Source organism: Triticum urartu, chromosome 5 (assembly GCF_003073215.2).
Source record: "Triticum urartu cultivar G1812 chromosome 5, Tu2.1, whole genome shotgun sequence".
NCBI classification, from domain to species: Eukaryota; Viridiplantae; Streptophyta; class Magnoliopsida; order Poales; family Poaceae; genus Triticum; species Triticum urartu.
The window spans coordinates 519,057,707-519,197,049 of record NC_053026.1 but is presented as its reverse complement, the minus strand read 5'-3'; the positions used below and the strand labels follow the sequence as shown (position 1 = coordinate 519,197,049).

At 45.9% G+C, this 139,343-nt stretch overlaps 20 protein-coding genes, 1 long non-coding RNA gene and 1 other non-coding gene across 25 annotated transcripts; 13 read left to right on the top strand and 9 right to left on the bottom strand.

The window, feature by feature from the left end:
* The first annotated feature begins 18,149 nt into the window (after positions 1-18,149).
* On the top strand, positions 18,150-19,815 carry LOC125510313 (protein PHLOEM PROTEIN 2-LIKE A10-like). The gene has a single exon (XM_048675465.1). The coding sequence runs from the start codon at positions 18,280-18,282 to the stop codon at positions 19,348-19,350; it is 1,071 nt and encodes a 356-aa protein (XP_048531422.1). The 5' UTR covers positions 18,150-18,279; the 3' UTR covers positions 19,351-19,815.
* Positions 19,816-19,961: 146 nt separating this feature from the next.
* On the top strand, positions 19,962-37,190 carry LOC125510314 (auxin-responsive protein SAUR36-like). Of its 4 annotated transcripts, XM_048675469.1 has the most exons (8): positions 19,962-20,558; positions 20,884-20,951; positions 24,682-24,749; positions 26,956-27,021; positions 29,055-29,114; positions 29,277-29,346; positions 29,925-30,171; positions 30,504-32,033. In XM_048675469.1, the coding sequence occupies exon 8, from the start codon at positions 31,528-31,530 to the stop codon at positions 31,945-31,947; it is 420 nt and encodes a 139-aa protein (XP_048531426.1). In that variant the 5' UTR covers positions 19,962-20,558; positions 20,884-20,951; positions 24,682-24,749; positions 26,956-27,021; positions 29,055-29,114; positions 29,277-29,346; positions 29,925-30,171; positions 30,504-31,527; the 3' UTR covers positions 31,948-32,033. The 4 variants fall into 4 exon arrangements, with proteins under 4 accessions (XP_048531426.1, XP_048531424.1, XP_048531425.1 ...); XM_048675467.1 differs by lacking the exons at positions 29,925-30,171; positions 30,504-32,033 and having other exon boundaries at positions 29,277-29,917; XM_048675468.1 differs by lacking the exons at positions 29,055-29,114; positions 29,277-29,346; positions 29,925-30,171; positions 30,504-32,033 and adding an exon at positions 37,054-37,190.
* LOC125510320 (auxin-responsive protein SAUR36-like) lies at positions 21,176-22,479 on the top strand. The gene has a single exon (XM_048675475.1). It carries the CDS (start codon positions 21,972-21,974, stop codon positions 22,389-22,391), a length of 420 nt encoding a protein of 139 aa, XP_048531432.1. The 5' UTR covers positions 21,176-21,971; the 3' UTR covers positions 22,392-22,479.
* On the top strand, positions 23,407-24,158 carry LOC125510316 (auxin-responsive protein SAUR36-like). Its single transcript, XM_048675470.1, has one exon. It carries the CDS (start codon positions 23,483-23,485, stop codon positions 23,915-23,917), a length of 435 nt encoding a protein of 144 aa, XP_048531427.1. The 5' UTR covers positions 23,407-23,482; the 3' UTR covers positions 23,918-24,158.
* On the top strand, positions 27,053-28,389 carry LOC125510317 (auxin-responsive protein SAUR36-like). The gene has a single exon (XM_048675471.1). The coding sequence runs from the start codon at positions 27,835-27,837 to the stop codon at positions 28,267-28,269; it is 435 nt and encodes a 144-aa protein (XP_048531428.1). The 5' UTR covers positions 27,053-27,834; the 3' UTR covers positions 28,270-28,389.
* LOC125510318 (auxin-responsive protein SAUR36-like) lies at positions 32,500-33,622 on the top strand. Its single transcript, XM_048675473.1, has one exon. It carries the CDS (start codon positions 33,081-33,083, stop codon positions 33,513-33,515), a length of 435 nt encoding a protein of 144 aa, XP_048531430.1. The 5' UTR covers positions 32,500-33,080; the 3' UTR covers positions 33,516-33,622.
* A 1,809-nt stretch (positions 37,191-38,999) lies between the features above and the next one.
* On the bottom strand, positions 39,000-39,780 carry LOC125510319 (auxin-responsive protein SAUR36-like). Its single transcript, XM_048675474.1, has one exon. It carries the CDS (start codon positions 39,440-39,442, stop codon positions 39,023-39,025), a length of 420 nt encoding a protein of 139 aa, XP_048531431.1. The 5' UTR covers positions 39,443-39,780; the 3' UTR covers positions 39,000-39,022.
* A 1,027-nt stretch (positions 39,781-40,807) lies between these two features.
* LOC125510311 (auxin-responsive protein SAUR36-like) lies at positions 40,808-42,425 on the top strand. The gene has a single exon (XM_048675463.1). The coding sequence runs from the start codon at positions 41,900-41,902 to the stop codon at positions 42,308-42,310; it is 411 nt and encodes a 136-aa protein (XP_048531420.1). The 5' UTR covers positions 40,808-41,899; the 3' UTR covers positions 42,311-42,425.
* Positions 42,426-43,332: 907 nt separating this feature from the next.
* LOC125510309 (auxin-responsive protein SAUR36-like) lies at positions 43,333-43,925 on the bottom strand. The gene has a single exon (XM_048675461.1). The coding sequence runs from the start codon at positions 43,783-43,785 to the stop codon at positions 43,366-43,368; it is 420 nt and encodes a 139-aa protein (XP_048531418.1). The 5' UTR covers positions 43,786-43,925; the 3' UTR covers positions 43,333-43,365.
* A 75-nt stretch (positions 43,926-44,000) lies between these two features.
* LOC125510310 (auxin-responsive protein SAUR36-like) lies at positions 44,001-47,069 on the top strand. The gene is made up of 3 exons (XM_048675462.1): positions 44,001-44,147; positions 44,221-46,239; positions 46,932-47,069. Exon 2 carries the CDS (start codon positions 45,331-45,333, stop codon positions 45,739-45,741), a length of 411 nt encoding a protein of 136 aa, XP_048531419.1. The 5' UTR covers positions 44,001-44,147; positions 44,221-45,330; the 3' UTR covers positions 45,742-46,239; positions 46,932-47,069.
* Positions 46,950-47,762, bottom strand: LOC125510308 (auxin-responsive protein SAUR36-like). Its single transcript, XM_048675459.1, has one exon. The coding sequence runs from the start codon at positions 47,393-47,395 to the stop codon at positions 46,973-46,975; it is 423 nt and encodes a 140-aa protein (XP_048531416.1). The 5' UTR covers positions 47,396-47,762; the 3' UTR covers positions 46,950-46,972.
* Positions 47,763-49,864: 2,102 nt separating this feature from the next.
* Positions 49,865-53,847, bottom strand: LOC125510301 (receptor-like protein EIX1). Its single transcript, XM_048675452.1, has 2 exons — positions 52,772-53,847; positions 49,865-50,832 (listed from the first exon to the last, which is right to left on the bottom strand). Exons 1-2 carry the CDS (start codon positions 53,256-53,258, stop codon positions 50,816-50,818), a joined length of 504 nt encoding a protein of 167 aa, XP_048531409.1. The 5' UTR covers positions 53,259-53,847; the 3' UTR covers positions 49,865-50,815.
* A 332-nt stretch (positions 53,848-54,179) lies between these two features.
* LOC125510312 (auxin-responsive protein SAUR36-like) lies at positions 54,180-55,024 on the top strand. Its single transcript, XM_048675464.1, has one exon. It carries the CDS (start codon positions 54,281-54,283, stop codon positions 54,689-54,691), a length of 411 nt encoding a protein of 136 aa, XP_048531421.1. The 5' UTR covers positions 54,180-54,280; the 3' UTR covers positions 54,692-55,024.
* A 2,555-nt stretch (positions 55,025-57,579) lies between these two features.
* LOC125510306 (auxin-responsive protein SAUR36-like) lies at positions 57,580-58,346 on the bottom strand. The gene has a single exon (XM_048675457.1). It carries the CDS (start codon positions 58,224-58,226, stop codon positions 57,771-57,773), a length of 456 nt encoding a protein of 151 aa, XP_048531414.1. The 5' UTR covers positions 58,227-58,346; the 3' UTR covers positions 57,580-57,770.
* A 382-nt stretch (positions 58,347-58,728) lies between these two features.
* LOC125510303 (auxin-responsive protein SAUR36-like) lies at positions 58,729-59,434 on the top strand. Its single transcript, XM_048675454.1, has one exon. The coding sequence runs from the start codon at positions 58,861-58,863 to the stop codon at positions 59,320-59,322; it is 462 nt and encodes a 153-aa protein (XP_048531411.1). The 5' UTR covers positions 58,729-58,860; the 3' UTR covers positions 59,323-59,434.
* Positions 59,435-60,581: 1,147 nt separating this feature from the next.
* Positions 60,582-61,369, bottom strand: LOC125510305 (auxin-responsive protein SAUR36-like). The gene has a single exon (XM_048675456.1). The coding sequence runs from the start codon at positions 61,207-61,209 to the stop codon at positions 60,754-60,756; it is 456 nt and encodes a 151-aa protein (XP_048531413.1). The 5' UTR covers positions 61,210-61,369; the 3' UTR covers positions 60,582-60,753.
* A 390-nt stretch (positions 61,370-61,759) lies between these two features.
* LOC125510302 (auxin-responsive protein SAUR36-like) lies at positions 61,760-62,466 on the top strand. Its single transcript, XM_048675453.1, has one exon. It carries the CDS (start codon positions 61,887-61,889, stop codon positions 62,346-62,348), a length of 462 nt encoding a protein of 153 aa, XP_048531410.1. The 5' UTR covers positions 61,760-61,886; the 3' UTR covers positions 62,349-62,466.
* A 1,049-nt stretch (positions 62,467-63,515) lies between these two features.
* Positions 63,516-64,252, bottom strand: LOC125510304 (auxin-responsive protein SAUR36-like). The gene has a single exon (XM_048675455.1). It carries the CDS (start codon positions 64,139-64,141, stop codon positions 63,686-63,688), a length of 456 nt encoding a protein of 151 aa, XP_048531412.1. The 5' UTR covers positions 64,142-64,252; the 3' UTR covers positions 63,516-63,685.
* A 387-nt stretch (positions 64,253-64,639) lies between these two features.
* On the top strand, positions 64,640-65,448 carry LOC125510300 (auxin-responsive protein SAUR61-like). Its single transcript, XM_048675451.1, has 2 exons — positions 64,640-65,212; positions 65,308-65,448. The coding sequence occupies exons 1-2, from the start codon at positions 64,640-64,642 to the stop codon at positions 65,329-65,331; spliced, it is 597 nt and encodes a 198-aa protein (XP_048531408.1). The 3' UTR covers positions 65,332-65,448.
* A 1,531-nt stretch (positions 65,449-66,979) lies between these two features.
* Positions 66,980-70,627, bottom strand: LOC125510307 (auxin-responsive protein SAUR36-like). The gene has a single exon (XM_048675458.1). The coding sequence runs from the start codon at positions 68,849-68,851 to the stop codon at positions 68,426-68,428; it is 426 nt and encodes a 141-aa protein (XP_048531415.1). The 5' UTR covers positions 68,852-70,627; the 3' UTR covers positions 66,980-68,425.
* A 23,288-nt stretch (positions 70,628-93,915) lies between these two features.
* TRNAC-GCA lies at positions 93,916-93,986 on the bottom strand. The gene has a single exon. It is a non-coding gene; the product is annotated as a tRNA-Cys (tRNA).
* A 32,105-nt stretch (positions 93,987-126,091) lies between these two features.
* LOC125556539 lies at positions 126,092-127,077 on the top strand. Its single transcript, XR_007305122.1, has 2 exons — positions 126,092-126,689; positions 126,801-127,077. It is a non-coding gene; the product is annotated as an uncharacterized LOC125556539 (long non-coding RNA).
* The last annotated feature ends 12,266 nt before the right edge of the window (positions 127,078-139,343 follow it).

The following is a 139,343-nucleotide window of genomic DNA, read 5'->3' as shown; positions in this document are numbered from 1 at the left end:
CATAGCCTCTCCGATGAAGTGTGAGTAGTTTACCTCAGACCTACGGGTCCATAGTTATTATCTAGATGGCTTCTTCTCTCTTTTTGGATCTCAATACAAAGTTCTCCCCCTCTCTTGTGGAGATCTATTCGATGTAATCTTCTTTTGCGGTGTGTTTGTTGAGACCGATGAATTGTGGGTTTATGATCAAGTTTATCTATGAGCAATATTTGTATCTTCTCTGAATTCTTTTATGTATGATTGGTTATCTTTGCAAGTCTCTTCGAATTATCAGTTTGGTTTGGCCTACTAGATTGATCTTTCTTGCAATGGGAGAAGTGCTTAGCTTTGGGTTCAATCTTGCGGTGTCCTTTCCCAGTGACAGTAGGGGCAGCAAGGCACGTATTGTATTGTTGCCATCGAGGATAACAAGATGGGGTTTACATCATATTGCATGAGTTTATCCCTCTACATCATGTCATCTTGCTTAAAGCGTTACTTTGTTCTCTTGAACTTAATACTCTAGACGCATGTTGGATAGCGGTCGATGTGTGGAGTAATAGTAGTAGATGCAGGCAGGAGTCGGTCTACTTGTCTCGGACGTGATGCCTATATACATGATCATACCTAGATATTCTCATAACTATGCTCAATTCTGTCAATTGCTCAAGAGTAATTTGTTTACCCACCGTGAATACTTATGCTCTTGAGAGAAGCCACTAGTGAAACCTATGGCCTCCGGGTCTATCTTCCATCATATTAATCTTCCAATATTTAGTTATTTCCTTTGACATTTATTTTACTTTGCATCTTTTATTTCTCTTTATCATAAAAATACCAAAAATATTATCTTATAATATCTATCAGATCTCACACTCATAGGTGACCATGTAGGGATTGACAACCCCTTATCGCGTTGGTTGCGAGGATTTATTTGTTTGTGTAGGTGCGAGGGACTCGTGCGTGGCCTACTACTGGATTGATACCTTGGTTCTCAAAAACTAAGGGAAATACTTACGCTACTCTACTGCATCACCCTTTCCTCTTCAAGGGAAAACCACCGCAAGTTCTCAAGAGGTAGAACCTCCCCCCTAGATTCTTTATATACGGGGGCAGGGGGCACCCCATAGACACAACAATTGATCTGTTGATCTCTTAGCCGTGTGCAGTGCCCCCCTCCACCATAATCCACCTCGGTTATATCTTAGCGGTACTTAGGCGAAGCCCTGCGTCAGTAGCTTCATCAACATCGTCACCACGCCGTCGTGCTGACAAAACTCTTCCCCGAGCTCTACTGGATCGTGAGTTCGCGGGACGTCACCGAGCTGAACGTGTGCTGGACGCAGAGGTGCCGTACATTCGGTGATGAGGATCGATCGATCGTGAAGACGTATGACTACATCAACCGCGTTGTTATAACGCTTCCGCTTAACGGTCTACGAGGGTACATGGACGACACTCTCCCCTCTTGTTGCTATGCATCACCATGATCTTGCGTGTGCGTAGGATTTTTTTTGAAATTACTACGTTCCCCAACATCTGGTTCGACCCCTTTATCAAGCAGGTCATTCTCAGCCTTTGGCCACAACGGCCGGGCTTTGAGGTAGCCACCTGACCCCGTGCGATGGTGATGCTCCTTCTTCACAGCATTTATCTTGTTTGTCGCTGATATCTTCTTACTCTTGTCCGATGTCTTGTGGGCCACAAATGCATCCCAGTGATCTCTGATCTTCTCAAACCGGCCGGTGAATTCTAGTGTCTTTTCTTTGTCGACAAACTTTGTTTTCAGCTCATTCTTCCACCTCCTGAATAGATCTGCCATCTTCTTAAGAGCATGAGACTTGACCAATGGCTCTTTAACTGGCTTCTCCAGATCCTCCTCTGGCGGTAGGGTGAAGTTTGCCTTCAGCGCGGCCCAAAGATCATCTTTCTGCCTATCGTTGACATAAGACACCTCAGGGTCTTCGTTCTTAGGCATATACCATTGGTGGATGCTGATCGGGATCATGTCCCTAACAAGAACCCCGCACTGAGTAGAAAATGCTTCCTTGGTCCGGATGGGTTCAATCGGTTGGCCATCGCGCGCGATTGCTGTGATCATGAACCTTTCATCCTGGCGCAACTTTTTCTTCGGGCCTCATCTCGTTACCGAAGTGTTGCTTGATCCGGAGGGCTAGAAAAGAAGAAAGAAGAGAGTTAATATGTGTACATAGCAAAACAATTAATGCATCAATTAGCTATAGTCAGCACATGCTTAATTAATTAATATATATATACCTGGCCGGACTCCGTTCGGTCACCGGAGCCGTCATCACAGTGTCCTTCTTCCACCGACATTCGGTCACCGGAGCCATCATAATCATGTCCTTCCTCCTCCATTGTTCGATAACCGTAGCCCGCTTCTTCACCCTGTCCTTCTAGACCATCGGTGTCACTGAGATACGACAAGACATCAGCTCTGGCTGTGATTATGTACCCCAACACCTGTTCTGCTTCCTTGTCTCGGCTGTGCTCCATAGTTTCTGCAAATATTACAACATGACAATTATTATACAAACATGACAGATGGATATATTAGTGGCAAACATAGACCTAGCTAGCTAATCACAACAAGGAATCCTATTAGTGGCCTCGACGCTTCTCTAGGGTTCGGGGTGGCCTTAGCAACGCTTCAAGGGTTTGGGGTGGCCTCCGCATGCGTGCATGCGTGGTATCCCTTGTTTGTCTGTCCTGAAAGGTTACTGAGAGCGGGCCAATCGTTGATGGTTACAAACAACAACGCGTGTAGGTTAAATTCCTCCTATTTGTGCCCATCTCACACACGTACACCGTTTCCATTCCGCAGCTATAAAAGTTCTTCAACTAATGGCCTTAGGTACACATCAATGTCGTTGCCGGGTTACTTAGGGCCTTGGATGAGAACTGGCTGCATAATGAACTTCCACTTCATGCACATCCAAGGAGGAAGGTTATACATACATAGAGTCACTGGCCAGGTGCTGTGACTGCTGCTCTGCTCCCCGAAAGGATTAATGCCATCCGCGCATAAACCAAACCATACGTTCCTTGGGTCACCTGCAAACACGGCCTAGTACTTTCTCTTGATTTTTCTCCACTGCGACCTATCAGCGGGTGCTCTCAACTTCCCGTCTTTCTTACGGTCCTCTATGTGCCATCGCATCAACTTGGCATGCTCTTCGTTTCTGAACAGACGTTTCAACCGTGGTATTATAGGAGCATACCACATCACCTTCGCAGGAACCCTCTTCTTGGGGGCTCGCCGTCAACATCGCCAGGATCATCTCGTCTGATCTTATACCGCAATGCACCACATACCAGGTATGTGTTCAAATCCTCGTACACACCGCGGTAGAGGATGAAGTCATTAGGGCATACATGTATCTTCAGCACCTCCAATCCTAGAGGGCATACGACCTTCTTTGCTGCGTACATACTGTCGGGCAATTCGTTATCCTTTGGAAGCTTCTTCTTCAATATTTTTAGTAGCTTCTCAAATCCATTGTCAGGCACAACATTCTCTGCCTTCCACTGCAGCAATTCCAGTACGGTACCGAGCTTTGTGTTGCCATCTTCGCAATTGGGGTACAACCCTTTTTTGTGATCCTCTAACATGCAATCGAACTTCAGCTTCTCCTTTTGACTTTCGCACTGTGTCCTTGCATCAACAATGACCCGACGGAGATCATCATCATCGGGCACATCGTCTGGTTCCTCTTGATCTTCAGCAGCTTCCCCCGTTGTAGCATCACCGTATTCAGGGGCACATAGTTGTCATCGTCCTCTTCTTCTTCGTTGTCTTCCATCATAACCCCTAATTCTCCGTGCTTGGTCCAAACATTATAGTGTGGAATGAAACCCTTATAAAGCAGGTGGGTGTGAAGGATTTTTCGGCCAGAGTAAGACTTTGTATTTCCACATATAGGGCATGGACAACACATAAAACCATTCTGCTTGTTTGCCTCGGCCACTTCGAGAAAATTATCCAGGCCCTTAATGTACTTGGACGTGTGTCTGTCACCGTACATCCATTGTTCATCTGCGTGCATTATATATAATTATGTGTGTCAAAAACCATTACAGATTCACATGGATAGATAAGTGACCAAATTAATAGAAGTTCATCATCACATTAAAACCAAAGTACATACATAGTTCTCATTGAACAACATATAGCTCTCCAGAGCATCTAATTAAACCATACATTGAAACTATGTAAACCTTTCAATGCAACAACAAATGCGATCATAATCACAACCAAGGTAACAATTGATCCAACGACATAATGATACCAAGCCTCAGTATGAATGGCATATTTTCTAATCTTTCTAATCTTCAACCGCATTGCATCCATCTTGATCTTGTGATCATCGACGACATCCTCAACATGCAACTCCAATATCATCTTCTCCTCCTCAAATTTTTTATTTTTTCCTTCAAGTAATTGTTTTCTTCTTCAACTAAATTTAACCTCTCGACAATAGGATCGGTTGGAATTTCCGGTTCACATACCTCCTAGATAAATAAAATCTATGTCACATCGTTCGGCATAATTGTCATAAACAATAAATGAACCAAATAGTTATAAAAGATAATATATACCACATCCGAATCATAGCCAGGACGAGGGCCGATGGGAGCGGATACCAAGACCATCGCACTATATAATAACAAGCAATAATAAAAGTAAGAAAATTAGACAAGTATCTATCTAAAGTAAGAATTTTTTCTTTCAGAAAAAAGATAAGAACAAGAGGCTCACCACGATGGTGCCAGCGACGAGATTGGCGCGGGCGATCGACGGCGGAGAAGACGGGGACGGGACGTGACAGACCACTAAACCTAGACAAATCTCGGGGAAAATGGAGCTTGGAGCTCGAGCTTCGAGAGGAGAAAGCTTAACTAGTGTGGCTCGGGCATTTCAACAAACACCTCATGTGCATAGGAGGTGAGCTAGAGCACCACAAAGCTCTCCCCTCGCCGGCCAGAAAAAAACAAAGCACTGTGGAGTGCTCTGCCACGGCGATGGGGTATATATAGCCACCTCATTGGTCCCAGTTCGTGGCTAAAACTGGGACTAAAGGCCCCCCTTTTGTCCTGGTTCTAGGCACGAATCGGGACCAATGACTGTGGGCCAGGAGCGAGGACCATTGGTCCCGGTTTGTCCCTAGAACCGAGGCAAATGGGTCCACACTAACCGGGACAAATGCCTCCCGAGGCCCGGCTGGCCCCCTGGGCATCACCCGCATAGCATGCGCGAAAGAGTAGAGAGGGTCACGGCAAAAACTGGACGCACTTCGTGTACAAACTGGACAAACTCTTTCAGAGTATCAGGGTTTCGGACGAGAACTCATCTGTTACACGGCCACTTCAATGTTTTTTAAACTTATTTGAACTCCGGACTTCTTTTGTGTTTAGTATGCAGCATTCAAACCGACGTCATCAATTTCCAACATGTTCTGACATCATTTGTTGTTTTTCGGCCATTTACCTAATTGTTTAGAGAGCTAAATGACCGTGAAATTGAAAATCACTACAAAATGAATCCTGAAAATGTTGAAACTTGGCAAGGTATCATCATATCACCCACATAGCATGCGCGAAAGAGTAGAGAGGGTCACGGCAAAAACTGGACGCACTTCGTGTACAAACTGGACAAACTCTTTCAGAGTATTAGGGTTTCGGATGAGAACTCATCTGTTACACGGCCACTTCAATGTTTTTTAAACTTATTTGAACTCCGGACTTCTTTTGTGTTCAGTATGCAGCATTCAAAGCGACGTCATCAATTTCCAACATGTTCTGACATCATTTGTTGTTTTTCGGTCATTAACCTAATTGTTTTAGAGAGCTAAATGACCGTGAAATTGAAAATCACTACAAAATGAATCCTGGAAATGTTGAAACTTGGCATGGTATCATCATATCACCCGCATAGCATGCGCGAAAGAGTAGAGAGGGTCACGGCAAAAACTGGACGCACTTCGTGTACAAACTGGACAAACTCTTTCACAGTATCAGGGTTTCGGACGAGAACTCATCTGTTACACGGCCACTTCAATGTTTTAATAATTTATTTGAACTCCGAACTTCTTTTGTGTTCAGTATGCAGCATTCAAAGCGATGTCATCAATTTCCAATATGTTCTGACATCATTTGTTGCTTTTCGGTCATTTACCTAATTGTTTAGAGAGCTAAATGACCGTGAAATTGAAAATCACTACAAAATGAATCCTGAAAATGTTGAAACTTGGCATGGTATCATCATATCACCCGCATAGCATGCGCGAAAGAGTAGAGAGGGTCACGGCAAAAACTGGACGCACTTCGTGTAGAAACTGGACAAACTCTTTCAGAGTATCAGGGTTTCGGACGAGAACTCATCTGTTACACGGCCACTTCAATGTTTAATAATTTATTTCAACTCCGGACTTCTTTTGTGTTCAGTATGCAGCATTCAAAGCGATGTCATCAATTTCCAACATGTTCTGACATCATTTGTTTCTTTTCGGTCATTTACCTAATTGTTTAGAGAGCTAAATGACCGTGAGATTGAAAATCACTACAAAATGAATTCTAAAAATGTTGAAACTTGGCATGGTATCATCAATCACCCGCATAGCATGCGCGAAAGAGTAGAGAGGGTCACGGCAAAAACTGGACGCACTTCGTGTACAAACTGGACAAACTCTTTCAGAGTATCAGGGTTTCGGACGAGAACTCATCTGTTACATGGCCACTTCAATGTTTTTTAAACTTATTTGAACTCCGGACTTCTTTTGTGTTTAGTATGCAGCATTCAAACCGACGTCATCAATTTCCAACATGTTCTGACATCATTTGTTGTTTTTCGGTCATTTACCTAATTGTTTAGAGAGCTAAATGACCGTGAAATTGAAAATCACTACAAAATGAATCCTGAAAATGTTGAAACTTGGCATGGTATCATCATATCACCCGCATAGCATGCGCGAAAGAGTAGAGAGGGTCACGGCAAAAACTGGACGCACTTCGTGTACAAACTGGACAAACTCTTTCACAGTATCAGGGTTTCGGACGAGAACTCATCTGTTACACGGCCAACTTCAATGTTTTTTAAACTTATTTGAACTCCGGACTTCTTTTGTGTTCAGTATGCAGCATTCAAACCGACGTCATCAATTTCCAACATGTTCTGACATCATTTGTTGTTTTTCGGTCATTTACCTAATTGTTCAGTATGCGGCATTCAATTTCCAGAAGAAAATAAATAGAAGAAAAGAACTAATGCAGAAAATAAAAAAAATATACAAAAAAATTACTCAAAAATAAATAGAAGAAAACAAATAACGCAGAAAAGAAAAAACTATATAAAAAACTACTCAAAAATAAATAGAAGAAAATAAATAATGCAGAAAAGAAAAAACTATATAAAAAATTTGTTGGCGCGCTGCCCAGTGGGCCTGCCAGACCTAGGGTGTGCAAATGCAGGCCCAGAAGGGCCAGCAGGCTCACAGGGCAACGCGCCCTAATTAATTAGGCCCAGAAGCCTGCTATATAGAGGAGTTCGAAGAGGTAGCCTCGGCTGGGTTTATAAACCAGTGCGGCTGCCCTTCGCCCGACGAGGTGGGACTAAACTTTGGGGTGGCAGCGCGAGGCCTTTAGTACCGGTTGGTGGCTCTAACCGGTACTAAAGACCGCCCTTTAGTACCTGCTCTTCCCGCCTCTTGGCCTAGCCAAAGTTGGCCTTTAGTATCGGTTGGTGGCTCCAACCGGTACTAAAGGCCTCTCCTATATATACAACACTTACGAAAATTCAGTTAGATCTCCCCACTTCATTCGTCCAACCTCTCGCGCGCCGCTCGAACCCGTCCTCGCCGCCCGTTGCCCGTCGTCCGTCGTCGTCGTCGCTGTCCCCGCCGCCGCCCGTCGTCGTCGCCGTCTCGCGCCGCCGCCCCGAACACCGTGCACCGCCGTCCGTCGTCGTCCCGCCGCGGTCCCGTACGTCTCTCGCTCTCGCGTATACCCGCCGCGCCGCCGTCCGTCGTCGTCGCACCCGGCCCGTATGGCGGCGCCCCCGCCCGTACGTACGATGCCGCCCCCACCCTGTACGCCGGCGCCCCCGCTCGTACGTACGGGGCGGCGGCGTACGGGGGCCACACACATACACACACATGCATATATATATATACATACACACACACACACATTTTTTTTACTTATTTTCTGTTTTTTAGAAAAGTTAATTAGATGATCGAATGTTAGATGAATTAGATAGAAAAGTTAAATATATAATAATGTCAATTGTTAGAGATGAATATAGTTAGATATATTAATGTCAAATGTTAGATGAATATATATTTGGCTAGATATTAATTATTGTTAGATAGTAATAGGTGTTTAATGTTTCACCTATATGAACATAGGAAATGTCATTTGACGACGAAAAAGATTTCATTATGTGCGAACACTGTGAAGACCAGCGCGGCCTGTGCGACAGAAATTTCCTTGTTGATGGTACGCGCTTCAGCATCAAGCTGGATGAGACATTCGAAGTTGATACAGTAAGTCAGATGACATTTCTGTCGCGCTGCTGCGCCGATCAACCTTCCATTGATGCCTCACGGACGGCGCAGTGAAGGCGCGGCGACGCGCGTCCCGCCCGCTCCCGCCACGCGGCACACGGCGGCAGCTCTCCCACCGCCCATTTCTGGCTATAAAAGTCGTCCTCCCTCGCCGGCGAACGCACAAAGCTCTCACCACCGACGCCTTCTCTGTACCTCTCGCCGCCGATGCCTCTCCCTCCCACTCCCTCCCCCGCCGAAGGCAACGGCCGAGCGCTTTCCAGGTGACGGCGCAGCAGTGAACGACTTTGAATGCCGCCATCTGTGTGAGGATAAGGCACGCCTCCTCTACGAGGCGGAGTACCTGGCCCCCCCGGGCATGCGGGTGCCGGGCACCTGGAGGCTCAGCACCGGTGGGGTCCCAGTGCCGCCCGCGCCCACCGGCTCGCCGGCGCTTCGCCCCGTCAAGCCGGAGCCGCAGGATACGCCACTTGGGCGCAGCACCCGCAGCGGCGCTCTCGTCATCAACGAGGGCGGCCTCCCCTCTCCTCGTTCCTACCGCCTCGTCCACCCGAAGACCGAGTTGGATTTGCTCCCCGTGAAGAAGGAGCACCTGGACATGGCCGCCGCTGACGAGACCGCCCTCAAGTTGGCATAGGAGGACTACGTCCACGAGCAAATGGAGCGCCAGCGCCGGGCCTTCGAGGAAATCAAAGCTCGGCGCCGCAGACGCGAGGAGGGCGGCGTGGTCGTCCTCGACAGCGACGACGAGGATGTGCCCGGGCCGTCCAACCCCCCGCACATCAGCGGCACTGGTTAGGGGTGCAGCAGGGACGATGGCGGGACCCAGCACGACGACGACGACGACGGTGGCAACTACACCCGATTCTACAGGCTCATCGGCATGTAGAAGACGGGCGGCGACGATGGCTAGGCACAGTCGTTTTTAGTTTGTGTTTTCATTTGTGTTTTTAAGTTTTTTGTAAAATATCAGTGAAATCATCTAGTTTGGGTGAAATTGAGTCGTGTTTTAGCTGATTTCATGTTTCAAAAAAGGGCGTGTAGGGCCGATCTAAGGGCGGTGGTTGGGAACCGATCGGCCCCACGTCGAGATTATCACAGGTTCGGCCTCAAGCGACGTTATTTTAAGTGCATGGGGCCAAACGACTGGAGATGCTCTTAGAATGCAGCCTCTCAAAAGTCAATACCCGGAGTATTTTTGGAGCAGGTTTTGGGACGTTAACAACGAGGAGGAGGTTAGGGCATCTCCAGCCGTTGGCCCCCCAGGGGGCGTCTAAAAGCGCCGCCTGGGGGTGAGCCGGCGCAGAAAATGGCCCTGGGGGCGAGTCGGTCCCCAGCTGTCGGCCCCCAGGGCCGCCCCCAGGCGCGTATTAAAAAAAGAAGAACCGTTTGGCGAAGTTATGATAAAAACTAGTTAAATTTCGGCCAAACATGGCAAATTTTGGCGAAATTTGGCCAAACATTACATTAACCTAATCTAAAAAAGAAAGGGGCTGAAGTCGTCGCCGCCATCGTCGTCGTTGGCCTTCTCCTCCTTGACGCGGGCGCCCCTGCTGGACCCCTGCCCGGCGTCGCCATGGTGGACTGGCGGCGGCGCGTCGTCGTCGTCATCGCTGTCGCATAAGACGACGACCCCGCCTTCCTCGCGGCCGCGTCGGCGCTCCTCGAAGCGGCATAGGGCGGCGCACTGACGCTCCTTCTTCTTCTCCCGGCGCGCCTTCTCCATCGCAATGGAGTCCTGGCGCGCCCATTCTAGGGCCGCGTCGTCGCCGTCGAACTCCGCCTTCACCGGCGCCAATCCCGGCTCCGTCTTCACCGGCGCCAGCCCCGGCTCCGTCTTCACTGGCGGCAGCCCCGGCTCCGTCTTTGGCTTGACGAAGCGCGGAGGAGCCGACGAGGAGGAGGCGCGCCGGCCGCCCTCGTTGATGACGATGCCGGTGCTGCGAGTGCGCCGGCCGAGCGGCGTCTCCGCCGCGGGCTCGGCCTTGACGCCGAGCAGGGCCGGAGTGCCGGAGGAGTGCGATGAGGATCGGGAGGAGGAAGAGGAGGAGGAGGACCCGAACCTCCTTGGTGCCCATGGCCCGGCGCGTCGGTGCTGCGCCGGGGCGGCCACCCTCGCCGGGGGGTACGCCAACGGCGGGTCGTTGCCGCCCTCGAGGTACGTGAGCACGCCCTCGAGTGTACGTTGATACAGTAAGTCACTTTGGCAATTATTATTTAAATGCAAAACTTATGCTTCATTTGCTTCAACTTATAAATTTAAATTTTCACTATTCTACTAGCGCATCCCCTGCCATGCAAGAATTTTTGTCTTGGATAAGATAGGTTTTAGTGCTATAGATGATATGGAGGTAAAGAGAGTTTACTTGAAGACGGAGCATGGGTATACTTTCAACGTCAAATTATATAATGGAGACACATACACCCATTTTGAATGCAAAACTTGGCAAGCACTATGTAAGGCTTATGCATTTGAGCCTGGTATGGTTGTCACCTTTGATATTCGTCCGGAAGATGATATTGAAGGTAATATAGACATCTGGGTCGATGTACAAACACCTCCAGTTCTACCATTATGTGAGTTTTTCTCAACCATGCATGCATATGTTTATGTCTTTGATACAGTTTATTCAAAAATAGTTGACAACTAATTTGTATTGTCAGCTTATTTCGGTTCAAGCAAACATGTCCGGCGCTTGGTAGACAGGACCTACTACTGCCCCGGGGCTCAACTAAACTGCGAGGAGATAAGTCATTATGTTTCATGGCTTGAGGATCTTAATACTGTCAAGACAAATTTTTTTCCTGAACTTAGAAATGTTAGTACTCAAAACGTGCGACCAATGGTGATCGTATTGAACTACGGTCACATCTATAATCGAAAGATGGTAAGATTTTAACTATTTGTCCTTAATTAGTGCATCTTTTGCATACATTCTTTTTGAAGCTAAACTTTCATTGCTTAGTATATTAATTACTATACGATGTTCTTCAACAGGGACTTCCGATGACAGTTGTGCCTCAGTGGATCGAGACTAAAGGTGACATGTCAATGGTTAGCTTACGGCCAAGATATCCTACATTGCACATGAGTGCATTCAGGATTTCTGAAAGCGAAGAATGCTTAATAGTGAAAGATTGGAGCAAAATTGTTAACGATCGCAGAGAAGTACTAGGGGGCAGCAAGGAGAAGCACAACCCAAGATTAGGAGACAGATTCATCTGCATGCTCCAGTATGATGAATCAGGAGAGCTATACATGTTCTATGCTATTCTACCTGAGAGGGAGCAGCACTAGTTCATGCTCTTAATTAGTGTCTCATGTCCGTGTCCTGAACTTCGATGTTGGTGATGATTATGTTGAACTCGATGATATCTTTGCTTCTGTTAGAAAGTGAATGTTTCCTCTTTAAGCTAGCCAGTGTTCGTGATGATTAGATAGCTAGCGGTAATGACTATGATGATTAAATAGTGGTAATTAGACGACTACGATGATTTTTAGCTAGCTAGAGTTTATTTATTTATTAATATGCGAGGATGATGATGATGACGATGATGACTACAACTCATTATAACGTAAAACAATCCTAAATTAAATTGATAACACAAATTTAATTGAAAAATACAAAATAAAACAAAAACCCACAAACATTTAGTACCGGTTGGTGTTACCAACCGGTACTAAAGGGCTCCTGGCCCCCGGAGCTGGCTCATGCCACGTGGTTTCCCTTTAGCACCGGTTCGTGCTGAACCGGTACTAAAGGGGGGGGCTTTAGTGACCACACTTTAGTGCCGGTTATGGAACCGGCACTAAAGGGCCTTACGAACCGGTGCTATTGCCCGGTTCTGCACTAGTGGGGGGTATTCTTGAACCGTGCTCTTTATACAGATGCCCCAACATTCCACAGACCGCACACTAATCAGGTAGTTTCTCATATTTCACTCTATAAATCTGTCGTTTCCCATCACGGATCATCGACACTGCGTTCTTCAGAGGCTTGTTGACATCAATTTCCACCCACACTCAATAGAAGTTCCCTACAAAGTCATGCGAGTTTGACTCAGCAAACAGAACCTCACCCACCTTGGCAGCAAGCAGCTTCACCAGATGAGCATATAAATTTGGTACATCATGTATCTGTACCCAGATATTCAGAGTATCAAGCTTAATTGTTGAGGGCTTTGTGATGCCATCATACGGAGCCAAGATCACTGCAACGCCTCTAAAATTCCAGGGCCCATCATTCATAACTCTCTCCCAATCCCCTAAACAGGAGAATTGGACGTTGTATAGATTGTTCTCAAGCGGCTTGAATTTGACTTCTTGAGCTATGTCCCACGCATCTCCCATATTCCTGTAGAACCAAGTTTGAATGTAGGTTTTTGTTGTGTTCACCCTTGCCGGAGCTATCCACCCGACCGCCTCCGGCGGCGCTTCTTCCTCGTCAAACACCACGTCATCCAGGTCCTCCTCTTGCAGTCCTAATTCAGCCATCATCTGCTGCATATCATCCACTTCACCAGACCCAGAGGCCTCCGGCGAATTCATCGATATCACTAACTCGAAAGAGATGCAGATCGGATTTCGGGTGGTGGAACCCTAGACTCTCGCACCCCAGCAACTGGCCAAGAGCGGGCGGCGATCCAGGATCGCCCCGAAGTCGCTCCGAGCCAGTCAGATGGAGTCGATCGACAGCAGGGGAGCAAAAGATCTCGACGGCGGCGAAAAATCGCCTCCGGGAGAAAGAAGAACCCTAACTTGAGGGAAAAATCGCCTCCGCACTGGTTTAGCTACTCTCATGCCTTGTTTGCATCTTCTGTTGGAGTAGCTGTTTTACATCTCCATTTTGCATCGTCTGTTGGAGTTGGCACTTTTTTAAAGATGCAAAAAGGCACTTTTTGAAGATGTAAATTTTTACATCTCCAAATTTGTATCTTCTATTGGAGATGCTCTAACACAAACCATCAAGTCAATATGTGGATCAGAGAGCTCTTTAAGCTTCATAATTTACAAAGGAAAGCCCACTATATATTCATATGCTTTCTCAAAGTCAACTTATATAAAAAAAACACTCCAGATTGTTTATCAATAGACACACGATGTACAACTTCATGCAAGGTGAGAATGCCATCCATGATATTTCCACCTATCATGAAAAGTAGTCCATGATAGATCGATGATCTCCTTAGCACAAACATTCATTCTATTATTAACATATTTCGTAAGTAGCCTGGAACCAGAAATGAGGAAACATATAGGGCTAAACTTTTTTTGCGGGAACATATAGGACTAAACTAAAGGATCTTATTAGCACCAGGTAGTTTTGGGATAAGAGGAATGGTTCCATAATTTAATCTATTAACATTAAGGTTTCCTTGACAAAAATCAAACATTTCATCAAAGGATGTTCAACTATGTCGCCAAAACGTTGATAGAACTCGATTGGAATCCATCAGGGCCGGGATCCACACAAAAAGAGGACTTTAATTTCTTCGAGAGAAAGTTCATCCACAATGATGTTGTTTATATCATGCCAATGACATGATTAAACTAAAAGTTAGCATCAAAGATACTCCTTTCTATAGGTCCAAAAAATATTTTATAGATATGTTTCATAAGAATACGCTGCTCGTTAACCATACCCAGCTCAATCACCGTCGAAGACCGCAATGAGGAGCCCTATGATGGTATCGACTCATCTCCCGTGGTGGAGGTGGCAACTCACGATGCACCTAGTGACAATGTTGTGGATCCGCCGCACCGACGAGCTTGGCCTCCGTTTACCCTAGCTGTGAGGAGATGGCGGATGCGAGGACGCTAGCGGAGGAGGAGGCTTACGATAGCCAACAACTACGACCTCATGAGAAGGACAAGCACGAGTACAGAGGAGAATGACCCCATGATGATGACGTCGTCATCATCTCCTCCCACCCCAAGGACGAGGCCTAGGGGTGGCCGAGAAGTTTAAGCGCTTCACTGTTCATGTCAGTGCTGTGCTTAATCATAGCACTGTTTAGGAGATCTTTTGTCTGAGCTATGTGATTAGCTCGAAATTTAAGAAGTTGGTAATTTTTCTTAAAACAAAACAGCAAAACTGATTATAAAGTTTATGTGACCGACCAAGTTGAATATTTCATATGGATGCACAATGTGGGAGAAATGCAATTCGAATTTTCATTTTGGGATATTTTTGGGTTGGATTAGAGCATCTCCAGCTGCGCCCCGAACATGCCCCCAAGGCCTTTTTCGTCGCTGGCGCCGAATTTCGGTCGAGTCGCGCCCCTAGAAGCCCAGTTTTCGCTGGTTAGGGCTGATTTTAGCGCCGGCGGACCCAGGCCGAACCCGGCGCGCTGGAGGCCCCCGGGGGCGCCGGGGGAAACGTTTTGGGCGCGAAAAGGAATAGGTCCACCGAGTTAGCGACTCGCCGCCTTCGTCGTCCTCATTGCCTTGGTTCTCGCGGGAATCAATGCCAAGGCTGTCGCCCTGCTGCGCCGATCAACCTTCCATTGATGCCTCACGGACAGTGCAGTGAAGGCGCGGCGACGCGCGTCCCGCCCGCTCCCGCCACGCGGCACACGGCGGCAGCTCTCCCACCGCCCATTTCTGGCTATAAAAGTCGCCCTCCCTCGCCGGCGAACGCACAAAGCTCTCACCACCGACGCCTTCTCTGTACCTCTCGCCGCCGATGCCTCTCCCTCCCACTCCCTCCCCCGCCGAAGGCAACGGCCGAGGGCTTTCCAGGTGATGGCGCAGCGGTGAACGACTTTGACCGCCGCCATCTGTGCGAGGATGAGGCACGCCTCCTCTACGAGGCGGAGTACCTGCCCCCCCGGGCATGCGGGTGCCGGGCACCTGGAGGCTCAGCGCCGGTGGGGTCCCGGTGCCGCCCGCGCCCACCGGCTCGCCGGCGCTTCGCCCCGTCAAGCCGGAGCCGTAGGATACGCCACTTGGGCGCAGCACCCGCGGCGGCGCTCTCGTCATCAACGAGGGCGGCCTCCCCTCTCCTCGTTCCTACCGCCTCATCCGCCCGAAGACCGAGTCGGGTTTGCTCCCCGTGAAGAAGGAGCACCTGGACATGGCCGCCGCTGACGAGACCGCCCTCAAGTTGGCATAGGAGGACTACGTCCACGAGCAGATGGAGCGCCAGCGCCGGGCCTTCGAGGAAATCAAAGCTCGGCACCGCAGACGCGAGGAGGGCGGCGTGGTCGTCCTCGACAGCGACCACAAGGATGTGCCCGGGCCGTCCACCCCCCCGCACATCAGCGGCACTGGTTAGGGGTGCAGCAGGGACGATGGCGGGACCCAGCACGACGACGACGACGACGGTGGCAACTACACCCGATTCTACAGGCTCATCGGCATGTAGAAGACGGGCGGCGACGATGGCTAGGCACAGTCGTTTTTAGTTTGTGTTTTCATTTGTGTTTTTAAGTTTTTTGTAAAATATCAATGAAATCGTCTAGTTTGGGTGAAATTGAGTCGTGTTTTAGCCGATTTCATGTTTCAAAAAAGGGCGTCTAGGGCCGATCTAAGGGCGGTGGCTGGGAACCGATCGGTCCCACGTCGAGATTATCACAGGTTCAGCCTCAAGCGACGTTATTTTAAGTGCATGGGGCCGAATGACTGGAGATGCTCTTAGAATGCAGCCTCTTAAAAGTCAATACTCGGAGTATTTTTGGAGCAGGTTTTGGGACGTTAACAACGAGGAGGAGGTTAGGGCATTTCCAGCCGTTGGCCCCCCAGGGGGCGTCTAAAAGCGCCGCCTGGGGGTGAGCCGGCGCAAAAAATGGCCCTGGGGGCGAGTCGGTCCCCAGCTGTCGGCCCCCAGGGCCGCCCCCAGGCGCGTATTAAAAAAAAGAAGAACCGTTCGGCGAAGTTATGATAAAAACTAGTTAAATTTCGGCCAAACATGGAAAATTTTGGCGAAATTTGGCCAAACATTACATTAACCTAATCTAAAAAAAAGAAAGGGGCTGAAGTCATCGCCGCCATCGTCGTCGTCGGCCTTCTCCTCCTTGACGCGGGCGTCCCTGCTGGACCCCTGCCCGGCGTCGCCATGGCGGACTGGCGGCGGCGCGTCGTCGTCGTCGTCGCTATCGCATAAGACGACGACCCCGCCTTCCTCGCGGCCGTGTCGGCGCTCCTCGAAGCGGCATAGGGCGGCGCACTAACGCTCCTTCTCCTTCTCCCGGCGCGCCTTCTCCATCGCAATGGAGTCCTGGCGCGCCCATTCTAGGGCCGCGTCGTCGCCGTCGAACTCCGCCTTCACCGGCGCCAATCCCGGCTCCGTCTTCACTGGCGGCAGCCCCGGCTCCGTCTTTGGCTTGACGAAGCGCGGAGGAGCTGACGAGGAGGAGGCGCGCCGGCCGCCCTCGTTGATGACGATGCCGGTGCTGCGAGTGCGCCGGCCGAGCGGCGTCTCCGCCGCGGGCTCGGCCTTGACGCCGAGCAGGGCCGGAGTGCCGGAGGAGTGCGATGAGGATCGGGAGGAGGAAGAGGAGGAGGAGGACCCGAACCTCCTTGGCGCCCATGGCCCGGCGCGTCGGTGCTGCGCCGGGGCGGCCACCCTTGCCGGGGGGTACGCCAACGGCGGGTCGTTGCCGCCCTCGAGGTACGTGAGCACGCCCTCGAGTGTGCGGCCGGGGACGCCCCACCAGAGGTGGCGCCCCTCGTTGTTCTGCCGGCCGCCGACCACCAGCGCGCCGTTGGTGGACGCCAAGCGCTGCTGCTGGCGGCGCTCGAAATACGCCTCCCATGCCGCGTGGTTGTCGACGGCGTACTGGGGGAGGGAGAGTTGGGCGTCGGTGAGGGACGCGCGCACGATCTCGACTTCCTCGGCGAAGTACTTCGGCTTCACCACGGTGTCAGGCAACGGGGGAATGGGCACTCCCCCGGCGCTGAGTCTCCACCCCGTCGGCCCGGCGCGCATGTCCGGCGGCATCGGGATGTTCGTCTGGAACAGGAGTCAGGACTCCTGTTCGTGGAGCGAACGGCGGCCGAAGCCGTTGGCCGCCGCCTCGTCTCCGGGGAAGCGTTCTGCCATGGCGACGGCGGGGCTGGGCGGGCTCGGGAGAGGTAGAGGGAGGGGCTGGGCAGCGGCGCTCGGGAGAGGTAGGGAGAGGGAGGGGCTGGACGGCGGCGAGGGGCGGGGCTGGTGTGGGCACAGGCGAGTGGAGGCCACCGGCTTTTATAGCTGCGTCGTGCCCGTGTGTACGCGTGCGAGGGAGGGGAGGCGTCGGCGCGCCGTCCCGTGAGGAATCAATGGCAAGGCTAACCGGTGGTAGCTTTGCCATTGATTCCCCGCGGGAACCGAGGTCGTTGGGGGAAGACGAGGCGCCGAGTCCCTGACGCGGCTGGCCCGTGTCTTTTTCGCGCCAAAACAGCTCGCCCCGCCGCCCCCCGGGCGCCCCCAGCGCATCGGGTTCGGCCTGAATCCGCCGGCGCTGTTTTCAGTCCAAGCCGGCGAAAATCGGATTTCTGGGATGTGACTGAGCCGTTTTTTCGGAACCAGCGCGAAAAAATCGTTTGGGGAAGCCTTCCTGGGGCGTGGCTGGAGATGTCCTTAGTGGCCAGCACGACTGGGTCGAGCTCGGTCAAGTCTCGTCTCTCTCCCCTGTTCCTACTGGACTAGATCAGCCGATGGCGACGGCGCGGGCCGAGAGCGGGCCGGCGAGATAGCGCACGCCTCCGCACTCTCCCCTCCCCTCGCCGCGGCCCATGGACGCTCTCGCGCCCGCCCCCACCCGCCGCCGCCTCCTCGCCGGCGCGGCCGCCGCCACCGCCGGCTACGGCCTCTACCGCCTCTACCTCCACCACCGCCGCCGCATCGCCGCGGCGCTCTCCCTCGCCGACGCGCTCTCGCAGGCCGGCTCCGACCTGGCCGACTTCCTCCGCTCCGACTCCGACCAGGTGCCCCGCAGCCTGCGCCAGCTCTCCAAGCTCGCCGCCTCCGACCACGTCTCCTCCGCCGCCTCCGCCCTCTCCGAGTCGCTCGCCTCGGGGGCCCTCCGCGCCTTCTCCTCCCACCGGGCCCCGGATCCTTCCTCCCCGCCGCTGCACGACCGGATCTTGGACCGCCTCCTTTCCCCCGCCGGCGCCGGGTTCGCCTCCGCCGTCCTCGGGAGCTTCGCCAGGAACCTCGTGCTCTCCTGCCGTGATCCCGAGGCCCCGCCCCGCGCCCCCGGCCAGCCGGACTGGCTCGCCGCGCTGTGCAGCGACAGGGGCAAGGAGGCCGCCGCGGAGCTCGTCCGGGTGTTCGTCAGCACCGCCGTCGCCGCCTACCTCGACAGGACCGCCGCCGTGCGCACCTCCGACCAGGTGCTCGCCGGCGTCTCTAACCCCAAGCACGACGCCAAGCTCAAGGACCTGCTCGTGTCCGTCTGCAACGGCGCCGTCGAGACGTTCGTCAGGACCTCGCGGCAGGTCACAAAGGAGGCCTCCATTTCTCGGGCTGAAGCAGCAGTGGCGGCGCGAGAGGTCTGCAATTCAGGTCCTAGCTGTGTAATGGAGAGAGTATCGACCACGTTGGCCATGCCAAGCAACCGGAGGTTTGTGCTGGATGTTACTGGCAGGGTCACCGCCGAGATGGTCCGGTCATTCCTCGAGTTCTCGACTCAGCGCGTGTCCGCTGGTGCACGAAAGAGCATTGTCATTGCCCGGGATGAAATCACCGAAAGGGGTCTTGTCGCGGTCAAGTACCTGAGCGCCAAGTCCATGGCCATCTTCACCTTATGCCTCACAATGTGCATGCACATTTCGGTTGGAATGAGGTTCCCGTTGCCGGCCTAGGCATAGCCTGGTGTGGACTTCAAGGTGACATTGTTCCAGTTATCCTGATTGTAGTTGGAAAGTAAAGTATGTAGATTGCAAATTGATCGTTTGCTACTGCTAGCCTTTTTTGTGCTGTTGACTAGCATTTGGAAGCAGAAATCTGTTGGAATTGTAGTTGTTGGTTTGTTGTTTGTGATAGTTTGATAGGGAGTATATAGGCCACGAATGGATAATTTTGCAACTTTAGTGTAAGGTTTCATATGTATTATGGTGTTGTATCCTAGTGTCTTTGCCATCTTTTCTGAAGGAAGTAGGTGTCAGTATCTTATTGATGCTGACTAGTGATGTTCTTCAGCACTCTGTGTGTGGATAAGCTATTTTGGGCAACAATAGCATGAAACTTGTCCACTTATGTTTTTCATTCTCTTTTTGCCTTGATTTGGGGAAAAGCAAATATGAATTGATCAGAGATTTGTGCCTGGATATTTTGCGTTCTGACTTCTCTTCTTAGTAGTGTTTTTATTCTAGTTCAGTTGTTGAATGTAATGTGTCATTTATAAGTTGGGAAAATAGATAATTGCATATGTCCTCTTGAATCAGTTCAACTGGATGATGTAATCATTGATATGGACATATGGTCTATTATAGCTGTCTATCGGCAGTTGACCTTTGATCATTAGGTAGTGATGTTCCTTTTCGAGCCATGCGACTGAAGTCATATGTGTCCTCTCTATCCACTATTAGAGGAAAATACTCAGTAGACTGGGTTTCTCGACTCCTCACTTTCCTTTACCATAACATCCAGATTGCTACTGAAAGGAAAAAGAATCCAGATTCCAAAGCCTGACTTCTGGTCACAAGAGAAACATGGTTAGATTGATCAATTTGGGTAAAAAGAAGGTATCATTGGGGTGTCTAATGCAATCTTAATTAGTAATGGACATATAACAAGATTAAGTATTGGGAATGGCCATGGGTGGTATAGGGAATGGGTGCGAAACTGGTTTGTATTTCTCATGTGCAGTAGAATATGCATCCATATTGGATCTCTCGTCTCTGCCTGGAAGACTGGCGCCGCCGCTGCCGCTGCGTCTGAGCTACCTATTCCGCTGCACATGTCAATGGGCCCACCGCTGGGCGATTGGCAGTGGCGTTGGGCGCATTTCTGGTCTATGCGTCGTACATGCACCGCACGGTGGCTCGGCCACCTTCTCCACTGCACACTGGTGAGGGTTTCAAATCTGCCAGGCCCTCTCATTAGCAGTAGATAGCAATGCAAACATTTTTTTTTCATTTACTCGCTTATGAGAAGGAGTACCAACATACAGCTATTTGATGTTTACTTGGGAATACACTGCCCAGTTTCTCAAATCAATGTGGAGGATTGGTTCTGACCTCTGCCTTTGCTCTTCCGCTTGCTAGAAATTAAGATTTACAGTCATATAATGATACACTGGTAGCAAAGCAGAATGCTTAGTAAGCCATCAGTCGACAGATCTTGGTACAGAGCTTTGCTCAAATTTCTAAACCTGGTATAACTATTGGCTGCAGATTATTTGGCACAAGGAAAAAACATTTCGGAGATCTGCTGGGAGCTGGAAGTCATTTCTGAAATACTTGTAAGTTGCCATTACCTCAGAATGCTTTCATGTTGATGCACCTTTCCATTGATTTCTGAATGTGCCTCTTCATTAGAATGATCTTACCCAGTATGCCCCAAAGAAGAATGTACTACTCCCTCCGTTCCAAATTACTCGTCGCAGAAATGGATGTATCTAGAACTAAAATACATCTAGATACATACCTGCGACAAGTAATTTGGAACGGAGGGAGTACTTGTGATTGCATTTTAATAGGGAATGTTTTTATCTAATATACTGCTTTAGAAGGTCTGGTCCTGCAAAGTAAGCTGAATTATATACACACAACAGGACAAAATTTCAGCATCATACATCATGATGATTTCTGGTTAAATTCCAATCATATAGCCGCCCCTACAATTTTAGTCCATTTACGGGTCAAATCGGATGGGGTGTAATCAGCTGCCTCAGTTGAAAGTTGAACCAGGTATTGCCCACAGCAAAATGCAGACCAGGAAACGTGGGTTGAATTAAGTGATCACATGGTGTGCTGCAAATGCAAACTAGAATTCCAACTTGATCAGGGCCCCAAGGATAAGGCATGCCCAGAAACCATGGGTTCTGTCAGCCATCAGCCCTTTCATGCCAAAACACATTTGAGACATGCTGGTATGGATGGCTGGTCATATAATTTTTTAGCTTAATGCCTCTAACAGGTGAAGTAATAAGTCTACAGTACATCAACAATCATGGAGCTGGAAGCATTGGCTCCACCGCACCCCTTACTGATAACCAAAAATCTGGTCCCAAAAAAATCTGATCAAATGATTTATCACGTTGTCTGCGTCTGCAATATTGCATGCAGAGCACTCATGGCCTTGTCTCCTGTAGTCCTGCCCACCACCTTTTCTGGTAGCTACACATAACCCATCCCTTGAACTATAAATCCATGATCTGCTCAACACAACTTCTTCATCTGCAAACAACACCGCAATCTGTGAAAAGCTCCATCACACCATCAGAGCAGAAGTGCAATTTAGCCAAGAACACATAACAGCCATGATCTATTCAAAGAAGCTTGCTCAACTTGCCAAGAAGTGGCAGAGGATGGTGGCAATCGGTGGCCAGCAGACTGCAGGACCCGACGGATGCTGCAGCACCACCTCTGTCGCAGACAGGGGCCATTGTGTCATGTACACTGCTGATGGGTCTCGGTTCGAGGTTCCGTTGGTGTACCTTGGCACAATGGTCTTCAGTGAGCTCCTGAGGATGTCTCAAGAGGAATTTGGCTTCTCCAGCGATGGCAAGATCACAGTACCTTTTGATGCTTCTGTGATGGAGTATGTGATGTGTTTGATTAGGAGAGATGCCTCTGAAGAGGTTGAAAAGGCGTTCCTGAGCTCCATAGCAAGGCCTTGCCACAGTGCGAGTTGTGTAGCTTCAGTGAGACTTAATCAGCAATTTGCTGTTTGTAGCTAGTGATAAATGTTTTTGTTCAGTTGAATGTAAATTGAAGAATTGTAGGGAATGAAAGGAATATACTGATTTTCTCTTGTCTTAGCAGACCAGTTGATAATTTCACTGAAAATTTTGACATCCTCATTATTATTTATACCCACATCTTTGGTGTTGGTACTCGCTAAATGTTCTAGATAGGACTCAGTCAGCTAGTAGACTGACCGACTTCATTGCTGAACTTTGTAAGACGTTTGCATGAGTTGAAAATTAGATGTTTAGACATTGTTAAGCAAGAGTTGTTCAGAAAGAAATATGAACCTCTCGCTTTCTGTTTTGTTTGTTTGTATTTCTTTTGTTGTGTAAGTTCCTGTTTTGATCAATGAATTTAGCAGCTTTCCTGCTATTTTCCATCAAAGAGATATGATTGCTTCAGGTTTTAACTGAGATATATGGTCCAGTAGAACTGATTACCGCTCACCAATGATAATAAGCTAGTTGTAGTCCTGTAGGACCGTATAGGAGAGTGTAAGAAGCAGCGACGAAATGGAGCTCACATGAGATGCTACTAATCAAACAGACAACCAGCAAAATATTTTATGAAATTGCCGGGCAAGCTGTTCACTTATTTGAACCACTAAACGCATTAAAACTGGCTGTTCAGAAACAATGGGCATGGAAAACCGTCAGACTATGTATCTCACTCTGAGGGGATACCCAAATATTTAAATAATTTATATCTCATCTCCTGCAGAACTGTTCCTCACTGTTCACATGTTGGACCCAACTTACATGTAGTCCTCATGAAGCATGCCCCTGATCCATTAAGCAGGTCAGTATGGCGGCACATTGTGATATCCAATTGCCCAAACACTACCACTGCTGTCTGTAACAAGTGCCAAAGGGGCCTCTAAACATTGCATGTTTGAAGCTCATGGCCTTGTCCCTTGCCAGCTTGCTTTGATAGCTCCACTTAAGCTGCATGCCTATCTTCCGCCCACCTATAAATATTCAGCTCTGAACCACAGGTTCCATCCACAAGCAAAGCACTACCACTAGCTTAGCACTCGACACAAAACTCTGAGCTTTCTGCCAAGAAAGAATGTGATACAACCATGGTCAGTGCCAAGAGACTTTCTCAAATGGCAAGGAAGTGGCAAAGAGTGGCAGCCATCGGGAGGAAGAGGCTCATGTGGACTTCAGCAAAAGAAGTCGATGAGTGCTGCACGTCTGTGGCAGTGAAGGGCCACTGCGCCATGTACACTGCTGACGGGAGGCGGTTTGAGGTGCCATTGGCGTACCTCAGCACGATGATCATCGGGGAGCTCCTGAGGATGTCTCAGGAGGAGTTTGGCTTCACAAGCGATGGAAGGATAACCCTGCCTTGTGATGCAGCTGTGATGGACTATGTCATGTGCTTGCTCAGAAGGAACACATCAGAAGAGGTAGAGAGAGCTTTCTTGAGCTCTGTGGTGAGACCTTGCCACTATGGAAATGGTTTGGAGCCATCTATTGGAGTTAGCCAGCAAGTAGCTGTTTCTGGCTTCTGAGGATTCAGTGTTCGTTTTACCTTCTTTTGTCTGTCCATCCTTTTGGATGATGTAAATAGTTCTATGTAGGAGATAGGAAATGAAAGAATCATATGGCAAGTTGACCATTTGACTCTTGTCTTGACTTCTGTCTGCTTAGTTCCTCAATTCTGTTTGTCTGGCGAATTAAGATAAGGCTCTATTGCGTAAGGCAGCAAACTTCAGACTAAAGTTGATGCAAGCACACCAAACTTTGAACAGAGGTTGGTACTAGTTTAGCAAAATGGTATGCAATCATGGCCATGTAAAGTTATCTTTTGCAATAACTGTTACAAGTTACAACCTCTTAATCACCAATTTTATTCTAGGCGGTCAAAACTAAAAAAGAAGGCAAGAAAATCCTGTTCATAGGAAACTGTAAGAACAAAATGTGAAGTGGAGTTCACATATGAGATGCTGCTAATCAAACAGACCATCAACTAATTAAAGAAGTGATGTGAGATTATTGAGCAAGCTATTTGGACCACTGAAGACCTTGAATCTGGTGGTTCAGCAACAACTCTTTATGGTCATAGCCAACTTTGAGACTATATCTCCCACCTCAGGGGCCACCCTATATATGTAACCAGGATATAAGCAAGCAGTCAAATAATTTGTATCATGATGCACAATCACAAGAGAGTATACATTGTCAGTGATCATGTGACAGATCCTTGCACAAACTGAATGCAAACTAAGAAATTCTGAATAGATATGGCTAAATCTTGTATAACTATTGCCTGCAGGTTATTTGACATGGGGATGCAGTATTTCCAAGATCCGCCAAGGGCCAGAAGTTACTCTCACAATGCTTGTAAGCTCCCATTACCTCTGAATGTTTTCATTTTTTCACATGCATAAGTTGATTTCAGACTCTGCTTTTTCTATAGACTATTCTGAAAACAAGGTCTCAAAGTAGGATGTAGTTGTGATTGCGTTTTATGGATTGTCCTGCTTGTGTACTGTTTCAGAGGATCCAATCCTGCATACACAGCTGAATGATATCCAACATTTTAACATGATACATCATGATGGCACCCAGGTTATGACTTGATTGAAATTAAGTGGATACAATAAAAAAATAAGTTAAATTAGACTACTTACTATTTCAGTCTACTAATATATTCTGTGTATATGCAAAGATAATATAATACAAAAACTCTAAGGTGCCGTAGAAAAATTATATGTTATTTCTTTTATTTTCTATATCGGAGGGGTTTGTTCGAAGAATATCAAATAGATGCACTAGAATTTTGGTCTATTTAGGTGCCCCTATAGATCCAGCAGTCTTGTTTTAAAGTTGAAACAATACACAATATCCAGAGGAAAATGAAAACCAGGAAACATGGCTTGAACGAAGCAATCGCGTGACCCCACTGTGAATGCAAATTATATATTGAATGCTGACATGTTCAGGGCCAGAAGCATAGGTGGTACACATGAACCATGAGTTCTACCAGTCTTCTCACGCTGCAACACATTCGAGACATGGTGATATGGAGGGCTGATCCATGAAAAGTATCTTAGCTTTTTTAACCATTGCGCGCGCCAGTACTACAGTACACTTTCATTTAACCAGTATTGGTTGCTGCATCACATGCCATACAACTGGCCTCATCAAAATCTTATCAAATCAGACTGTCTCTTCAGCATTGCACATGCCATGTTTATAGCCTTGTCTCCTGTGGTCCTGTCCACACTTGTGCTCATAGCTACACCTAACCCTTCTACTGCTCTCTTCCTTCAAATATAAATTCACAGTTTGCTCACACAACCACTTCATCCACGAACAAGATAGCAATCTAAGCATCACACCTTCCTAAGAAAAAGAGCATTTTAGGAAGAACACCACAGAACCATGATTTCCAAAGAAGCTGGCTCAACTGGCTAAGAAGTTGCAGAGGCTGGTGGCAGTTGGTGGCCAGGAGACTGCAGACACTGACGGATGCTGCAGCACCGGTTCCGTTGCAGACAGGGGCCATTGTGTTGTGTACACCGCCGATGGATCGCGGTTTGAGGTCCCATTGGCTTACGTTAGCACAATTGTCTTCAGAGAGCTCCTACGGATATCTCGGGAGGAGTTTGGCTTCACCTGCAATGGCAAGATCACATTGCCCTGTGATGCCTCTATGATGGTATACAGTGCGAGTTGTTTGGCGCCATCAGCTGGATTTTATCAGCAACTTTCTGTTTGTAGCTAGTAGTATATGTTTTTGTTCAATTAGATGTCAATTGTCAGGACAATAGGAAATACAACAAAGATACCTATTTTCTCATCTTAGCGGACTGCTGTGAATTTTCTGGAAATGTCAGTTTCCTGTGATTATTCCATCAGCATCTTTTGTGTTACTACTCGCTCTTGATAAGATTCAGCAAGCTTTCTTGTGAAAAAGAAGTCAGCCTGCTAGTCAGTCAATTAGTTTCGTTGATGAATTTTGTAAGACGTTTGAATAACTTGAAAAAATAGTCAACGAAGAATTTGAAGCTGCACTTACGTTTGCCAAATTGTCAAGCAATGATGAAAGAAGAAAAAACTAAGGGCTTAAACCTTGATTACATAAGTGTCAAAAAGATGAACTTGAACTGGAACCAACCACGACATGAACCTCCTTTCTTTTGTTCCATTTGCTTGTTTCTCGTCTGATCGTGTTGTAAATTCCTGATCTGAGTAATGAACTTGGCAGCTCTCCTGCTATATTGGAAAAAGAGATACGATTGCCTTGAGTTTCAACCTAGAAATGTGGTCTACATCTGCAATGCTAGCTAGGTGTTGTTTTGTTAAGCAGCGCTTTGGTTGTTGCGAGACTAGCAACTTGCTGGACAGTTCATACGGTCTGCATGAGTTCTTAGTCCCTGCTACTTCCTTATAGGATCCTAATGAAAAGCACAATTTTGTGCTGGATCGGGGCATTATATTAGTAATCCCATTTGGACGGATTTATCAGATTGGGGGATATTATTGCTTGGCAATTTTGTAAATTCACTCAAATGACTAAACCTGGTATAACTATTGGCTGCAGATTATTTGGCACGAGGACAGCATTTGAGAGATCTGCCGAGGGCTGGAAGTCATTTCTGTAATACTTGTAAGTTCCCATTACCTCACAATGCTTTCATGTTTACGCGCTTATTCATTAATTTCTGAATGTGCCTCTTCATTAGAATGATAATCTGACCCAGTATGTCCCAAAGAAGAACGTACTTGCGATTTTATTTTAGTTAAGGGATGTTTTCTCGAGCACTGCTTTAGAAGGTCTGGTCCTGCAACCTAAGCTGAAATATATATGCACAATGGGACAAAATTTCAACATCATGAAATGGGAGTTCACATGAGATGCTACTAATCAAACAGACAACCAGCAAAAGGTTTTATGAAATTGCCAGGCAAGTTGTTCACTTGTTTGGACCACTGAACACATTAAAACTGGTTGTTCAGAAACAATGGGCGTGCAAAACTGTCGGACTATGTATCTCAATCTCAGAGGATATCTAGATCTTCCAATAATATCAAGATATCCTCCCACAGAACTGTCTCTCACTGTTCACATGTTGGACCCAACTTTTACATGTAGTCCTCATGAAGCATGCCCCTGACCCATTAAGCAGGCCGGTATGGCGGCACGTTGTGATATCCAATCACCCAAACACTACCACTATTGGCTCCAACAGGTGCCAAAGAGCAAAGGGGTAGCCTCTAAACATTGCATGTTCGAAGCTCATGGCCTTGTCCCTTGCCAGCTTGCTTTGATAGCTGCACTTAAGCTGCATGCATATCTTCCCCCACCTATAAATACATCAGCTCTGAACCACTGGTTCCATCCACAAGCAAAGCACTACCACTAGCTTAGCACTCGACACAAAACTCTGAGCTTTCTGCCAAGAAAGAAGGTGATACAACCATGGTCAGTGCCAAGAGACTTTCTCAGATGATAAGGAAGTGGCAAAGAGTGGCAGCCATCAGGAGGAAGAGGCTCATGTGGACTTCAGCAAAAGAAGTCGATGAGTGCTGCACGTCAGTGGCAGTGAAGGGCCACTGCGCCATGTACACTGCTGACGGGAGGCGGTTTGAGGTGCCATTGGCGTACCTCAGCACGACGATCATCGGGGAGCTCCTGAGGATGTCTCAGGATGAGTTTGGCTTCACAAGCGATGGAAGGATAACCCTGCCTTGTGATGCAGCTCTGATGGACTATGTCATGTGCTTGCTCAGAAGGAACACATCAGAAGAGGTAGAGAGAGCTTTCTTGAGCTCTGTGGTGAGACCTTGCCACTATGGAAATGGTTTGGAGCCATCCATGGGAGTTAGCCAGCAAGTAGCTGTTTCTGGCTTCTGAGGATTCAGTGTTCGTTTTACCTTCTTTTTACTGTCCATCCTTTTGGATGATGTGAATAGTTCTATGTAGGAGATAGGAAATGAAAGAATCATATGGCAAGTTGACCATTTGACTCTCGTCTTGACTCCTGACTGCTTAGTTTCATAACTCTTCTTTCTGCAACGAATTAAGCTAAAGGGTCTATTGTGTAAGACAAGGAAGTTCAGACTATACTTGATGAGTCTGGCATGCTGATTTTTGCAAGCACACCAAAAATTGAACAGAACTTGGTACTAGTTTAGCAAAATGGTATGGAATCATGGTCATGTAAAGTTATCTTTTGCAATAACTGTTAGAACCTCTTGCAGATCACCAACCTTATTTTAGGCGGTTAAAACTAAAAAAAAGAACTAAGAAATCCTGATAAAATCTTACAGGAAACTGTAAGAACAACAAGCGAACTGGAGTTCACATATGAGATGTTGCTAATGAAACAGACCATCAACTAAAGAGGTGGTGTGAGATTATTGAGCAAGTTGTTTGGACCACTGAAGACCTTGAATCTGCTGGTTCAGCAACAACTCATTATGGGCATAACCAACTGTCAGATTATATATCTCCATCTTAGGGTCCACCCTATATATTTTACCAGGATGTGCTCAAGCACTCAAATAATTTGTATCATGATGCACAATCACAAGAGAGTATACAGTGTGAGTGATCATGTGACAGATCCTTGCACAAACTGAATGCAAACTAAGAAATTATGACCAGTTGGCTAAATCTTGTATAACTATTGCCTGCAGGTTATTTCACATGGGGATGCGGCATTTCCAAGATACACTGAAGTTATTCTCGCAATGCTTGTAAGCTGCCATTACCTCTGAATGCTTTCATGTTTTCGCATGTATTAAGTTGATTTCAGACTCTTCTTTTTCTATAGACTATTCTGAAATACAATGTCTCAACGTAGGATGTACTTGTGGTTGCATTTTGATATGGATTGTCCTTCTTGTGTACTGTTTCAGAGGATCTGATCCTGCACACTCAGCTGAATGATATCCAACATTTTAACATCATACATCATGATGGCACCAGGTTATGACTTGATTGAAATTAAGTGGATGCAATGTTTTTTTTAATTAGACTACTTACTGTTCCAGTCTACTAATCTATTCTATGTATATTCAAAGATAATACTCCATCATGATGTATAATAGAACGCCCTGATCCGGTATAATAGTAAGATTCTAAAGTGTCACAGAAAAAATTATATGTACTGGATCGGGGCGTTCTATTAGTATTACCGATTTGGACGGATTTATCAGATTAGGGGTATTATTGTTTGGCAGTTTTTTAAGCTCATTCATGAACCTTTCTCCTGCCCACTTGAACATTTCTTTGTAAATTTCTGGGTCTGAGGCCATGTAGCTGTAAAGAAGAATATGTTGACTTGTTCTGTTCAAGTCCTAAAAGCAACCAGTCATTTAGCTCCGCAGAAATATATACACCGGAGGAACAATGTTTCTAACTATTTTTCGATTGCTTAATCGGTTGCAAAACTAAAATTCTTTGCATCCTCTTTCCTGTTTCCAACATCGAACTACTTCACATACAAAAGTACAGAAAATGATGACAATTAGCAACTGCAGAGAATAACATGTTGGCTCCCACAGGTGGAGCTGCATGGTAGCATGGCACCACCATGGAGCCAAGGAACACTTACAGTAGGACATGCATTCATGTTGGATCACTTGCCACTGCCTGGAAGACTGACGCCGCCACCGCCGCCACGTCCGGCACATGTCAGTGGGTCCTTCGTTGGGCGATTGGCGGTGGGGTCCTTCGTCCGGCACGTTTCTGGTCTACGCATCGTAGGTGCGCTGCGTGATGGCTCGACCACCTCCTCCACTTCACACTCCGGTGAGGGTTTCAAATCTGTCATGCCGGCTCATGAGCAGTGGATAGCGACACAAACAATTTCTTTTCAGTTACTCTCGTACGAGAAGTCGAGAAGGAGTACGTCGTACAGCTATTTGATGTTTGCTTGGGAATACACTGCCTAATTTCTCAAATCACTGTGGATGATTGCTTCTGACCTCTGCCTTTGCTCTTCTGCTCACTAGAAATTAAGATTCACAGTCATATAATGATGCACTGGTAACACAGTAGAATGCTTAGTAAGCTATCATTTGACATATGTTGATACAGAGCTGTGCTCAAATGGCTAAACCTGGTATAACTATTGGCTGCAGATTATTTGGCATGAGGACACAGCATTCCGGAGATCTGCCGAGGACTGGAAGTCATTTCTGAAATACTTGTAAGTTGTCATTACCTCAGAATGCTTTCATGTTTATGCACCTATATATTGATTTCTGAATGTGCCTCGCCATTAGAATGATAATCTGACCCAGTATGTCCCAAAGAAGAATGTACTTGCGATTGCATTTTAATAGGGGGTGTTTTCTCGAGTACCGCTTTAGAAGGTCTGGTCCTGCAAACCTAAGCTGAATTATATACGCACAATGGGACAACATTTCAACATCATACATCATTATATTGCCCTATTTAAATTTCAATCATATAACCGCCCCTAGAATTTTAGCCCATTTAGGGGTTGAATCGGACTGGTCAGAATCAGATGCCACGGTTGTAAGTTGGAACCAGGTACTACCCACAGCAAAGCACAGACCAGAAAATGCGTGTCGAATGAAGTGATCACATGGTGTGCTGCAAATGCAAACTAGAATATACCTCTTGATATTGTAGCAAGTTGCCTGAGTTGCATACCAACTTGATCAGGGCCCCAAGGATAAGGCATGCCCACAAGCCATGGTCCCCATCAGGCAGCCTTCTCATGCCAAAACACACTTGAGACAGGGTGGTATGGATGGCTGGTCCTGTATAATTTTTTTAGCTTAATGCCTCTAGCAGTTGAAGGAATCAGTACTACAGTAGAGCAGCAATCACCCAACTAGAAGTATTTGCTCCATCCCTCACCGATAACCAAAAATCTGATCCCCCAAAATATTTGATCAAATCATTTATCACATTGTCTGCAGCTGCAACATTGCATGCGGAGCACTCATGGCCTTGTCTCCTGCAGCTCCCGCCCCACCATCTTTTCTGGTAGCTACACATGACCCACTCCTTCGACTATAAACCCATGACCCGCGCAACACAACTTCTACATCTCCAAACGACACAGCAATCTGTGCAAAAGTGTATCACACCATCAGAGCCAAAGTGCATTTTAGCCAAGAACACATAGCAACCATGATCCATTCAAAGAAGCTTGCTCAGCTTGCCAAGAAGTGCCAGAGGCTGGTGGCAGCTGGTGGCCAGCAGACTGCAGACACCGACGGATGCTGCAGCACTGCCTCTGTTGCAGACAGGGGTCACTGTGTCATGTACACTGTTGATGGATCACGGTTCGAGGTCCCTTTGGTGTACCTTGGCACAATGGTCTTCGGCGAGCTCCTGAGGATGTCTCAAGAGGAATTTGGCTTCTCTAGTGATGGCAAGATCAAATTACCTTTTGATGCCTCTGTGATGGCCTATGTGATGTGTTTGATTAGGAGAGAGGCCTCTGAAGAGGTTGAGAAGGCGTTCCTGAGCTCCATAGCAAGGCCTTGCCACAGTGCGAGTTATGTGGCTTCAGTGAAACTTAATCAGCAATTTGCTGTTTGTAGCTAGTGATAAATGTTTTGTTCAGTTGAATGTAAATTATAAGAGTTGTAGGAATGCAAGGAAGATACATATTTTCTCATCTTAGCAGATCAGTGTGATATTTTCGCTGAAAATCTTGAATTACTCATGATTATTTACATCCACATCTTTGGTGTTCGTACTTCTCTAAATGTTCTAGATAGGACTCAGGCAGCCAGTAGACTGACCGACTTCATTGCTGAACTTTGAAAGACGTTTGCATAAGTTAAAAATTAGATGATTAGGCATTGTTAAGCAAGTGTCCAGAAAGAAGTACGGACCTCTCGTCTTCTGTTTTGTTTGTTTTGTCTTTCTTTTGTTGTTGTGTAAGTTTCTGCTTTGGTCAATGGATTTAGCAGGTTTCCTTCTATTTTTCAGAAAGAGATACGACTACTTCAAGTCTCAACTGAGAAATATTGTCCAGTAGAACTGCTTACCACTCAATAATGACAATAAGTTTTCAGTCCAAAAATAAAACGACAGCAAGTTAGTTGTAGTCCAGTAGGTCTATATTGTGGAGTGTAAGAAGCAGCGACCAAATGGAGTTCACATGAGATGCTACTAATCAAACAGACAACCAGCAAAAGATTTTATGAAATTGCCAGGCAAGTTGTTCACTTGTTTGGACTTTGGACAGTAAACACATTAAAACTGGTTGTTCAGAAACAATGGGCGTGGAAAACCGTCAGACTATGTATCTCAATCTCAGGCGATATCCAGATCTTTAAATAATTGATATCTCATTTCCCACAGAACTGTCTCTCACTGTTCACATGTTGGACCCAACTTACATGTAGTCCTCATGAAGCATGCCCCTGATCCATTGAGCAGGCCAGTATGACGGCACATTGTGATATCCAATCACCCAAGCACTACCACTATTGGCTCCAACAGGCACCAAAGAGCAAAGGGGTAGCCTCTAAACATTGCATGTTCGAAGCTCATGGCCTTGTCCCTTGCCAGCTCGCTTTGATAGCTGCACTTAAGCTGCATGCATATCTCCCCCCACCTATAAATACATCAGCTCTGAACCGCCGGTTCCATCCACAAGCAAAGCACTGCTGCTAGCGTAACACTTGACATAAAACTCTGAACTTTCTGCCAAGAAAGGAGATACGACCATGGTCAGTGCCAAGAGACTTTCTCAGATGATAAAGAAGTGGCACAGAGTGGCAGCCATTGGGAGGAAGAGGCTCATGCGGACTTCAGCAAAAGAAGTTGATGAGTGCTGCACGTCAGTGGCAGTGAAGGGCCACTGCGCCATGTACACTGCTGACGGGTTGCGGTTTGAGGTGCCATTGGTGTACCTCAGCACGACGATCATCGGGGAGCTCCTGAGGATGTCTCAGGATGAGTTTGGCTTCACAAGAGATGGAAGGATCACACTGCCTTGTGATGCAGCCATGATGGACTATGTCATGTGCTTGCTCAGAAGGAACGCGTCAGAAGAGGTAGAGACAGCTTTCTTGAGCTCTGTGGTGAGACCTTGCCACTATGGAAATGGTTTGGAGCCATCCATGGGAGTTAGCCAGCAAGTAGCTGTTTCTGGCTTCTGAGGATTCAGTGTTCGTTTTACCTTCTTTTTTCTGTCCATCCTTTTGGATGATGTAAATAGTTCTATGTAGGAGATAGGGAATGAAAGAATCATATTGGAAGTTGACTATTTGACTCTCGTCTTGACTCCTGACTGCTTAGTTCCATAACTCTTATTTTTGCGACGAATTTAGCTAAGGTTCTATTGTGTAAGACAAGGAAGTTCAGACTAAAGTTGATGAGTCTGGCATGCTGATTAGCACACCAAAAATCGAACAGAACTTGTTACTAGTTCAGCAAATGGTATGGAATCATGGTCATGTAAAGTTATCTTTTGCAGTAAGTGTTAGAACCTCTCGCAGATCACTAATCTTATTCTAGGCGCTCAAAACTAAAAAAATAAGGTAAGAAAATCCTGTTAAGGCCTCCTTTGGTTCATAGGGTAGGAAAATCGTAGGAATAGGAAAGTCATAGGAAATGAGATGACATGTATCTCAAATCCTATGAGTAGGAATAGGAAAGAAGATGCCCTTTGATTCACATCATAGGATTTTTTTTCATTGAGTCTAGGCTAATGTTTATTTTCCTATGAAATGTGGAGGATAGGAAGAATTCCTCCATAGGAATAGGGTTCCATTCCTACAAACCAAAGGGCTCTAAAGGAATTTTTCCTATAGAAATCCTATCCTATGAAATTCCTACAAGATTCCTCTAAACCAAAGGAGGCCTAAATTTTTATAGGAAACTGTAAGAACATAATGTGAAGTGGAGTTCACATATGAGATGCTGCTAATCAAACAGACCATCAACTAAAGAGGTGACGTGAGATTATTGAGCAAGTTGTTTGGACCACCGACGACCTTGAATCTGGTGGTTCAGCAACAACTGTTATGGGCATAACCAACTTTCAGACTATATATCAGGGGCCACCCTCTGTATATTTAACCAGGATTTAATCAATCATTTAAATAATTTGTATCATGTTGCACGATCACAAGAGAGTATACATTGATAGTGATTATGTGGCAGATCCTTGCACAATCACAAGAGAGTATATATTGATAGAGAGTATACTAAGAAAGTGTGACCAGATGGCTAAATCTTGTACAACTATTGCCTGCAGGTATTTGACACGGGAACGTGGCATTTCCGAGATCTGCTGAGGGCCAAAAGTTACTCTTGCAATGTTTGTAAGCTGCCAGTATCTCTGAATCCTTTCAGCTTTCCACATGTATAAGTTGATTTTAGACTGCTTTTTCTATATCATATTCTGTCATGCAATGTCTCAAAGTAGGATGTACCTGTGATTGCGTTTTAATATGGATTGTCTTTCTTGTGTGCTGTTTCTTAGAGGATCTGATTTTGCACACACAGCTGAATGATATATAAGCAATTAGGTAACACTTTGACATCCAATAGATGCACTATATTTTGGGTCTAGGTCTCATTTTAAGTTGAAACAAGACAAGTAATGCCCACAGGAACATGAAGACCAGGAAACATGGCTCGAACGAAGTAATCACATGACGCACTGCAAATGCAAAATATATATTCCTACAAGTTGCTTGTACTGAATACCGATATGTTCAGGCCAGAAGTATAGACAGTGCACATAAACCATGGGCTCTATCAGTCTTCACACGCTTCAACACATTTGAGACATGGTGATATGGAGGGCTGGTCCATGAAAAATATCTTAGCTTTTCTAACCATTTCGCGTGCCAGTACTACAGTACACTATCATTCAACCAGTATTGGTTGCTGCATCACATGCCATACAGCTGGTCTCATCAAAATCTTATCAAATCACACTGTCTCTTCAGCATTGCACATGCCATGTTTATACCCTTGTCTCATGTGGTCCTGTCCACACTTGTGCTCGTAGCCACACCTAACCCTTCTACTGCTCTCTTCCTTCAAATATAAATCCACAGCTTGCTCACACAGCCACTTCATCCATGAATAAGATAGCAATCTAAGCATCACACCTTCCTGAGAAAAAGAGCATTTTAGGAAGGACACCACAGAATCATGATTCATCCAAAGAAGCTGGCTCAACTGGCTAAGAAGTTGCAGAGGCTGGTGGCAGCCGGTGGCCAGGAGACTGCAGACACCGATGGATGCTGCAGCACTGCTTCTGTTGCAGACAAGGGCCATTGTGTCGTGTACACCGCTGATGGATCACGGTTCGAGGTCCCATTGGCTTACCTTGGCACAGTGGACTTCAGAGAGCTCCTACGGATGTCTCAAGAGGAGTTTGGTTTCACCTGCGACGGCAAGATCACATTGCCCTGTGATGCCTCTGTGCTGGAGTATGTGATGTGTTTGATTAGGAGAGATGCCTCTGAAGAGGTCGAGAAGGCATTCCTGAGCTCCATAGTGAGGCCTTGCTACACTGCGAGTTGTTTGCCTTCATCAGCTGGATTTTATCAGCAATTTTCTGTTTGTAGCTAGTGGTACATGTTTTTTTTCAGTTAGATTGTCAGTTGTCAGGACAATAGGAAATGCAACAGAGATCCTATTTTCTCATCTTAGCAGACCAGTGAATTTTCTGAAAATGTCAGTTTCCTGTGATTATTCACATCTGCATCTTTTGCATTGCTACTTGTTAAATGTTCTTGATAAGACTAGCAAGCTTTCTTGTAAAAAAGAAGTCATCCTGCTAGTCAGTCAATTGGTTTCGTTGATGAATTTTGGAAGATGTTTGCATAACTTGAAAACATAGTCAACGGGGAATTTGAAGCTACACTTATGTTTGCCAAATTCTCAAGCACTGATGAAAAAAGATAAAACAGAGGGCTTACACCTCGATTATACATAATAGTGTCAAAAAGTTGAACTTGAACTGGAACCAACCACTGTATGAGCCTCCTTTTGTTCCATTTGCTTGTCTTTCGTCTGATCTTGTTGTAAATTCCTGCTCTGAGTAATGAACTTGGCAGCTCTCTTGATATATTGGAAAAAGAGATACCATTGCCTTGAGTCTCAACTGAGAAATGTGGTCTACATCTGCAATGCTAGCTAGGTATTGTTTTGTTAAGCAGCGCTTTGGTTGTTGCGAGTCTAGCAACTTGCTGGATAGTTCATACGGTCTGCATGATTTCTTAGTCCCAGCTACTCTCCTCATAGAATCCTAACGAGAAGCTCAATTTTGTACTGGATCGGGCATTCTATTAGTAAACCCATGTGGATGGATTTACCAGATTAGGGGATATATTGTTTGGCAGTTTTTTAAGCTCATTGAGAAACATTTATCCTGCCCATTTGAACGTTTCTTTGTAAATTTTTGGTCTGAGGCCACGTAACTGCGCAGAAGAATTCTTTGACTTGTTCTGTTCAAGTCCTAAAAGCGACTAGTCATTTATGTCCGCAGAAATATATATGCTGGAGGAATGATGTTTGTAACCATTTTTCGATTGCTTAATCGGTTGCAAAACTAAAATTCTTTGCATAGAGCATCTTCTTTCCTATTCCCTACTTTGAACTACTTTACATACAGAAGTACAAAACATGATGACAATTAGCAATTACAGACAATAACATGTTGGCTAACTCCCACAGGTGGAGCTGCATAGTAGCATGGCATCACCATGGAGCTAAGGAACGCCGCCTCCATCTCAGCGGAGGCACTTCTCCTGAGCAAGGACATGGCGTACTCCATCACCATGGCGTCACAGGGCAGCTTGATCCCTCCTTCACGGCCTGCGAAACCAAACACCTCTTCGGACATCCGCGGGAGCTCACTTAAGACCACCGTGCTGAGGTATGCCAATGGCAGCACGAACCGTCCCCCGTCAGTGGTGTACATGACACAGTGGCCCTTTCCTGCCACTGCTGTTGAGCACCCATCGACTTCTGTTTTTTTTTTGCGGGTGGCATCGACTTCTGTTGTTGTCGTCATGGTAAGCCGCTTCCTCTCGAGAGCTGCTGCCCTCTGCCACTTCTTTGCTAGCTGAGCAATTCTCCTGGAGTTGATCATGGTTGGTTCTTTTTTGCTGGGAGTGCAGATGCTTTGTTTGTGGATGAAGTGATGCTGTTTTGAGGCCACTGGACCAAGAATTTATAGCTCGAGATATGAGCCCTGTCAAGTGCCATTGATGATTGGGTAAGGGGACAAGGCCACGAGGTTCATTTGTGCAATGCTGCAAGCAGATTAAGGATTATGTATTTCTATGGGCCAAATCTTTGGTGCATGATGGATACTGCCATAGTGGCACGTCTGGTGGATAAGTGACACGAGGACCCCATGCAAACTGGGTTCCAGCATTGTGCAATGAGATATTGGCAGACAAGCCTTGTGCAGGCATCTTGGGCCCAGCCTTCTGATGGATGGGCTACGGCTTATTCGGAATCTTGTGTTATGAGAGTGACACCGTCAAGGATTAGCTACTTATGCCTAGTTGCACGAGTAATGATTTCACAATGATAAGGGGATCCAAGTCTTGCACTCTGCAATTCATCAACGCTGAGATTGCAGCAATCAGTTGGAGGGCCAGTGCCATGGGGCTAGCTAGCTAGCATGGTTTGCACTTCAATGTAAATCATTAACATCTTGATTAGGTTTGATGGGGACTACATTAACTGATGCAATACGAGCAAGTTGCTGAACAGTTCCATATACTGATAATTAATGGCCTACCTGACTTCTAAGTGGCATCCATTTCTCAGCGCCTTCTCCGCGTTTTCCTGTGGATCGAAAACCAGCTGGAAGCTTGCAAAACATGGGTCCCGTAAATTTAGCTGAAAGTCATGTTTGACAGGTATGGACAAGTTTTATGTTGCACACTTCCCTTTGAGCATTTTCAGGCCTACTGCCTTCTGTTAAGTCTCATTTTATCCTTTCAAGGTCGTTCAATTTATACGTAACAGCTAGACATGACCAATTATTTACTCAAAAAATTGATCTGTAGTTTGTACTGCTAAATGAAAATTTGCTCTTCCACTTTTGGATTTTATGCAAAAAAAAGATATAACAGCTGATATGCCCTGTCTGCCTGGTGAACATCTTTTAATGTATTTAAAACAAGAACACCCTCAGTAATTGCAGAAAATTGCTTCTGTAATATGCATTATCTGAGAGAACTGCATATATTATAGATCATAGAACAGTGGAAGAGTTTTGAGTTGCTGTTAATTTTCTTGAAATTATTACTTCAATAAATATAATTCTTTGGTTTATTTAGCATATAATAGAATCACATATTGCTTCTCTTAATGGTAGTGTTGCTTGTCAGGTGTTAGCTGCTATGAGCTACTCCCTCTGTCCCATAATGTAAGACGTTTTTGCAAGCTATGTTAGCTTGTAAAAACGTCTTACATTATGGGACGGAGGGAGTAGACATTGGTTTTCTGAAGCCTGAGGTTGTAGTATGGTCCAATTCTATGTAGTTGTAGGTAAGGGGACTCCGTAAGATGCAACACGCTTGGTGTGCTAATATGCAACTTCCATTCTCTAGTGTTCAACTATTTTCCATTGTATTGGACAAGACATGCAAAATGGAGAATAATGAGGCAAAAACTTTGCATATATTCAGGAGCTACAAACTGCAAGCTGCTGGTGCAGCGCTACATGTGGTACTGTACAGCTTGGATATTGGCAAGGCATCACTACAGAGCTCAGGAATGCCCTCTCTACTTCCTCTGAAGCATTTCTTCTGAGCAAGCACATTACATACTCCATCACGACTGCATCGAAGGGCAGTGTGATCCTGCTGTCGCATGTGAACCCAAACTCTTCCTGGGACATCCTTAGCAGCTCGCCGAAGACTGTCGTGCCGAGGTATGCCAACGGGACCTCGAACCGCCTCCCGTCGGCCGTGTACATGGCACAGTGACCTTTATCTGCGACCGGCGATGTCGTGCAGCATGCTTCGTCATCCCTGGCCACCGTCTTGACCCTTTGCCACTTCCTCACCAATTGAGCAAGCCTCTTGGGATGGATCATGGTCATTGCTGGGTGTTCTTGGTTCTCAGGTTTTTGGCTGAGAAATGTTTGGTCTGTGAGTTTGTTGATGAAGTGATGATGTCTTGGCCCCTGAATATATAGGCACAGAGATACGGGACTTACTAGCAGGTGAGAGGGGACAAGGTGCGTGGGCTGGTGGTTGTAAAGGGAGGTAGCCAGATTCAGATCAGAATTTGCTGGGCCATGGACTAGTGGGCTATGGCTAGGCAATCAGTGCATGATACAGTCTGATGCTAAATTGGGTAGGGGCATTATATGCAACCATCTGGGGTCCAGCTTTTATGGATGTGTTCCCTTCGGTACGGTGTCCTGCATCACGAGATTGGGAGGTAAGCTAGTTAGTCTCATTCAAAAGAAATCATTTCTGAATGACTTGATGACCCTGTCTTTGTACGTTTGCAGCAACCCGGTGATTGCAATCAGGTGAGGTGAAGAGCCAGTGTCACAGGGGACACTTCATATGATGGTCAGGAGTCTTTGGCTCTTTGCTGAGTAGATGCAGAGTATCCTTCACTGCTTTTGGGTGTACTTTGCACTTACAGCTGCAGCTGCATGCTGGGTGTTTGTTGGTTGCTTCAGCAGTGCTTTGATTGCTGCAAATCTAGCAAGTTGCCTGACAGCTCCATATCTCATGGTCTGCATGATTTCTAGCACCGCATGTGACGGCCATTTCCTGGCATCTTCGCTGCATTTTCCAAGGCCTACAACAGTTAGTAACCATCAGGCTGCCAACTTCGGCGAGAAAGTCTGCCCATGGCTTCAGGTAATGGCATTGAGTCCATTTGTACGGAGCTGTCATTAGTTCAGTTCACTATTTTTTGGTAGGGACTAGGACTGCAATAATGCAAAATGCAACACACAGCTCATTTGTTAACCGATAGTTTACTTACATGTCCATGACAGATTGACAGGGTCATTGCTAGCAGTATCAAATTTTGTTTGCTAAACACAAGTCTTGATGAGATGTGTCATAGAACTGATTTCTGTACATTCGCTGGTTTTCCAATCCCAATACAAATATCAACACTTTTATCTTTGGGTGACCAAAACACACTAGCCTTTTCTGCAGAAGGTCAGTTTCCTTTTTCCTTCTGTGAAGATTGCGTCATTCTTTGTAACATTTTGGGTCTGAGGCCATATAACCGCGCAAAACAAATTTGTCGTGCTTATGCCCTACAAAACTGTGCTCAATCATTTATCTCTGCAACAAAGTATATACATCGAAAGAACAGTGGCCAGTACTGTTTATCTTCCTTGGCTGTTTGTTTGTCTAGATCAAAATGCTTTACATCAACGGTTTCCCTCCCCCCCCACCCCCCCCCCCCCCCCCCCCCCCCTTTTCCTACATGTAACTGAGTAGAAAGCAGGTGGTAATCAAGAGCTGCAGAGAGCAACATGCTGGACCACTCCCATAGGTGGCGCCACACCGCTTGCATCGTAGTGGCATTGCGATGGCATCGTTATGGAGCCGAGGAACCTTGCCTCCATCTCCGTGGAGGTGCTTCTGATCAAGCACATGTCATACTCCACTGCTGCATCGAAGGGAAGTTTGATCTTGCCGTCACCGCCTGTGAAGCCAAACTCTTCTTGGGACAAGCTGAGGAGCTCGCCAAAGACTGCCGTGACTAGAAACGCATGATGTCAGCCGTGTACACGACACATCGGCCTTTGCCATCCATTGCTGAGGCGTGTGCACGATCATTCAGTTTCTTTCTCCAGCGCCGCCGCTGACCAGGTGAGCCTCTTCCTCCCGAGGACCACTATCCTCTGCCACTTCTCGGCCAGCTGAGCAAGTCTCCTTGCACTCACCATGGTAGCTACTTGTCTTTCTGGAAACTGAAGAGATTCTGCTGTCAGCTTGAGCTTTGCTTTGTCCTGTGGATGGAGCGATGGTGTTTGGAGACACTTAGCATGGATTTATATCTCAGGGCTGCAACGGGGAAGAGACAAGGCCATGAGCAGCCACGATTGTGCTGGGGCAAGTGTTTGGCGCGTGCTGGAGCTTGGGTTGGACATTGCCTATGCTACCATACTAACCTGTCTAGCACGAAGACCCATGTTAATTGTGAATCTGCAATGCCCACTGCAAAATACAGCTACTTGCAAGTTGCCTGAGTTAGCACAATGGCTGAGCACTCACTGATGACCCAAAATTTGGTCCCATAGAGATATCATAAAAATCGTTCATCACATTGTCTGTAGCTACTTCCACCAACATTGCACACAGAGCACTCATGGCATTGCCTCCTACCCACCTCTCTTGCTGATAGCTACACACGACCCACACGCATATGCACTGTCCTGAGCCCTCTCTTCTTTCGACTATAAAACCGTGGCCTGCTCAACACAAACTTCATCTCATCTGCAAGCAAGATCACCACACCTTCAGACTTTCAGAACCAAAGTGAAATTTAGCTAGCCAGGAGCACACCAGACTCAAACATGATCCATCCAAAGAAGTTTGCTCAGCTGGCCAAAAAGTGGCAGAGGAAGGTCGCAGCCAGGGCCGGTGGCCAGCAAGCTGATGAGTGCTGCAGCCCAGTCGCTGACAAGGGCCATTGCGTGGTGTACACCGCCGACGGGGCGCGGTTCGAGGTCCCGCTGGCGTACCTCGGCACGACAGTCTTCACCGAACTCCTGAGGATTGCTGGGGAGGAGTTTGGCTTCACGAGCAGCCAGGGAGGCAGGATCACGCTGCCTTGCAATGCCGCGGTTATGGACTATGTCTTGTGCCTGGTTAGGAGAGATGCCTCCGAGGAGGTCGAGAGAGCGTTCTTGAGCTCCATTGTTGGCCATTGCCATGGCCAAGATGCATCGATGGGACCTACCCATCAATTTGCTCTTTGCACGTAGCTTAGCTTTTTTTTTTTTTGGTCAGACCTCAAGAAATTGTACAGTCCGATATAAGATTGTAGTATCATAGGAAATGGAACATGGCGAGTATATCTTTTTCTCTCAGAGAAATCTAGTACTTTGCCACTCTAAATCCAAGCACATTATTTGCTGTTGTTTGAACAGAGTACTGGGGAAATAGAAACAAACCATAGCTTAGCTACTGAAAATCTGACATATCTTTGGTATCATAGGAAATGATACAAAATGTATCTTTGTCTCAGAGAAATCTAATACTTTGCCACTCTAAAATCCAAGCACCTTATTTGCTGTATCGGAAGAAAGTAGAGACAAACCGTGGGCTTAGAATTTGTGGACATGAAATTCATGAGCAGGAGGGTGGGGATCTTCTGTTCCGTAGACATTACCCAAAATCTACATAAACCCTATTTTACATTGAGGTCTTTGACATGAGAATGCTACCTCTGCGATCTACCTAACTTGCTAATTGCCACTACCTTTGAAAGCGTACGTCCTTTTTGTATGCAGCTTATCACATTTTGTGATACATCAGCCCTTAAGAGTTTTACCTTGAGGGTTCATCATTGAAATCATTCATGAAACATGTGCTGATATATCTTGCCCGACTAGTAAGCTGACAGAAAATTGCTTCTGCAATATGTATTAATGAGAGAAGGGTATATGATAGATCATGGAACAACGAAAGAGTGGCTGTTGGCTTTCTTGAAATACTTCATTAATAAATACAAATTTTTTATTTTTTAAATCATAGAATAGAATCACATCTTTGGTAGTTTTACTGGTAGGGGTGCTTGTTAGGTGTTAGCTTCTACGAGCTAGACATTTTGTACGCTGAATCCTGAAGTTATAGTTAATCACTCTTCTGTGCCCTATGGCCTAATGCCATATAGTTCTAGTTAATGGTTCTTTGTATAATGCAACAAGCTGGTATACTAGTATATAATTTCCTATTCTCCAGTGTTGAACTATTTTAAATTACATTTCATAAGAGATGCAAAATGGAGAACAATGAGGGACAAAAAATCTGCATATATTCAGGAGCTACAAACTGCAAGCTGCTGGTGCAGCGCTGCATGTGGAACTGTACAGCTTGGATACTGGCAAGGCATCACTACAGAGCTTAGGAGCGCCCTCTCTACTTCTTCCGATGCATTTCTTCTAAGCAAGCACATAACATAGCCCATCACTACCGCATCGAAGGGCAGCGTAATCCTGCCGTCACGTGTGAACCCAAACTCTTCCTGGGACATCTTTAGCAGCTCGCCGAAGACTGTCGTGCCGAGATACGCCAACGGGACCTCAAACCGCCTCCCATCGTCTGTGTACATGGCACAGTGACCTTTATCTGCGACCGGCGATGTCGTGCAGCATGCTTCGTCGTCTCTCGATGCCGCCTTGACCCTTTGCCACTTCCTCACCAACTGAGCAAGCCTTTTGGGGTGGATCATGGTCATGGCTGGGTGTTCTTGGTTCTCAGGTTTTTGGCTCAGAAATGCTTTGGTCTGTGAGTTTGTTGATGAAGTGATGGTGTCTTGGCCCCTGAATATATAGGCACAGAGATACGGGACTTAGTAGCAGCTGAGAGGGGACAAGGTGCGTGGGCTGGTGGCTGTAAAGGGAGGCAGCCAGATTCAGATCAGATTTTGCTGGGCCATGGCTTACTGTGTAGAGGCAAAGGTAGTGGACTAGTGGGCTGAGCAATCAGATGCATGCTACAGTCCTTGATGCTAAAGTGGGCAGGGGCATTATATGCAACCATCTGGGGTCCAGGTTTTATGGATGTGTTCCATTCGCTACGGTGTCACGAGATTGGGAGGTAAACTAGTTAGTCTCGCTCATAAGCAATCATTTCTGAATGGTTCGATGACCCTGTCTTTGTACGTTTGCAGCAACCCGGTGATTGCAATCAGGTGAGGTGAAGAGCCAGTGTCACAGGGGACACTGCATATGATGGTCAGGAGTCTTTGCAGAGTAGATGCAGAGTATGCTTCACTGCTTTTGGGTGTGTACTTTGCACTTACAGCTGCTGCTGCATGCTAGGTGTTTATTGGTTGGTTTAGCAGTGCTTTGATTGCTGCAAATCTAGCAAGTTGCCTGACAGCTCCATATCTCATGGTCTGCAAGATTTGTAGCACAGCATGTGACAGCCATTTCCTGGTATCTCCGCTGCATTTTTCAATGGGCCTATGACCAGTTGGTAACCATCAGGTCGCCACCTTCAGCGGGAAAGTCTACCCTTGCCAGCCATCGCCGAATACGACGTGCCGCACGGTCCTTTCGTTTCTTTCTCCAGCACCGTCGACGACCAAGTGAGCCTCTTTCTTCTGAGGACCGCCATCTTCTGCCACTTCTTGGACAGCTGAGCAAGTCTCCTGGCACTCACCATGGTAGCTTCTTGTGTTTCTGGAAACTGGAGAGATTTTTTTGTCAGCTCGAGCTTGGAATGCTTCTTGTGTTTCTTGGATGGAGCGATGGTGTTTGGAGACACTTAGCCATGGTTTTATATCTCTGGGCTTCCATGTGCAGGAGACAAGACCATGAGCAGCCACAATTCTGCTGGGGCAAGTGTTCGGTGTGTGCCGGAGCTTGGCTTGGTGATTGCGTATGCTACCATACTGACCGGTCTGGCACGAGGACCCCATGTTAATTGTTTATCTGCAATGCCACCGCAAAATACAGCAGCTTGCAAGTTGCCTGAGTGGCACAATGGCTGATCATTCACCCAAAATCATTTATCACATTGTCTGTAGCTAGCGGCAACAACATTGCCTGCAGAGCACTCATGGCATTGTCTCCCGCCCACCGCTCTTGCTGATAGCTACACACAACCCACACATCAGACCTACCCTGAGCCCTCTCTTCCTTTCTACTATAAATCCATGGCCTGCTCATCACAAACTTCTTCATCTCATCTCCAAACAACATCATAGTTTACACCACACCTTCAGACTTTCAGAACTAAAGCGAAGTTTAGCTAGCCAGGAACACATCACTCAACCATGATCCATCCAAAGAAGCTTGCTCAGCTGGCCAAGAAGTGGCAGAGGAAGGTCGCGGCCGGGGCTGGTGGCCAGCAAGCCAGTGAGTGCTGCAGCACAGTCGCTGACAAGGGCCATTGTGTGGTGTACTCCGCCGACGGGGTGCGGTTCGAGGTCCCGCTGGCATACCTCGGCACGACGGTCTTCGTCGAACTCCTGAGGATGGCTGGGGAGGAGTTTGGCTTTGCGAGCAGCGAGGGAGGCAGGATCACGCTGCCCTGCGATGCCACGGTTATAGAGTATGTCTTGTGCCTAGTCAGAAGAGACGCCTCCGAGGAGGTCGAGAGAGCGTTCTTAAGCTCCATTGCTGGGCACTGCCATGGCCAAGATGCATCGATGGGACTCACCCATCAATTTGCTCTTTGTACGTAGTTTAGCTACTGAAAATCTGAATTTTTTTTTGTCGAATTGGTAGAAGTTTGTACAGCTCAATGTAAGATTCTATATCATAGGAAATGATACAAAATGAGAGAAATCTGCTAATTTGCTGCTCCAAAGTCCAAACACATTATTTTCCGTATTCGTACAGAGTACTGAAGAAAGCAGTGACAAACTTCTGAGGCGTGGATGATCTGACTGCAACTCTTTTCCTTGGAGAATCGTAGATTTATGACTGAGCGGTGCAGATCGGGGTGGGTTGAGCGGTCTATAGGTTCTTGCAGGGCATGGCCTCAACTGAAACCTGCCTGGGAAATGGGCGCCTCTGCTACCGCCGCTGCCCGCCACCAGTAGTGGCTGCTTCCGGATCTTCGTTGCTTCTTGCTAGTGCTGTTGAGTCCTTGGTGTCATTCTGGAAGCCTGCTAGTCAGATGCGCAGCTAGTGTCTGCAGGCGTGAGCTGGGCGCATCTTGTCGGCTCCTCCACACTCTGGTGAGACTTTTATACCTAGCTGGTGCTAGTCTGTAGCAAAGCATTAGATTTTTTCTCAAGTTCATGACCTGCTTGTTGTGACTCAAGAAGTGAAAAGACGTTTCCTTATGTTCTATCTCAGTCTGATTTCGGTTGGGCACAATGTCCCCAGCTTCTGAAGAAACTAGGAACTCATAAATCTTTTTTGAACTGCTTTTGATCTTCTGTTCCATAGACCCTACCCTAAATCTAGATGAACACTATTACTACATTGAAAGGTTGTTTGATAGCATTGTCATTCTTGTATGCAACTTTAACATATTTTGTGATACATGAGCACTTCTAGAGTTTTACCCTGGGGGTACATCATTGAAATCGTTCATGAAACTTCTGCGGATGTATCTCATGTGACTAGTAAACTCACAGCAAATTGCTTCTGCAAGATGAGGGAAGCGTATATTATAGATCATGAAACAACGAAAGAGTGGCTGTTATTTTCTTGAAATAATTAATTCATTACCAAATATAGTTTTGTGATTTATTATCATAGAACAGGAGCTAGACATTTGCACTCTGAATCTGAGGTTAAAGTAAATCACTTTGCTGCACCTTATGGGCTAATGGTATACATGTAGTTAATACTACTTCATATAATGCAATAAGCTGGTATGATAGTATTTAATTTCCATTCTTCGGTGTTGAACTATTTTCAGATGCAAAATGGAGAACAATGAGCGGAACACTCTGAATATATTCAGGAGCTACAAACTGCAAGCTGCTGGTGCAGCGTTACATGTGGCACCGTACAACTTAGATATTGGCAAGGCATCACTACAGAGCTCAGTAACGCCCTCTCTACTTCCTCTGATGCATTTCTACTGAGCAAGCACATGACATACTCCATCACTGCTGCATCAAAGGGCAGTGTTATCCTGCCGTCGCATGTGAACCCAAACTCTTCCTGGGACATCCTTAGCAGCTCGCCAAATACTGTCGTGCCGAGATACTCCAACGGGACCTCGAACCGCCTCCCATCAGCCGTGTAGATGGCACAGTGACCTTTATCTGCGACTGGCGATGTCGTGCAGCATACTTCGTCGTCTCTGGATGCTACCTGCTTGACCCTTTGCCACTTCCTCACCAACTGAGCAAGTCTCTTGGGGTGGATCATGGTCATGGCTGGGTGTTCTTGGTTCGGAGGTATGTTGCTCAGAAATGCTTAGTCTGTGAGTTTGTTGATGAAGTGATGTTGTCTTGGCCCCTGAATATATAGGCATAGAGATGTGAGACTTAATAGAAGTTGACAGGGGACAAGCTGTGTGCAATGATGTCTGTAAAGGGAGGCAGCCAGATTCAGATCAGATTTTGCTGGACCATAGCTTGATCTGTAGAGGCAAGGGTAGTGGACTAGTGGGCTAGTGGCTAGGCAATCAAGTGCATACTACAGTCTTTGATGCTAAATTGGGTAGAGGCATTATGCAACCATCTGGGGTCCAGGTTTTATGGATGTGTTCCATTTGGTACGGCGTCCTGCATCACGAGATTGGGAGGTAAGCTAGTTAGTCTCATTCAAAAGCAATCATGTCTGAATGGTACGATGACCCTGTCTTTGTACATTTGCAGCAACCCGGTGATTGCAATCAGGTGAGGTGAAGTGCCAGTGTCACAGGGGACACTGCATATGATGGTCAGGAGCCTTTTCCGAGTAGATGCAGATTACGCTTCACTGCCTTTGTGTGTGTACTTTGCACTTACAGTTGCAGCTGCAATGCATGCTATGTGTTTGTTGGTTGGTGTAGCAGTGCTTTGATTGCTGCAAATCTAGCAAGTTGCTTGACAGCTCCATATCTCATGGTCTGCATGATTTCTAGCACCACATGTGACGGCCATTTCCTGGTATCTCCCCTCCATTTTCCAATGGGACCACAACCAGTTGGTAACCATCAGGTTACCACCTTCAGCCAGAAACTCCAGCACCGGAGCTTCAGGCAATGCCATTGAATCCATTTCTACGGAGCTGTCATTAGTTCATTTCACTATTTTTTGGGGGGATGGAGAGTTACAACGCAGAGTTCATTTGTAGTACCTGATAGTTTACTTGCAAGTCCATCACAGATTGATAGGGATATAACTAGCAGTATCACATTGTGTTTACGAAACACAAGTCTTGAGCTACTGTGTCACAGATCTGATTTCTGACATTCACAGGTTTTCCGGTCCCAATTCAAATACAATTCGACAGGTTTATCTTTGCTTGATGAAAATGCTCCAGCTTTTCACCAAAAGGTCAGTTTCCTTTCCCCCTCTGAAGATTGCTCCAACGTTTCTTCATAATTTTTTAGGTCTCTGCAACAAAGTGTAACTGTGCAGAAGAAATTTGTTGTGCTTAGGTCCTAAAAACTGTGATCAATCATTTATCTCTGCAACAAAGTACATAGATCGAAAGAACAGTGGCTATCTACTGGTTATTTTTCTTGGTTGTTTCTTTGCTGTCATGATCAAAATGCTACATAAACAGTTCACCCCTAAACCAGTTTTCCTACATATAAGGCCTTGTACAACGGGAGGTGCTTAGAAAAATAAACCGAGTTTTCCTGAAGCACCGGTGCCTATTTCTACAGGGTAGACGCTTAGCTAAGCGTCTACCCTGTACAAATAAGCACCGGTGCTTAAGGAAAACCTGGTTTATTTCTCTAAGCATCTTCCTTAAGCACCTCCCATTGTACAAGGCCTAAGGCGCCTGTTTTCACAACATGATCTTACGAAAAGGAACATTTTCAGCAAACATGACATCTTACGTAAAAGGCTAAAACAAGAGGTGCATAATCTAATTTATCAGCATAGGAACCTGCTTACAAATCATGCCATCTTATATTATTTATGGAGCATTTTCACTTGATTCAATCCATACAATATATTGTGCTGGTACACTATAGGTAGCTCACACCTCACGTCACCAGAAACTAGTACATTGTAGCAGTACACACACACACACACACACACACACACACACACACACACACACCAAAGTACCACTTACTCTCCAAATCACAAAGCAATGACCTACAGCTCTTGAGCAGTTATAGAACATGGATTGGGCTCCTCACGCTGCGTCGTCATGGGTCTTCTTCACCAGGTGATCCCAAGCAATAGCCACCCGCACATAAACCTTGTCATACAGCTTGTCAATGATCTGGAAGTAGACAATCGCCCAGCTCCTCCTCAGCAACATGGTGCAAAAGACCGTCCAAAGACCGATCACAAATCCTATGCTCATCCCAAGGTAGAGAGGCAAAGCATGATTTGCATCTTCATCGACACTTTGCTCTGCACCAGTTGTACTAGTAGAGCAGTTCTTGGAGAGAGGGTAGCCACATAGACCGGGGTTGCCGATGTAGATGTAGATCTGGTTGTCGAGTGTTTGTAGCTGCGGCCCGGATGGTATCATGCCTGATATGTTGTTCTATGACAGGTTCAAGTGGCTTAGAGATGTGAGATCCGACAAACCTGACGGGATTTCACCAGAAAGCTCATTGTAGGATAGGTCCAGGGACTCCAACTGCTTCAGATCACCAATTTGATTGGGAATTTTGCCGATCAAATGATTATTTGACAAGTTCAAATTGGTAAGTCCAATCAGCAAACTTATCTCCTCTGGAATCTTTCCCGTTAAACTGTTACAAGATAGATCAAGATTCTCCAATAGGTTGTAGACTTGAAAGGAATATTCACGTGTTCGGCCTTTTGTGATTACTGGTATGCTCTCCTCAAAAACATACTCATCTCCCTTAATATGAGATATGTATTTCATTGCTTTCAAGTTTGATAGCGACAATGGTAAGGTTCCTGATATATTGTTATGGGCTATGTCCAAAAAACAAAGACTTTTAAGGCAAGTAAGATTGTTAGGAATATGGCCACTGAACATATTTGATCTCACCCTCAAGATTTGCAAGTCTGGCATTTTTTCTGGTAACCACTTTGGCAATGTTCCAAAGAACCTGTTGTACGAAAGATCAAGGAACTTCAACTGTGAGGCACCCTGGAGAAATTTAGGGAATTCACCTGAGAGATCATTATTGCTCAAGGCTAGACTATACATGGTAGAGCCAAATTGATATGCCGGGTTGAAGCTGAACACTGAAGAATTTGTATCTGACTCCTTCCAGCACTGCATAACATTTCCTGTTAAATTGTTTCCCGATAGGTCCAACCTTCTCAGACGAGTCAGTTGGCACATAGATGATGGAATGGTGCCTGTAATTTGATTATTTGCTAACAACAACTCCCAAATACCGAAAAAGGCTTTCGCCCTGCTTTATAGATAAAGCAAACCACCAGAGCCATACAGTACAACAAGGTTCACCCACACACACACAAAGTACCACAACAGGAAGTACAAGGGGTTCTGCTGAGGGCACAGCTCAACAAGCCCTGAAAATAAACAAAGGGGGCGGGACAACCGCAGCGTTCGAGACAGCGACGAAGGATCTAATCCGGCTCGGGAGGTGGTGGAGGGAGCGGCGGAGCAAAGCAGAGAGCCAACGAGCGAAGGTCGGCGATGATGGAGGTGATGGCGTCGCGATCCTGGTGACGGCTAAGCGGCCGCCAAAGCTGCAAGAAATCACACAATTTGAACACAGCATCAGTAGCACGTCGAAGGGGGACCCGTTGAATGACAAGCTTATTTCGTACGGTCCACAGCGTCCAGGCGAGCACCCCAATGAGCAACCACCTAATGTGGCGGCCGGACAAGGGGGAGGACTGAACCTCAGAGAGGAGATCAGGGAAGTTAGTGTGACACCAATTGCCACCGATGACCTCTCGGAGGCAGCCCCAAAGAAACTGGGCGGACACGCACGACAAGAAGATGTGATTCGAGGTTTCCGCCGTCCCACATAGGGGGCAGATACCATCACCGGGACCCTGGCGCTTCAGGACCTCCACGCCCGAGGGAAGCCGGCCATGGATCCATTGCCACATGAAGATTCTAATCTTAAGGGGCATGCGGATAGACCATATAGAGTCGAGGACGCTTGGTCCGGGAGAGTGCGCGATGGCGCGGTAGAGAGACTTCATGGAGAAGTGGCCAGAGGGCTCGAGACGCCAAGACAGGCGGTCGTCGCGGTGCTGCGACAAGTCAGGCTCATGGAGGACCACCGAGTCAAGGAGCTCATGCCAAGCGGCAACCTCCGGCGGCCCAAATGGCCTCCGAAACGCGAGACGCCCTAAGTCAATAAGGGCCGACTCAACGGAGATCCTAGGATCGACCGCTATGGAAAAGAGGTCAGGGAACCGGGCCGCGAAAGGGAGATCACCGGCCCAGCGGTCGAACCAAAAAAGCGTGGCCGAACCAGTGCCAACCGTGATGGAGGTCCCAATGCGAAGGACCGGGAGGAGCTGAACGACAAACTGCCAAAACTGGGAACCACCCGTCCTAACGCAGAAAGCGAGGGGCTGGTCGCACAGGTACTTCGAGGACAGATTCAAGTATGATATATTTATAGGGAGCTGTGGAACTTGACCTGTAAGCTTGTTGGACCCGAGATATATAATTTTAGCTGACATGTGTTGCAGATTTGATGGTAATGAACCACGCAACATGTTTCCTGATGCATCCAAGTGCCGAGCTTGGGAAAATGTCACCCAGAACCAAACAGGAATAACATCATCCAAATTTGTATTTCCGAGAGCAAGAAAATCAATGTCAGTCTGCCATCTAAGCCATTCTGAAAAATGGGGGCCCACTGGGCATGACTGCAAGCTTATGTGCTTTAGTCTAAACGGAGGAACCCAATTTGAGTCAATATCCATTTTGAAGGAATTGTACGACAAGTCCAGATACTCTAAATTGAATAATCCTGAAAAATGCCCCTTCATAAGCACACCATTTAGTTTATTGAAGCTGAGATCCAACTCTATCAAGTTAACAAGTGCTCCAACTTCAGGGGGTAGGTTTCCGGATGTATTGGTATTCCTCATTGACAAGATTTGTAACGTACTCCATGAGCACCTTGGCAATCGATCCATGAACTCCCCTATGCTCGCACCAATGTTGATTTCTACAAGACGCAACACTTTCAAATTGCACAAATTTTGTAAGTTGCTAGGTATCAAACCCACAAGATCATTTACACTCAAATCTATGACTTCAAGGGATGTCATATTTCCTAGTTCTTCAGGAATAGGTCCATGCCAGTCGCAGCCCACGAGGTAAAGCTCCTTAAGGCTTGTGAGATCCCAGAGAAACCAGTTGTGCTCTAGTGATGTGTTAAACAAGTTGGATGATAGGTCAAGGACTTCGAGATGTGTGAGGTTTGATTTCGAAGTAGCAGACACTGTGTTGTTAAGGCCGCAATCTGCTAAGCGAAGCACTTTCAGAGAAGAAAGTGTGTTAACCATGTGAACCCAACCATGCACAGCACCAAGGTCCACTTGGCTCAAGTCAACATGACTCAGCAATGATAGACATGACAACCATGCAAGATCCAACGCGTGGAGATGATAATAATAATTCCCACTAACATCAAGAATTGCAATTTCGAGAGATTACCGAGCTGTGAAGGTATTCTCCCACCGAAAGCTGAGGACGAGAGGTTGAGGTACCTTAGATTCTTCAGAGAGCCCACAAAAACAGGTATGCTAGCGCCATTGAAGTCATTCCAACTCAGATCAAGATACCTCAACTGTTGTAAGTCAGCCAAAGAGGAGCTCATCTCATCTGTTGACAAGCTCAAGATGTCGTACACGCTGTAGCCATACGTGTTGCGGAGGTTGAGCTTGACGACATGGCCTGTTCTGTTGCTGCACCTGACTCCGTTCCATTGACAACAATCTTGGCCCTGCCATGACGAGAGATGGCGAGCAGGGTCCAGAAGGCTTGCCTTGAAGGACAGAAGCGCATCCCGCTCTCTGCTGATGCAGGTTCCAGTCCCAGTTGATATCCTTGCATGAGCACGAGAATCAGATGACGATAGTTGGAAAATCAATAGGCAAAGTATTGCTACAACGCGTCGGGCAAGGTGCCCAAGCTGAGCCATATTGGTCGAGCGGGGTGACAGTGGATGGGAACGATGGCGGAATGGCCGGAGAGTACCTGATCCCACACCACAAGCACAATATATGAACTGACTTACTTCACAATATATGATGTATGATATTACTGTTCCCAAGCTCTGGTCTTGGGATGCATACTTTTCTTATGCAGAAAGTCATGGCTGGAGTAGGTTTAGACTTTTCTTACACTATTTCCCCAAGTTTTGGTCTTCCTGTACACAACGCGGCAGCCCTTGCCAGCCTACATCGAGTACGACGTACCACAGGACCCTTCGGTTTCTTTCTCCACCACCGCCGACGACCAGGTGAGCCTCTTCCACCCGCAGACCACCATCCTCTGCCACTTCTTCGCCAGCTGAGCAAGTCTTGTGTCACTCACCATGGTAGCTTCTTGTGTTTCTGATTACTGAAAACTGAAGAGATTCTTTTGTCGCCTCGAGCTTGGAATGCTTTCTCCTGTTGGTGCAGCGATGGTCTTTGGAGACACTTAGCCATGGATTTATATCTCAGTGCAGCCACGGGCAGGAGACAAGGCCATGAGCAGCCGAAGTTGTGCTGAGGCAAGTGTTTGGCAAGTGCATGCGCTACCATGCTGATCGGTCTAGCACAAGGACCCCATCTTAATTGTGAATCTGCGATGCCCACCGCAAAATACTGCTACTTGCAAGTTGCCTGAGTGGGTACAATGGCTGATCACTCACCCAAAATCTGGTCCCGCAGACATCTCGTCAAAATCAGTGATCACATTGTCTGCAGCTAGCTGCAACAGCATTGCATGCGAAGCACTCATGGCATTGTCTCCTGCCCACCGCTCTTTCTGATAGCTACACACAACCCGCACATGTGCACTGCCCTGATCCCTCTCTTCCTTCTACTATAAATCCATGGCCTGCTCATCACAAACTTCTTCATCTCATCTGCAAACAACATCACTATCTACACCACACCTTCAGACTTTTGGAGCCAAAGTGAAATTTGGCCAGCGAAGAACACTTCAGACTCAAACATGATTCATTCAAAGAGGCTTGCTCAGCTGGCCCAGAAGTGGCAGAGGAAGGTGGCGGCCGGAGCTGGTGGCCAGCAGACCCGCGAGTGCTGCAGCACGGTCGCTGACAAGGGCCATTGCGTGGTGTATGCTGCTGATGGGGCACGGTTCGAGGTCCCGCTGGCATACCTCCGCACGACAGTCTTCGGCGAGCTCCTGAGGATGTCCGGGGAAGAGTTCGGCTTCGCGAGCAGCGAGGGAGGCAGGATCATGCTGCCCTGCGATGCCGTGGTTGTGGAGTATGTCTTGTGCCTGGTCAGGAGAGACGCCTCCAAGGAGGTCGAGAGAGCGTTCTTGAGCTCCATTTCTGGGCATTGCCATAGCCAGGATGCATCGGTGGGACTCACCCATAAAGTTGCGCTTTGTACATAGCTTAGCTACTGAAAATCTGAAATATTTTTGGTAGAAACACAAGAAGTTTGTACAGTCTGATGTAAGAGTCTATTATCACAGGAAATGACACAAAATATATCTTTTTCTCTCAGAGAAATCTAATACTTGGCCACTCCAAAGCCCAAGCATATTATTTGCCGTAGTTCGTACAGTGTGCTGAAGAAAGTAGACAAACTGCTGTCTCAAAGGGCGTGAATGTCTGAAGGAGGCGAAATTCTTTTAAGTGCGTTGATGTCAGCGACGGGCCTGCAGAGGCGTTGATGATTATACTGCCAACCGTCGATTTATGGCTAAGCGATGCAGATCCAGGTGGGTTGAGTGGTCTATGGGTTTTTGCTGGGCATGGCCTCCGCCGAAGCCTGCCTGGGAAATGAACTCCTCTGCTGCCGCTGTTGCCTCCAGCAGTAGTGGCTTCTTCCTGATCTTCGTTCTCCTGTGCCAGCGCCGTTGAGTCCTCGGCTTCATTCTGGGAGCCTGCTATTTAGATGGGCAGCTAGTGTCTGCAGGTGTGGGCTGGGTGGCTCTTGTCGGCTTCTCCACAATCCGATCAGAATTTAATACCGAATAAGCCCTCTAGCCGGACTTGTCTGCAGAAAAGCAAGCAGATTTTCTCAAGTTCTTCATGACCTGCCTTTTGTAATTCAAGAAGTGAAAAGACACTTCCTTCTGTTCTATATCAGTCTGATTTTGGTTGGGCACAAACTAGGATATCATAAATCTTTCTGATACTGCATTTGATGTTCTGCTCCATAGACATTACCCCAAATCTAGATAAACCCTGTTACTACATTGAAAGGTTCTTTGGCATGAGAATGCTACCTCGATATATGGTAACTTGCCAATTTGCCGCTACCTCAGAAAGCATCCTTCATTCTTGCATGCAACGTTACAACATTTTTTTTACACACCAGCCCTTCCAGAGTTTTACCCTGAGGGTTCATCATTGAAGTCGTTCATGAAACTTCTGCTAATATATCTTGTCTGACTCGTAAACTTACAGCAAATTGCTTCTGCATTTATATCTATTAATGAGAGAAGCGTATGTGATAAATCATGAAACAACGTAAGAGTTTGGGCGGCTGTTATTTCCTTGAAATAATTACTTCATTACTAAATATAATTTTGTGATTTACTATCATAGAATAGGAGCTAGACATTTGCACTCTGAATCCTGAGGTTAAAGTAAATCGCTTCGTGGCACCCTATGGCCTAATGCTATATAGTTGTAGTTAATAACACTTCATATAATGCAACAAGTTGGTATGATAATATTTAATTTCCATTCTTCGGTGTTGAACTATTTTCAGAAGCAAAATGGAGAACAATGAGGGAAAGCATTATATTCAGCAGCTACAAACTGCAGGCTGCTGGTGCGGCGCTACATGTGGCACCGTACAGCTTGGACATTGGCAAGACATCACTACAGAGTTCAGGAACGCTCTCTCTACTTCCTCTGAAGCATTTCTTCTGAGCAAGCAGATGGCATACTCCACCGCTGCATTGAAGGGCAGTGTGATCCTGCTGTCTAATGTAAACCCATATTCCTCCTAGGACATCCTTAGCAGCTCTCCGACGACTGTCATGTCGAGGTACGTCAAGGGGACCTCGAACCGCCTCCCATCGGCCGTGTACATGGCGCAGTGGCCTTTATCTGTGATCAGTGATGTTGTGCAGCATGCTTCGTCATCACTGGAGGGGTTGTTGATCTTTTGCCACTTCCTCACCAACTGAGCAAGTCTCTTGGGATGTATCATGGCCATGCTTGTGTGTTCTTGGTTCTGAGGTATGTAGCTCAGAAATTCTTGATCTGTGAGTTTGATGAAGTAGTGGTGTACTACTAGCTAGCCCATGAATATATAATTATATATGCACAACCATATGACTAATTTGTATTTGGCAGGAGACAAGGCCATGAGCTTGGCGCATGCAATGGTGGCTGTAAAGGGATGTAGCCAGATTCAGATCAGATTTTCTGGGCCATGGCTTTCTGTAGAGGCAAAGATAGTGGACTACTGGCTAGGCACTCAGATGCATACTACAGTAGCACAGTCCTTGATGCTAAACTGGGTATATGCATTTTGCAACCATCTGGGGTCCAGGATTTGTGGATGTGCTCTTTTCTGTTCAGCATTCTGTATCAAGAGATTGGAAAATATGCTGATTCAAAAGCAATCACTTTAATGATCTGCTGACCTATATCCGTGCCATTGTCACAACCGCGTTATCTCAATTAGGTGACGTGCAGATCTAGCGTAATAGGGGACATGGCATATGGTCCAGGAGCCTTTCATAGGCAGATGTGGAGTTCACTTCACTGCTTTTGGGTGTGTACTTTGCACTTACAGATACAGATGCAGTTGCATGTTAGGTGTTTGTTGGTTTAACAGTGCTTTGATTGCTTCAGATCTGGCAGGTTGCGGGGAAGTTCCATATCTCATTGTCCACCCATGGTCTGCATGGTTTCTAGCATAGCATGTGTCAGCTATTTTCCGGTATCTTTGCATTTAGCTGGGCAGTTGAGGGTTTCTAGTTCACAGCCTTGAATCTGTGCAAGGGCTTGCTATTAGTTCCTGTGATGCGAGTTGCATATTTGTTACTTTATCTTAGATAATGAATCCAACCTTGCCTGATGATTTACTTGGACATCCATGACACAAACATAGCATGAATTTTTTGCTTTGCCAAGCACGAATCTTGATGAGCTTATTCTGCGTGACATACCAGATTTCTGAATGTTTGCAGGTTTGCTGGTCTTGACTCGAGTATGAACAACTTGCAGTAGCCTTTGTCCAAAAGGTCACATTCCATCTCCATCTGCAAATATTTTATCATCAGTTGTCAGTTGAACAACTTTCTTCATAATATTTTGTGTCTGATCAAGGCCATATAAGATATAACTGCATAGAAGAAATTTGTCGACACATACTGCTTAGGTTCTAAAAACTGCGATCATCCATTTATCTTTGCAACAAAGTATATGTATACATTGAAATAACATTGTCTCCAACTACTGTCCATTTTCCTTGGTGTGAGATTCCTATATCTCTGCAGATAGTAATCAGGAGCTGCAGACACCGAAATGCTGGCTAACTTCCAGATGTGGCACCACATGATAATGGCATGGCATCGCCATGGTATTGAGGAACGCGGCCTCCGTCTCTGCGGAGGCGCTTCTCCTGAGCAACCACATGGCGTACTCCATCACCGATGCATCGCAGGGAAGCGTGATTCTGTCACCATCAACGCCTGCGAAGCCGAACTCCTCTTGGGATATCCTTAAGAGCTCACTGAAGACGGTTGTGCCAAGGAACGCAAGCGGCACTTCTAACCTCACGCCGTCGGCAGTGTACATGATGCAGTGGCCCTTACTGGCCACCGACGAGCATGACATGCCGCATGACCCTCCGGCTTCTTCTGTGGACGTTGATAACGACCAGGTGAGCCTCTTCCTCCCGATAGCCGCCACCCTCTGCCACTTCTTGGCAATCCGAGAGAGGTTCTTGGCACTCATCATGGTAGTTTCTTGTGTTTCTGGGAACTGGAGAAATTCTTCTACTAGTTGAAGGTTGGAATGCGTTTGTCTGTGGATGAAGTGTGTTAGGAAGGCATTTAGCCATATATATAGCCCGGGGATAAAGCGGGCGCCCACATATGGTGGAGTGTGTGATGGTTAGGCAGGAGACAATGCCATAGGAATGGTACGTGCGGTGCTGCAATTTTGGAGGTGCTGTGATGTGATCTGGCTCAGGTCTGTTGGGGCCAAGTGTTTGGCACTTGACAGAGCTTGCGCTGGACGTCCTGCCGGCACATCCGTGGTGATAGGTTTGCTAGAGAAATGGCATGAGCACGAGGACCCCATGTGGTTCTCTAGCCACAGACACATTTCAGACATGGATAGTTCTTGGAAATCTCATCAACAACATTGCACGAAGAGCACTCATGGCATTGTCCCCTGCCCAACTCTCTCGCTGATAGCTACACACTTCCATATGCACTGCCCTGAGTCCTTTCTTCCTTCTATAAATCCATGGCCTGCTCAGCACAAACTTCATCTCATCTCAAGCAACATCACAATCTACAACACACCTTCAGACTTCCAGAGCCAAAGTGAAATTTAGCCAGCCGACCAGAACACATCCGACTCAACCATGATCCACCCAAAGAAGCTTGCTCAGCTGGCCAAGAAGTGCCAGCGGATGTTGGTGGCTGGAGTCGGTGCTCGTCGTCGGCATGCCTCGGACATGGCCGATGACGAGTGCTGCAGCACAGTGTCATCTGTGGTTGCCGATGAGGGCCACTGCGTGATGTACACCAACGACGGAACCCGGTTCGAGGTCCCTCTGGCATACCTCGGGACGTCGGTCTTCATCGAGCTCCTGAGGATGTCCGAGGAGGAGTTTGGCTTCACGAGCGGCAGTGACGGAGGCAGGATCATGCTGCCGTGTGATGCCACTGTGATGGAATATGTCTTGTGCCTGGTCAGGAGAGAGGCCTCTGAGGAGGTTGAGAGGGCGTTCTTGAGCTCCATTGTTGGGCACTGCCACAACTACAATGCTAGCTGCAAGGCACCATCAATGGAACTCGGCCATCATTTTGCTCTTTGTACTTAGCTACTAGCTTAGCTTCTGAAATATTTTTAGTTAGGACTGAGAGGAGCTCTGTAGAGCCTCATGTAAGATCAATGATCACAGGAAATGATACAAAGAGACAAATTTTCCGGGAGAAATTGGATTATTTGACACATCCTTGAACATAGTTCATATATACTAGTGAAGGAAGTAAGAAAGAAACCATGGACTTTAAACCATGGATTTAAAAATTTATGGTCATCTGGCGCTGCGAAGTGGTTGGGGTGAGAGGATTAGATGGACAATTAACAAATTGCTCTCCCTTTACTAAAAAAAGAACTGTTGTTCCTACCTTGAACTAGAAACGTCGGATTGAGATTGCGTGTCCCAGATGGAGGTAGCTTGAGCAGTTCATAATTTCTGGTTAGAGGTAGCTAGTAACAGCGGCTACCACCATGTCACTGCCGGAAGTGGCCAATTCTGGATCTCCGTTCCTCATGTGTTGGAGTGCCATGTGTGAGCTGGGCGGATTCTCGTCATCTCACCACACTTGGGTGAAAAGCTATGCATGGGCTGGGCGGATTTTCGTCAGCTCACCACACTTCGGTGAAAAGCTAGCATCATAGGGGACATGGCACATGATGGTCCAGGAACCTTTCATAGGTAGATGCAGAGTTCACTTCACTGCTTTTGGGTGTGTACTTTGCACTTACAGCTGCAGCTGCATGTTAGGTGTTTGTTGGTTTAACAGTGCTTTGATTGCTTCAGATCTGGCAAGTTCCATATCTCATTGTCCACCCATGGTGTGCATAGTTTCTAGCATAGCATGTGTCAGCCATCTTCCAGGTATCTTCCTTGCATTTAGCTGGGCAGTTGAGGGTTTCTAGGTCACAGCCTTGAATATTTCTTTTGGGGAAGTGAGCATCCTGTGATGCGAGTTGCATATTTTTTTTTACTTTATTTTAATAATGAACCCAGCCTTACCTGATGATTTACTTGGACATCCATGACGCAAACATAGCATGAAAATATATTTGCCAAGTACAAATCTTGATGAGCTTATTCTGCATGACAGACCCGATTTCTGAACGCTAGTAGATTTGCTGATCCTGACTTGAGTATAATTTTCGACGAATTTGTCATCGGTTGAACAACTTGCAGTAGCCTGTGTCCGAAAGGTCAACCTCCCTAATCCATCTGCAATGACTTTCCTGCTCAACCTAATCTTTGTTTGTAATAATTTGTGTTTGAGGCCATTTAATTGCAAAGAAGAAATTTGTCGACGTTTACTGCTTAGGTCCTAAAAAACTGTGATCGATCATTTATCTTCGGAACAAAGTATATGCATACATTGAAAGAACAATATCTCTTACTAGGTCCATCTTCCTTGATTGCTTCTTTGCTAGCAAGATCAAAATGCTACACATAAACTGTTTTCCTTGTTCTATTTTCCTGTATCTCTGCAGATGGTAATCAGGAGCTGCATACACCGAATCGCTGGCCAACTCCCAGATGTGGCGCCACATGATAGTGGCATGGCATCACCATGGTGTTGAGGAACGCGGCCTCCATCTCTGTGGAGGCGCTTCTCCTGAGCAAGCACATGGCATACTCCATCACCGATGCGTCGCAGGGCAGAGTGATTCTGCCACCGTCAACACCTGTGAAGCCAAACTCCTCTTGGGATATCCTCAAGAGCTCGCTGAAGACGGTCGTTCCGAGGAACGTAAGAGGCACCTCGAACCTTACACCATCGGCAGTGTACACGACGCAGTGGCCCTTGCCGGCCGCTGTCGAGCACGGCGTGCTGCACGACTCTCCGGCTTCTTCTTTGGACGTTGATGGCGACCAGGTGAGCCTCTTCCTTCCCATAGCCGCCACCCTCTGCCACTTCTTGGCCAGCCGAGCAAGTGTCTTGGCACTCGTCATGGTAGTTTCTTGTGTTTCTGGAACTGGAGAAATTCTTCTGCTAGTGGGAGGTTGGAATGCCTTTGTCTGTAGATGAACTGGTGGTGTTGGGTGTCACTAGCCATGGATTTATAGCTCCAGGGTGAAGGAACACCCACATATGCTATAGTATGTGATGGTTGGGCAGGAGACAATGCCATGTGTATGGTACGTGCGGTGCTGCAGTTTTGAAGGTGCCGTGATGTGATCTAGATCAGGTCTGCTGGGGCCAAGTGTTTGCCACTTGCCGGAGCTTGGACGTCTTGCCTGCACAGCCATGGTGATCTGTTTGCTAGGGAAATGGCACGAGCAAGAGGACCCCATGGGGCTATAGCCACAAGCACATTTCAGACATCGATGGTGGCATGGTGCTTGGAAATCTCATCAAAATCAGTCATCACGTTTGGTGTCTGCAGCTAGTTGCAACAACATCGCACGCAGAGCACTCATGGCATTGCCCCCTGCCCAACTCTTTCGCTGATATCTACACACTAACCACACGCAGATGCACTGCCCTGAGTCCTTTCTTCCTTCTACTATAAATCCATGGCCTGCTCAGCACAAACTTCATCTCATCACAAGCAGCATCACAATCTACAACACACTCCAGAGCCAAAGTGAAATTTAGCCAGCCAGAAACACATATATCCGACTCAACCATGATCCATCCGAAGAAGCTTTCTCAGCTGGCCAAGAAGTGCCAGCGGATGTTGTCGGCCAGAGCCGGTGCCCGCCGTCGGCATGCTTCAGACACGGCCGACGATGAGTGCTGCAGCACAGTGTCATCTGTGGTTGCCGATGAGGGCCACTGCGTGATGTACACCGCCGATGGAACCCGGTTCGAGGTCCCTCTGGCGTACCTCGGGACGACGGTCTTCGCTGAGATCTTAAGAATGTCTGAGGAGGAGTTTGGCTTCGCGAGCGGCAGTGACGGAGGCAGGATTATGCTGCCCTGTGATGCCACTGTGATGGAATATGTCTTGTGCCTGGTCAGGAGAGAGGCCTCTGAGGAGGTTGAGAGGGCGTTCTTGAGCTTCATTGTTGGGCACTGCCACAATTACCATGCTAGCTGCGTGGCACCAGCAATGGGACTTGGCCATCAGTTCGCTCTTTGTACTTAGCTAGCTACTACTAGCTTAGCTTCTGAAATATTTTTAGTTAGGACTGAGAGGAGCTCTATAGAGCCTCATGTAAGATTCAATGATCACAGAAAATGATTCAAAGAGACAAATTTTCTGGGAGAAATTGGATTATTTGACACATCCTTGAACATAGTTCATATATACTAGTGAAGGAAGTAAGAAAGAAACCGTGGACTTAAAGTTTGTGGTCAGGTTGCTGAAGTCGGTGATGGCGCTGCGAAGGGCATGGGAATGAGAGGATTAGATGGACAGTGAACAAACTGTTGTTCCTTTACTAAAAAAAAGAAGGATGTTCCTACCTCCAACTAGAAACGTCGGATTGAGACTGCGTGTCCCAGATGGAGGTACGTTGAGCAGTTCATAGGTTCTGGTTAGAGGTAGTAACAACGTCTTCCACCATGTCACTGCTATGCGTTGGCTGTGCGGATTCTCGTCAGCTCACCACATTTCTGTGAAAAGCTAGCATCATAGGGGACATGGCACATGATGGTCCAGGAACCTTTCATAGGCAGATGCAGAGTTCACTTCACTGCTTTTGGGTGTGTACTTTGCACTTACAGCTGCAGCTGCATGTTAGGCGTTTGTTGGTTTAACAGTTCTTTGATTGCTTCAAATCTGGCAAGTTCCATATCTCATTGTCCACCCATGGTCTGCATAGTTTCTAGCATAGCATGTGTCCACCATCTTTTGCTATCTTCCTTGCATTTAGCTGGGCAGTTGAGGGTTTCTAGTTCACAGCCTTGAAAATTTCTTTTGGGGAAGTGAGCATCGTGTGATGCGAGTTGCATATTTGTTACTTTATTTTAGATAATGAACCCAGCCTTACCTGATGATTTACTTGGACATCCATGACACAAACATAGCATGAAAATTTATTTGCCAAGTACAAACCTTGGTGAGCTTATTCTGCATGACAGACCCGATTTCTGAACGCTTGTAGGTTTGCTGGTCCTGACTTGAGTATAATTTTCGACGAATTTGTCATCGGTTGAACAACTTGCAGTAGCCTTTATCCAAAAGGTCAACCTCCCTAATCCATCTGCAATGACTTTCCTGCCCAACCTAATCTTTCTTTGTAATAATTTCTGTTTGAGGCCATTTAATTGCAAAGAAGAAATTTGTCGACAGTTACTGCTTAGGTCCTAAAAAAACTGTGATCAATCATTTATCTTCGGAACAAAGTATATGCATACATTGAAAGAACAATATCTCTAACTAGGTCCATCTTCCTTGATTGCTTCTTTGCTAGCAAGATCAAAATGCTACACATAAACTGTTTTCCTTGTTCTATTTTCCTGTATCTCTGCAGATGGTAATCAGGAGCTGCATACACTGAATCGCTGGCCAACTCCCAGATGTGGCGCCACATGATAGTGGCATGGCATCACCATGGTGTTGAGGAACGCGGCCTCCATCTCTGTGGAGGCGCTTCTCCTGAGCAAGCACATGGCATACTCCATCACCGATGCGTCACAGGGCAGCGTGATTCTGCCACCATCAATGCCTGAGAAGCCGAACTCCTCTTGGGATATCCTCAAGAGCTCGCCGAAGACGGTCGTTCCGAGGAACGCAAGAGGCACCTCGAACCTTACACCATCGGCAGTGTACAAGACGCAGTGGCCCTTGCCGGCCACTGTCGAGCACGGCGTGCTGCACGACTCTCCGGCTTCTTCTTTGGACGTTGATGGCGACCAGGTGAGCCTCTTCCTCCCCATAGCCGCCACCCTCTGCCACTTCTTGGCCAGTCGAGCAAGTGTCTTGGCACTCATCATGGTAGTTTCTTGTGTTTCTGGAACTGGAGAAATTCTTCTGCTAGTGGGAGGTTGGAATGCCTTTGTCTGTGGATGAACTGATGGTGTTGGGTGTCACTAGCCATGGATTTATAGCTCAATGGTGAAGGAGCACCCACATATGGTGTAGTGTGTGATGGTTGGTGCGCTGCTGCAGTTTTGGAGGTGCTGTGATGTGATCTAGATCAGGTCTCCCTGGGGCCAAGTGTTTGCCACTTGCCAGAGCTTGCGATGGACGTCTCGCCTGGACATCCATGCTGATCGGTTTGCTAGAGAAATGGCACGAGCACGAGGACCCCATGGGGCTCTCTAGCCACAAACATATTTCAGACATGGATGGTGGCATGGCGCTTGGAAATCTAATCAAAGTCATTCATCACATTTTCTACAGCTACTTCCACCAACATTGCACACAGAGCACTTGTAGCATTGTCCCCTGCCCAACGCTCCCGCTGATAGTTACACACAACCTACACGCATATGCACTGCCCCGAGCCCTCCCTTCGTTGTTCATTCTACTATAAATCCATGGCCTACTCAACACAGACTTCATCTCATCTGCAAGCAACATCACAGTCTACAACACACCTTCAGACTTTCAGAGCCAAAGTGAAATTTAGCCAGCCAGGAACACATCAGACTAAAACCATGATCCATCCAAAGAAGCTTGCTCAGCTGGCCAAGAAGTGCCAGCGGATGTTGGCGGCCAGAACCAGTGCCCGCCGTCGGCATGCCTCAGACACAGCCGCTGACGAGTGCTGCGGCACAGTATCATCTGTGGTTGCTGATGAGGGCCACTGTGTGGTGTACACTGCCGACGGAACCCGGTTCGAGGTCCCTCTGGCGTACCTCAGGACGACGGTCTTCTCTGAGCTCCTGAGGATGTCCGAGGAGGAGTTTGGCTTCGCGAATGGCAGGAGCTCTCTGAAGATCATTGTGCCGAGGTATGCCAATGGCACCTCGAACCGCCTCTTGTCAGTTGTGTACATGACACAGTGGTCCTTGCCTGCCACTGCCATTGACCACCCCTCGGCTTCTTTTTTCGCCGTCATGGTAAGCTGCTTCCTGCTGAGGTATGCTACCCTTTGCCACTTCTTTGCTAGTTGAGCAATTCTCTTGGCACTGACCATGTTCGGTCCTTCTGAAAGGTGGAAACCGGAGACTCAACTTGAGTTGCAATGCTTTGTTTGTGGTGAAGCGATGCTGTTTGGAGGTCACTGAACCAAGATTTTGTAGCTAGAGCCGGAAGGGGAGTAGGACACTGTCAAGTGTCATTGATATTTGGCAAGGGGACAACGCCATGAATCAACTGTTTGATTTGTACGTGCAATGTCGCAAGCAGATCAGGGCAACGTTATTGAGATTGGATATTGATTTGAGCCAACCGTTTGGTGCGTGCCGGGTACATCACCAGGCACCGCCACTGACATGTTTAGTCGATTAGCAGCACGAGGACCACATGCAAACTGGGTTCAACGCATGAGCGTCAGTTTCTTGCAATAATATATTGGCAGACAAGAGTTCTGGTTGCGATGGGGAAATCTAGCCAGCATGTTCAGTTGCCAATAGTCTTCCTTTAGTTTAGCAAATGAGAAACTGACTTAGTTGGATTAGTAATTTAGCGTGTTCTTAACATTTTTATTAGGTGTGGAAGGGACAGTGTTAGTTGACGTAACAGTAACACACACCTCTCTGAACATTGTCATAACTCAGTCTTGTTGATGGCCTACCTGATTTGTAGCATTGCATGTGGAAGCCATCCCTTTGCTGCTTCTCCGCACTTTCCTTTGGGCCTTCAGTTAGCTGCATGTGTGAACTGAATAACAGGCATCGACTATATCTTGCACCGACACTACCTTCTGTAAAATTTGCGGGTAGGAGGACATTCAATTTTTCAGTAACAATCATTACTTGTTTTTTACCCCAATAATAAAATCTGCCTTATACCCATTAAAACCTGTGGAGTAAACCATGCTTTCTATTCCATTTTTGTGTTTGTTATCATACTTCATTTCTTATTGGATTGATGACACTGCAATAATTTTACAGAGGATTCATCATTAGAATGGCTCCTGTATCACCTGGTCATTTCACTAATTCGTAACTTTTTGATCTTTTTAATGTTCTGGCTTATATTGAGTAGATTGTACGGAAACTTGTTGTGTATTCTCTGTGGAGCAAGATGCGAAACAGATATGTAATTAAGAGAAGAATGCATACTGCTGGTGGCCATAATGCTGCTTTGTTGCATTGATGATCAGATTGCTATACATACAATTTTCCTGCTCCCTATTATCTAATGTCTAACTATCTTACACTACGTACCCACGCAAAGTACTCAAAACAGAGGACATCATCAGGGCCTCCGCATGCATGTTCTTGAGAAACTACAAACACCAAATCTGCTGGCTGGCTCCGACGGTAGGCATTGCACAGCCAGTGTAGTGGCAAGGCGTCACCATGGATCTCAGCAACGCACTCTCGACCTCGGCGGAGGCGTTTCTCCTGAGCAAGCACATGACATACTCCATCACTGCCGCATCACAAGGCAATGAGATCTTGCCATCGCTTGCAAAGCCAAACTCATCCTGAGACATCCTGAGGAGCTCGCCAAAGACCGTCGTGCTGAGGTACTCCAAGGGTACCTCGAAACGCCTCCCCTCGGCCGTGTACATGACACAGTGGCCCTTGGCTGGTACAGAACTGCAGCAGTCTTGATCTTCTTTGTCTGACACCGTGAGCCTCTTCCTCCCGAGTGCTTCCACCCTCTGCCACTTCTTTGTCAGTCGAGCAAATCTCTTGGCACCGGCCATGGTTGGTTTCTTGGCCTTTGTGTTTTCAGCTGGAAATCTGAAGAAGTGGGATAGATGTCGTGATGCTCAGTTGGTGGTGGTTGTGCTGATGAATAAGTGATGGTGTTGAGCTCGTCGCTTGCTGAATTTATAGGCCATGGGAAGGGCGTTGAAGGTGAAGTGTGGTTTTCATTGATAATAGCTGGCAAGGGACAAGGCCATGGGATCAGTGCATGCAATGTCGCAACATGATTGATTTGGATTAGATTGCGGTGGGGCCAAATGTTTGGTGTATGCTGGAGCCTATGGTCGTACTTGGGTAGGCATTGGTTGGCTTTCTTATCATTCGTGGCTGCCATACCAAACCGCGTAGGCGCGTAGTGAACAAGAGGCGTGTCGAGAGCATGGCTATTGGCAACTTGTGGGGAGGGGACAGTGATGGGTTCCAGATTCAGGGATTGAACAATTTCGGCGACGGTGAGCACTCACTTACACCATCTATGTGCTTTCTAACGTGCATTGTTCATGCACCTGATCAATCTATTCTCTGTTGACATTGAGTTGAAAAGCTTGCTTCGGTCTAGCACATGATGTGTTTGATTTCTAAGCTGAAAGCACATGTCTCTGATGCGTCTTGCGTTCCGTATGTATTCATAACAATTGCAATGTGTCGTTTCCAGTTAGTAGTTGGATTTGTCAAACACAAGTACTTGGACTAAATTCAGAGTTATAGTCTTCCTGTAGCTGATGAGAAACTTACTTATTTGGATCTATGGTTGTACTTCAGCGTTTTCTTAACATTTTCATTAGGTGTGAAAAGGACAGTTGTTAATTGATGCAACACACACAACTTGCTGAACAGTGTCATAACTGAGTTCTTTTGATGGTCTGCCATTGCATGAGGAAGCCATTCTGTAGCGCCTTCTCCGCACTTTCCTTTGGGCCTTCAGTTAGCTGCATGTGTGAACTGAATAACAGGCATCGACTATATCTTGCACCGACACTACCTTCTGTAAAGTTTTGTGGGTAGGACATTCAATTTTTCAGTAACAGTAAACTATCAATTTGTTTTACCCCCAAAAATGAATCTGCCCCCTAAATACTTGTGGAGTGAACCCTGGTTCCCGTTCCATTTTGTGATTTTTACCTACTTCATTGCTTATTTTGTTGATGGTGTTGTATTTATTTTCCACTGGACTAGATGATAGATTGCATGGAGAATTGTGGCGTATTCTCTGTGCAGCAGGATTAAACTATCGACATCTAAAAGTAGTCACAACCATTGTTGGTCCATTGTGGAGTTGTATGAAACTAAAATTTAAGAGAAGAATGCCCCAGAGTACTGCTTTGTTTCTTTAATGATCAGATTGCTATACATACAATTTTCCTGCTCCTATTGCCTGTTATCTTACAATCTTACACTGTCCAGGCAAACTACACAAGAAAAAAGACATCATCAGGGCCTCTTCAGAAGCTACAAACAGCAAATCTGTTGGCTGGCTCCAACAGTAGGCATGGCGCAGCCAGTGTAGTGGCAATATGTCACCATAGAGCTGAGCAATGCACTCTCGACCTCGGCGGAGGCGTTTCTCCTGAGCAAGCACATGACATACTCCATCACTGCAGCATCGCAAGGCAGTGTGATTTTTCCATTGCTTGCAAAGCCAAACTCCTCCTGAGACATCCTCAGGAGCTCGCCGAAGACCGTGGTGCTCAGGTACACCAAAGGCACCTCGAAACGCCTCCCGTCGGCCGTGTACATGACACAGTGGCCCTTGGCTGGCACAGAACTGCAGCAGTCGTGATCTTCTTTGGCTGATACCGTGAGCCTCTTCCTCCCAAGTGCTTCCACCCTCTGCCACTTCTTTGCCAGTTGAGCAAGTCTTTTGGCACCAGCCATGGTTGGTTCTTGGTCCTTGTGAGAATTTCAAGGAGTGAGCTATGGATGTTGAAATTCTTAGTTGGTGGATGAGCTGATGAAGTGATGATACTGAGCCGGCAGCTTACTGAATTTATAGGCAAGGTGGCGAGGGGAAGGACATTGTGATGGTGAAGTGGAGCTATCATTGAGAAAGGTTGGCAAGGGACAAGGCCATGGGATCAGCACATGCAGTGCTGCAGCATATGATTAGTTTGGACAAGGCCATGGGGTCAAATGATTTGCGTATGCCGGAGCCTATTGTCATAACTGGTAGGCATTGGTCTGCTTTCTTATCATCGTGGCCATACCGTACCGCATAGCGAACAAGAGGCGTGTCGAGAACGTGGCTATTGGCAATGTGCAAGGAGTCGGGGGGACAGCGATGGGTTCCAACTTGAGGGATTGAACAATTTCGGTGGGCACCGATTGGTTCCACTCTAGCTAGCTAGGCGCTTGTGCTGACAGTTAATTACCTGAAGCTGTGATGTGAGTCGTTCATGCACCCATATCGATCAGTCTGTTCTTTGTGAAGATTTAGTCAGAAAGCTCGTGGTCGGCCTAGCACATGATCTGTTTGATCTCCGGCAACTCACATCACATGCATGGTACCTCTTGGGTACAGTAGTACATACATGAAGCAAACTTGTTGTGAAGACTGAAGCCACCTTTGTGTCCTCTGAAAAGTGGCAGATATATCACATTTCCATGCCGAAGCAGGCAGATGTATCTTATGCGTGTTGGGTTCCGTATAAAATGCATGCATAACGATTTGAATGCCCGTTGTAGTTGGGTTTCTCACACACAAGTATTTGGACTCAGTTCAGAATGATCCAGAAGAGAAAAACTCTACTCCAGTTCTCTAATTAGGACACTCCTGGAAAAGTACACCATTGAGTTGCCCTGCTTTCTCCAATCTTTTTGGTTGGTTGTGAACCTGTATACATTTTTTGAGATGTCTTTGGGCTCTCTTTCCTGGAGATTTGACTGCTTGGCTTAATTAGCTTGCGACAGATGGTGCAAGAGGACTGATGTGTTCCAATGTCTGAATTTGTAGGCTCTGGAAAAGCTGGGATCCTGGTGAAGTGATTTGGGGTTAGTCAGCACGCAACGTGCAATGCTGCGTGCGTTGTGATGAGGTTTCTGACAGAAAAGTGTAGAGCCGTCTCTAGCCAGTGTGTGGACAGGCAATGTGGTTCCAATGAAGCACGCGTCCTAATTAAGCTGTCCAGTATGCATTGCAACACACGCTAATTTGATCTCTCCACACGCCCAGACACTGCTACACATTTTCCTTTTTGAGAAAAATCTCGCCAAATTTAACTTTATCGCTTCGGCTAGCCTAGCACTGAAGTCGGCACGCGCCCGAACTCCCTATTGCTCCACCTCTGTGAGCAGAGCACATGACGGCGGCTTCCTGCTTGCTCTCTTGGCCAGCTGCGTCGCATGCGCACCGGGGGCTTGCGTGCTGCGACTATTGTGGTGCATGACCAAGAGAGGGAGGAGACCGCTATTGTGGTCACCCCGCAAATTTATTATTTTGGCATTTTTCATCAAGGGCATATAGATAGCCATACATATATAGCAGGTTGTTTATATTCAGAAAGAAAGACAAAAACAGTAACAGTTTACATATCAGGTTGGGTTTGTGTATGCTTTTTCTGTTGTGGTCCTTGGAGTGCTTTCTTTAGCTTGGCAGTTGCTATGACATGGAATTGAGTTATAATTTTGGGATATGAAAACAAGTAAATGTGCCTGGCTAGGTCCACTTGCATGCTCAGTGTATTTTGTTTGCATTTCTCTCCTGCATGGAAAATATAGATTTCATGTCAGGCTGGGAAATTACATTTTGTTTGTGTCGCCCATTAGGTCCAGGACTGATAGGGTGTCACTTTTACAGTTTGAGCAATACTGAACAACATACAGGTTGTGCAGGTACTTCTGTTTGCAAATTTGCTGCATGGTCTGACAAAAAATAGTACTGGTAGTGAAGTGTCATTTATACATAAACTTCGAGGCGACTGTGCAGCATCAACTTGGTTTTACTGGAAATTCGTTGTTCATCTGTAGGACAATGATCTCCTTTTGTTGCGTAGTAATTTTGATGATTTATTTATATAAGTTTGTATGAACACACAAGCAATTTGAACCATTCTGAACGAACCAGTGATTAATGAATTTAGATCACCTTTGTACGTCCCTGTTTTTTGATTTAGATTTGAGGGAAAATATGCTCTGAATTTTTGACACCAATACTAGCATGGGTCCGAAGTAATCAGTCATTGTGATGAACATACCACTGAATATGTTAATAAGATTTCTACTACACCACAGACTATGCATTTGTAGTAAGATAAAGTAACAGACTGAACCGATTTAGACTTGCTCAGTTAGTGGTCGCTGACTTGTGATGGATGAACTTATTTTGATTGGTTCTACAGGTCTCCCTTTTTTGATAAAATTTGTTATTATTATTATTTTTAAACGAGGCAAAAGACTTGCCATTTCATTGATTAAGAGAGAGTAAGAATTGCCAGGTTAATTTGCGGAAAACCGGGCTAAAACCGATACAACTCAGCCCAGAAAATGGACACCACCGGCCAACCTGGCCACATGCCAACAGATGGCCACACGCGCCAACGAACGGCAGCTTCGACTTTGACGACAATCTTTGCGAAGGAAATATGCAGGGCTTGCGCCGACCGAGTCCTCCGCGAATGACCGCCGAGTGCCTGTCGTCGTCACCACTTGGACACAATCCACCGCAGTTTCGACTCCACAACAACCAAGCAACCACGGAAGAGCACATCGGACACGCCGGACAAAATTTGTTATTATTAGGATTTAGGCAAGGTACCACCTTCCAATGTGTGCTTGTGTGTCTTTGGCAAAATTTATCATATTGGTATTGTTTTGACCGAGTATGCTGGCTGGAACTCAAGGCAATTAAGTTTCTTAAGGTTAGCCAATTAACTCTCTCCTTGGACCTTCTAATAATTTTACTAAATTTCGTTTGTTTGCATCATCCCAGCAGTTATCTCTTTATTCTGATGGGTTAATTGTTGACTGGTTGTAAATTTTCATTGTTAACAAGGATTCAGTAATGCAACCTAGCTTCCTAAGAACTTACTTCCGTTACCCGCAAAAAAAAAAAACCCTTCCTTCCGTTTTCCAAAAAAATAATCACTTTTACGGGAGTGATTCATTTTTGGCCTACTTTTTATGGCCTTGGGCCTCGCGTGCTGCTTCAGGAGTAAAATACATATACAGCTTGAGGCAGATAGCAGAGAGCAGTCCAGCGGTAAGAGTTGGTATTTGTTTTAATATATATGCTAGGAAATATGCCCGTGCTTCGCAACGGGAGAAAAATAATTAAATTATGCATATGTGGTAGAGATAAAAAAGAAGTATGAAACATATGCCAGAATGAGATAAGGACTTCTAAAATGTGATTTAACAAACTACGTCCGAATCATGTCACAATGAGATAAGAAACTTTTAGAAAGTCATTTCAAAAGCTAAAAATGTGATGGTCCCATCACGATTTGACCTAACGCCGCGATGTTTACCATGACCAACAAAACTGTGATATCATGATAAATATAGATGTCTGCCACCAAAAAAATATATAGATGTGTATGGAGGCAAATTAGACATTTAGTCATTTTCATATAGTTTACAAAAACTAACACATAGGAAGATGTGTCAATTTTTTGGGGCTCAACCCTGAACAGAACACAGAAACCGTTTTTTTAGAAAACACGAGATGTACTAAATAAAATAATAAAACAACGTCTGTAGATCTAAAAAAGACTTCTATGTAAGCGGGTTATTTTTTTTTGTTATTTACGGATCTGTTTGAATTTTGGAACATTTTTTTAAAATTCCAAAATATGTTTTGAATACATGATAAAATCATGAGTACTTTTTATTTCATGAGTATTTTTTTGAAATCATGATTTTTATTATAGTATGCAAAGAGTTTTTTTAAAAATACCGGACATTCTAAAAATTTCCAATTTTTTTTGAATTTATGAACATTTTTTGATTTCTCAAAAAATATCAAAACACACAACTTTTTGAAATTTGTAGTTTTTAAAAATATCGAGTTAATTTAAAGAAGAAAAAAAAGATACAGAAATAAGGAAAGAAAAAAAAGGGAGTCACACCCCGCATGGTGGGCCGGCCCATGAACAAGTATGGGGGATAGAGAAGAAGGAGCGCTTGCTGTTAAGAGAAAAAAATGATGAGGAAAAGGGGGGGGGGGCAGAACCTAGGATCGAACACGGGTCTCCCTCGCGAGAAGCAAAGGCTCTAACCACTGCATTGCTTGAGTGCCTCGCGAGAACCATTTCCGACGACGATGACTTTGAAAAAAAAATGAATCATTTTCTTTACTTATGAATGGCATGGTGGGTGATTTACGGCAGTTTCAGGGGCAATTTCAATGATGGACGAACAGAAGCAGTCATTGCTTTATTATTAGGGAAAGATAGGAGTTGGAACTAAGATGCAAAACTAGCTTTTTTTAGGGTAACTAGGGGCTTTATTCAAAGTTCAAAGTCTGAGGAATACAAGCAATGTCGGGCAAAACCCCTAGCCACACATGGTGACCCACCGCAAGACACGCAGCTCCTTTAGCTAGCGAGTGGGCCTCGAAATTATGCTCCCTATACTCGAAACGGAAAATAACAGCAGGAAAAAAGTTTCTATTAAATTGAATCTCCCTAAGAATAGGAGCATAAGCCGGCGACCCTCCATTCTTGATGTTTGAGATCACTTCCTGACAGTCTGAAGCTATCTCCAATTCCTGCAAATTTAGGTCCCGAGCGAGGGCTAGAGCCTCGCTGCAAGCTAGCGCCTCCAGGCTAGCTGGATCGATTAAGCCTTCATACACCACTGCCGAGGCTCCCAGATAGTTTCCCGTCTTGTTTCTACAAACCACTGCAGCAACTCCTCTCTCTCCCAAGGTGGAAACAACACCATCACAGTTCAGCTTTGCAGCCTCACCCGACGGTGGTAGCCAAGCCCTAGCACGGGGCCGCTCCACTCGCCCCAACTGTCGACTTGGCGTTCTAACAGCTGTGATCTTTAGATCTTCCAAGTACCACTTTATGAAACACATTGTTGATAACGGACTCTGAAATTCATTTTCATGGATAGCCTTTCGTCGAGCCCACCATATCGCCCACATGGTCACCAGAGCGCTCGCCAGGTCGTGTTGGTTTGTGGACTCGAAAAGCCAGAATAGCCATTGCCTAGCATCTTCATTTCGGTTCGATATCACATGCTCAGGTAGTTCATCATCACCCAAAGCCCAAACGCACCTAGCCATTCGACAACTTAGTAGTGAGTGTCTCCATGAGTCTACCTCCGCATTATATATAGAACAGATAGGATTGTCTGCCGTTTTCCTCTGGTGTCGGACCAGTCCTGTGGGAAGCGAGGTGTGCGCGAGCCGCCACACGAACACACGAATTTTGGATGGCACTTGTACTTTCCACAACTGTGTCCATGAACTCCTGTCAGCTGTAACGTTGGAGTGTCCCGACCGGTGCTCGAGCTAATCTTCCCTCTGTGCCTTGATTGCTGTAATTATTCGATACGCTGATCGAACTGAGAAAACACCACGCCGATCATAGTGCCAAGCCCAAAAGTCCTCCTGTACCCAATTGCTGATGGGTATGCTGAGGATCACTTCAATGTCCGGGGCAATAAAATGATCCATGAGGGTTTGTCTATCCCAAGAGCGAGTCATAGGATTAATTAGTTCCGACACCAACAAAGGTGGGTTAGCTGTTTTAGCACAGAACAGCCGTAGTTTGTAGTCCCTTGATATCCAGTTGTCGGACCAAATCCGGGTAGTCGAACCTGAACCAATTCTTTTAATCAGCCCAAGAGACAAAATATCCCTCCCTTCCAAAAGCGAACGCCAGACCTGGGAGGGGGCCTGACCCAAAGTAGCATCAAGGATGTTAGCATTTGGATAATAGCGGGCTCTAAGAACCCATGCGCTCAGCGTCTCAGGCTCATTTAATAATCTCCAAACTTGTCGGGCGAGTAAGGCCAAGTTGAAAAGTTCTACATCCCGAAAGCCTAAACCTCCCATAAATTCTGGTTTAGTCATTGTATTCCATGACACCCAAGTTGTTTTCATTTGTCCATTCCTACTTCCCCATCAGAACTTCCGAATTATGCCATTAATGTGTTCACAAAGCCCGCGTGGTAATTTGAAGCACGCCATCGAATATGTAGGAATAGATTGAGCCACTGATTTAATTAGCACTTCTTTACTTCCCATTGATAAACACTTCTCCATCCACCCTTGAACTCGCTTCCAGATTTTGTCCTGTAGATATCTGAAGGATCCTTCCTTTGCTCTACCCACATCAGAAGGCTACCTATATTGGTTATCTAGTTGTACCGGATGAGAATAAGCATAGTATAAGCCAATGTCTGTCTACACAATTATCTTCACCGTTCCTGCAATCGGGCTAAACGGGCCGTGCTAACTGGGCCGGCCTGGTAGCACGCAGGAACGGCACGGCACAGCCAGGGCTAAATGGGCCAGGCACGGCACACGGCACGCCATGGGCCATTCATGGGCCTAGAGGTTGGGCACGTGGGCCGGCACGACACGGCCTGTTTATTTTTTTACACACACACACACACACACATATATATATATATATATATATATATAACCTAAATTATAGCCCAATAGGCCAAAAATACAGCCTGATAGGCTAAAAAATAGGTGGCCCAACGTGCTAAACGTGCCACGGGCCGGCCTGTTTAATAGGCTGTGCCTGGGCCAAGGGGCAGCGCCCGTGGGCCGGCACGGCATGACCCGGCTATTAAACGTGGCACGGCGGGCCGTGCCTGGCCGGCCCGCTTAGCCAGGTCTGCTCCATACCATGTGTTTTTCTTCAGCTAGCTTAATTTCAGAAATCGAATGTTCATTTTAAATGGTTGTGGACTTAACCTACTGTTGGCGAGTTAATTCAAGCTTCACTCCCCTTACTCAGATCGGTACATTATTCTCCTTTTGAGAAAGCTTCATTGACGTGAAACAATTCTTTCTGACATTCAGATCTGGAATGTTATAATATGGAGCAAATTGCATGGAGATTTAAATCGGAGTAGAAAGCACAGCTTTGTTTCAATCAGTATCTTTGAAAAATTAATATTTGATAAAAGCTGAGATAATGATCCTTAGCTTATACAGTCATGTTCCGGGAAGATAGATGGCATGATGACACTCTCAAACTCAGGTTTCCAGATCTTTATTCCTACAGTAGGGATATCTACACATAGAAGCAGACATCAGGACAGCCCCCCGCGTCACTCCCGCTTCGGGCGACTCGGGAAGGCTGCTACCCTAGCCACGGCCGAGCTCCGATCTACTCCCTCCTCTCATCCCGTCGCCGCCTCGTGAGGACGCCGGGCTAAGCCCAGGGGCAGATGGTGGTGGTGGGGGTCTCTCCTTCTCTCCTGCGGCTCGGGGTGGGGCGGGGCCCCCGACATATGGAGGTGCGGCTGGTCGGGTCCTGCGGCGCGGCTGCCTGACTGCCTCACGGCGGCGGCGGGCGGCTCCGTTGTCGATCGGATCTCAGATTAGCGGCGGCGGCATGGAGGGCCTGGTGGATGGATCGGCTGTACGTGTCCGGTTAGATATGATTTGGCCGGTGCGGCCTGCTCCATGCGCGGCGGCAGTGATTGGTGGCAGTCGCATGTACACGAGGCTGGATGGAGATTCCTCGAGAGGATCCGGGTGAAAACCCTACTGTTGGCTCATTGCCAAGGCTGACGATGGCGGCGTTTTCTACGCCATCCCATTTTTGAAGGCATCGTGGTGGAGAAGCTCTAGACCCCTATCTACCACCTCCGGGGGAAACCCTAGATCGGTTGGTCAGATGACGGCGATGTTCTTGTGCCGTATCCCTCTTGGGGGGCGTCAATTCTTGGAGGTATGCATAGCCTCGACGGACCAGTGGACGACATCTGCGGCGGAGCGGCATTTCATGTGACGCATCGACGCCGTGGTGCAGCAGGGCCTCGGTGACGAATGTGTCATGATGGACGCGCGTAGGTAAATGTGGATATACAGGACAAAAGAAGAACACGTTTAACTCCGGGGTTATCAGATTAACATACGAGCTCCATCAACTATTATTTCTAATTGGGTAAATTTGGTACCAAGCTTTTATAAACCAGCCCTTACTGAAGATCGATTATCCCTCTATTTACCACTATCTAGTGATCCGAGTTCTCTAAAGCCCATCGCCTTCCTCTAACAAGATTCTCAAAATATGTGACTATAACTGAAGAAATGAGAAGATTTTCTATATACTGCAGACTGTACTACCAAGCAAGCAAAGAAAAAAAACAGAGTTTGAAGGGCCTGTTCGGCAACCCGCTGACTCCTAAAAATATGAGGAGCTACGAAGTGAAGGAACTACAACTTCATCTTTTTTAACTACAGCTCCGCCAACTCCCGGAGCGAAGCGGCAGAGCGGACGGACTCCGAACAGGGCGGAAGTTTCAGTACTTCCAGATCCCTAAAAACCTTATTAAGCTTGGTATTTACAAATACATTTATTTTGAAAGAGCAAATCCTTTCATACATCGAACTTGATTTCTTTAGGTACGACGGGGAACACTTGCTAGTGTCCAGCATAACCTACGTTACGACTGCACAAGACACCTAGTCAGGGAACACATAATTAACCTGTACACCACCATACTGGGAGCAGCTCTATGCATGTTGTTGTCGTGGCCGCACGCAACTCCATTGACTGCGCCTTCCACGCATTGGGATCCCCGCAAGTAGAAGCATAATAAGAGGAATGATTGTAAATCCACGCATTGGGTCCTCTGAAATCCATGCATCCGATGGAAATCGGCAGGGACAAACACCTGCTTGTAAAATCTCTAGGAGCCAAAAATTAAAACAGCATCACACTCGAATTGGCCAGTGGCGGTGGATCCCTCGTCGGCGGCAGCGGCAGCGGCAGCCGAGCCCGCGTCCTCGCCCACAACCTGGTATGCGGGAGCGGCGGCGCCCGTGCCGGCCGAGTCCAGCGCCCCAACGGTGCGTCTTCCAGTGCCGCCCACTTGACACAGCGCTGCATCCGCTCAATAGCGAGTGATGTGAAGCGGTTTCGCTCGAGCGAGGGAGGGAATGATGCCGACCACGCTGGTTGTCGTTCCTCTGGGAGGAGGGCGAGGCGCGGCGAAGACGCTAGCAGGGGGAGGGGAGGCGGTGACACGTGTGGTGTGGGAGCACGGCTGTGGGCGGCGTCAAGGCAGGCCAGGGAGGATCAGTTAGCGAACTTGTTGTTGATCGGTTAGCGGGATTGGTTCTGGGCCGAGCGGCGGGTGCGTGCGGGCGGGCCGAGCGGTTGAGATGATTTGGATCTGCTCCCTCTTGTGCTTTTATAAAGATAGTAAATAAGCACGGCTAATTATTATTTTGAAGAAGAGAGCTAAAGTTAATTTCCTTTTCTACTTCTACATGCACGAGGTTGGGTACAGGTTTTAACCCGTGGGGAAAGAGAGTTCATCTCTTGTATGTTACCTAATTGTAAAAAAGGAGTAGCACGTATTTTTTTTGAGTCTAAACACACTCAACTTTATTGATTATAAAAGTCCATGGGAATACAATGTAGACCTGGTGGATTAAGGAGCCACACATGGCGTCCTAAATAAAGGCCTAGAGTATGTTTAGCGAGGCTATCTGTCAGCGAGAGAACTGCTGAGATGTAAGATTGATCTCCTTAATAATGCTAGAGTGTAGCCCACCCATGTCTTCATGGATATCTTTGATCACACCTTGACAGTCTGAAACTATCTGTATGTCTTCAAGGGATAAGTCAAGAACAAGTGACAGTGCTTCTCGACAAGCCAAAGCCTCTAATGATGTTCGGTCAATCACACCTTGATATTTTATCGCCGAAGAGCCTAGATATTTTTCATTGAAATCCCTGCAAACTGCGCTGTAAATCCCTTCCATTGTGTTGCGTGACACAGCACCATCAACACGAATTTTTGCAGTTCCTGCAAGCGGTGGGATCCATGCATGTGTGATGTTGCCCCAGAGGTGTTTGAACAGTTGCACACTTTTATTTGATCTGAGTCATAATTATGTGGGCCAATTAAATCCATGGTCTTTATTTTTTCCTTGAACTATTTTGGGCCTTTTGACTGTTTTTCTTTTGCTGAGGATTTTATAGATTCATCTACAGCGTAATAATTGTCGGTCCCATAAGATAAATGGTACATAATTCTTGATTAACATGTGATTTTAAGGACTCTCTAATTAGTATAAGTATATATAAGTATAGAAGTGTAGATATAGATATAGATAGATATAGATGTCGTGACGCTCGTGGACATGCACACTATTGAGTTGTCATGCTTTATCCAATCCTTTTAGCGGTGAACATGTATACATTTTTTAGACTAGTCATAGTTGGGGTAACTTAGAGTATTAACATGCATATGTTATTAGTCTATATTACTACCTCTACAATGGGTAGTAACATATGTGTTGTGTCATGCATCACTTCATTTATTACATTGTAGACTCATCTTTTCTTGATATGTGTGATGTTATAGTAACTAGCTATGTTATCACATGCCTCTTTTTTTATTAATTACATGCCACATCATCTATTTTGCCTAGATAAGTATGATGTTACCATCTATATTACTCCCATTATGAATAGTCTTAGAGGTCTTTGGGCTCTCTTTCCTCGAGATTTGACTGCTGGGCTTAATTAACTTGCGACAGATGGTGCAACTGCCATGTGTATTCCAATGTTTGAATTTGTAGGCGGGATTAGGGGAGGCTGGTGAAGTGCATTGCACCTGTCAGTCGGTCGGTCATCAGCCCGTAACGTGCAACAGTGCGTGCTTTGTGATAAGGTTTCTGATGGAATAGTGCCAGGTGGTCCTTTATGCCAAAAATTCAGGCACTATGATATAATATGATATCAAATCCTCCTTTTCCTTATAAGATGGCAGTGGTGCCCGCCGGAGTAGGCTGAGCCCATATGCCTGAATTTCTCCGTCGTGTCTATGGCCGGACGGAACTACCCTAGTCTTTTTTTAGGGTTAATATTGCCACTTTATTCAATGATCAAAGTTCGGAATCTCATCTGAAATTACATTCAGGACAAAGTTAGGGGGAGCCCCCATCCAAATCTTACAGAGTTCATCACCTACACCTACTTTCGCAAACTTATCCGTGGCAACATTCGCAGAACGCCTAACCCATACCACCTTTACCTCAGAAAAAGAATGCATCAAGGACTTTCTTTCCTGCACCCTCGGTCCAGCTGTGGACAGATCTCTTGTTGAGTGATTCAACTTTTGCACCACCCCTTGACAGTCAAGCTCCACTTGCACCTCCTCCGCATTGATTTCTCTTGCCAGCCGAAGAGCTTGCTTGCATGCCAAGAGTTCTGTCAACTCTGGATCAGCAATATTGGGAAAATAATGGCACATACCTGCCCTGAAAGCCCCATTGTGATCCCTAAGAACAGCACCTCCACCGCCCTTATCACCCGCTTTCGAGACTGCTCCATCGGAATTTATTTTGATCCACCCCTCGTCCGGCGGCTCCCATTTTTGTTTCTCTTTCTGAGGCGGGTTTTGATCCTTTGCTAGATGAACTTCCTTCCATTGTTGCATATGAGCCGTTACAGCCGAAACCACTTCGTGAGGGGCTTTGATTCTTTTCCCATCCCTTGCCTCGTTTCTGGCCAGCCAAAGGCCATAGATAGCCTGCACCACTCCTTCCTTCTCCTCATCGGAAGCATCAGCAAACCAGCCAATTAACCAGCGAGCTGCAACACCCTGGGACTTCATCGGGTATGGCGGGGTCGCCCCGGGCACTCCCCTCTCTGCTTGAAACAACTGCCAAAAGAGTCTTGAGTGCTGACAATCCCAAAACCGGTGGTAAATTGTCTCTTCCCTTCCACGCACGCCACAGAAAACTCCTGGCTTGATCCTTCGTCGGTGAAGCTCCGATCCAACAGCCAAACCATTTCTTAGTAGTCTCCACATATGGATCTTTGCCTTGCCAGGCGCATTGGTGTCCCACATTGCCATGTATCCCTTATGCATGTTAACTAAACTAGATGACTCCGGCCTTCCGTTTCTTGCCTTCAAGATGTTCATTTTCATGTGGTAGGCGGATCTGACTGTGACACAACCATTCTTCGTGAAGTTCCACGCCAAGTAGTCCTTTATTCCTGCGCCTCCCACTGCTATTTGTTTGATATCCATCGCATCACCTGAAGAGAACATAGCATCTAGCAAAGCATGATTCCAGCTGCACCCATCGGGAGACAGTAGGTCGGCCACCTTAGTCACACCCGGTATGAAAACTTGGCCCAAAGGTCTCAAAGATCCACTTCTGGGTATCCAATTTGCGTGGTGGATGCTGACTTTTGATCCGTCTCCAATGCGCCACACTGTACCCTCTCGCAAGAGATCTCTCCCATGCAATATACTCCTGAACGTGAACAAGGCCGAGGACGGGCATGTGGCTGACATGATTGAATCGTCCTTAAAATATCGCGCTTTGAGTACCCTTGCACACAAAGATGATGGGCATTGTAAGATCCTCCACGCCTGCTTAGCAAGAAGCGCCTGATTGAAAGCTTCTGGGCCTCGAAATCCCATTCCACCTTCTCGTTTGGCTGCACACATTTTTTGCCATGAGATCCAATGCACCTTCCGCTCACCATTTTTTGCACCCCACCAGAATTTTGAAGAGATAGAGGTTAAATTCCGGCACGTCTTCTTTGCGAGGTGGAAACAACTCATGGTGAACGTAGGTACTGCTTGGAGCCCCGACTTGATAAGAACTTCCCTAGCCTTCTTGGAGAGACCCTGCCCTTTCCAACCACTCACCTTGCCCTTTGAGCTCTCTATGACATATTTGAAAGTGCCATCTTTTGACCTTCCAACCAGTGTTGGTAGTCCTAGATACTTCTCACTAAGAGCTTCTGATTCTACCCCCAAAATTGATTTGAGTTCCTCTTTGGTGGCCTCTTGACATCCCTTACCAAAAAATATGGAAGACTTCTGCAAATTTACCTTATGTCCCGAAGCCTCTTCATATATATATGCAAAATTTCCTTCAAAGTCTCCATGTTTTCCCTTGATCCTTCTAAGAACACTATGCTATCATCAGCGAATAGTAAGTGTGTTACATGGGGGCCAGTGCCTCCAAAACTTACCCCACTGAGCTTGCCATCACGTTGTGCCTTCCTCAAGAGAGCTGAAAAACCTTCAACGCAAAATAGAAATAGATATGGAGATAACGGGTCTCCCTATCACAGCCCACGGGAAGGGAAAAAACTCCTCGAGTATCCGCCGTTTAGCTTGACAGAGAAACTAGCCGTCATCACACACCTCATTATCATCTCCGTCCATTCCAGAGGAAAACCAAAACGATCCATTATTTTCTTTAGGAACGCCCATTCCACCCTACCGTAAGCCTTCGTCATATCGAGCTTCACTGCACACAAAACTTTCTTTCGCTTCCTTTTCCGAATGGCATGTACACATTCATATGCTACTAGCACATTATCCGTGATAAGCCGTCCAGGAACGAAAGCACTCTGTTCCTCCGAGATAAGAATTGTAAGAATAGCCTTCAATCTGTTAGCCAACACCTTCGTGGCTATTTTGTACAAAACATTGCAGAGGCTTATCGGCCTGAACTGAGAAAGTAACTCCGGTGAGTTTACCTTCGGTATCATAACAATAACAGTAGCGTTAAAACCATCCGGAGGAGAAACTCCGTTTAAAAAATCATGCACTGCTCGGCACACATCCTCTTTCACCAACGACCAGTGTCGTTGGTAGAAAAGTGCAGGGAGGCCATCTGGCCCCGGTGCTTTCGTCGGTCCCATTTGGAAGAGCGCGGTTTCAATTTCCTTATCCTCTATGGGCGCCTTGAGTACCTCATTTATCTGATCGTAACCACCGTGTCAATGTTCTGGAGAAGCACATCAGCCCCAGTTGTTCCCTGGGAGGTGAATAAGTGTTCGTAAAATGTTGCTGCCATCTCACGCATATCAACATAAAAAATGCATCGTGTACCATCCTCCCTCCACAGCGCTCTTACCATATTTTTCCTCTTCCGATGGGATGCCCTATTTTGAAAATAATGAGTATTCCGATCGCCCGCTCTAAGCCAATCCACTCTCAATCTCTGCCTATACATTATTTCCTCCCTCTCTCAGTTGCTCTTCCACATCCCGGGATTTCATGCTGGAGCCCTGTGGCGACCGCTCTATTTTTTGCCTCCAGCAGCTGCGCCTTGAGCTGTTTACTTTGTCGTCGGATAGAGCCAAAGACCACTCGGGCCCATTGTTGCATGGAACCCGTCATACTGCTTAGTCTCTGCCAAACTGCAGCCAGCCCCTCCTCACCCGTACCCGCCCCCATGCCACGCTTATGTAATCATTGCCTCGTATTGCTCATGGCGCGTCCATGCCTCCTCGTACCTGAATGGCCGATTCTCGCTTCTTCCACGGGATGGAGCCGTCTCCAACGCGCGAATCACAAGGGCCTGGTGGTCAGATTCCTCACATAAAATGTGCTCCACTAACGTCTTGGGGAAGAGTGATAAAAACGCCTCATTGCATGTTGCTCGTGAAGGAAATATGCCCTAGAGGCAATAATAAAGTTATTATTTTTTTTCTTGTTTCATGATAAATGTTTATTATTCATGCTAGAATTGTATTAACCGGAAACATAATACATGTGTGAATACATAGACAAATATAGTGTCACTAGTATGCCTCTATTTGACTAGCTCATTGATCAAAGATGGTTATGTTTCCTAACCATAAACATGAGTTGTTATTTGATCAATGGGATCACATCATTAGGAGATGTTATTTGACTAGCTCATTGATCAAAGATGGTTATGTTTCCTAGCCATATCATATCACTTATATTGATTGCATGTGATGTTTATCATTTATGCATCTTATTCTGCTTTGTTTGATGGTAGCATTATAAGATGATCTTTCACTAAATTTCAAGATAAAAGTGTTCTCCCTGAGTATGCACCATTGCCAAAGTTCGTCGTGCCGAGACACCACGTGATGATCGGGGGTGATAAGCTCTACGTCCATCTACAATGGGTGCAAGCCAGTTTTTGCACACGCAGAATACTCGGGTTAAACTTGACGAGCCTAGCATATGCAGATATGGCCTCGGAACACTGAGACCGAAAGGTCGAGCGTGAATCATATAGTAGATATGATCAACATAGTGATGTTCATCATTGAAAACTACTCCATTTCACGTGATGACCGGTTATGGTTTAGTTGATATGGATCACGTGATCACTTAGATGATTAGAGGGATGTCTATCTGAGTGGGAGTTCTTAAGTAATATGATTAATTGAACTTAAATTTATCATGAACTTAGTACCTGATAGTATTTTTGCTTATCTATGTTGTTGTAGATAGATGGCCTGTGCTGTTGTTCCGTTGAATTTTAATGCGTTCCTTGAGAAAGCAAAGTTGAAAGATGATGGTAGCAATTACACGGACTGGGTCCGTAACTTGAGGATTACCCTCATTGCTGCACAGAAGAATTACGTCCTGGAAGCACCGCCGGGTGCCAGACCTGCTGCAGATGCTGCTGACAACGTTAAGAACGTTTGGCAGAGTAAAACTGATGACTACTCGATAGTTCAGTGTGCCATGCTTTACGGCTTAGAACCGGGACTTCAATGACGTTTTGAACGTCATGGAGCATATGAGATGTTTCAGGAGTTGAAGTTAATATTTCAAGCAAATGTCCGAATTGAGAGATATGAAGTCTTCAATAAGTTCTATAGCTGCAAGATGGAGGAGAATAGTTCTGTCAGTGAGCATATACTCAAAATGTCTGGGTATTATAATCACTTGACTCAACTGGGAGTTAATCTTCCTGCTGATAGTGTCATTGACAGAGTTCTTCAATCACTGCCACCAAGCTACAAAAGCTTCATGATGAACTATAATATGCTAGGGATGAATAAGACTATTCCCGAGCTCTTCGCAATGCTGAAGGCTGCAGAAGTAGAAATCAAGAAGGAGCATCAAGTGTTGATGGTCAATAAGACCACCAGTTTCAAGAAGAAGGGCAAAGGGAAGAAGAAGAGGAACTTCAAGAACAACGACAAACAAGTTGTTGCTCAGGAGAAGAAACCCAAGTCTGGACCTAAGCCTGAAACTAAGTGCTTCTACTGCAAACAGACTGGTCACTGGAAGCGGAACTGCCCCGAGTATTTGGCGGATAAAAAGGATGGCAAAGTAAACAAAGGTATATGTGATATACATGTTATTGATGTGTACCTTACCAGAGCTCGCAGCAGCACCTGGTTATTTGATACTGGTTCTGTTGCTAATATTTGCAACTCGAAACAGGGACTACGGATTAAGCGAAGACTGGCTAAGGACGAGGTGACGATGCACGTGGGAAATGGTTCCAAAGTCGATGTGATCGTTGTCGGCATGCTACCTCTACATCTACCTTTGGGATTAGTTTTAGACTTAAATAATTGTTATTTGGTGCCAGCGTTGAGCATGAACATTATATCTGGATCTTGTTTGATGCGAGATGGTTATTCATTTAAATCTGAGAATATGGTTGTTCTATTTATATGAGTAATATCTTTTATGGTCATGCACCCTTAAAGAGTGGTCCATTCTTGTTGAATCTGGATAGTAGTGATACACATATTCATAATGTTGCAGCCAAAAGATGCAGAGTTGATAATGATAGTGCAACTTATTTGTGGCACTGCCGTTTGGGTCATATTGGTATAAAGCGCATGAAGAAACTCCATACTAATGGACTTTTGGAATCACTTGAATATGAATCACTTGGTACTTGCAAACCATGCCTTATGGGCAAGATGACTAAAACGCCGTTCTCCGGAACTATGGAGCGAACAACAGATTTGTTGGAAATCATACATACTGATGTATATGGTCCGATGAATATTGAAGCTCGCCGCGGGTATCGTTATTTTCTCACCTTCACAGATGATTTGAGCAGATATGGGTATATCTACTTAATGAAACATAAGTCCGAAACATTTGAAAAGTTCAAAGAATTTCAGAGTGAAGTGGAAAATCATCGTAACAAGAAAATAAAGTTTATGTGATCTGATCGTGGAGGAGAATATTTGAGTTACGAGTTTGGCCTACATTTGAAACAATGCGGAATAGTTTCGCAACTCACTTCATCCGGAACACCACAGCGTAATGGTGTGTCTGAACGTCGTAATCGTACTTTACTAGATATGGTGTGATCTATAATGTCTCTTACTGATTTAGCGCTATCATTTTTGGGGTTATGATTTAGAGATGGCTGCATTCACGTTAAATAGGGCACCATCAAAATCCGTTGAGATGACGCCTTATGAACTATGGTTTGGCAAGAAATCAAAGTTGTCGTTTCTTAAAGTTTGGGGCTGCGATGCTTATGTGAAAAAGCTTCAACCTGATAAGCTCGAACCCAAATCGGAGAAATGTGTCTTCATAGGATACCCAAAGGAAACTATTGGGTACACCTTCTATCACAGATTTGAAGGCAAAATATTCGTTTCTAAGTATGGATCCTTTCTAGAGAAGGAGTTTCTCTCGAAAGAAGTGAGTGGGAGGAAAGTAGAACTTGATGAGGTAACTATACCTGCTCCCTTATTGGAGAGTAGTTCATCACAGAAATCGGTTCCTGTGACATCTACACCAATTAGTGAGGAAGCTAATGATGATGATCATGAAACTTTAGATCAAGTTACTACTAAACCTCGTAGGTCCACCATAGCAAGATCCACACCAGAGTGGTACGGTAATCATGTTCTGGAGATCATGTTACTTGACCATGACGAACCTACGAACTATGAATAAGCGATGATGAGCCCAGATTCCGCAAAATGGCTTGAGGCCATGAAGTCTGAGATGGGATCCATGTATGAGAACAAAGTGTGGACTTTGGTTGACTTGCCCGATGATCGACAAGCCATCGAGAACAAATGGATCTTCAAGAAGAAGACAGACGCTGACGGTAATGTTACTGTCTACAAAGCTCGACTTGTTGCAAAAGGTTTTCAACAAGTTCAAGGAGTTGACTACGATGATACTTTCTCACCCGTAGCGATGCTTAAATCCGTCCGAATCATGTTCGCAATTGCCGCATTTTATGATTATGTAATTTGGCAAATGGATGTAAAGACTTCATTCCTGAATGGATTTCTGGAAGAAGAGTTGTATATGATGCAACCTAAAGGTTTTATCGATCCAAAGGGAGCTAACAAAGTGTGCAAACTCCAGCGATCCATTGATGGACTGGTGCAAGCATCTTGGAGTTGGAATAAACGTTTTCATAGTGTGATCAAAGCATGTGGTTTTATAAAGACTTTTGGAGAAACCTGTATTTACAAGAAAGTGAGTGGGAGCTCTGTAACATTTCTAATATTATATGTGGATGACATATTATTGATTGAAAATGATATAGAATTTCTGGACAGCATAAAAGGATACTTGAATAAAAGTTTTTCAATGAAAGACCTCGGTGAAGCTGCTTATATATTGGGCATCAAGATCTATAGAAATAGATCAAGACGCTTAATTGGACTTTCACAAAGCACATACCTTGATAAAGTTTTGAGAAGTTCAAAATGGATCAAGCTAAGAAAGGGTTCTTGCCTGTGTTACAAGGTGTGAAGTTGAGTAAGACTCAATGCTCGACCACTGCAGAAGATAGAGAGAAAATGAAAAGTATTCCCTATGCTTCAGCCATAGGCTCTATCATATATGCAATGTTGTGTAGTAGACCTGATGTGTGCCTTGCTATAATCCTAGCAGGGAGGTACCAAAGTAATCCAGGAGCGGATCACTGGACAGCGGTTAAGAACATCCTGAAGTACTTGAAAAGGACCAAGGATATGTTTCTCGTTTATGGAGGTGACAAAGAGCTCATCGTAAATGGTTACGTTGATGCAAGCTTTGACACTGATCCGGACGATTCTAAATCGCAAACCGGATACGTGTTTATATTAAACGGTGGAGCTGTCAGTTGGAGCAGTTCTAAACAGAGCGTCGTGGCGGGATCTACATGTGAAGCGGAGTACATTGCTGCTTCGGAAGCAGCGAATGAAGGAGTCTGGATGAAGGAGTTCATATCCGAACTAGGTGTCATACCTAGTGCATCGAGTCCAATAAAAAATCTTTTGTGACAATACTGGTGCAATTGCCTTGGCAAAGGAATCCAGATTTCACAAGAGAACCAAGCACATCAAGAGACGCTTCAACTCCATTCGGGATCAAGTCCAGATGGGAGACATAGAGATTTGCAAGATACATACGGATCTGAATGTTACAGACCTGTTGACTAAGCCTCTTCCACGAGCAAAACATGATCAGCACCAAGGCTCCATGGGTATTAAAATCATTACTGTGTAATCTAGATTATTGACTCTAGTGCAAGTGGGAGACTGAAAGAAATATGCCCTAGAGGCAATAATAAAGTTATTATTTATTTCCTTATTTCATGATAAATGTTTATTATTCATGCTAGAATTGTATTAACCGGAAACATAATACATGTGTGAATACATAGACAAACATAGTGTCACTAGTATGCCTCTATACTTGACTAGCTCATTGATCAAAGATGGTTATGTTTCCTAACCATAGACATGAGTTGTTATTTGATCAATGGGATCACATCATTAGGAGAATGATGTGATTGACTTGACCCATTCCGTTAGCTTAGCACTTGATCGTTTGTTTACTGCTATTGTTTTCTTCATGACTTATACATGTTCTTATGACTATGAGATTATGCAACTCCTGAATACTGGAGGAACACTTTGTGTGCTACCAAACGTCACAACTTAACTGGGTGATTATAAAGGTGCTCTACAGGTGTCTCCAATGGTACTTATTGAGTTGGCATAGATCAAGATTAGGATTTGTCACTCCGATTGTCGGAGAGGTATCTCTGGGCCCTCTCGGTAATACACATCACTATAAGCCTTGCAAGTATGATAACTAATGAGTTAGTTATGGGATGATGTATTACGGAACGAGTAAAGAGACTTGCCGGTAACGAGATTGAACTAGGTATTGGATACCGCCGATCGAATCTCGGGCAAGTAACATACCAATGACAAAGAGAACAACGTATAGTGTTGTGCGGTTTGACCGATAAAGATCTTCGTAGAATATGTAGGAACCAATATGAGCATCCAGCTTCCACTATTGGTTATTGACCGAAGATGTATCTCGGTCATGTCTACATAGTTCTCGAACCTGTAGGGTCCGCACGCTTAAAGTTCTGTGACGATCGGTTTTATGAGTTTATATGTTTTGATGTACCGAAGGTAGTTCGGAGTTCCAGATAAGATCACGGACATGACGAGGAGTCTCGAAATGGTTGAGACATAAAGATTGATATATTGGAAGCCTACATTTGGACATCGGAATAGTTCCGGGTGAAATCGGGATTTTACCGGAGTACCGGAGGGGTTACCGGAACCTCCCGGGGGCTAATGGGCCTTGCTGGGCCATAAGGGAAAGAGAGAGGGGCCGGCCAAGGGCAGGCAGCGTGCCCCTTCCTCCTGTCCGAATTGGACTAGGAGAAGGAGGGCGGCGCCCCCCTTTCCTTCTCTTTCTCTCCCGGCCTTTCCTCCTCCTAGTAGGAGTAGGAAAGGGAGGAATCCTACTCCTACTAGGAGGAGGATTCCTCCTCTAGGCGTGCCAACAAGGGCCGGCCGTCCTCCCCCTTGCTCCTTTATATACAGGGGCAGGGGGCACCTCTAGACACACAAGTTGATCACAAAGATCTCTCCCGGCCGTGTGCGGTGCCCCCCTCGACCATAATCCACCTCAGTCATACTGTAGCGGTGTTTAGGCGAAGCCCTGCTGCGGTAGCTTCATCAACATCGTCACCACGCCGTTGTGCTGAAGAAATTCTTCCCCGAGCTTTACTGGATCGTGAGTTCGCGGGACGTCACCGAGCTGAACGTGTGCTGAACGCGGAGTGCCATACGTTTGGTACTGAGGATCGGTCGGTCGTGAAGATGTACGACTACATCAACCGCGTTGTCATAACGCTTCCGCTTAACGGTCTACGAGGGTACGTGGACGACACTCTTCCCTCTCGTTGCTATGCATCACCATGATCCTGCGTGTGCGTAGGAATTTTTTTGAAATTACTACGTTCCCCAACAGCTCGGTCAAGTCGTACTTGTATATTTTCCTGCCCCTCCCTTTTGTTGTCCCATGTATAAGGATATCCTGAGAACCCCAGATCCGCCAAGCCACAGTCGGCTAGACAATCACAGAAATCCTCCATTTGTGCAAAGCTTCTCGAGTTACCACCAATCTGGTCAGTTTGGAAGAGGGCTTCATTGAAATCACCTACACAAATCCACGGGAGATCATCTTGTGCCCGGAGGTACCTGATAGCATCCCATGACTTTTAACGAAGCTCCGTTCGGGGTTCCCCATAGAATCCAGTGACCCTACAGGTTTCCCCCTCGCAAACAACCTCCGCATCCAGAAAATATTGGCACCACGGTCGAACGGTAACCTGGATGTGCTCTCTCCACCATAGAGCTAGCCCTCCACTCCTCCCCTTGCAATCCACTGCTACACCACTCTGAAAACCCAAACTCCATCTCAACCTCTCCATAGCACTAGCCTTCTTTTTTGTCTCACTAAGAAACACCACCACTGGGTTGTAGGACCGTACCAGGTCTCGTAATTCCCCGACTGTCGAGTCCAACCCCAAGCCTCGACAGTTCCAGGCCAGCAGATTCATTGATCTCGGCGGCCCTGGGCACCAGGGTCCACCGCTCTATCATTGTTTTCCTGGATACGATCAAACACATAAGTTGTCTTTTGCCTTGTATCACGGACAAAGCCCTCATCTTCTCCCAATCTGAGCTTGTCTCCCTTTGCTATCCACATCTGTTTAGGTCTCCTCTTCCCGCCTTCCTCCTCACGCCAAGCATGGTAGTTCGTCCTCTGCCACTCCTCATAATTATGCCTGGGTCTCCTCACGTAGTGGCCCTTCCTCCTGTTACGGGTACCATGCATGTCGGGTTCCCCCAGTGGGTTATTCTGACCCGCATCCGCTGCATGGTAGATTGCAGGAATAGATTCTTTTTCCTTTCCCCTCCATTCCCCATTCGTCTCCCTCTGCCCGTCCCTCAATCTCTGCTGGCCATTTTCCATTAGTTTCCTCCTCATATCCTGCTCCCGTCTCTTCTCTAGACTCTCTCTCATATCCTGTCCTCGTGAATCCTCTTGCCTATATTTGTCTTTCTTTGGGATGTTCACCTCGCCCCTACACTGCCCGGACCTGTAGGCTGTCGCCAGTGCGAGCGTCTGCCGTGCATAAGAATTCAGATTGTAGGTTCCTCTTGGTTGGTATGTCTCTGGTTCTTGGCTGTTCATAGTACCTCATGGGAGTCTCACCAGTGCGAGAACTACCCATACTGTTGTTGCTGGAACTACCCTAGTCGTCTGGCTCTCTCAGACTGGCTCGCACCAGCACAATGCGTCTGGCCCCGCGCGCGAGCTTGGAAGGTACCGAGATCACTCTAACCGGCCGGGCACCACTGCAATCGTGTGTCATGGTGTGCTTGGCACTTCTATGGACCCGGTTGCTGGGTTCCTCTGGCCGGCGAAAGAAGGAGATGAGCACCATAGGCCACCAGCTGGCTAGGGTCATGTGTCGTGGGGGTGTGGTCGCTTCTTCTATGGACCGTGATGTTGGGTTTCTCTGGTCGGTGGAAGGAGATGTGCTTCTACTATTGGTAAATTTACAGGGTGGATACAAATGAAATACAAACTTAATCACTTTGAGAAAGCATCTTTGTGACAACGGGTCATCTATTTTACATAAGAGACGAGCATGGGCGATGTAGAGACAAACATCCATCAAACAATTCACCTAAATTTTCGGTTATATTAGTTGCTTCTTTTCTTGGTCTCTTGAAATAGTTCACTTGACTTCCATTTTAAGTTTTATATAGTTTTCTTAACTGGCAGGTTGGAGTTGGTCTCTGCGCCAATTGACGCAACGAGTGGTCTAGTAAAATTAATTATCCCTAGTTTATACCACGCGGAGGCAGACCAATCCGACTGGTGAAGTAAAGTTTGAGTATGCCAATCCTAGATGTTCATATATGAAATTTATGAGAGCAAGATTGCACTGTTTAAACCAATTCACAATGTTCATTTGAGAAGCAGGTATGAGATCTCATTTGCACCAAATCAAACCAAGTGAATCTAGATGAGCATGTGAGATAATTGAATCATGCGCAAATGTACAATCAACGACATTTTTTTGTTCTTCGATGTTCTGTTACCGAACTTAACTTGAGCCGTCACATTTACTATGCCCTAGAAGTTTCTATCAATATGGTTGCCTAATATACACTAGAAAAAACTATTAAAATATATGTTAGTGTATATGATTTAGAAATATCTACCATGTTATTCAATAATACTAAAAGATATATGAACACACAAAAAGAAATGCAAATATACATGTACACTATATAATTTATGCAATATTAGAAAATTAGTTAGAAATTTTTTTAACAAGAAAGATAATTTTGGGACACTATACAATTTAAATTTTACAAAATCATAATTTTCAATGATATATATTAAAATTATATAAAAATGAATTGTATAACTATTATTTGGAAATACTATTATGCGGTCGAGTAATAGAAAACTTATATTAATTAAAATTGTAATATTGTAAAATTAGTTTATGATAAGTATAAAAGTTTAATATAAAAAAACAATTATTTTGTATCGCGCCGGGCCCTTATTTCATTTATGAACAGTAGCCGAATAGCCCTACTAGAGGTTGATGGATAATTTGTTTACCACTAGATCACCTACCCCATTAGCCTATCCATTATTCTACTACTAGCCCAACTAACCATATCCCCTCTCTCATATATAGTACTTGCTGACATTATTCTACTACCGTGTGATCCACAATTTTTACCTTTCTTCTTTGTTGCTTCTTCTCCACGACATTCTGCTCCTTCAAAATACATTGTGAGAGATCCTGAAACAATAATAATGATGCCACTTGCATTAATACAGATAAAACCCTATAAATGCATGAATGCACTAAGCTATAACTACTTACACGAAGCTTAAACATCCTAAATTAGGGCGACAGTAAAACGCCGGTCACAATGATCGAGGTTGCATAGATGATATTCTTATGCGTCTGGCTAAGAAAGTAACTGCAGAGGAAGTGGAGGACAATAATGTAGCACAACTCAACCAACATACAGATTGCAAGCATATTAATCCAAGCTGTTTTGTAGACGACATCATGTGAGTAGGCAACCATGCAAAATAGTGTAAGGCAACATAGGAATAGTGAGTGCTAGGAGCACCTGCTTCACCATAGGCCACATTCTTTTGAATTCTCTAATCTTGTGATTGTAAAACATAGTCGTCGCAAACACATTCAACATGTTTATAGAACCTACGCATACCACCGTAAAGATTCTAACACACTCAATAAATGTCTGCCAAATAACAACCAAACTAAGCATTTTCGACCTTATGTAGAGAGGATGAGTGAGTTTGTATAAAGGAAACCGCTAGGGATCAGACTACTGATCTCTTGCTTCCCATCATACTAGTCCGTGGCTATAGGAATAACATCATGTAATCATCCGATCTGATATGATGGTTAAGGTGCCACTAGTAGAAAACGGCCCATTTGTCCCGGTTTCAGAGGCCCATTAGCCCCGGTTCAGGAACCGGGACTAAAGCCCAAAACCTTTAGTCCCGGTTCGCTTACGAACCGGGACAAAAGGGCTCCATGTGGCTGTTGCGGGGCGCCCAGGCAGGAGGACCAATGCAGTATTGGCAGGCCCAGTTACTCTCTTGCCCGAACTTATGCGAAGTAAAAATTTATCGAATTCGATCAGCACTATAAAAAAAACCTAAGTATTTTATTGATCAAGCGGCACCCAGATTTGAACCGGGGATAAAGGATTTGCAGTCCCCTGCCTTACCGCTTGGCCATGCCGCCAAAAAATCCGATCAAAAATCTAGAAAACAGTAAGTATTCATCCACGTTTTCTTACGAAAAGCCGCTCACGAGGTCCGGCCGGTGCCCTGGCCTCATGAACCGGGACCGATGCCCCTATGGGTCCCAGTTCGTGAGCGAACCGAGATTAATGGGCTTTTCAGGCCTGGACCTAAGTCTTGTTTTCTACCAGTGTGTTGAGTTGTTCCGTTCTAATTAAGTACCTCTAGTATCTGCTCCCAGCAAGCGCAGCCAGAACATCCAGGCTGATAGGCACCTCCATACTCAACCTATATGTGGGGCGGATATAGGGATGCCCGAACACATCCTCACGTTAGACTGGCAGATGGGCCCATAGAATACATCGGTTCAGCGGGCATCTCCTTTGGTTTAGGTGAGTACGCATTTATGCCCTTGCTCTGGCGCGTTGTCCGAGGGACCAAGTCCGGTTATTTAAGTCGGGCAGGGACGCAACCCTAGCCCCATCCCATTCCCATCCCTCCCGCCCGTGCTGCACTGCCCCCTCCTTCCCTATTCCACTACAAATCTGAGGTCCAGTGACGCCGACACCGCCATGGTCCGCAGCAAAATATCACCCACTACAAGCTTCTGATCCCGGAGCACACCGGGCGGTGATCCACGCCCGCGCCGCACGCATTGCAGCCGGGATGCCTCCTGACAGCCCGGACAAGTAAGTCAGAGCAAGAGGAGGTGGCGGCAAAGATAGAAGAGTCGGAGCAGGAGAAGGAGGATCCGTCGTCAGATGAGCAGGACACACCAGCACTCGAGAGGTCGGATTCAAGATGGAGGATGCGCTCGCAAAGTTGAAGCTCACCCAAGTGGAGGAGGCGGCCGAGCAGCAGGCCATCCTCGACTACATCCAGTCTAAGGTAGAGGTGGAGGTGAACCGCTGCTTCTTCCACAAGGTAGACATTTAGCTTGAGGAGGACTTCGCCTCTGAGGAGGCGTTGGCGTTTTGCCCGGACGCCAATGACCATGAGGCTGGCTGCTGCAACACGAACGTCATCCACATATCCAATGAGAGTAGTGTAGTTGTTAGTTTGGTAGTTTGCTAGATCCTATTATGTTTGATGTATGTGGATCATGAATGTTGCATGACGCTGTATGAAAATATGGATCGTCAAATGAGTGTGGTTGTGCAGTGTGAAATATGGGGTCATCTGGCGCTTCCCACGGACATAACCGAATGCGTCCGCCAACATTTTGGGCTCACTTTTGTTACGTGTGGTTGTAGATGCTTTTAGGGTGTTGTAGCTTGGTTTTACTCCACCTAAGTCCATAAGGAATGCATGCATATTATCTAGTGGACTAGGAAGAGTGTTAGAAATCCGCCCCCTATACGTCCACGGACTCGCCCGGGTATGCCTGCAGACAGCGGAATGGGTCCTCATTTGTCCTTCCAAGACAACCACGCTCCTCATATGTCAACCCTCGTATCCATGCAAACGTTGGGTAACGCAGCAGAAAACATTTTTTCCGTAATACAAACACGCCGAGGTCCACTATGAAGATGCATACAAGGTTTGATCTGATCATTACTGACTCGCGGCATAGTGGAAGGAGAGTCGATGGAGATCATCGGTGCAAATTCCCGCAGCTAGGATTTTACGACCTCCCAACTGCGATGATGTTCTCCCTCCGACAGTCCCTCTTCCACCTCTATTTATAGTGGGAGCAAAGGATAGGGCTAAGGGGAAAATACCAAAAAGACCTTGGATAGTTTTCACCCCAAAGCCAGCAAAAGTGGCAGGAAGCCCCTTGGGTGCCCCTCCCCCACACCATGGACGGTTTGGGCTTCCTCATGGGGCCCCACCCACCCCAAACATGCACAAAAAAGCCATCAAACATGGCAATAGTGTTGCCCGCATCATCCCACAAATCATGGATCTTGTTCCCTCATACTGGGAAAAGATTTTTCCGTGACCGTTTAATTTGGAAAAAAATCGCGAAGGTCCAGAAACACTTCCGCACCCCCTAAAATAATATTGGACGCGTTATGAAAGTTTTTTGGTATGATGATTTTATATTTGAAACATTCTTGGTCACTCCAAAACATTCTTGTTGTCTTCGAAATTTTTCCAGTAACTTTCTCTCGGACTCCATCTCTATTATTTAGCATATAGATGACCCTGTGATTCAGTAGGTTTAGTGAAGTATAAACATGACTAGAACTCTCTCAGATCAATGATCAATAGCGGAACCGTGGATAGCCATATTGACCCATATAACCACATGAATGAATATTCAAGTGAACCTATAATTATCAAATGTTGTTCCTTTTGGTTTGTGATACGTTACAACTACCCAAGGTGAGATTGTAGCGACCCGACCTCAGATGGTCAAGTCTTTGTGCTTCAGTGTCATCCCTGGATCGGTAATGCTGACGCACACAGTACTCGAAGGATTTACAATAGAGTAGCAATCACACACTTATTACATCGAATGTCTCAAGAGAGAACTTATTACAATAATATGGCTTAAGGCCATCTAATACGATAACAGCGGAAGGTTTGGAAGATAAAGTGAGTCCATCAACTCCAACGACATAGCTAAGCTGCACGGCAACGACCTAACGAACCTTACTCCTCGTCTGAAAAGTCTGCAACATAATACGTTGCAGCCCGAAAACGGGTCAGCACATGGAATATGCTGGCAATATAACACAGTAGAGCAAGAATAGAATAATGCTATCACTACATGCATATATGGCTGGTGGAAAGCTCTATGGTTACAATTTTGCGAAAACCCAATTTTTCCCTACAACAAAGGAATAGATTTTAATTTAACTATCATTGTGGTTGAACAACATTGAGAAGGTTCCTCCAACTGAATCCCAATTAAAATGATTAACAACCCAACAATATTAATTAAACATGATGAGATACATGTGATAACCCAAGTACTAGATACTCAAGAATTGTCCATAACCGGGGACACGGCTAACCATGATTAGATTGTACACTCTGCAGAGGTTTGTGCACTTTTCCCCACAAGAATCGATCGCCTCCGTTGGATTTCTCGCACTACAGGGTGTTTGAGAAACGGATGACCGAGACACAGTCTTTCAGAAACATTAACTCTCTACTCCGGTCAGACCATACCAAACCTACACCCCACTACCTGCTGATCTGCCTCTTCAAGAGCTTCACGTAACTTACTCAACTATGCTAGAGCCCCATAATAGCTTGTGGCTGCACACGGAAGTTTCTATCCTGAATCATCTCAGTTCCCTTTGAGCCTAGGTGGCGGTCCATAGGAAGATCACACGGGTACTCCAGGATTTCCAAAAATACAGGCAACACTTGGTACTCCAGGTGCCTCAATCCACCCAGATGTTTGATTAAGTTGCCACCTTAAGTTGAATCATTAATTAACAAACTCACATCTGTCATGGATTTCACTCAAACCCAAACCACGTCTACGAGCATAACATAGCATAGTAATATAAGCAAGCATAGAAGTAACTCCCAAGGGTTTGAATATAACAGGGCAATAGGTTCTACCTCATCAACTACTTCACAACCCACAAGTTAATGACATCCTAATCATGCAATGTTTGAGGATTGGAACTAATGCATAAAAACTGGGTGATAAAGGGGTATGATCAAAGTGTTACTTGCCTTGCTGACGATCCACGAATCCTAGAGACTCGTAGTAACACGCTTCGCACTCCGAAAATTCTATCGCAAGCAAACAAAAGCATACATAAGTAACAAGCAATGATGCACAATCAAAACTCAAATAAAAGAGGTTGACCAGAAAGTTCAACTTAAGAACTCCGGTTCGCAAAAAGAATCAAATCAAACGGAGCAATGAAACTCAAACGGCGAAAGAAAGAAGCTTCGTTTACTAATCTAAAACTAGGTCAAATTTTACAGTAGCAAAAACTTGTTTGAGTTGGTTAAACGGAAAGAGGGTTTCAAGATGAAACTCCAGGCGCTTGAATCGCCTGATTCCGATAAACGAGCGAAAAGATAAATAGAAACTAAGATCGGATCAGAAATCGCGATCAGAAAAATCGCGGAATAAATCCGATAAAAAGAAAAAACGATGAACAGATTAACGAATGGACGTTCGTTATCTGGATCTAAACGAGGAACGCGTTCGTTAAAACGAATGAACAAGCGAACGCTCGCTAAATAAATAAATCGGAGAAAAACCGATCTATTAAAAAAATGAAAACTAGGGTTTTGAAAAAAAATCTAATGGTTTTTTTTTGAAAAACCGACGGCTCAGATCCGGCGGATACCTCCGGCGAGAGGTCCGGCGAGGCAGGGTGCGGGGCGGCAGGGCTTGGCGGCGGCGGCGGCAAGCGGCGGCGGCGGGGTTGGCGGCGGTGGTGGTGGTGTTGGGGCTCGGGGCGGCGGCGTATATAAAGGGGGCGGGGGCGGCGACTTGGAGGAGGGGGCAAGGCGCGGTGGAGGCGGTGTCCAACTCGGACTCCGGTCCGAGTGGCGGCGGCGGCGGCGCGCGCGCGCAGGAGGTGGCTGGGCCGGCCTTGCTTGGCTGGGCCTTAGGCCCAGTCTGGCGCGAAACTTAAAAAATAATAATTCTGCCAACAGAAATAAAATCCTAGAAAAATAAATAAAAATCTAAAAATGCCAAAACAAATTTTCACCGTCTAAATAAAATATTTAGAACAAGATGAACATTTTCTTGGCCCTAAAATGCAATTTTGAAAACATGCAATTTTTTTTCTAATGCAAATAAAATCCGAATAAAATAAAAATAAAAATAAATTTAATGATTTTAATATTTTTCCTGCAATATTTCATTTATTTTGGAGAAGTCATATTACCTCCTCTCTTTAATTTTTAATGTGAAATATTTTTCGAAGAGAAATATTTAAAATCAAATCCTCGTTTCATTATTTGATAAAAGAATCAAATATGAAAACCGGGAAATCCCCAACTCTCTCCGAGGGTCCTTGAGTTGCTTAGGATTTTGAGGATTACTGAACGAAAAAGCAATAAAACATGATATGCAATGATGATCTAATGTATAACATTCCAAATTGAAAATTTGGGATGTTACAAACCTACCCCCCTTAAGTTGAATCTCACCCTCGAGATTCGGGCTGGCTAGAAAATAGGTGCGGGTGGTCTTTGCGGAGATCATCCGCTCGTCCCCAGGTGGCTTCATCCTCGGTATGGTGGCTCCACTAAACTTTGCAGAACTTGATAACCTTACTGCGGGTGACTCTGCTGGCAAACTCAAGAATCTTAACTGGTTTCTCCTCATAAGTCAAATCACTGTCCAACTGAATCGCCTCCAGGGGTACTGTATCTCTTAGCGGTATATCTGCCATCTCTGCATGACACTTCTTCAGTTGTGAAACGTGAAACACGTTGTCGGTGTCAAAACCGGCGGATCTCGGGTAGGGGGTCCCGAACTGTGCGTCTAAGGCGGATGGTAACAGGAGGCAGGGGACACGATGTTTTACCCAGGTTCGGGCCCTCTTGATGGAGGTAAAACCCTACGTCCTGCTTGATTTATTCTTGATGATATGGGTATTACAAGAGTTGATCTACCACGAGATCGTAGAGGCTAAACCCTAGAAGCTAGCCTATGGAATGATTGTTGTATATGATCTATCGAGTAGTCTGTCCTCGGTTTATATAATGCACCAGAGGCCTAGGATAACAAGAGTCCTAGCCGAATACGCCGGTGGGGAGGAGTCCTTGTCTTGATCACCAAGTCTTGTGGAATCTTCCATGTATGTGACAACTGTACGAACTGGCCCATGAGTATACGGCCATGGGGGTCCTCGGCCCAATCTAACAGATCGGGAGATGACGTGGTGAGAACCCCCTAGTCCAGGACACTGTCAGTAGCCCCCTGAACCGGTCTTCAAGTTAGGGACGCTCCTTGATTCTTCCGAACTGTTCTTCATCTTCGTTGTCGATCTTGAAAACTGGTTCAACAAATCTTCTCATCTTCGATCTTGAGGATCGCCGAAATGCATTCGGCGAGTTTACACGTCGGGTATCCGAGGAGCCCCTTTAAGTTTTCGGCCTTTATCAATGCCTTGTTATTTTTATGCCACACCTCGGGTTTGAAGTTGTTCCCGGGCGACAGCGTCCTCTTGCGTCCGAGCTCCAACGCCAGACTGCATTCGAGGTATCTTTTGCAGCCGAGCACCAATGCTGGACCGCTTTCCGAGCTCCAACGCCGGAATCTATCCGAGCTCCAACACCACTGTATCCGAGCTCCAACGTTGGACTATGTCCAAGCTCCAACACCGGACTATCATAAATCAGCTTGGTTCAAAAAGGTTGAAGGAGTTTAGCCGAGCTTAATGCCAGAAATGCCCTCTATGGAGCCATCCGCGAGCGCCCGAGCTTTATGCCGGACTGCTTCCGAGGTGGTGCACCACCCCGACTGTGGGCCGATTTTTTGTCAATATTTTTTATTGGTGCAATTTATTCTCCGCCGAGATATATAGCCAGTAGCCCTCAAGGTGTGTATCAGTTTAAAACCTGAGATGCACCTGAAGGATGACGTAAGACCGTTGATCCTAGTAGCTGCTGAGACTCAGGTTGATTTGTAAAATCAGCCTGAGGATCAAGTCCTAGCTCGGCAGGATACTTCAGGACACAAAAAGCGGCGTGCTCAGTCCTCGAGACTCAGGTTGGGTGCGGCCGACCAACCTGAGGATCAAACCTCGGAAACTGTATTGCACTTAAAATTTTCTGCATTGGATAAGCAATGCAGTAGCCCCCGAGACACTGGTCGGGTGGCAACACCAGATCAGGGGATCGATGTGCCCCTTTAATATTTGTAAACAATAAGCCCGAAGCCCAGTAGCCCCCGAGCCTTATTGCAGGCACGGGTGGCCGAATTAAGTATCAATATCCATAGTAAAATCACAAATTATGTGTAATGACTCTATGTATCCAAGTACTTTACGTCATTAATGCTCGGATCCGCATTGTGCAAAACTTTGTTGACCGACCATCGGCTTCCACCTCCTCGGCCAGTAGCCGAGGAGTGTTTGTCCTACTTTATAAAGCCTTTATGAGGGCAAAGATTTACGACAAACCAGGCAATCTGGCCATACGGTTTTATAAACAAAGGTACGCAGAGAGATATGTTATATTACTGTTTAACATAAGAAATGTCTTCCAAAGAAAATAGTCCCGCTATCGGTTCCTTTCTTTGGGTTGTCATGCTAAGCATGATCATGAAACCTCAGCTCCAATGTAAGAGCAAAATATCAAGGATTTAGTTTGGGAGGCCAGTTAATAGCCCCCGGTAGTGTTCGGCGACAGTCGAGGTCAAGCCTTAAACACTTCGACCATTGTTATGAATGGCCCGTCATTTAACACAGTCATCGGATCCCCGACCAGTTTACGCTTATTGTGACAGTCAGTTTTTGGCTTTCTCCACTGAGGTGCTTAACCAAGTGAGCTGGAAGCACAATCACAGTGGTTCTCCCTTTGCACACCTAGCCGAGCAGAGCGGAACGTAGGAGGAAAGTGCAGGAGCCGGGCAACCCAACTATTGACCGAAGACACAATTCGACACCGATGCATATATATCAATATCCGAGAATGTTTTTGTCGAATCCCTAAAGGTGTCCGGCATTGCACTGTGAGACTTGTGCTGGAAACACACAAATAGTTTAAAAGTGCCATAAGCTTGGAAAACCAAAAACGTCAGTAAAAACTTGACGTCCGAACAAGATCAAGTGTTCGGTGCCAATCCGAAAATTGGAAGAGAAAGAAAAAATTGTGCTTCTGTTGTGTTTGACAACGACCAAGAAGAAAACACATTTACAGCTTATATATAAATTTTAAGAGCCCCCAAGTGACTTGGGTAAGAATTTTATGTATAATGATTGTATGTACCGAAGTACTTATATCATATCTTTGTTCAACTGAACTTTAAACGCGTCTTAACCGACCGTCGACTTCTCCCTCTTCGGTTAAGGACCGAAAAGTGTTATGTACTCCACCTGTCGAGAATGTCGACAGTGTTTCCGATAACCAGGCTACCGGGCCATAAGGCTGTAACAGACAAAGCGCGCTCAGGGAACTTATGCTATATTACAGACGAAGTGTAAGAAGCATCTTCGAAGAAAATAGTACCCCCATCGATACCTTTCTTCGGTGCTCATTATTACTATGAGACTTGTGCAATAGATTTTTTGTACTCATGAGTTCCGTTGTGTGCCGACCATGATTGAACACAATAAGAGCGCTAGCTTTCGGCTTCACCCAGTCTGAGGTCAGAGCTCGGAGGACCCGGTCGTGACAGTCGCAGAGGTGCTCCCATTACTCCCTAGCCGAACAATCGGGAACGTAGGGGTAAGCACAGGAGCCAGGCAACCCAGCTTGCAAATCGCTTAAGTTAATATGGTGCATATTGTGGCGTAATACACAAACAAGGAACGAAGCCGTACAAGTATAATCATATGCAAGAAGAAAAGCTTCATAAAGGAAGCCCCCAAATAAACGGGGTATTTGAATATGTGTGTCACAAACAAAGTTTGGACAAGGAAATTTTTTACAAGCAACTTTTTCCCAAAAAAGTTAATGCTTGGTCAAACCGAACACATGTTAAAAATTAAAATTTTGAGCATGAAAGCGACTTAGCTGGTTAATGTGTTCGGCATTGATGATGCGGTCCGAGCTTGATGCGGAACAAGGTTCCATCCCCCAAGCCGGTCCCGAGGTGGCGGAGCGGAGAGCTCGACATGCCGAAGTGATGACATAGCACGGTCAATGCAGACCGGCAGAGTGATGCCGAAGTCCCCGGATCATTTTCCTATGCACAAAAAGTAATGCAAACCGGAGATAATAGTAATAATAATTATTAAAAAAAATCGTTGCATAATAAATAATTTATGCAAAGTGAGTAATAAAAGAAATATGGCCTGGCGCCGAAGTCAATGTCGATGCAGGGCGTCGGCGTGATGCGGTAAAGGCGTGGCAAAGCCTGGATTCACAGGTCGGTCCGGGTTCCGGATGCGGCGTTCGCCGGACTATGTACGGAAACTGACCGAACCACCATGCGACCGTCGTTAATGCGGCCATCATTTGATAGACCTGTGTACAGATGATGGACAAACCAGAGTAATAATTCCTTGGGAAAAATAAACCCAAACAAGCAAAAAATACTAGGATTAATAGCACCTGGTTTATTTGTTGTAGCAATCCGAAGAAAAGCGACTCCCAAAATCGGGAATCGATCCGCACACCCATTGCCTGATGTGTGATAAAGCGATGGCCTGGCGATGCTAGCAAATGTTGGCTCGCCGAGGAAAAGCCCGTGGTTCGGCTAATGCGATGAAGCTGGTCGGCTGGTGACGCCGAAGTCTCCGAAGTAAGTTGATGAAGAGATGGTCTAGCCAAGGAGACGGAGCAGGTCGGTAAGGAGACGTTGCAGCTGCCGTGTCAGCCGAGGTGTTGAAGCAGTTCGGCATGATGAATATCGGCTTGAAGAAGCAACAGTGCGGCCATGCCGACGCAGGTCGTAACTTGTGACGCAGACAATGCCGGTTTGATAAAGTGACCATGCGGCGATGCCTGTGTTCCCGCTCCGTGTAATCCATGGGGCGGCGGTGTTGGTGATGATTTATCCTTCGCGATGCCAAACTCTTGTTCGGCTTGCCGAGATGATGATCGAAGGGATTGAGTTTAGCTCAATAATGCGGCGACGTGTGTAGCGCAGGTCGGCAGCCATGGAGCAATACCGCCGGACTGGTTTGACACTAGCGTGATGGTGAGATTACCTCAAAGGCGGCTTAAAATTTTATGGGTACGTGTTTAAAAACAACGCACAATACCATAAAAGAATTTATTTAAAAAAGGTTGTCCAATATCACGTTCATAAAGAAACATGAATTCGGGTCGGATCCGTATTCGCACAGAAAACAGATCCGAAAATTGGTCCACTCATCGGAAGTTTCCCGGAGTTTGAACCGTTGGATCGAGCTGAAATTTGGAGGGGTGGTAGATATGCGATTTCTGCAGTAGATGAACGGTTGGATCTTCCAAAGGACATCCGAGCTGGGCTCTAGAGACCACGCCCTACACTCGTCCAGATTCCCGTCCAGATTTGACAGGGCTCCGGTATATCGTAGATTGTCGAGGATTCCTCCGTCGGAACTCGACGAAATTTTCCAGGGTTGTTGTAGACTCAATTGCACACAATTCCACCAAAGGGATCGTCAAAGCGATGCTCTAAGAGGTGGTGGCAGCGGATACAAGTTTGCTGTTCGGAAAAACAGCACGGTCGCCCGAGGGCAATGTTGACGTTGAGTCCCCGAGCTTCATGGATGATTCCTCCATGATCTTGATAGAGATCGGAGTTGAAGTTGATGAAGGCCCTCGTCCGAACATGACGATCGGAGATGGAGCATGATCCTCGGTCGAGCCGGCGATGAAGATGCCGGCATCGCAGTTGACCTGCAGACGAGCCATCGATCCTTTTGCCGATAACACAGCGGAACTCTCAATGAAAGCACCAATGTCGGTGTCAAAACCGGCGGATCTCGGGTAGGGGGTCCCGAACTGTGCGTCTAAGGCGGATGGTAACAAGAGGCAGGGGACACGATATTTTACCCAGGTTCGGGCCCTCTTGATGGAGGTAAAACCCTACGTCCTGCTTGATTTATTCTTGATGATATGGGTATTACAAGAGTTGATCTACCACGAGATCGTAGAGGCTAAACCCTAGAAGCTAGCCTATGGAATGATTGTTGTATATGATCTATCGAGTAGCCTGGCCTCGGTTTATATAATGCACCAGAGGCCTAGGATAACAAGAGTCCTAGCCGAATACGCCGGTGGGGAGGAGTCCTTGTCTTGATCACCAAGTCTTGTGGAATCTTCCATGTATGCGGCAACTGTCCGAACTGGCCCATGAGTATACGGCCATGGGGGTCCTTGACCCAATCTAATAGATCGAGAGATGACGTGGTGAGAACCCCCTAGTCCAGGACACCGTCACACTTCATGAACTCCTGACAATCCCTCGGGTAACTCCAACTTGTAGGCAACTTCTCCCATCCGTTCCAAAATACGTTACGGTCCTACAAATCTCGGGGCTAACTTTCCCTTAACTCCAAAACGTTTCACTCCTCGCAAGGGTGATACTTGCAGATATGCTTGGTCTCCAATTTCATAGGTTACCTCCTTGCGTTTTGAGTCTGCATAACTCTTCTGCCTGGACTGAGCAATCTTCAGTCTGTCACGAATCAATTTAACCTTCTCCTCAAACTCCTTGATCAAGTCTGGTCCAAACAACTGTCGGTCTCCTACCTCATCCCACATTAACGGTGTTCTGCACCTTCGTCCATACAGGGCTTCAAACGGTGCCATCTTCAAACTGGCTTGATAGCTATTGTTGTATGAAAACTCTACGTATGGCAAATTGTCATCCCAACTAGATCCATAATCTAGCACACAGGCTCTTAACATGTCCTCCAGAATTTGGTTGACTCTCTTTGTTTGTCCATCCGTCTGCGGGTGAAATGCTGTACTAAATTCCAATCTCGTTCCCAAAGTCTGGTGCAACTGGTGCCAAAACTTTGAGGTAAACTGTGTTCCTCGATCTGATATGATGCTCCTCGGAACTCCATGCAGACATACGATCCTGGACATATATATCTTGTCCAACTTTGCACTTGTATAGGTGGTTTTCACTGGGATTGAGCTACTTTGGTCAAGCGATCAACTACTACCCATATGGAATCATATCCCACTTTGGTCCTGGGCAATCCGGTGATAAAGTCCATGCCCAGTTTATCCCACTTCCATTTGGGTATCGGCATAGGCTGTAACAGTCTTGCTGGCTTCTGATGCTCTGCCTTCACGCGCTGACATACATCACATACGGCTACATACTCGGCAATATCCTTCTTCATACCAGTCCACCAGAAATGTTCCTTCAAATCCAAATACATCTTGGTGTTTCCGGGGTGTATCGAGTATGGTGAGTCATGGGCCTCTTGAAGTATTAACTTCCTGATCTCCTGGTTATTGGGCACATAGATTCGGTCCTCAAACCCTAAGGTATCATGCTCATCCTCATGAAAACCTTTGGCCTTTCCTTTGCCCATCTTCTCCTTTATCTCGGCAATCTCTTTGTCATCCTTCTGAGCTTCCTGAATCTTGTCCAGCAATGTCAACTGGACCTCCATTGTTGCAATGAATCCTCTAGGAACAATCTCCAATCGAAGTTCCATGATGTCCTCTGCTAATTCCTTCGGCAGTCCCTTACTTTCAAGGATATTAGCATAACTCTTTCGGCTCAAAGCGTCTGCTACGACATTAGCCTTTCCTAGATGATAGTGTAGCTTCATGTCATAATCCTTTATAAGCTCCAACCATCTCCTCTGTCGAAGGTTCAGCTCCTTCTGGGTGAAAATGTACTTCAAACTCTTATGGTCCGTGTACACATCACAATGGTTTCCAATAAGGTAATGTCTCCAGGTCTTCAATGCATGCACTACGGCTGCTAACTCCAAATCATGCGTGGCATAGTTCAACTCATGAGGTTTTAGTTGTCGTGAGGCATACGAAACAACTCTCCTGTCCTGCATAAGCACATATCCAAGTCCTAAGCGTGAGGCATCGCAGTACACTTGGAACTCCTTATGTATATCTGGCAGTGTTAGCACTGGCGCTGTAGTCAAACATTTCTTCAACTCCTGGAAACTTGCCTCGCAATCTTCTGTCCATTTAAACTTAGTATCCTTCTTCAACAGTTCAGTCATTGGCTTTGCAATCTTGGAAAAATTCTCGATGAATCTCCGGTAGTATCCTGCGAGTCCAAGAAAGCTGCGGATCTCGCTAACTGAGGTGGGTGCCAACCATTCAGTGATGGACTGAACTTTGCTAGGGTCTACTGCGATACCTTCTCCCGATATAACATGTCCAAGGAACCCGACTTCCTTCAACCAAAATTTGCATTTGCTAAACTTAGCATACAACTGGTGTTCCCTGAGTTTCTCGAGAACTAAGCGCAAATGCTCCTTGTGCTCCTCCTCGTTCTTAGAGTATACCATAATATCATCAATAAACACCACAACAAACTTCTCCAAATACTCCATGAACACCTTGTTCATCATGCTCATGAAATAGGCGGGGGCGTTAGTCAGTCCAAATGACATGACCGTCTACTTGTATAATCGATATCGTGTTGTGAACGCTGTCTTCGGTATATCCTTCTCTCATATCTTCAACTGATGATACCCCGATCACAAATCGACCTTCGAAAACACTTTAGCTCCTTGCAACTGATCAAACAGATCGTTGATCATCGGTAGTGGGTACTTGTTCTTAATCGTCACTTCATTTAATGCTCGATAATCAACAACCATCCTCAGGGATTTATCCTTCTTCTCAACCAAAAGTACTGGGGCTCCCCAAGGTGATGAACTTCTTCGGATGTATCCTTTCTCCAGTAACTCCTTGATCTGTTTCTTAATTTCTTCCAGATCATTTGCGGGCATCCGATAGGGTCTCTTGGATATTGGTCCTGTACCTGGCAACAGCTCTATCAAAAACTCAATGTCTCTATCCGGTGGCATGCCTGGTAACTCCTCTGGAAAAACATCTGGGTAATCCTTCACTACAGGCACTTCCTCCTGAACAACTCCCGTAAGGGCATTCACTTGACTCCTCCTAGGCACATGTCTAGATACATACTTAATCCTTTTTCTTTCCGGGGTGGTGAGATAAATCGACTTACTAGCACAGTCAATGCTTCCTCCAAACTTTGACATCCAGTCCATACCTAATATCACATCCAATCCTTGTGACTCCAAGATAATTAGGTCGGACGGAAAAACATGTGTACCAATGGTTAGGGGTATCTGGTCACACCATCGGCTAGCCATATACTCTGCTCCGGGTGAACTCACTAAAAGAGGGGTCCTAAGGGTTTGGGTTGGTAGTTTAAACTTATCCACGAATCCCCTTGATATGTATGAATGCGATGCACCAGTATCGAAGAGAACAAGAGCGGTAAATGACTTAACCAAAAACTTACCTATTACCGCGTCCGGCTGCTCTTCAACCTCCTCCACGTTAACGTGGTTCACTTGTCCTTTGTTGAATGGATTTGGCTTCTTCCCAGCGCTCCCATTTCCATTTCCATTCTTTCCTTCGGGGCACTCCGTGGCGTAGTGTCCAGTCTTCCCGCACTTGAAACAAGTAACATGACTTAAGTCCCTTTTGGCGGGTGTGGCTGGGTTGGGGCGGTTATGATTATTGTTGGTTCCGTTCTCATTCCCATTCTTAGAACCATTGTGGTTATGCGATCCTCCTCCAGTGTGGTTGTGACCTCCATGGTTATGAATAAGTCCTCCCGAGTTCGGGGTTAGGCGAGGCTTCTGCTGAGCTCCTGAGTTATACTTCCCTTGTCCATACTTTCTCTTGCGGCTCTCAATCTGCTGCTGCTCCCCTTCAATCATAAGAGCCTTATCTACCAACTCCTGGTAGTTTTTGACGGTTGCTACCATCAACTGCATACTCATCTCATCATTCAGCCCTTCCATAAACTTCTCCTGCTTCGCGGCATCTGTGGCCACATCATCAGGGGCGTAGCGAGATAACTTGCTAAACTCATCCATGTACTGAGCCACAGTACGGTTCCCCTGTCGTAAGTTGCGGAACTCCCGCTTCTTCATTTGCATAGCTCCAGTGGAGACATGGGCTATGCGGAAAGCTTGCTGAAACTGGTCCCAAGTGACATTGGCTATAGGAAAAGTGGCTGTGTAATTCTCCCACCATGAGGCTGCTGGTCCATCCAATTGATGTGCGGCAAAGTGCACTCTCTCAGCATCTGTGCAACCTGTGGTGGTCAACTCCCTTCCAATACGACGTAGCCAATCGTTCGCAACTATGGGCTCGATGCTACTAGAAAACACCGGCGGCTGTAACTTTAGAAAACGGGCTAGGTTGTCCACGGGCGGCGTGTTGTTGTTGTTGTTGTTGTTGCCCTGATTCTGAACTAGCAATTGCATCAACGCATTCTGCTGTTTGATCAAATGGGTGAGCTCCGGTGGGAAGGCAAAACCGGTGTCACGTCTCGGAGGCATTTGAGGGGTTTAGATGGAAGATATTAGAATAGAAAAGAGGTCTAATGAGAAAACACTACCCATATGCACATGAGACAAACACAATCATTTCACTCAATCAATCAAGCAAGGACATACAAATGATCTAGAACTATCGCACAAGTGCTCAACTACTACTAAATACATGGGGGAATACTAGTAATATATGGTAGTCATCTAGAAATTTTGATCGGTGGAAGACTCCATGATGTCTGCTCCAGCTTCGTCTTCAAAGTCATCATCACTAGGATCAGAATCGGTGTCGTCGATGATGATGTAGTTGTCCGGGCAAGTGGGATCTTCGTCTTCGTCTCCCGGTGCTGGTCTTGCCATGAATACTCCGATCTTATTGACTAGGTCGTCATTCTTCTCCAGTAGTGTCTTGATTTCCTCCTCATATCCATCGCGTGTAAACTTGAGTTCTTCCTCCAGTTCGATGATCCTAGTGTTCGCCTTCTTCAAGTCCGTCATGTCCGCGCACATCTGGTTTTCCTGACGTCGGATGTGCGGGTTTAATTCCTGGATGAAAGCTGTAATGGATCTATCCGTCCTGGTGTTGATTACTTCCCATTACTCGTCTCGGCGCCCACATATTTGGTAAATAGTGTCCTTAAGCTCCCTGTCGTAAACTTCTCCAATGCGTCCCATGGTAATGTGGGCTGCCATGCTCTTGCCTAGACTCCAGGTGGGTGCTTCGAAAGAAAACTCTATGGGTTTACAAGTTGGCGAGAACGTCCTTCCTGGAACTTGTACTTGAATCATTAAGCGCTCCTCTTCAGGTAAAGTGGCGTTGTATGTCCCGGTGAAGCTTGGTATTCCAATGTTCAAGTACCTAGTGACTTCCTTCAAGTGGCGTCCAAAAGGTGTGTCTTCATCCGGTTGTGCAAACTTGTTCTTCATCTCTGTCATCCTAAAGAGTAGAAAATGGAGAGGAGTCCGAAATGAGTAGAGAAGTGTGACCTAGGGTTTATCTTAGCGGTCGTGTCCTACACTCAGCATGTGCTCTGATACCATCTTGTAGCGACCCGACCTCAGATGGTCAAGTCTCTGTGCTTCAGTGTCATCCTTGGATCGGTAATGCTGACACACACAGTACTCGAAGGATTTATAACAGAGTAGCAATCACACACTTATTACATCGAATGTCTCAAGAGAGAACTTATTACAATAATATGGCTTAAGGATATCTAATACGATAACAGCGGAAGGCTTGGAAGATAAAGTGAGTCCATCAACTCCAACGGCATAGCTGAGCTGCACGGCAACGACCTAACGAACCTTACTCCTCGTCTGAAAAGTCTGCAACATAATACGTTGCAGCCCGAAAACGGGTCAGCACATGGAATATGTTGGCAATATAACACAGTAGAGCAAGAATAGAATAATGCTATCACTACATGCATATATGGCTGGTGGAAAGCTCTATGGTTAAAATTTTGCGAAAAGCCAATTTTTCCCTACAACAAAGGAATAGATTTTAATTTAACTATCATGGTGGTTGAACAACATTGAGAAGGTTCCTCCAACTCAATCCCAATTAAAGTGATTAACCACTACTAGGGAAAAGCCTAGCAGCAGCGCGGGTTTTCGGCCTTCTAGTAGCGCGGGGGCCGGCGCTACTAATAAGGCGCTACAGCTAACGTATAGCAGTAGCGCTGGTCCACCTGCACTACTGCTACACAAGTGTTGCAGCAGCGCTCTTAAAGGAACCTCGCTACTGCTAATAGCTATAGCGCGCTTCCCCTGTGCGCGCTACTGCTACAACCGCGCTACTGCTAACTTTTCTCCACTCGCTACTGCTAATTTTAGTAGTTTTTTTTTGTTTTTTTGGCATATTTGTTTTGTATTTGAACAGGCTTTATAGAAGAATCTTTAGCACATACAAATGTCATCATGATACACATACAAATGCCCGCGAGACCACAAATGTAATCATAGCATATACATACAAATAGTCTCGTCATAATCATCATCCAACACAAAGTGGTATCTTGTCATCATCTCGAAAATAGCGATACATGCAAGTCTCGAATACTTGCAACTACAACGTCATCCATCTAAACAAAGGTATATGCGAGAAGAGCTATCACTATGAGTGAGAGTAGAACTATGCAATACATGAGATGGCGGTTACGAGTCCTCTCTCGCGCTAGCGTGAACCTCAAGTAACTAGATTCTCCTTCTTGTCTGCTTTTGAAGCCTTTATGGCTGGCGTCCGAGAACCCATTCACTTGCGCCTGACACTCATGCCACTCGTTGTACACCCCCGGAACCTTCCCTTTGTACACGACATAGCAGTTCCGTCTCGCCATCAAGAAACTAGGTACCTGTTAGAGATGCATGTTCATGAAGAGGATGTACAATCATATATATGCAACAAAATATACTAGAGAACACCGAAAAAGAAAGGGTTAGCAACTAGATGCAACATACAGTACGCAAATTAATTAACTAGAGGTACGCAGGTCATCGTACGCAAACTAACAAAGTAGCGTTACGCAAGTTCGGCAGGAATCATGGACATCACAAAGTTGCATCGCTACAAATAGTATACAAGTTCAACCGACACATATCATCATCATCGGCATCATAAATCACTAGAAGTTCCATCCTTCCATATAATCGAGGATGGACCCTAACTTCTTGAACGGCGTGAGGTCTAGACATTGCATGCCTATGCGAGTTCGGACGTCAGCTCGCGATATAGGGCCGTGGTGGAACATCCCCTTCTCATCGACGACTTCTTTCATGATGATCGTCGCAATGTCACTTTGGATGCGAAAGAAGTCATCTCTAAGTTTATAATCCGCTTCTCCATGAGATTCTAGCCACTTGTGGATATGATCATCATTTCTACTTCTCATGCGAAGCTTTTGGTGATCCTTGTTGAACTGAATCATGAGACGGAGGATGTAGAATCCATCCTTCTTGCTTGGTTTTGGGACTTGGATGCAGGAGAAGTTAGTTTTATGCGCGAAACCCATCTTCTTGTTCCTTTGTTTCCTGATCTGCATGTGGCCACCTCTAAAGCTGAAGCCTTGGAGAGCATCATCTAGAATATTCATTATGTGGGTGTAGTCTTTTTTCTCGTAGTCTCTGGAAGGGTCAAAATACACGGCGTGGGAGACTTGCGGATAAAGAACGATAAGGACGGCGCGCCCATTGCTGCGGGGAAAAGACACCTCAAATTATTCCCCATAGAGAGAAGGAATGATTGAAATGTATGAAAGGGTTGTTCGAAACTGACTTACTTTGGATGATAAGGCACGAGGACAATTTCGGCATGACCTTTGCTAAAAAATGGACATATCGAGCGCTTGAAATTCACCGGAACGGAAATGAATCAACATTCCGGCGCAACATAGGCAACTCGGATCATTTACCAAAACATGACATGTCCAAAACATGACATATCCACATATCACATGTCCAATTCAAATTTGCATATAAATTCAGCAAATTTTGAAACCTATCTAAATTCATAACTAAATAGATAACCTAATTAACATAACTAAAACCTAAGTAAATTAACCCTAGCTAGCAGAGAGAGAGAGGGGGGTGGTTTACAGAGGGTGCAGGGCGAGGAGGCAGGCCCGACTATGGCCGAGGTTGGGAGGGGAGGAAGCAGAGGAGGGAGGCGAGGGCCGACGGGTCGGGGGCGAGCACCGGCGCCGGGGGCGAGCACGCCTGGGTCGGGCGCGGCGGGGTGAGGGGCGAGCGCACCGGGGTCGGGGGCGGGCGCGGCGGTGCGACGGGGCCGGGGAAGAGAGAGTGGGGATTTGGGAGAAAAGAGGCGGGATGAAGCAGGGAGAGGGAGAATTTTGGGTTAAGTGGACGTAGCAGTAGCGTGTTTACACGAAACGCGCTACTACTATTACGAGTAGCTATAGCGATTTTCTGCAGAAACCGCTACTGCTACCTTGACTAGCTGTAGCTCTTTTTCACTAAAGCGCTACTTCTATAACCAGTTTCCCTTTTTTCTTTTCCTCAGCATAATAGGAACATATATATTACATCATTGGACCCTTGCATAATAATGGCTAAGTGTGTATACAAAATAGGAACATATATATATATTACATCATTGGACCCATGCATAATAATGGCTAATTAAGTGTGTATACAAAATAGGAACATATATATATATATATTACATCATTTGACCGATTCCTCAGCGCTGACGTTTTCGTTTTTGAGTCAGCTTCTTTCCCTTCTTGTTCGTCGAAGAATAATTGAGCCCCTCATTGTGACTTTGCCTTTTCCATGGAGTACGATTTTTCTTTGGTAATGTAGTATTGATTCTTCTTTTGACGTATACTTCATCATCATCGTCATGTTCCCTCATTGGGTTGCCGTACTGATCATAGTCTTCCTCGTTGGCGACTCCATCCATTCCAATGATGTTTCTTTTGCATTTCCTCACGACAACACGACTGGGATTGCATGGGTCTGTTATGAAGAAGCATTGTGTCACGTGCTTAGCGTGTACCCATGGCTCATTTTTTGCGATAGCGTTCACGGTAGCGCTCTTGGCATCGGGTATAGTCATGGTAGTGAAAATCCGGCTTTCTCTTTCGACATTCTTAGCCCATCTAACATGGAACATCGTCGTGTTGTGCAGTCCAGAGTAGTCAAGCTCCCAGATCTCCTCGACCCTTCCATAAAATCGTTCAGTTGCGCCGTTGTCGCTGCTGGTCATGCATTCCATCGTCACCCCTGAGTTCTGATATTCATCACTGTCCATATCTTTGGCCTCCGTGTAGAACATGTATCCGTTGATATCATATGCCTGATAGGTTACGAGGTTGGGCGAGGGGCCATGTGCTAAGGCGTATATGAGCAATCCGTCCTTAGAGCCCTCCTCCGGGGATTAGCAATAATATGCTCTTTGAACCAATGTAGGAAAGTGGAGCTGTGCTCTCTAGTAACTTCAGCGTCCGTCCTGCATACCCCCCGGTCATGATACGTCTTTGCGATAATTTCTTTGTGCAGTGCCACGAAAGGATCTACCTCGTCTAGGTGTTGTAGCACTACCAAGTTTGCTCTGTCAAAGTCACTGCGTCGATCTGAGTATGCCATGTGCAGTTCCCTGCGACCGTTGCAGTGACCTTCTCCTTCGAGCCTCCCATCGTGCTTGTTAACGGGCAAACCAACACTAACACCAGGCGGCTGGTCTGCGCCATATAGAAAATTCTCACAGAAAGAGATGCACTCTTGTGTCAAATAGCCCTGGACGATGCTTCCATCCGGACGGGACATGTTACAAACGAATCCTTTGATGATCCCATTCATCCTCTCAAACGGCATCATGTTGTGCAGGAATGACGGCCCCAGGTCTATTATATCATCCACAATATGGACACACAGATGCACCATACGTCAAAGAACGTGGGCGGGAAGTACATCTCAAGCTCATTCAGTATCACAACGATCTCTTCCTGTAGACTTCGGAGCTGCTTCACACTGATCGACTTTCGAGAGATGACGTCGAAAAAGTTGCAGAGACCAATAAGTGTGTCACGGACGTGCTTGTCCATTATCCCTCTAAGGGCAACAGGTAATATCTGCATCATCATCACATGACAGTCATGAGACTTCATCCCGCTGAACCTTTTCTTGTCCGTGTCTAGATATCTACTTATCTTGCCACAGTAACCGGAACTAACTTTGACTCCGGTAAGGCACTTAAAGAATTGATTGATCTCATCCTGACTTAAGGTGAAGCAAGAAGGGGGGCAATAATCCTCATCCTTTATTTTCTTGCCCTTCTTCTCCCGTGCCTCTGTCTCCGTCTCTGTCTCGTCTGACATTTTACGGGGCGGCATGTGCAGATCTTCCCTGATTTTCAAATCTTGCAAGTCTTTTCTTGCCTTCGGCCCATCCTTGGTCTTATCCGGCATGTTCATCAGTGTTGCGAGCAAGCTCTCAAGGACATTCTTACAGATATGCATTTGATCAAGGCAATGAGGTGTATCGAGTTTGTGCCAGTACTCCAAGTCCCAGAACACAGACCTCATCTTCCATACCTTCAGCAGCGGCTCCGGCGCCTTTCTCATCGTCTTTCCTGGCGCGGGGCACTCCTTCCGGTTTTTCAACAGCTCATCGATTTCGGCACCGCTCTGCTTATGTGGAGGTCCTCGATGCTCAGCGTGACCATTGAATAGATCTCCATGGTTTCTCCACGGGTCGTCCTGTTCGAGCCATCTTCGATGCCCCATGTACACGATTTTCCCAGACCCGCCATCTTTCCATGACGTTAGCTGCTGAGACGTCGTATCATCCATGCACCGCGTGCATCCGCAATATCCATGGCACACCTGGCCTACCACATATCCGTAACCAAGATAGTCGTGCACTGTCATGATCAGCGCGGCTCTCATGTTGAAATACTCGCCTTTGCTGGCATCCCATGTCTTGGCCGGTGTTTTCCATAACGTGTCTAACTCCTCCTGAAGTAGCCCCAGATACAAATTAATATTATTTCCTGGTTGTTTCGGCCCTTGAATAAGCATGCTCATGTGAATGTACTTCGATTTCATGCACAACCAGGGGGGAGGTTGTACATCCATACAAACACGGGCCATGTGCTATGGTTGGTGCTCTGGTTGCCAAACGGATTCATGCCATTGGTACACGCACCGAGCACGATGTTCCTTGCATCACATTCAAAATACCGATAGAAGCTGTTCAACGCTCTCCACTGGCTTCCATCCTTGATGTGTCTCAGCTTCGGATCATCTCCATCGTCGGGCTTCTTCCTCTCCGTGTGCCAGCGCATTAGCTTTGCTTCCTTGGGATCTACAAAATACCTCTGGAGACGGGAAGTGATCGGTAAGTACCATACCACTTTCTGGGGGCATTTCTTCCCGGCCTTCTTGTATCGAGAAGCATTGCACACCGGACAACTTGTTTTTTCCGCGTGCTCCTTCCGATAAATTATGCAATCGTTGATGCATGCATGGTATCTAACGTGTGGCAGATCAAGAGGGCACACGATCTTCTTGGCCTCATCAACACTACTAGGATATAGATTACCCTCGGGAAGAACATCCTTTAGGTACTTGAGATGCTCATCGAGGCTAGTGTCGATCCATTTGTTTTTAGCCTTCGTCTTCAGCAGTTGGAGCGTGAAACTCAAGCGGGTCACCTCAGGATTGCAACCATCATACAATGGAGTGTTCGAGTCTACCACCAGTTGCTCCAGCTTAGCCTCCTCTCTAGAAGCAGCTCTCTCAGTACTCGTCTCCTTGCGAAGCAATGCTTAAACATGAGGGCCCCGCACGATTGAACTTAGTACCGACAAACTCTGCTGCGTGGAGTCCATGTCGTTCTCTCCGCCGCCATGTCCGGCCCCTTCTCCGCCGCCATGTCCGGCCTCTTCCCCGCCGCCATTATCGATCATCTCTTCGTCTTGCCCCGTGTCATCATTGCCCGCCCCGTCGGCATCCTCAACATCATCATCCTCATGTGCAGTTATCCACCGAGTATAGCCATCCATGAAACCAGTCATGAGCAGGTGCGCTTCGACACGACCATCGACATGGGGGTCAAGCCAAACTATTCCTTTGCATTTTCGACACGGACATAAAACCTCGGTCACGTTATTTTCCTTCATGTCCTGCACCGCCGACTGCAACCACCTGTCCACCATCGTTCCACTGACCATTGTCAACTCTGCACGGTAATAATAAACAAATTGATTATAAAAATGCGTGCATTCATCAAAGTCATACAAAAATTCGGCATGACCTTCCTTAAAAATAGGACATATATAGATCTAGAGTTTGCCCGGAATTCGCCGAAACGGAAATAAATCGACATTTCGGCAAAACATAGGCAACTCAAATGCACAATTTGGCGTCAACTCATGCCACACACACAATTTCCATAAAAATATCACACACACATGCATAAACATATTTCCATTTTGCAAAAGCATGAAATATTGATCACACCTCTATCTCGAGATCGAGCACACGGTGGAGATGATGATGTAGGGAGGTCAAAAGTGCACAAAGCTCTTCTTGACAAAGAAAGATCTAGTTAGGGGGCAAATAGGTCACTTAACTAAATGCTACATCTACCTAGCTAGCTAATTTGGGAGGAGACAACTTCAACTAGTGGAGGGGGGAGGAAAAAGAGAAAGGAGATGAATTAATGGAGGTGGTGTAGTTATAGCTAGGAGTAATGAAGATAGAGAAAGGTAGGTAGAAGAGGGAGAGTAATGGGGGGAGAAGTATTGAGGAAGAAGAAGAGTGAGAGAGGGAGGATGTGGGAGGTAGGGGAAAGGGAGGGGACGAGATGGGGAGGGGGAGGTGGAAAAGGTGGTGGGTGCTGCGTCTTAGCAGTAGCGCGGGAGAGAAAGCGCGCTGCTGCTAAGAGCGTAGCAACAGCGCACTTTCCTGTCACGCGCTACTGCTAAACGGGCCAACCCTGTGCACAATTTCAAAATTAGCAGCAACGAGGTGACAAAAAAGCGCGCTGCTACTATGGCATTAGCAGCAGCGGGCTCCCTGGCGCCGCGCTACTGGTAAACTTATGTCGTTGTGTACTGTCGGTGGATTTTTGTAGCAGCGCGGTTTAAGCGTCACGCGCTACTGCTAAGTTTGCACCAGTAGTGAGCTTTCCGTAGCCGCGCTGCTACTACTTAGCGGCAGCGCCTGTTTTTATGCCGCGCTGCTGCTAAGATTCTGTGTATAAGGTTTTCCCTAGTAGTGAACAACCCAACAATATTAATTAAACATGATGAGATACATGTGATAACCCAAGTACTAGATATTCAAGAATTGTCCATAACCGGGGACACGGCTAACCATAATTAGATTGTACACTCTGCAGAGGTTTGTGTACTTTTCCCCACAAGACTCAATCGCCTCCGTTGGATTTCTCGCACTACAGGGTGTTTGAGAAACGGATGACCGAGACATAGTCTTTCAAAAATATTAACTCTCTACTCCGGTCAGACCATACCAAACCAACATCCCACTACGTGCTGATCTGCCTCTTCAAGAGCTTTACGTAACTTACTCAACTATGCTAGAGCCCATAATAGCTTGTGGCTACACACGGAAGTTTCTAGCATGAATCATCTCAGTTCCCTTTGAGCCTGGGTGGCGGTCCATAGGAAGATCACACGGGTACTCCGGGATTTCCAAAAATACAGGGAACACTGGGTACTCCAGGTGCCTCAATCCACCCAGATGTTTGATTAAGTTGCCACCTTAAGTTGAACCATTAATTAACAAACTCACATCTGTCATGGATTTCACTCAAACCCAAACCACGTCTACGAGCATAGCAGAGCATAGTAATATAAGCAAGCATAGAAGTAACTCCCAAGGGTTTGAATATAACAGGGCAATAGGTTCTACCTCATCAACTACTTCCCAACCCACAAGTTAATGACATCCTAATCATGCAATGTTTGAGGATTGGAACTAATGCATAAAAACTGGGTGATAAAGGGCTATGATCAAAGTGTTACTTGCCTTGCTGACGATCCGCGAATCCTAGAGTGGTAACACGCTTCGCACTCCGGGAATTCTATCGCAAGCAAACAATAGCATACATAAGTAACAAGCAACGATGCACAAGAAAAACTCAAATAAAAGAGGTTGACCAGAAAGTTCAACTTAAGAACTCCGGTTCGCAAAAAGAATCAAATCAAACGGAGCAACGAAACTCAAACGGCAAAAGAAAGAAGCTTCGTTTACTAATCTAAAACTAGGTCAAATTTTACAGTAGCAAAAACTTGTTTGAGTTGGTTAAACGGAAAGAGGGTTTCGAGATGAAACTCCAGGCGCTTGAATCGCCTGATTCCGATAAACGGGCGAAAAGATAAACAGAAACTAAGATCGTATCAGAAATCACGATCAGAAAAATCGCGGAATAAACCCGAGAAAAAGAAAAACGATGAACAGATTAACGAATGAATGTTCGTTATTTGGATCTTAATGAAGAACGCGTTCGTTAAAACGAACGAACGAGCGAACGCTCGCTAAATAAATAAACCGGAGAAAAACCGATCTATTAAAAAACGAAAAGTAGGGTTTCAAAAAAAAATAAACCGAACGTTTTTTTAAAAAAACCGATGGCTCGAATCCGGTAGATACCTCCGGCGAGAGGTCCGGCGAGGCGGGGTGCGGGGCGGTGGGGCTTGGCGGCGGCGGCGGCAAGCGGCGGCGGGGTTGGCGGCGGTGGTAGTGGTGTTGGGGCTCGGGGCGGCGGCGTATATAAAGGGGGCGGGGGCGGCGACTTGGAGGAGGGGGCAAGGCGTGGCGGAGGCGGAGTCCAACTCGGACTCCGGTCCGAGTGGCGGCGGCGGCGGCGCGCGCGCGCGCAGGAGGCTGCGGTGGCTGGGCCGGCCTTGCTCGGCCGGGCCTTAGGCCCAGTCGGGCGCGAAACTTTTTTTTAAATAATTCCGCCGACAGAAATAAAATCCTAGAAAAATAAATAAAAATCTAAAAATGCCAAAACAAATTTTCACTGTCTAAATAAAATATTTAGAACAAGATGAACATTTTCTTGGCCCTAAAATGCAATTCTGAAAACATGTTATTTTTTTCTAAAGCAAATAAAATCCGAATAATATCAAAATAAAAATCAATTTAATGATTTTAATATTTTTCCTCCAATATTTCATTTATTTTGGAGAAGTCATATTACCTCCTCTCTTTAATTTTTAATGTGAAATATTTTTTGGAGAGAAATAATTAAAATCAAATCCTCGTTTGATTATTTGATAATAGAATCAAATATGAAAACCGGGAAATCCCCAACTCTCTCTGAGGGTCCTTGAGTTGCTTAGGATTTCGAGGATTACTGAACGAAAAAGCAATAAAACATGATATGCAATGATGATCTAATGTATAACATTCCAAATTGAAAATTTGGGATGTTACAGAGATTTAATGGCAACTCTGTGAATCAACAACTTGCTCACTATGCATGTTTCCTTGTTACCAGTTTTGTTCCCTTTTCTTGTTTCCGCGTTCCGGTATCCTTGTGATCAAATCACACTGTGCCTGGCCAGACAAATATGGATACTGTAACACCAAGAGGGCCCAAAGAATATCTCTTCATCGTTGGAGAAGCAAATCCCAATCTTGAGTTATCAATGTTGGGGAATGTAGCATGCAATTTAAAAAAAAACCTACCCTCACGCAAGATCTATCTAGGAGATGCATAGCAACGAGAGGAGGAGAGTGTGTCCACGTACCCTCGTAGACCGAAAGCGGAAGCGTTTTTAATGCAGTTGATGTAGTCGAACTTCTTCTCGATCCGACCGATCAAGCACCGAACGTACAGTACCTCCAAGTTCTGCACATGTTCAGCTCGATGACGTTCCTCGAACTCTTGATCCAGCAAAGTGTCGAGGGAGAGTTTCGTCAGCACGACGGCATGGTGACGGTGATGGTGAAATGATCCACGCAGGGCTTCGCCTAAGCAGTACGTGAATATGACCGGAGGCGTAAACTGTGGAGGGGGCGCCGCACACGGCTAGGAACAATTAATGTGTCTTGTAGGCGCCCCCACGTATATAAAGGAGGGAGGGGAGGATGCTAGCCCTAGGCGCACCCTAGTAGGAGGAATCCTACTTGGGCTCCTAGTTGGATTCGCCCCCCTTTCCTTTTATTGAAAGAGAGACGAGTGAGAGAGACCACAAATGATTCAACTGTGTATTCTTTATTGATGATTGAAGCTTATATACAATTGAATGGTTGCCTCCGAGGGAGGCGACGGTTTGCTGAAGGTGTCTCTCCAGGCTGTAACCGACATGACGGTTGCTAGTAATGTGGAATCGCACGAGTGGGAAAGAGCGGGGATAATCCCCTAATAACCGCATGGGTTATTATTCTCAACACCCCCCATAATCAACGCTTGATTGCATAAGGATCCATCATCATTGGTTAAGTCTCCTCCAAAAACCCTATAGGAAAAATGTGAGGAGTAGTGCAGGCTATGCTGGTAAAACTCCTTCAAACCCAGTGGGAAAATAAGGAGAAAATGATCCAACATATAATGATTATTGCCTCCGTTAACTCAATATGAAGTATATTCATAGAATTTAGAGTACAATAAATATGTCGTATATACTTTCCTAAAAACCCTAGAGGGGAAAACATAAAGTATGACATATGATCTCATGTTGATATTACCTCATTAAAAACCTTTATGAGAACCTGTAAAGTAAATTCATGAAGGAAAAAGAGTATAATATGATGCTTTGGACAGAAACAATTCAGGAAGGTACCCTCCTGATTCTTGCAAATTTTGAAGCCCTCACATACCAATTCCATGAACATATTTCTAGAATGTAGAAGTTGGTAGAGACTTCATAACATATCAGTCACATGATTTAACTTGCAAGATATGCACTATACTGATATTGCTTATTAAGTAACTTGTTTGCATCCGTGCAACACAAGAAACATTATCTTTGAGATGATGGTTGGTGGATGTATCCGTGAGGTCTATTTTGAAGACTCGTCATGAGAGGGCTATCACACCTAGTAGGAACACTAAGCTTGTCTACGATCTGACATAGTGGGGATCTGATCGATGTATCCAATGATATCGGTGCTCACATTTCTGTGAAATTGAAAAACCAGGACAAGATGTTTGATGCCTTGGAGATATCGAAAGATATTCTTGAGTACCAACCAATTGTGTTTGGTGGATCCAATGGCTTATGGAACGTTGAGTCCCAATATCTCATTTTCATCATCTCTTGGTTTAAATAGATCTTTCTCTATGTCTGGAGAATGAACTACCATGAGAGTTATGGATGGATAAGATTTTTCCACAATGAATTTATCCAATATATTTTGGATATAGACAACGTAGTATACCATAATGTATGAATGAAGGTGCTCAAGTTGTAGTAACGAGCGGTATTTTGGTTTATCGAAATCCTTCATTTTAAACTCTGTCATTTAGATGATTACATGTGTCATCATTGCAGACACACAAACATGGATAACCATCGTTGTAGGAGTAATCCTTGTGTATAAGGAACTCACTACGTCGGTTGTACCAAATGTACCGACGATAATAATAAGTCATATGGGGACTTATTGATTTTACACAGTGTATGTTGCATTTTGTACTTTGATTCAGAATTGAGGTTCTGTCGGGAACCATCTATATCTGAATCTAGTGATCTACATGGGTATGTAATCACTACATCTATCAACTGCAGAAATAGATGATTTTCTACTGCCAATGATATAAGTTATCGGAAAGAGATTCCACCTCTGGAGAATAGTTGGATATCTGCGTGAACCCTTGTGCTACAATACTTGCTCTATGTTTCACCACCTCGTTGTTCTCAATTCTGTTTCCATAAGAAAACTGGTGTAGGTATTGCTTATGAATACCTTCTCATTATTGAGCAAGATTATTTCTACCTAAATTATACCCTTTGCTTGAGTTCAGTCTGAGTGTTGTTCACACTTTTCCATGGCCATGGTCTTTAAATTTGATGAATCATTCGAAAGGTTTCGCCATCTAGTTGAGAAATGTATGTCGACAATTGTAGACTTTTGGTTATATGTTTCTCCAGAATCTATATATCAATATAGACTTGATGGAAATATCGTTACCAATGGTGACTGCTCGCGATTTCCCAATGTGATTGAGTCGGGTTTTCCAATGTCCTGGTCATTGTGTGCACTATGCCTTGGGTTGGTGGAGGTTTCCCGTCCACTGGGTGTATACTACCCATTAGGTGTTTGTCAACGTGAAGTTGACTTGCATTTACTGATTCACAAGCCATGATATACTTGCTTGCGAGAAGCTAAATCCTGATGTATTTCTGCCATACATCTCCCCCTACTGCTTTGAATGGGGAGTGGAGTGGATCTTGCTGGTACCTCCACTCTTTAAGGCATACTTTTGCAGGATTGTAGGATTGTGTGACACCTTTATAGTGAGTAAATGAATCTGGCAGGTTATTTGCAATGTGTTGGAAATCTTCTGAACGCATAGTTCAGATCTTTGAGTACGTGGATTTGAGGCAGAAATGTGTTGAACATTCCACTAATTTCCTGGCATTCTTTATGGTACTTGAAATCTCCCCCTAATGCCTGGAAATGTTCCTCATTGAATCAGCATATTGGCCTTGAATAACTCCCCATGTGAGGGGCTTGAGGTATTGACGGAAATACAATTATTCCTCACATAGATCCCAACTATATGTTGAGGGGCCAATGATGTATGCCCGGTGGTGATATCGGTATGCAACCGAATTACCGCAGATAGGAAATACCTGGTAGATACCCACATATCAAAGATAGAGGGGAACAAGATTATGCAGTTCTTTCATGAGCGTGTAAAACTGCATGACTCCAACGTAAAGTTGGTAAGTTGCAATTCCAAAGTAAAGATAATGCAATGAGCTTAACTCTTTGGATAGGATTCTACCAAACCATTTTGAGTCTAGACATTAGGACAAATTGCTAAACTTCAATCAAAAGGCCAAGGCCCTCAAGGAGAATTCTGCAATGTTATCCGGTTTGCTTGAAATCAATGTCAGGATAATGAGCCAATGGTTTCCTGTGAATAAAGCACACACTTAAGACCATCATGTAGATATGTATTTTAGAACCATGGAATACCTGAATAGTCTACTCAATGGCTGGGAAGAACGACTTACCTCGACTTGATGCATTCAAGGAGTCTGAGTGGTTCAGCGTAGACTTTAAGGTCTGCAAGCCTTAAAATTAGCTTCCCTTTGTCACTTGTAGTGCACATAAAATCCAAATGTTATTAGAATTTAGCATCATAATAAACATAAACTATTGGAATTGCTAATAGCTTTAGTTTCAACTCAATGTCTCGATGACCAAGGCGAGTATGCCAAGTTTGTCATGTACAAGACATTTTGGAAAACTATGTCGTACACAACATGTGCTACGGGTTGTGTCGTATGTGTAGTACAATCCAGATGATACACAGGGAATGTGCTTGCCATATCCGTTGCATATGGTAAAGAGAAGTTATTTCTCGTTATTGTCATCATAAGTCTCGCTATGGAAACTATTTTGACGGATACCTTCATAGTTTAGTAGGGTACGAGTTAAACCTGGGAAGCAGTAAAGCATCCCAACGTTACTCGAGTACCCATAGGGATGGTAAACATGACTCGAGTTGAGCCAACAAATACCTCGTCGCGTCTAATGATTTAAATATCTCCTTTCTGGAATTCCCTGAGTATAAAGTTTGTGGTGCATATGTCTAGAAGGCACATATCATTTTTCATCGGATTGACTCCCGTAGAAATCTATATATAGACATGAAGATTCTCAATATGAAAATCAATGTAAAATATATAGAATACATACAAATGTATTTGTATCAAAGAGCTGATACAGTATATTGTGATATACAATATATGATGACAACAATAATCATGTTCTTATTAGAACATCATAAATGAACATAAATAAATAGATCACTAAGGAGACTAAGGGACTAAATGTATAGTCTTCAAACATGTCGGTTGATGCATATTCAAACCATCATGCTCTCCATACTCATAGGGTCTCGTGACAGCTTGATGGTGTCACGTTGAGGGTTTGAAGTGAGTTTCAAACAATTACCCTTGAGGTCCTTTGCATCCCGGTGGCGTGGCTTGGATTGCGCGCGCTATCCCATGAGATGCAAGACTGATCTTGATGTCCATGACCTGCTTAAATAAGTTGTGGCCATTGAGGGCAAGAGCCTCAAATTGTTATCCATCGATTACTTATAGAGGCAAGCTAGAGATAATTAATTTACAAGAAGTAAATTAAAAACCATCATGGTTTTGTAATACGAATGCAAAAATTTGACTCAAGTGTATAACTTGAAAATTCTCAACCTCAGTTGTGGAAACATAACACATAGATCATACAGATCTCACAGTAATAGAGATAGTCTGCACGTGGGCAGTAGATCGAACTCATTACCTTGTGTTTTCCTAATATAATGAGGGAGATGTTATTGTCAAAAATTTACAAGTTTGTTGTGCGGGAGAAATCAATCTCGACTGCTGTGACATGTTCATGAGGAATGGCAATGTGGTAAACACATAGAACATATCATCTCCGGTGAAAAACGGGTAATTTATTTATATTACAGATTGTGTAATATAAATACATCTTAATGTTGCAAAATTAATAGATCTCAAAGGTGGCTCAAAATCATTAGTGTGAAACTCAAATTGCTAAGGATGACACCTTGAATTTTGCATATGTATTTGCAAGAAATTGAAAATCTCAATTGCAAATAGATGTATTAATCTCGACATGTGGTTAACATGAAAATATATACATCATAAAATATTCCGGAATACCTCGTACTCAATGGAGAAACAGTACTACAGAGGTAATGAATTTACCTTTGCGAGAGATAAACAATCTCATTTGCAAATAATAGATGTGATGAATCTCAGCATGTAAGAAACATGGAAATATATTACATCACGTCTGGAATACAAGGTACTCTACAGAAAACCACTACTAATGTAATGAATAATAATGATGTTGCAAACTTGATGCTCAAGTGTAAAACTTGAATTGTATAGACCTCAAATTGAATGAGATGATCTTGTATCAAGTTGCAAGATAATTCAGCGGAGTGAATTAATATTTTGCGAGAGAAAATTGATCTCAATCGCAAATGTTGTGCGAGAAAACTTAATCTCAATCGCAAAACAATGTCATTGTACTAGTAGGACATATTATAGGAATTGCTAAAAAGCAAACACATTGAACATGCCACATATAATAACCACATATTTTCTGGAATGTTAAACTCAACAGGAAATGCAGTAATTAACAGGGTCTAAAGCAGGAAAATTACACTGCTAGAACTGCTGTTAGATTTAAGCAAATAATGTAAATTAGCAGGAGCTCCTTGTGGCTCAACCGCATGCAAACATGCCACGTAGGGCAGCCCAGCCACGGGCAACTTGGTCAACCGAACGGATAAGGAAGAGTAGACAGGGATATCCACAGAAGGAGTAGATTCGATCCCCAATCCACATGACCAAGACCGGAGGGACTCCAACCGCGCTCTTCCTCGGAGGCACCTACGGTACGGCCGGTCGCCCGCATCATGGGCGACGGGAGGAACTCCAGCCGCGCTATTCATCGTCAGAGGAGTCGCCGGGGAGGCGGATTAGGCACGGCCTGAGCGCTGCTGGGCCCCAAGTTCTCTCACGGGCAGTGCGGTTGGTCGACGGCGGGCTGCGGCTGCTCGACACTGTGAAGGTGGAGGCCACGAGGCGCCGGCGAGTGCTAGTGTGCGGCGAGGGCGCCGCGGCAGCTCGGGGCCGGGCGAGGCCTGGCGCGCAGGGGCCCGGCCACGGGTGTGGCGCGGGCGCAGCCGGGCGGCGGGGGCGCTTGGCGCGACTGCATCAACATCGACGACTGCGACATCGGAGGAGCCGCTCATGACGCGCATGCCGAAGGGCGACCCTGTAGAGGGCCGGCGCCACCGATCTGCGCGGATCCGCGTTTCCGTCGCGGGACGCGAAGCCGGTGGTTTCGGTCGCTCAGTCGAGTGCAGGGTCGAGGCTAGACGCTGATGGGAAGATGGCGATGAGCGCTACCACCAGTCCAGCGAAGATGGTAATGAAGTGAGGCATCGTACCTTTTGTTGATTCACGTTCTATAAAGAGAAATTTGGATCAGCCGATGCCAATGCCCTTGTTGCTCATTCTCTCCTTCACTTCCTGCAAGGAATCGCCCTTGAAGAGTTAATTAGAGATCGAGAGATTCATGTCGTTGCTCTGCATGATGCAAGGCTGCCGCTTGGAAGCGTTTCCGCCGGGCTGAGGTCGTCCAATAAACGAGTGGCACACAGATGGATTCACTCCGCCGGGAGCGTGCTGGTAACGTGTTGAAAGAGAGACGATCGAGAGATACCACAAATGATTCAACTGCGTATTATTTATTGATGATTGAAGCTTATATACAATGGAACGGTTGCCTCCGAGGGAGGCGACGGTTCGCTGAAGGTGTCTCTCCAGGCTGTAACCGACATGACGGTTGCTAGTAATGTGGAACCGCACGAGTGGGAAATAGCGGGGATTATCCCCTAATAACCGAATGGGTTATTATTCTCAACACCTATTACTGGAGGGGGAAAGGGGGAAAGAGAGAGGGGGGGGAGAAGGAAAGGGGGCGCTGGCCCCTCTCCTAGTCCCATTCGACCACCTTCCCTATGAGGGGCCCACCACCCCTTTATGGGATGGTGTGCCTCCCTCCTATGGCCCATATCTTCCCCCAGGCGGTTCCGGTAACCCCCGGTACTCCGATATGTACCCGATACATTTCGGAACACTTCCGGTTTCCAAATACTATCATCCAATATATCAATCTTTACCTCTCGACCATTTCGAGACTCCTCGTCATGTCAGTGATCTCATTCGGGACTCCGAACAACATTTGTTCACCAAATCACATAACTCATATAATACAAATCGTCATCGAACATTAAGGGGGCGCCGCCCCTCTCCTAGTCCTATTCGGCCTCCTTATCTATGAGGGGCACGCCACCCCTTTGTTGGCTGGTGTGCCTCCCTCCTATGGCCCATATCTTCCCCTAGGCGGTTCCGGTAACCCCCGGTACTCCGATATGTACCCGATACATTTCCGAACACTTCCGGTTTCCAAATACTATCATCCAATATATCAATCTTTACCTCTCGACCATTTCGAGACTCCTCGTCATGTCAGTGATCTCATTCGGGACTCCGAACAACATTTGGTCACCAAATCACATAACTCATATAATACAAATCGTCATCGAACATTAAGGGGGCGCCGCCCCTCTCCTAGTCCTATTCGGCCTCCTTATCTATGAGGGGCACGCCACCCCTTTGTTGGCTGGTGTGCCTCCCTCCTATGGCCCATATCTTCCCCTAGGCGGTTCCGGTAACCCCCGGTACTCCGATATGTACCCGATACATTTCCGAACACTTCCGGTTTCCAAATACTATCATCCAATATATCAATCTTTACCTCTCGACCATTTCGAGACTCCTCGTCATGTCAGTGATCTCATTCGGGACTCCGAACAACATTTGGTCACCAAATCACATAACTCATATAATACAAATCGTCATCGAACATTAAGGGGGCGCCGCCCCTCTCCTAGTCCTATTCGGCCTCCTTATCTATGAGGGGCACGCCACCCCTTTGTAGGCTGGTGTGCCTCCCTCCTATGGCCCATATCTTCCGCCAGGCGGTTCCGGTAACCCCCGGTACTCCGATATGTACCCGATACATTTCGGAACACTTCCGGTTTCCGAATACTATCATCCAATATATCAATCTTTACCTCTCGACCATTTCGAGACTCCTCGTCATGTCAGTGATCTCATTCGGGACTCCGAACAACATTTGGTCACCAAATCACATAACTCATATAATACAAATCGTCATCGAACATTAAGGGGGCGCCGCCCCTCTCCTAGTCCTATTCGGCCTCCTTATCTATGAGGGGCACGCCACCCCTTTGTAGGCTGGTGTGCCTCCCTCCTATGGCCCATATCTTCCCCCAGGCGGTTCCGGTAACCCCCGGTACTCCGATATGTACCCGATACATTTCGGAACACTTCCGGTTTCCGAATACTATCATCCAATATATCAATCTTTACCTCTCGACCATTTCGAGACTCCTCGTCATGTCAGTGATCTCATTCGGGACTCCGAACAACATTTGGTCACCAAATCACATAACTCATATAATACAAATCGTCATCGAACATTAAGCGTGCGGACCCTACGGGTTTGAGAACTATGTAGACATGACCGAGATTCTTCTCCGGTCAATAACCAATAGCGGAACCTGGATGCTCATATTGGTTCCCACATATTCTACGAAGATCTTTATCGGTCAAACTGTATTAACAACATACATTATTCCCTTTGTCATCGGTATGTTACTGGCCCGAGATTTAATCGTCGGTATCTTCATACTGTTGGGGATCGTAGCAGAAATTTAAAATTTTCTACGCATCACCAAGATCAATCTATGAAGTAATCTAGCAACGAGGGGAAGGAGAGTGCATCTACATACCCTTGTAGATCGCTAAGCGGAAGCGTTGCAAGAACGCGGATGAAGGAGTCGTACTCGTAGCGATTCAGATCGCGGTTGATTCCGATCTAAGCACCGAACCACAGCGCCTCCGCGTTCAACACATGTGCAGCCCGGTGACGTCTCCTACGCCTTGATCCAGCAAGGGGAGAAGGAGAGGTTGGGGAAGACTCCATCCAGCAGCACCACGACGGCATGGTGGTGAAGGAGGAGCGTGGCAATCCTGCAGGGCTTCGCCAAGCACCGCAGGAGAAGAGGAGGACTTGGGAGAGGGGGAGGGCTGTGCCAGAACTTGGGTGCGGCTGCCCTCTCACCCCCCACATATATATAGGGGCAAGGGAGAGGGGGGTCGGCCCCCTCAGATCCAATCTGAGGAGGGGGCGGCGGCCAGGGGGGTTGCCTTGCCCCCCAAGGCAAGGGGGCGCCCCCCTTTACGGTTCCCCCAAACCCTAGGCGCATGGGCCCTAGGGGGGAGGCGCCCAGCCCACTAAGGGGCTGGTCCCTCTCCACACACAGCCCTAGGGCCCTTCGGGGCAGGTGGACCCTCCCGGTAGACCCTCCCGGCGGACCCCCGGAACCCCTCCGGTGGTCCCGGTATAATACCGGTAACCTCCGAATTATTCCGGTGACCGTATGATGACTTCCCATATATAAATCTTTACCTCCGGACCATTTCGGAACTCCTCATGACGTCCGGGATCTCATACGGGACTCCGAACAACATTCGGTAACCACGTACATGTATTCCCTATAACCCTAGCATCATCGAACCTTAAGTGTGTAGACCCTACGGGCTCGGGAGTCATGCAGACATGGCCGAGACAACTCTCCGGTCAATAACCAACAGTGGGATGTGGATACCCATGTTGGCTCCCACATGCTCCACGATGATCTCATCGGATGAACCACGATGTCAAGGATTCAATCAATCCCGTATACAATTCCCTTTGTCTATTGGTACGATACGTGCCCGAGATTCGATCGTCGGTATCCCGATACCTTGTTCAATCTCGTTACCGGCAAGTCTCTTTACTCGTTCCGTAACACATCATCCCGTGATCAACTCCTTCATCACATTGTGCACATTTTGATGATGTCCTACCGAGTGGGCCCAGAGATACCTCTCCGTTTACATGGAGTGACAAATCCCAGTCTCGATTCATGCGAACCGAACAGACACTTTCGGAGATACCTGTAGTGAACCTTTATAGCCACCCAGTTACATTGTGATGTTTGGCACACCCAAAGCACTCCTACGGTATCCAGGAGTTGCACAATCTCATGGTTTAAGGAAATGATACTTGACATTAGAAAAGCTTTAGCATACGAACTACACGATCTTTGTGCTAGGCTTAGGATTGGGTCTCGTCCATCACATCATTCTCCTAATGATGTGATCCCGTTATCAACGACATCCAATGTCCATGGTCAGGAAACCATAACCATCTATTGATCAACGAGCTAGTCAACTAGAGGCTTACTAGGGACATGGTGTTGTCTATGTATCCACACATGTATCTGAGTTTCCTATCAATACAATTCTAGCATGGATAATAAACAATTATCATGAACAATGAAATATAATATAATAATAACTAATTTATTATTGCCTCTAGGGCATATTTCCAACAGTCTCCCACTTGCACTAGAGTCAATAATCTAGTTCACGTCGCCATGTGATTAACACTCACAGGTCACATCGCCATGTGACCAACATCCAAAGAGTTTACTAGACTCAATAATCTAGTTCACATCACTATGTGATTAACACTCAATGAGTTCTGGGTTTGATCATGTTATGTTTGTGAGAGAGGTTGTAGTCAACGGGTCTTGCCATATTCAGATCCCTATGAATTTCGCAAAACTTTATGTCATATCGTAGATGCTGCTACCACGTTCCACTTGGAGCTATTCCAAATTGTTGCTCCATTATATGTATCCGGTATCTCTACTCAGAGCTATCCGGATAGGTGTTAAGCTTGCATCGACGTAACTCTTTACGTCGAACTCTTTATCACCTCCATAACCGAGAAACATTTCCTTATTCCTCTAAGGATAATTTTGACCGCTATCTGGTGATCCACTCCTAGATCACCTCTGTACCCTCTTGCCAGACATGTGGGAAGGCACACATCTGGTGCGGTACTCAGCATGGCATACCGTATAGAGCCTATGACAAAAGCATAGGGGACGACCTTCGTCCTTCCTCTTTCTTCTATCGTGGTCAATCTTCGAGTCTTACTCAACTTCACACCTTACAACTCAGGTAAGAACCCCTTCTTTGACTGATCTATTTTGAACTCCTTCAAAAACATGTAAAGGTGTGCGTTCTTTGAAAGTATCATCAGGCGTTTTGATCTATCTCTATAGATCTTGATGCCCAATATGTAAGCAGCTTTATCCAAGTCTCCTTTGAAAAACACTCTTCAAACAACCATTTATGCTTTCTAGAAATTCTACATCATTTCGAATCAACAATATGTCATCCACATATACTTATCAGAAATGTTGTAGTGCTCCCACTCACTTTCTTGTAAATACAAGTTTCTAGCAAACACTGTATAAACCTAAAAGCTTTGATCACTCCATCAAAGCATATATTCTGACTCCGAGATGCTTGCTCTAGTCCATAGAAGGATCGCTGGAGCCAGCATACCTTTTAGCATCCTTAGGATCGACAAAACTTTGATTGTATCACATACAAATCTTTCTTACGAAAACTGGTAAGAAAACTCATTTTGACATCCATCTGTCAGATTTCATAATTGAAAAATACAACTAATGCTAACATGATTCCGACGGACTCAAGCATCGCTACGGGTGAGAAATTCTCATCGTAGTCAACTCCTTGAACTTGTGAAAAGACTCTTTCCCACAAGTCGAGCTTCATAGACGGTAACATTACCGCCCACGTCCGTCTTCTTCTTAAAGATCCATTTATCTCAATGGCTTGCCGATCATCGGGCAAGTCCACCAAAGTCCATACTTTGTTCTGATACATGGATCCTATCTCGGATTTCATGGCTTCTAACCATTTGTCGGAATACGGGCCCACCATCGCTTCTCCATAGCTCGTAGGTTCATTGTTGTCTAACAACATGATATCTAAGACATGATTACTGTACCACTCAGGAGTAGTACATATCCTTGTCGACCTATGAGGTTCGATAGCAACTTGATCCGAAGCTTCATGATCACTGTCATTAACTTCCTCTTTAACAGACGTAGGTGCCACAGAAAACATCTTTCTGTGTTGCATCACTCTCTGGTTGAAGTAAAGGTTCGACAACCTCATCAAGTTCTATCTTCCTCCCACTCAATTCTTTCGAGAGAAACTCCTTCTCGAGAAAGGAACCTTTCTTAGCGACAAACAATTTGCCCTCGGATCTGAGATAGAAGGTATACCCAACTATCACCTTTGGGTATCCTATGAAGATGTGTTTGTCCGCTTTGGGTTCGAGCTTGTCTGGCTGAAGCCTTAAGCATCGCAGCCCCAAACATTAAGAAACGACAACTTTGGTTTCTTGCCAAACCAATGTTCATACGGCGTCGTCTCAACAAACTTAGATGGTGTCCTATCTAAAGTGAATGCAGCTGTCTCTAACGCATAACCTCAAAATGAAAACGGTAGATTGATAAGAGACATATAGATCGCACCATATCTCATAGTGTTCGATTACGACGTCCGGACACCATTACCTTGTGGTGTTCCAGGTGGCTTCAAATGTGAAACAATTCCACAATGTCTTAAGTGATTGCCAAACTCATAACTCAGAAAATCCCCTTTTGATCAGATTGTAGGAACATGATCTTATTGTTATGATGATTCTTAACTTCACTCTGAAATCGCTTGAATTTTTCAAACGTTTTAGACTTGTGCTTCAATAAGTAGATATACCTATATCTACCCAAATCGTCAGTGAAGATGAGAAAATAGCGATATCCACCGCACGCTTCAATTCTCATTGGATCACACGCATCAGCATGCATGATTTCCAACAAGTCACTTGCCCGTTTCATTGTACCTGAAAACGGGGTCTTAGTCATCCTGCCCATGAGGCATGGCTCGCATGTGTCAAGTGATTCAAAATCAAGTGACTCCAAACATCCATCGACATGGAGTTTCTTCATGCATCTTACGCCAATATGACCTAAGCGGTAGTGCCACGAGAAAGTGGTACTATCATTATTAACTCTACATCTTTTGGCGTGAACATGTGTATTACCACGACCGAGATTCAATGAACCATTCACATAGGGTGCATGACCATGAAAGGTATTATTCATGTAAACAGAATAACCATTATTCTCTAATTTAAATGAATAACCGTATTGCAATGAACATGATCTAATCACATTCATGCTCAACGTAGACACCTGATAACATTTATCTAGGTTCAATACTAATCCCAAAGGCAGATGGAGCGTGCGATGGTGATCTCATCAACTTTGGAAACACTTCCAACACACATCGTCACCTCACCCTTAGCTAGTCTCCGTTTAGTTCGTAGCTTTTGCTTCAAGTCACCAATAATAGCAACTGAACCGGTATCCAATACCCAGGTGCTACCAGGAGTACTAGTGAGGTACACATTAATAACACGTATATACATTGTTGAAGTTGCCAGCCTTCTTATCTACCATGCATTTGGGGTAATTCCGCTACCAGTGACCGTTCCCCTTACAATAGAAGCACTTAGTCTCAGGTTTGGGTTCAACCTTGGGTTCCTTCACTGGAGCGGCAACTGGTTTGCCATCCATGAAGTTTCCCTTCTAGCCCTTGCCCTTCTTGAAACCAGTGGTCTTGTTAAACCATCAACACTTGATGCTCCTTCTTGATTTCTACCTTTTGCGGTCTTAAGCACCGCGAAAAGCTCCGGGATCAACTCCATCCCTTGCATGTCATAGTTCATCACGAAGATCTAGTAGCTTAGTGATAGTGGCTAGAGAACTCTAATCACTATCTTATCCAGAAGTTTAACTCCCACTTGATTTAAGTGATTGTAGCACCCAGACATTCTGAGCACATGCTCACTAGCTGAGCTATTCTCCTCCATCTTGTTGGCAAAAGAACTTGTCAGAGGTCTCACACCTCTCAACACGGGCATGAGCCTGAAATCCCAATTTTAGCTCTTGGAACATCTCATATGTTCTATGGTGTTCAAAACGTCATCGGAATCCCGATTCTAAGCCGTAAAGTATGGTGCACTAAACTATCAAGTAGTCATCAGGATGTGTCTGTCAGGTGTTCACAACATCCACAGACGACGTTGTAGGGGTTTGCACATCGAGTGGTGCATCAAAGACGTAAGCCTTCTATGTAGCAGTGAGGACACTCCTCGGACTATGGACCTAGTCCGCATCATTGCTTACAATATCTTTTAACTTAATCTTTCTCTAGGAACGTATTGAAACAGGGAGCTACAACGTGAGCTATTTATCTACAACATATTTGCAAAGACAATTTAGACTATGTTCATGATAATTGAGTTCATCTAATCAAATTATTTAATGAACTCCCACTCAGATAGACATCCCTCTAGTCATCTAAGTGAAACATGATCCGAATCGACTAGGCCGTGTCTGATCATCACGTGAGACAGAGTAGTCATCAACGGTGAACATCTCATGTTGATCGTATCTTCTATACGGCTCATGTTCGACCTTTCGGTCTTCCGTGTTCCGAGGCCATGTCTGTACATGCTAGGCTTGTCAAGTCAACCTAAGTGTTTCGCATGTGTCCCGAGGCCATGTCTGTACATGCTAGGCTCGTCAACACCCGTTGTATTCGAACATTAGAATCTATCACACCCGATCATCACGTGGTGCTTAGAAACAACGAACCTTCGCAACGGTGCATAGTTAGGGGGAACACTTTTCTTGAAATTTTAGTGAGGGATCATCTTATTTAAGCTACCATCGTTCTAAGAAAATAAGATGTAAAACATGATAAACATCACATGCAATCAAATAGTGACATGATATGGCCAATATCATTTTGCTCCTTTTGATCTCCATCTTCGGGGCTCCATGATCATCGTTGTCACCGGCATGACACCATGATCTCCATCATCATGATCTCCATCATCGTGTCTTCTTGAAGTTGTCTCGTCATCTATTACTTCTACTACTATGGCTAACGCTTTAGCAATAAAGTAAAGTAATTACATGACGTTTAAGTTGACACGCAGGTCATAAATAAATTAAGACAACTCCTATGGCTCCTGCCGGTTGTTATACTCATCGACATGCAAGTCGTGATTCCTATTACAAGAACATGATCAATCTCATACATCACATATATCATTCATCACATCCTTTTGGCCATATCACATCACAAGGCATATGCTGCAAAAACAAGTTAGACGTCCTCTAATTGTTGTTGCAAGTTTTTACGTGGCTGCTATAGGTTTCTAGGAAGAACGTTTCTTACCTACGCCATAACCACAATGTGATATGCCAATTTCTATTTACCCTTCATAAGGACCCTTTTCATCGAATCCGATCCGACTAAAGTGGGAGAGACAGACACCCGCTAGCCACCTTATGCAACTAGTGCATGTCAGTCGGTGGAACCAGTCTCACGTAAGAGTACGTGTAAGGTCGGACTGGGCCGCTTCATCCCACGATGCCGCCGAATCAAGATAAGACTAGTAACGGCAAGTAAATTGACAATATCGACGCCCACAACTGCCTTGTGTTCTACTCGTGCATAGAAACTACGCATAGACCTAGCTCATGATGCCACTGTTGGGGATCGTAGTAGAAATTTAAAATTTTCTACGCATCACCAAGATCAATCTATGGAGTAATCTAGCAACGAGGGGAAGGAGAGTGCATCTACATACCCTTGTAGATCGCTAAGCGGAAGCATTGCAAGAACGCGGATGAAGGAGTCGTACTCGTAGCGATTCAGATCGCGGTTGATTCCGATCTAAGCGCCGAACCACGACGCCTCCGCGTTCAACACACGCGCAGCCCGGTGACGTCTCCTATGCCTTGATCCAGCAAGGGGAGAAGGAGAGGTTGGGGAAGACTCCATCCAGCAGCAGCACGACGGCATGGTGGTGAAGGAGGAGCGTGGCAATCCTGCAGGGCTTCACCAAGCACCGCGGGAGAAGAGGAGGACTTGGGAGAGGGGGAGGGCTGCGCCAGAACTTCGGTGCGGCTTCCCTCTCACCCCCCACATATATATAGGGGCAAGGGAGAGGGGGGACGGCCTCCTCAGATCCAATCTGAGGAGGGGGCGGCGGCCAGGGGGGTTGCCTTGCCCCCAAGGCAAGGGGGGCGCCCCCCTTTAGGGTTCCCCCAAACCCTAGGCGCATGGGCCCTAGGGGGGAGGCGCCCAGCCCACTAAGGGGCTGGTCCCTCTCCACACACAGCCCATAGGGCCCTTCGGGGCAGGTGGACCCTCCCGGTGGACCCCCGGAACCCCTCCGGTGGTCCCGGTACAATACCGGTAACCCCCGAATTATTCCGGTGACCGTATGATGACTTCCCATATATAAATCTTTACCTCCGGACCATTCCGGAACTCCTCGTGATGTCCGGGATCTCATCCGGGACTCCGAACAACATTCGGTAACCACGTACATCTATTTCCTATAACCCTAGCGTCATTGAACCTTAAGTGTGTAGACCCTACGGGCTCGGGAGTCATGCAGACATGGCCAAGACAACTCTTCGGTCAATAACCAACAGCGGGATCTGGATCCCCATGTTGGCTCCCACATGCTCCATGATGATCTCATCGGATGAACCACGATGTCAAGGATTCAATCAATCCCGTATACAATTCCCTTTGTCTATCGGTACGATACTTGCCCAAGATTCGATCGTCGGTATCCTGATACCTTGTTCAATCTCGTTACCGGCAAGTCTCTTTACTCGTTCCGTAACACATCATCCCGTGATCAATTCCTTGATCACATTGTGCACATTATGATGATGTCCTACCGAGTGGGCCCAGAGATACCTCTCCGTTTACACGGAGTGACAAATCCCAGTCTCGATTCGTGCCAACCCAACAGACACTTTCGGAGATACCTGTAGTGAACCTTTATAGCCACCCAGTTACGTTGTGACGTTTGGCACACCCAAAGCACTCCTATGGTATCCAGGAGTTGCACAATCTCATGGTCTAAGGAAATGATACTTGACATTAGAAAAGCTTTAGCATACGAACTACACGATCTTTGTGCTAGGCTTAGGATTGGGTCTCGTCCATCACATCATTCTCCTGATGATGTGATCCCGTTATCAACGACATCCAATGTCCATGGTCAGGAAACCGTAACCATCTATTGATCAACGAGCTAGTCAACTAGAGGCTTACTAGGGACATGGTGTTGTCTATGTATCCACACATGTATCTGAGTTTCCTATCAATACAATTCTAGCATGGATAATAAACAATTATCATGAACAATGAAATATAATATAATAACAACTAATTTATTATTGCCTCTAGGGCATATTTCCAACACATACCTAGTACAATCTCTTTACCGGCAAGTCTCTTTACTCGTTCCGTAATGCATCATCCCGTAACTAACTCATTAGTCACATTGCTTGCAAGGCTTATCATGATGTGCATTACTGAGAGGGCCCAGAGATACCTCTCCGATACTCGGAGTGACAAATCCTAATCTCGATCTATGCCAAGCCAACAAACACCTTTGGAGATACCTGTAGAACATCTTTATAATCACCCAGTTACGTTGTGACGTTTGATAGTAGACAAGGTATTCCTCCGGCATCCAGGAGTTGCATAATATCATAGTCAAAGGTATATGTATAAGTCATGAAGAAAGCAATAGGAATAAAACTTAACGATCATTTTGCTAAGCTAACAGATGGGTCTTGTCCATCACATCATTCTCCTAATGATGAGATCTCGTTCATCAAATGACAACACATGTCTATGGTCAGGAAACTTAACCATCTTTGATTAACGAGCTAGTTTAGTAGAGGCTTACTAAGGACACTGTGTTTTGTCTATGTATCCACACATGTATCAAGTTTCCAGTTAATACAATTCTAGCATGAATAATTAACATTTATCACGATATAAGGAAATATGAATAACAACTTTATTATTGCCTCCAGGGCATATTTCCTTCAGTCTCCTGCTTGCACTAGAGTCAATAATCTAGATTACATTGTAGTGATTCTAATACCCATGGAGTCTTGGTGCTGATCATATTTTGCTCGTGGAAGAGGCTTAGTCAATGGGTCTGCCACATTCAGATATGTATGTATTTTGCAAATCTCTATGTCTCCCTCCTTGACTTGATCACGGATGGAGTTGAAGCGTCTCTTGATGTGTTTGGTTCTTTTGTGAAATCTGGATTCCTTCGCCAAGGCAATTGCTCTAGTATTGTCACAAAAGATTTTCATTGGACCCGATGCACTAGGTATTACACCTAGATCGGATATGAACTCCTTCATCCAGACTCCTTCATTTGCTGCTTCCGAAGCAGCTATGTACTCCACTTCACACATAGATCCCGCCACGACGCTTTGCTTGGAACTGCACCAACTGACAGCTCCACCATTCAATATAAATACATATCCGGATTAGTGTCAAAGCTAGCATCGACGTAACCATTTACGACGAGCTCTTTGTCACCTCCATAAATGAGAAACATATCCTTAGTCCCTTTTAGGTACTTCAGGATGTTCTTGACCATTGTCCAGTGATCCACTCCTGGATTACTTTGGTACCTCCCTGCTAAACTTATAGCAAGGCACACATCAGGTCTGGTACACAACATTGCATACATGATAGAACCTATGGTTGAGGCATAGGGAATGACTTTCATTTTCTCTCTATATTGTAGAGTGGTCGAGCATTGAGTCTGACCCAACTTCACACCTTGTAACACAGGCAAGAACCCTTTCTTTGACTGGTCCATTTTGAACTTCTTCAAAACTTTATCAAGGTATGTGCTTTGTGAAAGTCCAATTAAGCGTCTTGATCTATCTCTATAGATCTTGATGCCCAATATATAAGCAGCTTTACCGAGGTCTTTCATTGAAAAACTCGTATTCAAGTATCCTTTTATGTTATCCAGAAATTCTATATCATTTCCAATCAACAATATGTCATCCACATATAATATTAGAAATGTTATAGAGCTCTCAATCACTTTCTTGTAAATACAGGCTTCTCCAAAAGT

Coding starts and splice junctions, on each gene's coding strand:
- LOC125510300 (XM_048675451.1), top strand. CDS start 64,640: ATGCACTGCCCCGAGCCCTCCCTTCGTTGTTCATTCTACTATAAATCC. Junction 65,213..65,307: donor CTTCTTTTTTCGCCGTCATG/GTAAGCTGCTTC, acceptor TCCTTCTGAAAG/GTGGAAACCGGAGACTCAAC.
- LOC125510307 (XM_048675458.1), bottom strand. CDS start 68,851: ATGGCTGGTGCCAAAAGACTTGCTCAACTGGCAAAGAAGTGGCAGAGG.
- LOC125510312 (XM_048675464.1), top strand. CDS start 54,281: ATGATTCATTCAAAGAGGCTTGCTCAGCTGGCCCAGAAGTGGCAGAGG.
- LOC125510309 (XM_048675461.1), bottom strand. CDS start 43,785: ATGACCATGATCCACCCCAAAAGGCTTGCTCAGTTGGTGAGGAAGTGG.
- LOC125510314 (XM_048675466.1), top strand. CDS start 20,349: ATGTGCAGTAGAATATGCATCCATATTGGATCTCTCGTCTCTGCCTGG. Junction 24,750..26,955: donor AAGTTACTCTCACAATGCTT/GTAAGCTCCCAT, acceptor TATTGGCTGCAG/ATTATTTGGCACGAGGACAG. Junction 27,022..28,616: donor AAGTCATTTCTGTAATACTT/GTAAGTTCCCAT, acceptor AACCTCTTGCAG/ATCACCAACCTTATTTTAGG.
- LOC125510313 (XM_048675465.1), top strand. CDS start 18,280: ATGGACGCTCTCGCGCCCGCCCCCACCCGCCGCCGCCTCCTCGCCGGC.
- LOC125510311 (XM_048675463.1), top strand. CDS start 41,900: ATGATCCATCCAAAGAAGTTTGCTCAGCTGGCCAAAAAGTGGCAGAGG.
- LOC125510302 (XM_048675453.1), top strand. CDS start 61,887: ATGATCCATCCGAAGAAGCTTTCTCAGCTGGCCAAGAAGTGCCAGCGG.
- LOC125510319 (XM_048675474.1), bottom strand. CDS start 39,442: ATGACCATGATCCATCCCAAGAGGCTTGCTCAATTGGTGAGGAAGTGG.
- LOC125510306 (XM_048675457.1), bottom strand. CDS start 58,226: ATGATGAGTGCCAAGAACCTCTCTCGGATTGCCAAGAAGTGGCAGAGG.
- LOC125510305 (XM_048675456.1), bottom strand. CDS start 61,209: ATGACGAGTGCCAAGACACTTGCTCGGCTGGCCAAGAAGTGGCAGAGG.
- LOC125510310 (XM_048675462.1), top strand. CDS start 45,331: ATGATCCATCCAAAGAAGCTTGCTCAGCTGGCCAAGAAGTGGCAGAGG.
- LOC125510317 (XM_048675471.1), top strand. CDS start 27,835: ATGGTCAGTGCCAAGAGACTTTCTCAGATGATAAGGAAGTGGCAAAGA.
- LOC125510318 (XM_048675473.1), top strand. CDS start 33,081: ATGGTCAGTGCCAAGAGACTTTCTCAGATGATAAAGAAGTGGCACAGA.
- LOC125510320 (XM_048675475.1), top strand. CDS start 21,972: ATGATCTATTCAAAGAAGCTTGCTCAACTTGCCAAGAAGTGGCAGAGG.
- LOC125510303 (XM_048675454.1), top strand. CDS start 58,861: ATGATCCACCCAAAGAAGCTTGCTCAGCTGGCCAAGAAGTGCCAGCGG.
- LOC125510308 (XM_048675459.1), bottom strand. CDS start 47,395: ATGACCATGATCCACCCCAAGAGACTTGCTCAGTTGGTGAGGAAGTGG.
- LOC125510304 (XM_048675455.1), bottom strand. CDS start 64,141: ATGATGAGTGCCAAGACACTTGCTCGACTGGCCAAGAAGTGGCAGAGG.
- LOC125510316 (XM_048675470.1), top strand. CDS start 23,483: ATGGTCAGTGCCAAGAGACTTTCTCAAATGGCAAGGAAGTGGCAAAGA.
- LOC125510301 (XM_048675452.1), bottom strand. CDS start 53,258: ATGGCTCAGCTTGGGCACCTTGCCCGACGCGTTGTAGCAATACTTTGC.